This window comes from Dermacentor andersoni, chromosome 3 (genome assembly GCF_023375885.2).
Source record: "Dermacentor andersoni chromosome 3, qqDerAnde1_hic_scaffold, whole genome shotgun sequence".
In the NCBI taxonomy this organism is placed as follows: domain Eukaryota; kingdom Metazoa; phylum Arthropoda; class Arachnida; order Ixodida; family Ixodidae; genus Dermacentor; species Dermacentor andersoni.
This window is the reverse complement of record NC_092816.1, coordinates 101,003,425-101,135,158: the sequence shown is the minus strand read 5'-3', so window position 1 is coordinate 101,135,158 and position 131,734 is coordinate 101,003,425. Positions and strand designations below refer to the sequence as shown.

The following is a 131,734-nucleotide window of genomic DNA, read 5'->3' as shown; positions in this document are numbered from 1 at the left end:
AGGACTCCTGAAATTTCGACCACCTGGGGTTCTTTAACGTGCACCTAAATCTAATCACACTGTTTTCGCCCCCATCGAAATGTGGCCGCCGTGGCCGGGATTAGATCCCGTGACCTCGTGCTCAGCAGCCCAACACCATAGCCACTGAGCAACCACGGCGGGTAGCTTCGCGCTAGCTACTGCTCCCGCGAAGCTTCCGCTGGATTTCTTTTTTTATTGTTTTTTCTCACTATTTGTGCACCACTGCGTTATGTGTCGTGTGTTTCCTATAGAACCGGCGTGATGCATTAAGAGGAAGCTTTAACTTGGGCCTATCTCCGAGGCCGGCTGCTCAAATACATGTAAAACGCAACAATGTTTTTATGAGAAAGCCGCTTGACCGATTTGGATGAGAATAGTTGCACTTAAGAGAGAAAGTGAAATCGCAGTGATTGCAGCAAGCATAATTTTGATTTATGCCATGGAATTGTTTACAGAATTGCCGAGAATCTGTAAATCTGAAAAAAATATAGAAGTACGAAGTTTACAAATCCGTAACTCAACATCAGAAACAAACATCTCATTTCTATAAACAGCATCCGTTGGAGCATCTAAATTAGACAAATTTGATGTATGCATTTACGACTTATGTGAATTTGTCACGATGTTTGAAAAGGTTTTGCAAATGTCATATTCAGAAATTAGAGGGTATATTTCAGGGTGGCGTATGATACCATTTATGCCCGCTTTAGATGAAACATTAGGTGCAGCTTACAGAATTGCGAAACCGTTTTTATTTTCTGAGGTACAGAGTTGTATACTTCAAGTCGTGTTTCTTGAAATTTCGCAGTCTTCAAGAATTTATGAAGAAAAAAAGAAGGTGCCAGCCTAAATAAAAAAAAAATCGCTTTCTGAAATCCTCACATTTTAACTATTTTTTTTTTCTTTTCTAAAGTTCAACATAACTAATCAATTTCAGTGCAGTGGTTACTCAGAAAGATTGCGGATTTCTCATGTAGGAGCCCCCAAGCTGAAGCTTCCCCTTACGTTCGAGTTAGAATAAGATATTTGTTAGTAGGATATGTTTGTAGGACAGCTTGGGAAGGAAGAAGAGCAAAGGAAGGGCGAAGGCAGGAATGGTAATCAGAAGGGCGTCTGATAGGCTAAAAATCACTAAATGTTTACTTCGGGAATTCTTTAACGGTCAGATTAAATAATTTTGTAGGTGGCATTGCCGTGTGCACCAGAAACTCTCAAAGCGCTACTCTACAAGGCGTCTTACAGACGTCCTGTTCTTGTATAATTATTCTTAATATACGGCTGAAATATTATCGAGATGTAACTTCACAATCTAAAAAAAAAAACGCACATCCTTTGTGCGACCTTACAGAACCAGCAAAATTTCCAGCGAAGCTGATTCTGTCGAGCAGTTGCAGTAGGAATATTAATTGCCCGTAATATTAACACACAGCTTAAAACTTAGCGCGCACATGATTTTGCAAAGTATGCACGCTTGAACTCCATTTCCTCCACAATGAAAGCCAGTGTCACGTCCCGTTATTCAAAGACGCCTTAAAACATGCGTATAGCGCTTGCATAAAGCCGTCAATAACCGACACTACTTAAATTTGTACGCACATCTGACGTATCCTGCACCATTTCTAAAAATATGAAGTCGTTGCATGGTTCATCTGACCAAGGACAATGGAGACACCTCACGTGAAGTCAGTCGGTCGACTGACTTCACCGTCCATCCCTGACCAAATTACTGATTTAACGCACCAGCAGTGTTCCGACTCAGTGCCCTAAATACATATGTTGTTAGAAGGGACTACCCTCTCGTTGTAGTCAGTTGAAACTTTTTCATATTGCGCAGATATTTTGAAATGTATTTTTTTAAAATATTTTGCCTATTCAGCTACGTTTATGCATTGCCGGGAAGTTCCGAAGGGAAATGTCCAGACTTCCTTGACGGTCCGGGCCCGAATTTTTTTTTTTTTGTGTGTGTGTGTGTGTGTGTGTGTGTGTGTGTGTGTGTGTGTGTGTGTGTGTGTGTGTGTGTGTGTGTGTGTGTGTGTGTGTGTGTGTGTGTGTGTGTGTGTGTGTGTGTGTGTGTGTGTGTGTGTGTGTGTGTGTGTGTGTGTGTGTGTGTGTGTGTGTGTGTGTGTGTGTGTGTGTGTGTGTGTGTGTGTGTGTGTGTGTGTGTGTGTGTGTGTGTGTGTGTGTGTGTGTGTGTGTGTGTGTGTGTGTGTGTGTGTGTGTGTGTGTGTGTGTGTGTGTGTGTGTGTGTGTGTGTGTGTGTGTGTGTGTGTGTGTGTGTGTGTGTGTGTGTGTGTGTGTGTGTGTGTGTGTGTGTGTGTGTGTGTGTGTGTGTGTGTGTGTGTGTGTGTGTGTGTGTGTGTGTGTGTGTGTGTGTGTGTGTGTGTGTGTGTGTGTGTGTGTGTGTGTGTGTGTGTGTGTGTGTGTGTGTGTGTGTGTGTGTGTGTGTGTGTGTGTGTGTGTGTGTGTGTGTGTGTGTGTGTGTGTGTGTGTGTGTGTGTGTGTGTGTGTGTGTGTGTGTGTGTGTGTGTGTGTGTGTGTGTGTGTGTGTGTGTGTGTGTGTGTGTGTGTGTGTGTGTGTGTGTGTGTGTGTGTGTGTGTGTGTGTGTGTGTGTGTGTGTGTGTGTGTGTGTGTGTGTGTGTGTGTGTGTGTGTGTGTGTGTGTGTGTGTGTGTGTGTGTGTGTGTGTGTGTGTGTGTGTGTGTGTGTGTGTGTGTGTGTGTGTGTGTGTGTGTGTGTGTGTGTGTGTGTGTGTGTGTGTGTGTGTGTGTGTGTGTGTGTGTGTGTGTGTGTGTGTGTGTGTGTGTGTGTGTGTGTGTGTGTGTGTGTGTGTGTGTGTGTGTGTGTGTGTGTGTGTGTGTGTGTGTGTGTGTGTGTGTGTGTGTGTGTGTGTGTGTGTGTGTGTGTGTGTGTGTGTGTGTGTGTGTGTGTGTGTGTGTGTGTGTGTGTGTGTGTGTGTGTGTGTGTGTGTGTGTGTGTGTGTGTGTGTGTGTGTGTGTGTGTGTGTGTGTGTGTGTGTGTGTGTGTGTGTGTGTGTGTTATAATGTTTGAACATATGAGCAAACATAATTATCTCAAACGGAAACTCAAGGACGAATCCTCTAGAACAACAATAATATTCAAGTGGGGCTGAAAGAGGTACACATGCAATATTTTGGGGGCATGCTATAATAGCACAGCTTTAAAGTGCGGCGGATGCCCTACTTGTCTCCGAAACGCTGCACAATATTGACATGTGATTTGCATGTTCCGCGGATGAACTGATTTCACCGCAACACGGGCAAACTTTGTTTTTATTGCACTACGCGTGCGCACTTTGTGGATTCAGATCTTAACGTATTCGATAGACAGAAAGCAAGATTTTGGAGGTTTCATTGTGCTTTTCTTTTACTTGCTTTGCTTTTCTTTGTTTTAAATGCGTAAGCATTTCTATGCTTACCCTACGAGAGAAAACCGTCCATCCGTCCGTCCCTCCGCCCGTCCTTAGACAGTCCGCTTTTGAGATAGAGCCCGAAGCAGCGAGCGAATTCAACTTCGTTCCAACGCCCACGGAGCGGCGAGAACACAGCGCTCACGGAGGTTTCAGCACACGCCGCAATCTGCCACTTTCGCACATCGCTTTCAAGATACGAGCCCGCGCGTCTCCAACTCTAATGGCGTTTTTCACTGGTCGATTCGGAGCAGGATTTCTTGCTCCGCGGCAACGAATCCGAATTTCACTGGTCGATCTGGAGCGGGTTCGCGCGTTCCACTGGTCGTTTCGGATCAACTCGCCCCGCGCCGGATCGCTCTCACTTGCTCCGCCGCCGAGGCGCGGATTCGGGCGGAAATAGCTCGCGTCACTTCCGTCTTCAAGCGAAATCGGTACCCGTACAGTGTTCTGTAGGTACCCGGTTGGTACGCACAACCACGAGTCGTGCGCAATACATTGTGTTGCTTCGCAAAATGGCTGCGTTCGGTGCTGCCGCAGCGCTCGCGTTTAGCAATGAGAGCTCGGACGACAGCGATTACGAAGTGACGCAGGTGCTGTACCATTGGCTGTACGAAGCCTCCTATGCACGTTGTCCATGCACAATCCTTGCGGGCGCGACATGGAAATGACGGACTATGCGACTGCCACGGTCAAATTACACACGGGGGACGGCGAGTTTGGTTGCCGTGGAAACGTACAGAACGGAAGTCGGGCATGGTTTTCGGAACCGGTTCGTGCGACGCGTGCGACGTGTACGCAGACTTCCTGTGTGATCCACCGCGGAGCGTTCTTGCGCTCCACTCCCACGAAACACGCAAGCAGCTATTTGACGTCTAAAAGATGTCTTGAACGGCTAATTCAAAAGCCTAGTAGCTGTCTTGGTCAAGACATTTTGTAGCCATGGACGTCTAGAAGTACTCCAGTAAGCCCTGCTAACGTTACGCTAAAAGTTGGCTAATGGACAGCTTGACAAGAACAACTGAAGACTTTTATTAGACATTCCCTCAAATTTTTGCGGCAGCTGTTACAGTAACCCGACGTTTGCCCACAGTTACAATTTATTTTAAACGAGGCATGGACATCAGAAAAAAAATTTATATTGTCGGATAGAGTGATGCACAGGTAGTTTTTCCAGATGTGAACCATGGGAATAGTGTAGTACAGCCTCATTGGTCAATTAGTGCTTTTTAATTAGACCAATCAATTGCATGCCACCTGTCAGAATTATTTTGCAAATAAAAGATCTGTATTGTATGCTGATATCATTCCAATGTTCGCCCATTGACCTAAACAAGAACATCTCTGCATGAAACATGTCATTATTGACAAAACTGCGCCCTGCTGGGTTTCTACCAAATTGAAATAGTTTCTAGCAAAGAAAAATTTTGTGAGTGATGCTGCAGTTCAGGCAAAAATTACATCCTGTTTTCAGCTACAGGGGGCACAACAGCCTTACACCAGTATACGAAACAGAACGCTGTGCTACAATGAGTTAAGAAATAAAGGATAGTACACATGTGGAAAAACACTCTGCGAACCACTCTAACTAGCAATATAAATATATTTTTTTGTGATATCCATGCCTCATTTAAAAGTAAATTGTAACTTACTTTGTGGGTGCCTCTTGTAAGGTAACGCCACATGCTTGCACAGCATCACGCAGAAATAATGGCCAGTTCTTCGGCATATCGTCCATTAGTGAATTTCTTGTACGTTGCACGTTACCAGAACTGAAAGATAAATCATAATATGCTGTTATTTTTTTTTCATAAACTGTACGATGAGCTTTTTATGCATAAAAGATTATTGCATGCTAAAATGCAGCAAGACATCAACTTCACACCACGTCATATACTCATACTTTATTACCTAATAAATGAACAAAGATGCAGAAAGTGTAATTAACAAGAGTGACAAATAGCAGCAGTGGTGATCATGGATAAATCTTGAAGATGATTGCCGCCGCTGCCAGAGCAGGCCAGCCTTCGTAGGAGAGCACTTGCTGCCCACAAAAGCTTGCTGTCACAGGCCACGCGCGACGGTTCTTGTAGACATTGGCAAGCAATACCTGCACAGAAGAGGGGGAAAAAAATGCGAGGGAGGAAATGGGACTATTGAAATTGGAACTTCAATTAGCAATATGTGCTAAGTAAGAAGTTTGCCTCACATTAAAAATAAATTTAAGCACTCCTTTCTCTTAAATTACAGTTATCGTAAGGTATGTACGCGATGATGTTTAAAATTACTAGTATATTCCCTGGAATATAGTCATTAAATTGCATAGCAGAGTCAAAGTCAGCCTTTAAGTTAATATATGGTGTTTTGTGGTTAAAAAGCCACTTATCAACCTGTCAAACAAGTCTGAGAAGTTTCCTGCAAAATATAATCGGTTTAAAACAGTAATCCACTCTGCAGGTAAATGATGTACTAGCTTAATTAAAAAGTTAAACAGCGTTTCATGTTGTTGAACTAAAAGCAAGTTTGGCATTTTGCACTGCCTAGCTGTTGCCTTCCTTTCAAACTTAAAGATGATGCAGTACAGAGTAAGCAGGTAGCATGGAAAGGAGGACTGGTGATAAAGTAGTGTTCCAAATCAACACTCCTAGCTGGATCAATCACTTTTGTTGATATATTTTTATGTGACCCTAATTGGCTTAGGGCAATACCTCACATCAACGATGCATCACCTTGGATGATGCGTCATACAATACTGAAACTATCTCATGATGTGATCAAACCATAACATTGTCCACTGTCTTGGAAGTGTTATTATGCTGTTTGCGCGAGAAAGTGCAAAGTGATTCGTATAGGTAGCAAATTCATCAGTGCATCTATAGCCTGAGGTAATTCTGAGCATCTACGCTGAAACGCAATTGAGAAGCCACTGCACACAAAAAGGTGTATTCAAGTAATGGTCCATGCTGAATAATTGCCCACCTAGTAAAATATCAAATGCGGCAGGCTAATGGGCCAGGGCAAATAAATTGCTAAATTCTGACAACACCTCCAATTATATTATTGAAACAGGTGACAAAAAACAGTACAGGTAAAATTGCAGTTATGACAAAATTTTAAAAGCACCTCTGCAAACTGCTGGAACACTCAGCATCATGCCTGTTCTACACGCATATCTGTTGCAGCACAATCTATATCTCAGACGCAGGCGCCTCCACACATCACTTTGTGATCTCCTCACAATAAGGTTAAGAAACAGTCTGGCACAAGCTACCTGATGCGATTCATTTTGCAAGCGCCAGCCAAGTGCGGACGGTGATAGAGCAAAGTTGAAGTTTGTGCTTGAATGGAAGCCTCAGCCCATGTTTTATCAATTCTAGCGGCAAAGCGCACCTTTTACAGCACACATAAATCTTAAATTAGACTGCTTGCTGATGCTGTACAGTAAATTCCTGTAAAAAAACTAAATCACGCAGAAAACATTTCGAATGCCAAACTAACCAAATACTGGCTTGAATACATTTGTGCATTAGGGAAGCAAGGTGTAGTGTACACTGTTGTAGCAAGTTTTTAATCATGTATGGAATACTTGTATGACACAACAGAGTTAAATTGCGAGTTCTTACATAGCACTGACTACCTACAGTTAAATTTTGTAAGGCTTAGGGGGAAACTAATTAATAGTAGAACTGTGTATGTACACTGGCACTGAGAAATTGGTTATAATAAGTGGCAGCTTATAATGAACCAGTGCAAAAAATGCCCGTTTTGAGACACCAACTAGCTATTTTACCACGAAGCGCTCCCTGGCCTTAACCCATATAAAAAGCACTGGGAGGACCAAAGAGGGTACAGTACATTAGCTTACACTGATCACGATGAGGTCCCGTCATCCAGCTAGCGACAAGGTACAAGAAGGATGTCCAGCCGTCTATAGAGTGAAAGGAACAAAATAAGAGAGCATCAAGTCAGTTGAAAGGCAGATTTGCAATTACAAATAAGGTGACCCAGCCACAGTCATTCATTAATACATGCCAAGCTGTCGTGAGCTGTCGTGATTTCACTCCCAGATGAAGCACCTACTAGGTTAATGGTTTTGCTGCTTATTTAGAACAAAACACAAGTGAAATTTGTACATCAGCAGACGATTTAATTTGGGATTGTACAGATGAAGTAAACATTGCAGTTATATTTTTGTTTTGCTATAAAGTGGGAACGCTACAAACTGCATAGTCACTGACACACGCGCGCACAGGCAAGAACAAAAGGACACAAAATAGGGCGAGTTCAGTCTGGTTCAGCATTACAGCCAGCGCGTCGTCTTCGAATGCACTCCTTCGGTTGATTCGTGCTACGTTAACCACACAGGGCAAAGCTCTGACTGGTGTTGTGGAAGCCATGGAGCGCGGTAGTGCTGAACGGCTCAACACAAGCACAACCCTCGTATAAAAGTAAAGATGACGAAAAATCGCAGGGCAGAAGAGCCCATCTATCAAGAATTGTCGCGGGTAACACCTAAAGATATTCACATTGTTGACGAAAAACGAAGTGCAATGTATTTCACTTACCGGAAGAAGTGTTATCCGAACGTGCGACGTACAAAGAAGACACACCGAGACACGAAGGCGGCGAACGCGGATCCCGCCATTGTGGTAGTAAGCCGTCGGCGAAAACAGGCAATACAGTCGATGTCACGAAGCACTGATGCAAAACACATGGCAAACAGCATCAGCACAGCTAAATGACTCCAGTTAATATCCAGTAGAAATGTACAGAACGGCTTAGAATGACGAACAACTGGCATAACGAACCCACGTACGAGACATTGCGGGCGGCAGTGGGCATTTTTTCAAACTTCCTGCCACCCAGTGTTTCCAGCACGGAATGAGATGTCTGACAAATTTGGATTGTGCCACCGAAGTGATCGCAGCGCGGTGGCTCTGTGACACCGCTGTACAACGCCGGCGTTTCACTCCTGCTGCGGTCAGTATGCCTGCTGCGCGAGCATAGAATGGTTTCCAGGCGTCGTGTGCCCGCCCCGTATGGAAAACAATAACACGCCCTTGATTGTTGAAGTTCTGGTGTGAAATTATTTAACATTAAAGCCAATTATGTTGCTTCTAACGAGTTCAATTTGTTTGTGGCGTTTTTTATTCGCTAAAGCCGACGGCCGACGGTAACCGCACTTTTAACACGTCGTTTGGCATTTATGCACTTTTAGACAAAACGATCTAGAAAAGTTCTTGAGTTAGACATTCTGAATGTGTTTACCAAAATAGACTCTAGTACATCAGTAGTGGGTTTTGCCGCAGATAGAAGATATACTAGCATATTCCAAGTGCTGAGGTTATGTTTAGAAGAAATTCTATTTTCAGTCTTATCATAGACCAAGACGTCTATAGCCGTTTGTAGCCATTTCAAGAAGTTTTTAAGAGGTTCTGTGTTTCTTGGGCTGGCCGATTCGGATTTGTGAAACCCGAGCGCTCGCTCGAGGATTTCGGCGGCCGCTCCAGATCGACCAGTGAAAAACGCCATAAGTAAGCGGCGAGAACACAGCACGCGAAGCTATCAGTAGTCGGCAATCTTTGTCGACATCGCAGATCAGCTCTAAGGCGAGGCCTGCTATACGAAGCCGCCGCGCCTGAGTACGTTTGGTCACTGTTCATAGTGGTTCTATGCGGATGGATAAGTGCTAAAGAGTGATAACGGCTTATAATAATCGGGACGTCATCGGCGCACCTGGCGCCGCCACCTGCAGTACTTTGCTTGAGTCATCAATGCTGCTTGCGCTACCGTCCGCACCAGTTATTGTCACCGCAGCACTGTCGTTTGTATTGGCCTCATCAAGTTCCATAATATTAATAATGACACCGGGCTGCGTGTAGACGAGGAAGTGGCACAATGCTTACGCATAGTTATAGAACTCCCAGAGGAGTTTCTGCGTGAATTGTTTTTTAGAGCGAAGCTGTTTATGGCTAGGATTCTGTGAAATGTTCATGTGTGAGAACAAAAAATATCATCAGCAATGGCTCGTGTCACTGCTCGGGCATTCGTCGTCGTCTTCTTCCACAGCTGGCTCCGTTGCCGCTCATCATGCCAGCGCTTCCTGGCGTACTCTGCGAAGGCGCTGATGGCACTGGCCCACTGCCAGTGGGTGCGGTGATGTCGGTCTCAAATTCTTTGCCTCAGTATATCGTGAAATTAAAACACGAATGTATATAACGGATGTGTAACGAAGGTACAACACGGATGAACCCTTATGTATAAAAATTAATGTATGGGCCTACCTTTCGTTACGGTAACCACCGATTAAGACAATAAGTGTGTTCGTGCCTTTGTTCAAAATTCTGTGTCACATCTTTGTCGTGTGCTACAAGCTTTGCCGGTCATCCACCTTCACAGAGTCGAATGTCTCATGATTTTTGTTTTTCAGTACATCCCTTGTACGTTTTTATTATGTATATTCTATTCTTTGGGCACAGATACTGCAAACTAACACAGAATGGCCGATTTGTATCACATTTTACAATATTCTCATATATCTGACAAAACTTCTGCTAGCCATGGTTCCTCAATTACCAATGACACCGTTGTCGATGGTAAAGACACCGCAAGGTAAAAGCGTAAAAGCTCAAGAACAATATTTCCTGCGGAGTATGGGCCGAAAGAAATAGTAATGAGGCAACCTTGGCATAACAGCATAACGGCAATGGCGCCGTCCTTGTAGTCGCAGAAGATATGTAGCCGGCTTGTCTCCACGGTCGCGGACATCGCTGTGCGACCAGTATAGCAAAATTATGCCCTGTCAGCTTCTAGTCAACGTAGAAATTCATTTCTAGTCGATGATGGAAGAATCGAAAAGCCAAACCGGAATGCTCGAGCCGGGATGTGTCGAGTTGTCCCTCGCGTCGAGCGGCGATACGTACCTGGTTACTCGAGGTTCGGTTGGGGCTGTTCACACGCTGTCGCCCAGACTGGACGATGCGCTTCGATTGGGCGAAAACACTGCCGACTCCGTCGCATGTTCAGCGACTGGGACCAACCCCGATTCAGTCGTCAGGGCACAGATTTCGGCCGCAGTGGACGAGCGGCTGTTCTGGAGTATGATTGTTGAACTTTCTAGATCTCAAAATTATCGTACCCTTTGCCTTAACAAATTTCGGAGCAAATGCCAAAAGTGCCATTGCACGGAACGTTTGAGAAGTTACCCGCTGACTGTTAGTGTTGTTGTGCTACTTGTACCGTGGAACCCTGTGATGGACATGTCTTGGTGGGTACTTTTTATATAACTCAAGGAGCACTGTTTATTAGATTTCGTTTCTCTAGCGTACATTTAATTTAGGCTAGTGATGCATGTAAAGTGGTTGGCGCATGTAAAGGGGATAAACCTAAAAGCGGGCAATGCAGTCTGTGTTGGAGACCATTTTCTTAAACTTTCTTCGGTGACCTTGTTACAGTGCGATGTAGCCAGCGATTATTTTAGATTAATCAGAAACTCGCAATGTACATTGCCTCAAATATTGCCCTAGGTATGGTAAGATCAGTAGCATTCTATAGTCTTTCTTTTTTTTTTTCCCCTTTCTCCAACTAGAGCCGGCAAAACCAGCCGTCCGATTTCCTTCTCAACTTACTTGTTCGTTGCCAATTTTTTTCGAGGCTGATAAATATCTACTTAGTACTCATTGTTATTATGTTGATGAATGAATAAGGGTGGCACTGCATCAGCACAATTATTGCTTATTTGCCAGCATTTTGTTCGGAAAGCTTCACAATATCTATCGCTCAGAAGATTAAGGATGCATACAAAGTTGAAGCAATGGTGCATAGCATACCGTATATTTGCAGTTCATGTAATAGCCAGGAAGTCTATAAAAAGATAGTAGATGGAAGAACTGATTGGTGTGTATCAGAGTAGGCATCATACTTGTAAACATGATAGCTAAAGTAGACGATACAGTAAAATAACTTGTAGCTGAGCTAGTTGGTAATTAATCTTGGTAACAGCTTAATAGCACAAGAAAACACACTCACACACAGGCGTGTTCTGAACTCTCTCTCACACGTACACAAAACAGCCATTAAAGGCCTCACCTTTCACATGAGCACTTGGGAAATGAGGTTTCTTGGGTGTTTGTCAGCGTGTGTGTGTTTTCCTGTGCTCTTAAGCTGTTACCAAAATAAAATTCCTGCTGAATCAATTTCACAATGACTGATGAAGTTAATGCGATTAGCATTTAGCGACACATTGCATTGCTGAAGACACGTTTTTTTACTATCTGTTGTGGGGAAAGTAGGCTAAGAATGCTAATCGCATTATTACACCCACATACCACAGCACTGCCGCGGGCCACAGAGCCTACGCCTTTGGATCCCACAAAGAAACTTTCACTAAACGCAGCCTCCTAACTGCAGCCAGGTTTGTTCTCGCTGACACTGTAGAATCGGGGTTCAGCATATCTGGCTTTGATTGAACTACAGCGTGATTGTATAGGCGTATTTTTCAGGTTTCATTCTCAGCAGAAAAGTGTGCGTTCTCACTTTTATCTGTCAGACATGTAAATGGGCACCTGTGAAGTTTACTTGCAGCAAGTCGATAAAGATTAGAAATAAAAGAATCATAGGGATACTAAAGTGGGGTAAGAATTCTATCACATTAATGATGCAGTGTGTTTGTGTCTGTATTTTCAGCAATCCAGTAGCCATTTTCAAAGTATAGTTTATTGTAAAGGCATGGTAATGGTTTAACTGCAAGGGCAGCAAAGAAAATTTTTGCTGTTTACAAATAACAAGCAGCACAAAAAGCACTTCAAGTCCCCGCTTAAGTGCATAAGATGTGCACTTGTCTTCCCGACCAAGGAACATTAGTCTAATTTCCTAGAACAGCATATGCATACCTTCGTGAAAGGTTCCTGGTTTGGTTAAACTTACCAGAACATACGTGTATCTATATCAAGACAGACGGCGAAAGCCGGACTTGATAGCCAACCACGGTTGTCTTGGAGACACAAGAAGACCCGCATGCAGTCTTTAGCCACGCCTGGTCTAGGTCAAGCACTTGGTGTTTTTTCTTGTTTGTTTGTTTGTTTGTTTGTTTTGAGCCCTTTAGTATCATCATAAGATGGCCACTTATTTTCAATAAGCCACATCTGTTGACTCTCAGTTCAATGCATAATGGTTTTTGGCAGCCGACGGTTCAACACATGCTGCACATATATTTGGCTGTGTAACATGCTACACAGTGTGCTAAGAGTATTACATTCATTATGCAACAGTCTGTGAGATTGTCATTGACAGCTGTCAGCGGGATGTCCTCGGTTGCCTCATTTCCACAGTTACTGAAATATGGAGGAGTGCCTTATATCTCGTAATTGTTATGGCTCTCTGAAGGAAAAGCATTAGTGCTCCCATGGCTATTGGACAGTGACCATCTTCCTAAATAATTAGAATGAGACAAAGTCTCATGTTTCATTGATTATCTCTAACTGATCATTTGTGTGTTGTCTTTTCAGGGAAGCCAAGATCATCCATCTAGTGGTAGAACAGCTTGAACTAGAAAACACAATGGCTTGGTTGTCAACCCTTGGTGGAGCCTTCTCCGCACTTGGCGATTACTGCTCCCGATTTGTAAGTTTTGTTTTGCTTGTAACTGTACATTTTATTGCAGGCACAGTGACCTTTATAAGAGTAGCTCAGTACGTTCACCTGTCTTTTTTAAACAGGCACATGTCTCGTGCTCTGCATTTCAGTCATGCAAATGAATATGGACATTCTTTTAATCTTGATATGAGAGAGCTGGGAAAAGCTATTTGTTGTGGCTGGAAAAGATTCGACACGGATTTTACGTGCCGTTGTACCTTGATATAGCTGACATAGATGGAATGAAGCAAATCTAAATTGTTCATTGCTAACACTGAAATGTAACTGACATCTACTTATAGCAGGTATCGCATATAGTGAAGATACTTTCGGGCAGGATTTGACTTCGTTACTGTAAGGAAGTTAAACCATACTTACCATTTTAGTGTGCATGCAATGTTCTAGTATGGTGACAGAAAAAGGCAGCGCTCTCAACTGTAGCACAAAGCTCTTGTCCTGCCTGCAAAAGACAGTTCATTCTTATTGCATCCATTGTACACAGAAGTCTCAAAAGGCCCCGCACCAGGCCACATAACGAATTTCACTTGCACACAAGAATTTTTCATCATCATCATCATCAGCCTGGTTACGCCCACTGCAGGGCAAAGGCCTCTCCCATAGTTCTCCAACAACCCCGGTCATGTACTAATTGTGGCCATGTCGTCCTTGCAAACTTTTTTATCTCATCCGCCTACCTAACTTTCTGTTGCCCCCTGCTACGCTTCCCTTCCCTTGGAATCCAGTCCGTAACCCTTAATGTCCATCGGTTATCTTCCCACCTCATTACATGTCCTGCCCATGCCCATTTCTTTTTCTTGATTTCAGCTAAGATCTCATTAACTCGCGTTTGTTCCCTCACCCAATCTGCTCTTTTCTTATCCCTTAACGTTACGCCCATCATTCTTCTTTCCATAGCTCGCTGCGTCGTCCTCAATTTAAGTAGAACCCTATTCGTAATGCTCCAGGTTTCTGACCCGTAGGTGAGCACTGGTAAGACGCAGCTATTATACACTTTTCTCTTGAGGGATAATGGCAACCTGCTGTTCATGATCTGAGAATGCCTGCCAAATGCACCCCAGCCCATTCTTATTCTTCTGATTATTTCCGTCTCATGATCCGGATCCGCCGTCACTACCTGCCCTAAGTAGATGTATTCCCTTACCACTTCCAGTGCCTCGCTACCTATCGTAAAGTGCTGTTCTCTTCCGAGACTGCTAAACATTACTTTAGTTTTCTGCAGATTAATTTTTAGACCCACCCTTCTGCTTTGCCTCTCCAGGTCAGTGAGCATGCATTGCAGTTGGTCTCCTGAGTTACTAAGCAAGGCACTATCATCAGCGAATCGCAAGTTACTAAAGTATTCTTTATTAACTCTTATCCCCAATTCTTCCCAATCCAGGTCTCTGAATACCTCCTGTAAACACGCTGTGAATAGCATTGGAGAGATCGTATCTCCCTGCCTGACGCCTGTCGTTATTGGGATTTTGTTGCTTTCTTTATGGAGGACTACGGTGGATGTGGAGCCGCTATATATATCTTTCAGTATTTTTATATACGGCTCGTCTACACCCTGATTCCGTAACGTCTCCATGACTGCTGATGTTTCGACAGAATCAAGCGCTTTCTCGTAATCAATGAAAGCTATATATAAGGGTTGGTTATATTCCGCACATTTCTCTATCACCAGATTGATAGTGTGAATATGGTCTATTGTTGAGTAGCCTTTACGGAATCCTGCCTGGTCCTTTGGTTGACAGAAGTCTAAGGTGTTCCTGATTCTATTTGCGATTACCTTAGTAAATACTTTGTAGGCAACTGACAGTAAGCTGATCAGTCTATAATTTTTCAAGTCTTTGGCGTCCCCTTTCTTATGCATTAGGATTGTGTTAGCGTTCTTCCAAGATTTCGATATGCTCGAGGTCATGAGGCATTGTGTACACAGGGTGGCGAGTTTCTCTAGAACAATCTGCCCACCATCCTTCAACAAATCTGCTGTTACCTGATGCTCCCCAGCTGCCTTCCCCCTTTGCATAGCTCCCAAGGCTTTCTTTACTTCTTCCGGCATTACGTGTGGGATTTTGAATTCCTCTAGACTATTCTCTCTTCCATTATCGTCGTGGGTGCCACTGGTACTGTATAAATCTCTATAGAACTCCTCAGCCACTTGAACTATCTCAACCATATTAGTAATGATATTGCCGGCTTTGTCTCTTAACGCATACATCTAATTCTTGCCATTTCCTAGTTTCTTCTTCACTGCTTTTAGGCTTCCTCCGTTCCTGAGAGCATGTTCAATTCTATCCATATTATACTTCCTTATGTCAGCTGTCTTACGCTTGTTGATTAACTTCGAAAGTTCTGCCAGTTCTATTCTAGCTGTAGGGTTAGAGGCTTTCATACATTGACGTTTCTTGATCAGATCTTTCTTCTCCTTACTGGTATCCTGTCTAACGGAGTTACCACTGACTTCTATTGCACACTCCTTAATGATGCCCATAAGATTGTCATTCATTGCTTCAACACTAAGGTCCTCTTCCTGAGTTAAAGCTGAATACCTGTTCTGTAGCTTGATCTGGAATTCCTCTATTTTCCCTCTTACGGCTAACTCAATAATCGGGTTCTTATGTACCAGTTTCTTCCGTTCCCTCCTCAGGTCTAGGCTAATTCGAGTTCTTACCATCCTATGGTCACTGCAGCGCACCTTGCCGAGCATGTCCACATCTTGTGTGATGGCAGGGTTAGCGCAGAGTATGAGGTCTATTTCATTTCTAGTCTTGCCGTTCGGGCTCCTCCACGTCCACTTTCGCCTATCCCGCTTGCGGAAGAAGGTACTGATTATCCGCATATTATTCTGTTCCGCAAAGTGTACTAATAACTCTCCTCTGCTATTTCTAGTGCCTATGCCATATTCCCCCACTGCCTTGTCTCCAGCCTGCTTCTTGCCTACCTTGGCATTGAAGTCACCCATCAGTATAGTGTATTTTGTTTTCACTCTACCCATCGCCGATTCCACGTCTTCATAGAAGCTTTCGACTTCCTGGTCATCATGACTGGATGTAGGGGCGTAGACCTGTACAACCTTCATTTTGTACCTCTTATTAAGTTTCACAACAAGACCTGCCACCCTCTCGTTAATGCTGTCGAATTCCTGTATGTTACCAGCTATTTTCTTATTAATCAGGAATCCGACTCCTAGTTCTCGTCTCTCCGCTAAGCCCTGGTAGCACAGGACGTGCCCGCTTTTTAGCATTGTATATGCTTCTTTTGGCCTCCTAACTTGGTTTTCAACTTGGTTTATTAATAGCCGAGATAGAAATATTTCAGTGCCGCGAACCCATGATTTCAGGAGGCCACTGCCAAGAGAGGCACCCTCTCCACTCGCCCTGTCTAACGTCCACAACTGAAACTCCTTTCTGCATCCTCCTATACCGGAGCTCGAGGATTGCGTGACGCATACGTCGTGGGCCCCGCCTTCATTTTTTGTTTTCCTCCCTTTTTTTCTGCACGGCGCGCTTCTGCTGACAGTGTCAAGCGCAGGGTGTTGCGTTTGTCTCGTCTCACGCAGCACACGATTTTTGTGCGCTGTGCGCAAGAACACCTGACTGGCGGTATAAGTCAGTGTTACACGAACACTGAGGCAGACGCAAGCGGATCACAGAGCGTGATCGCGCTGGAACATGGCAGAAAATGACAGTTTCATTGTCGGCATGTGCAACTACATGATGTGGAAACAAGCAGATGAAAGCAAAGTGAAATAAGAACGCACATACATTCAGTTTGCGTGTTTTATTTTTTGTCTAAACTTTAATTCATCTATTGAAACAACAGGCTACACAAATAACAGATATTGTCTCAAATAATTCTTGAATTTACATGCCACTATGAGCGAGATCACAGCACCGCCATATACGTGGGAGCACTTGTGTGATCTGCATTGACTCTATGGTTGGCGCTTCTCCTAGCGGTGCCCGCTAGGAGAAGCGCAAATGGCATTCGGTTTGAAATTTAGGCCTTTCTGCAGCACTTAACAATGTAATACTGAGCAGACACAATTGTTGGCACGCATTGTATGCACGGCGCTTGTCAGCTCAAGATGGCCAGCCCTGGTGAGGGTCCCTTTAAAAACAGTAGTGGTGTGTGATGCATTCCACTTTCTACTCAGCTTAACAAATGAGAGGAAACTGCCTTTCCTTCAAATGGGATCACTTCTGTTCTGAACACAGCGTCGTAGTAAGCAGGGGTAAATTGAAGCGGTGCAACGGAGTGAATACAGAAATCGTACATAACAGGACTGCTGTCGTTCCATCATGCTGCTTCACTTTACCTTCGACGTGAACTAACTTGCCCAAATCATGTCGTACCAGAGTGTGTCCCAGCAGCTGTTGTTTTGACATTGCCTTGAGGGGCCATGACAAGTTTGTCCAACTATTCTGAGTTTAATGTTTTAACTGACAGTAAGGTGACCAGTACGGTTAAACAAACAAAAAAACCGGGCTGTACACATTCTAACGCGAGGTTTTAATTTAGATCACTGCCTCTAAGCCCCTCACACCAACCGTGACCAGAATTTTGTAGTGGCTTGTGTGACATCCATAAGTGTGGGGCTGCTGCGGGGTTGAGTGCATCAAAACATTCCAAAAACATGCACGTGCCACATCCAGAATTCCCGCCGCTGTGTGAGTGTTCGAGCAGAAACCATCCTATGCAATGCCTTCGCCTGGAAGTGAGTTGCAGCTCCTGGATTCTTCCGACAGCACATGGTACCCACGATCGTTTCACTCGCTTGTTCAAAACCAGCCGAGACGCACGTACGAAAGCAAAACCTCCTGTATACCACGTGCATAGGTGGTATACAAAACATGGTGACTTTGCAATACACAAAAGCATGGCCTTCAACGTAAGCTCTTGTTACTCTGAGAGAGCCATCATTGGGGCTCATCCCTTGGTCTTCCATCTCTGCCTGTGCAGTGCAGGGTCAACCGTCGTTCTCTTTTCCAGAAGCTGCAATTGCCCGGATATTCATACTGCACTTTTCCTTTCTCCAAATCATACTCCCAGCCATCTTTTCAATTGTTATAGTTTGCGGCGACTTCATGGATCAACAAAATCTTTTGATCAGTCCTTCTTAGCAAACACTATTGACAGAAGGAATTGACTGCCTGAGTCTGTTGTCAATGAGCAAAGCCCCACAAAGTCCAAGGACATGTTTACAGCCTATTTCATTCCATAATTGTTGTGTGCAAGCCTGCTCCTTGCTTTGCAGCTTGTTTTATGCACCAATATTTTTTTATCCATCGCTATATACAGTGGAATCTCGATAATCGAAAATCACTTAAACGAAACTGCCTCTTAAACGGAATGCCATCCTCATGGCTGGTTTGTTTTGTATTGATGCAATTGTATTCAGCTTTGTCTCTCAGTAAATGGAACTCCTGATGAACGGAACCAATTTTCCTGGTCCCTCTAGGTTCCATTTAAGTCGAGTCCACTGTATTATATTTGATACAATGTTATGGTACATTGTGGTATAGTATTGTAGTTTATTACGACATGCAGTCAACTTCCTTTAATTTTACCCTGACAGGACCGATAAACTGGTCGAATTATTCGGTGGGTCGAATGAAACAAAAGACAAAAAAGCAAAAAAAAAACACCGGAACACGCCGTTAATTCACTTGGTCGTAGTTCTCTTTAATATTACCTTCGCCACAACACAGCCCTGTTATGCGGTAAAGCATACCAAGCGGGAGAAAGGTGCCATTGTTACTGAACCTATCACGTGTTCCTTAATTTGCACATGCACCATCTCTAGTCACAGTACGAGCACTGTGACACCTAATAACTTTGCTAGCAGGCAATGCGAGTTTTAGATGGACCCCTGCTCTTTTGTTGGCCTTAAACGTGCCCTCGACTGAGTTTCTCATCTTACTGCCTTCCTTATCACTAGCTTTCTCAAGACACAGATGGCTTTTCTTCACTCCTCACTGCACAGCCTCACAGCACAGCGCTTGTGCGCACGTATAATTAAGGAGTGCATACCAGGCCCCATTGGCAGTCTCAAACGAGGGCTCGAATTGGCACAGAAACATCAGGAACAGCTCTGAATGGCTGACATCATGCGTCTAGGTGCTCTCACTGTGGCACATACACGTGTGTGCCATTAAGGAACACATTCTGTGTCCCGTGACAGGTTCCGATATGCTTTATCACATAACACGCTGTATTGCGGCACAGCTGACCAGTCAAGTTCGAATTATCCAGCAGAGGCTATCTTGAGATCGGAATAACGAAAGTTTGGGCCCATAGAAATGTATGGGCACCTACCGAGGCCTTAAATTGGGGTCGAATTCCCTGAAAAGTCTAATTAACCAGAGTCGAAATATTGGAAGTCCGCTGTATTATATCTTAGTAGTATTATGTGCAATAATATGGACATTACAATGGGTCTTGAAGGGTAAATAAGTCATTATTATGATGATTTGGACACTACCTATTGCCCACACGAAACGCACTTCATTTTGTCGCTCATTACTGCTGCCAGATCGCTGTATGATTTAACTGCGATATAATATAATTGCAGATACAAATTTCCTACTGCACCAAAAGAACTTTAAGGGTCCCTGAAATGGTTTGGCAAATTTTGTAAATGCATAGGGTACAGCTACTGTAAAACATCCACATCACAGTTTTAGTGAAGCGTCTCATATTGAGGGAGCTACGGACGATTACAAGTTACCCTCCTCCCTAAACATGCCTTTCCTCCTCAACTTGTTCTCCAAGCCATTGCGGCTAAGCTCCATTTTCACTGGCGCCATGATGGGAAATTGCAACGTCTGCTTCCAGTTGTCTTGAAGCCAGCACATGAAGCTTCTCCAACCTCTCTGCTAGCCGCTTGGCTGTCAATCTCCAGCAAGAGCTATTCAAGCAGCATGCATTGTGAGCGTTCGGCCACAGCGCCGATCGTGTCTGGCATTCTGGTAAATGCAGGCGAGCTGGGTGTTTCGACGGGTGGGCGTAGGTGTAAACTTGAGCGGCCTGCATGGTGCAGCCACTTAGTGGCACAGAGCTCAACTGACCAAGCAGAGAGCTAATATTGCTGTAACCAAGTGTAAAGCATTTTAAACATTTAAAAAACTGATGTGTTCGCCATTATGCTGTGGCCAAAACTTCACGACTGCAGCAAAGTAGAATACACTTGGTTACTTCTATATTAGCTCTGTGTTGGTCAGGTTGAGCTCTGCACCACTAGGTGGATGCACCCTGCAGGCCACTCGCGTTTGTGCCTTCGCCCATCTGGCAAAATGCCCAGTCGGCCTGCATTTACTGGAATACCAGACACGCTCTTGGGGTAGTAATTCTCCGGCGTAAAGTGACGGCCGCAAATGCATAGATCCTGGCACTGATCGAGTACCGACAGCCTGATGTGCTGCAGCCACTCTGCTTGCCTGTTGCCTTGCAGAGGGACACAATGTCGCAACTTGACATGTTGCCAATTACTAGATTTGGAGCCAGCAATGAAACAAGGGCAAGTCATGGTCCTCGCAGAAAGAAACCTCGAGACCAACACTGACCGTGCAACTTGTGTCAGCACGGAGCATGTTGTAACACAAGCAGAGGACACTTGCTGTGTGCCAGAAGTGCTTCAGTGTAGGGACAAATTGTCATTGTGTATTCTGTTTCTGTTACTTCTTTATAGAAACAAGTTGACCATAAAGTTGGAAAAATTATTGATGACGCAACGTGGTCAACCATTCAGATAGCTTGCGCAATAGATGTCACGCATTTCCCACTATGTAGATGATAGAAAACTCAGTGAGTGGCGTAGGCTGCAATCGATAGCGATGCACATCTTTAAAACCTTATAATAGATCACACGCTTTACATAAAGCGCTTAAATGTGTCACTTAATGATCATAAGAACTTACCCTAATGACTCAGTACCCTTGTACAACATCGTCAAAATCAGTTCAGGGTGCTTTCGAATTCTGCCAACTTTCTGTGGGAAGCTTACAGTCTGAAATGCAATACACATTTCAGACTAAATTTCTTGAAACGTGAGGACTCATTGTTGTTTTCTTTGTCTTCATGTTTTGCTGGTACTGTTAATCTGCTACCTGAGTCACATGTTAAAACAAGTACAATGCCTTTCAAGGAATATATTGCCAAAGGTATTGTTAAAAAGGGCCTCATATGACGAATATAATGAGAATGCAATGTTTACTTTCTCCCTCAACTCATCTGTTCCCCTCGGCTGGGGCAGAACCTATAGCAACGCCTCGCTCCTTTCTTTCTTTGTCTTCCCACTGTACACACAAGGTAGCATTTTGAGGTGGTCCACTGATAAAGCTGCTCATGAGCGACAAAAGAGCCGGGGCAGGACAGGCACGAGGCATTAAACCGCTGTGACTTCCCCATTTCATAGAAAATCTGGAAGGGCTTGCATTCTTGCTTGAACTCGTGTGTGCAGTTTATTTGTGGGCAAAAATGACTGCTAAGTGGTTGGTGTCCATGGGCAGCTGCCACCTGACATCAGCTGGCAGTTCAACAAATGACGTTGTAGGGCCCTTTCTTTGAAAAGAATGGGAGGCTATCTTGACGTCCCTCCATCTGAGCTCTGTATGCTGAGTACCACTACAAAACTTGACCAAGACATTCACAGCTCCGTGCTCTAACCACAGATTGTGTTTACTCACCCTAATCATGAGCGAGCTGAGAGCCCCTTTAAAGGGCGGCTCACCATGTTTGGGGATTGCAAGCATACACGCAAGGTTTGTAGAGCACACACTGATGATTGTGTCTGCAAAGTATGGAACCATTACATGGTACTACAACAGCTGAAATTCCAAACAAAAGTTTATGCACCCTTCCTCTCAAAGGAGCCCTGATTCTTGCTGAAGAATCAGAGTTGCGGCACACAAACGCGTCAGCGTCAGATGCACTGTCTGCAACTTCACCAATTATGGCACGTGACTTTGGTAAATCGTCCAACTCAGAATGTGCAACACTGCCACTGAAAGTGTGCAGAGCAGCAAAAAAAGGAAAAGAAGAAGAAAGAAAAGGAGGTTGGGCTCGTGACATAAAGCATTTACTGCCCATGTTTGCCGTGATCATGGCCGTTTTGCTAAACTAGGAAACATACAGAAGGGAGAGTGATAGCCTGAAAAGTGCTTGCCTGAACATGTGTGTGGCCATTGCTCCAGTGTAGCATTGCTTTGCTTCAGTGTATGGAATTTCGCTGACCTTGGGTCGAGACAGGTATAAAAGGGCTCTCCTTACTACTGTCTCATTCGTATTCAGTTTGAACCAGAACCAACCAGCCCAGCTTGTTACTCCTCCTATTTGCACAGGTGTAGTATTTGGTAGTCTGCATTGCTTGATGAATAGTTTCGGTACAGCACCTGCCTCTTTGCTCCAAAATTAACTGGGACTGTACGGTTCCTTTAGCCATAGTATACCAAGACAGCTCATTTCTTATTAGCGGAAAGAAGTGGCAGTGCGATCAGTGTTCCATCAGTGCCATCAGTGTTCAGTCCAGTGTTCCTGGAGGATTTGCATGCATGCCGTGGAAGCAATGGGATTTGAAGCTTCTTACTCTGTGCTGGCAACGGATGATGGCAACTGTCGTCACTCAGGAAATGTACTTTCGTGCTGGCCTAAAACAAGCAAAGCGCTGCGCTTGATTTTGGTATCAAACGTGCTACCATATGCCGCAATCTGTGTAGTAGACTTGAGCGTGAACAAACTAACAGATTAGCCAGTAAGAGCATAACATTCTATGTGCTTGAGCGATGAAACTTGGTGTGTTCAGAAAATGTAACACCACATTGGATGCCTGGAGCCAGCACAGCTGAATTGAAAGCAGTCAGGAAAAAAATTAAAAATGCATGAAGATGAAAAATTCAAATGTATTTTCAACACTCCTTTATTATACAGTGACGAGGAGCTGAAGTACAATTGCACGAGAGTTTGGCCTAGGCATTTTTCATAAAAAGATGCAGTGAGCAATGTGTCAGCTTTTCTCTGTAACCTTCTGTCAGAATGAATATGAATTTCTGAGCTGCCATCTTTAAATGTGCCCTAATGGCACTGCATATTAAGTGGCTTGTGGATGTCCCCACTAAATATGTGCACGTTGCCTAAATAAAAACATTGGTTGAAGAGTGTAGTGCTCTGTCCTGTCACCTCCTTCTTTTATTCTGAATTTTTTTTCCTACTTCATGTATGTTCACCAACTAGACCAGCAAAGCATTCTGCTAGACTATGGCATAAGGGTCAGCAATACATACCTGCCAACTCTCCAGAATTTTCTGTAAGGTACATGAATTCAGGCTTGTTTTACAAAAGTTATGTGAAATTTTACAAAATAAGTTTTCTCTCAGAAGCAGCCTCACTCGCCAGTCCCTGAGCCTTTTGTTTAAAGTTGGAAGTTTCACCTTTGGTGAAAGCATGCAAGAAAGGTACTTCTTTCGAGCAAGTATATAGAGACAAGTTCCTCAAGCTGGCAGAATTAAGAACAACAAGTCACTGAAAAAAAATCACTATGGTCAGAAAATAATGTGTTGTGTGTCAGTATTTGCCGTTCCAAGTTTTCTCTTGCTTGTGTGCTGCATCCAAAGGTAGATCGTCATTAATAGAGTGCGTATGTATCCCTCAAAAGTGATGCGCTCGTGGCAAGCTTTTAAAAAATGCATGATATTGCCTCCTTTGTGTCCTGTTCGTGGATTTTACAAATTCTAAAGTTCACTGGTTGGCAATGGCATTTATATATTTTGAAGTTTGAACGAATGACTTTTGTACATTGGTACTGTGTTCCACTGACTGCGACTCTGGTGCAGGCTGAGGCGGCGGGGCTGGTGTCGGTGAAGCAGCTGAAGCTGGCTCTGCGCTTTGGTGACCCGGTGACCATGTGCCGGTGTCACATCTACTTGGCGATGAGCTTGCTGCAGAGGGGCTACTTCCGCTCCTGCCGCAGGATACTCAGGTGAGGCTTGGGAGAACCCGTCATAGAAGGGTTCACGGGATGAAGCAGCCAGCTGTGCAAGCACACCTAGGGCGGTATTCTTGGGCCATCATCTTCGGGGACGCGATTCCTTCTACGAAATTTCGTGTGACTCGGCACGAGCTCTCAATCTTCACACAGTGCCAGGAACACTGTCGACTGCATGATTCGACATGTCTGGTACGACTGTGTAGTCCTCTTCTGTGGCATTGCTTATCATTGCTTTTTTTCTCAAGCTGTTTGTTGCGCATTGCCAGCGAAGCTTCTGTGGAAATGCCTATTATGCTCCAGGTTCAGTTGATTGGCCTTCATTAATAGCTGTTCCTAGAATTTCATCCTTACGTTGTGCTGCCTTTCTTGTCATATCATATTGCTTCCTTCCGTAGCAGCATTGCAGTAGTTGCGGCCTCTGTATTTGTCATTGTGGTAGAGACCTGCAGGCTTGATCTGTGCAGATTGGCATTCATGATGCCCTACATCTGTGGCGCCTGCCGACATAGCCGGAATAGACGTGGCTTTTGTTTGAGCCCACTGCCTCTTTGTCCATACTCCACTTCTTCCAAGACCCCATAGCTTGGTGACCCTGAACTTCCTTTTTTTTTCTTTGCATGATGTGACCCACCTTCTTTTTAGTTGCACCACATCGCTGAAACTATGAATCATTATGCTATACAAAGGATGTGCTTGCCCTCACTGTGGATGTCGGCTGCTACTCTTGCTCAACTTGATAACCGGCCATTGTCACAATTATTCTGGGCTCTCATCAGGACTGTAAACCTTGTTTTGGAGCTGTCTGCCCTTACTACACTCCTTAAAAAGCATGAGTCTGGAATCCAAGCTTTGTGTAGTCATACTCAATGTCTGCTTTGTCTGTTGCCTTGGTACATTTGTCACTGCCGTATTTACTTGCATAATGATTGCACTCGCATAATGATCGCACCCGTGAATATTGTCCTCAAAATTCAATTTCTTTTTCTTTACCACGTAATGATCGCACCCCGAATTTGCCGCAGAAAAAAGTCGTCTGCCAAGTCTAGGTAATGGTGATCGCACTTACCATCTGTGGAATGCTGTCGAATGCTACGCAGACAACTCAAGACATAACAAGCGATCTGCACCCACCAAACAGATTCTTAAGCAGATGCCCCATTTCATTCTTTTCATCACTTTCCGCACTTCCACGAAAAAAAAAAGCTACAACGAAACTTGCCTTGGCTTTATTATTCGTAGGCTTTGTAACGGTTGTGGTCATAACAACAACAACAAAAAAGGCACCTTTCGATTCGTCTCGTCTGCACTCGTGGGCACGAAAAAAATTGGAGCAGCAACGATAGTAGCCACGTTTACACTATTGTACCCTATTCATATGGCGACGCTTGTAACATAGCTAAGGTATTCGCCCACTCTTAGCTGAAACGTGCAGTATTAGGATAGTAGTGAGGACAAATGCCTCAATTTTCGCAGCATGCCTGCCACGTGTTTCTATGTCACTGGCAGCTAAGCATGCCTATCTCTGTTTCTGTCCCCTTAAAGGGGACATGGCTACGTTATTGCCGCAAACTTGCCGATATTAACAATATTATTCATTACTGATATGGAAGAAACTGTTTCAATGCATGTAATGTACTCGCGAGACGAAACAAATTTAGTTTGCCTTGCTCCGCTGGTCGCCATTTTTGTTTTGGTGGCCCGCACTGTTATAGCGGCAGCCGCCTGCTTGTTGACCTGTTGTCATCCCGCAGCAAACGCGGGATGAACAGTTTTATTCTTCTTTTCCCGGAAAATTTAAACGCATAATGATCGCACCCCTGAATTTGCATACATTTTTTTGACAAGAAAGTACAATCATTATGCGAGGAAATACGGTAAATATGCTGCTCATTTAATGGTGATCGCCGTTCTGCCAGTCACAGCCGAATTTTTATGTTGGTGCCCTCCTTCGGATGTTGCATTGGTTAGTCTCTCTGTCATCTCAAATTGACACCGAGCATAAACGAATTCTTGTCTCAATGCAGTGTTTGAACTCCATTGTTTTTGGTTTTGAGACAGGTGTTCTAACCATTGCAGTTTCATAAAAATCACAAAATAGCAGGAGCTTGTAATGCAGCTAATTGCACATGCAACAAGGTACTTAAATGTGTCACTTGGCACTTTCTAGATAGAGTACTAGTGGTCGGTGCGGCATGACAGTGGAAAGGCAGATGTGATAAAACGCATCACTTCGTGCATGCTTTGTGGGGGTCAAGAGCATGAAAAAATTGCAAGCACTTGAGTGCTGCGCGCGACAGCAAAAACGTACCTTGCTTTGTACATGCAGCCAAGTTCCTCCTGTGATTAATACTAAATCTGAAACACTCATCCAAGGTAATATCAGTGAATGAGCAGTTTCCATGGATCGTGATTTGGCATCAACAGAATGTAAATGACGAACTCATATTGAAGTGCCACTATACAAGCAGAGGAAACATGGGCTTCTCTCAGCTGACACCGTTAGATTCTCTTCACTTCCAAAAGCAGAATGTGTCAGAGGCACAGGTTTGTATTTTGCTTGCTTGCTTGCTGTTTCCTTACCTACAGCACAAAGCAGCTTGGCCATTGATCTTTTCAATGGGAACTCTCTGGGCATCGCCATAATGCCCACTGGACTGTTGTCAACCCGCTCAAAAAGCACTGCAGAAGTGGCAGCACAAGTGGTTGGACCAGCACAGTGTGCTTCATTGCTGTGTAGAGCGTGCGAGTGGCCCACTTCAGGCAACAGCTGCTGGGTTCAAAAGAGCGCACTCAGGAACGTGTCCAGCCTAATAAATATGCAGAGCTGTGTGGATTACGTTTTCCAAGTGGTGACGTTGGTAAGCCCCTCCGTATAAAGTTGCCGACCGATAATCCGGACATGTTTGGTAATTCGAACAGCTTAATGGCACTGCCAATGGCCTCATAGACTTAATGTGTAAAGACGACGGATATTTCGGACAGCTGCCAGCCCAACATTCAGTTATCCGGACTCCGTCCGGGGACTCTGATGCTACTGTCTCCTCTGGCAACCTCGACAAGACGTCAAGTATAGCCTCAGAGATTACACGTTAGACGGTAATCCCTGAGCCCTTGCCTTGGTCCCGACACTATGCCTCAGAGATTTAACTGCAAATGCCAATCAAGGAGGCTTTGCCTGAATCATAGCTTGCACCAACACTGCGATCGTCATATCCTATTCTGGCAACCCTGCGCTTGGCCTGCACTCCTCATTCTGTTTGTCGAGCTTGCCTTTCGGTCAGCGTTCCGCTATTCTGTGCTTCTTCGTTTGGTGTGCGTTCGAAACAGCGCTCTGCTAGCTCCAAGAAATAAAGTGATCTTTTTTGGATACATTAGTTTTTTTCAGACATTCGATAGTTCAGACTTACTTACGTTCCTCGCAGAGTCCGAATTATCGGTCGTCAACTGTAACCAAACATGCGCTTGGCCAAGTGACACGCCAACTGGCATGACAAATTCTGCAAGCGATCAGCCCATGCGCGATTCCATTGTTCCGCAGCACAATGACGCAGCGTCTCCATGTTACACATACACCCTGCAGAACATCAGCGCTTACCATCATTATTGTTCATTAAAAGCAACGTACAGAGATCTACATGTCCATCAGGCCATGCATGCTCCCGGGCACCCTGTTCTTCCACACAGTGACCACTGCCAGGTGCAGCCCCGAAGCCCGTCGCTCACACGCGACGGTCAAGCGAGCAAGGGCTCTCTCCCATTGATCGAAAGAAATGTTTCTAAGGTTGATCTCCTCTGCCTTTTCTAAAGTAAAACCTTTCCCTGTTTCCCCTTCTTTTATAAATGCAGGCAACAGTACCATTTTGCCACATCCAAGGAGGGTCTGCGGGATCCAAAACTCATGAAGATGTGCCAGTCTGTGTGGATCCGCATGCGCTACCTGCAATCACTGAAAGACAAGCAACCACAGCTCGAAACTGCCGCACCATAAGTGGGCACGGGCACGTGTCATGCAATAAATTATTTTATATTTTTGTTCATGCTGTTGCGCTGCCCGTGCAGCGTGGTCTGTCTTTATTTCTTTCTGAATGAGCCATTTATTGGGGTCTCTAAATTTGACAAGGCACCCAATCAGTGCTGCCATGTCATCACATCTAGTTGTGTGGTTTGTACGTGTGCAGTGTCTCCTGGAAGATTTGCTTCACCAAGTAGTTGTTAGTTACTATGTTTTAATTAGTATCGAGATGTAGTACATAAGAATCATGTAGTATTGTGTTTTCTCTCTAGCTTCATGCTGCTGTCATGTGGGTGACAATCTTATCCCCTGTATAAAGCTCTGCACCTTGTGGAACTCTGCAGAGGTGATATGCCATATTTCATGGTACCATGCTTTCAGGCGGTCAATTTATTCGCCTTCGCTCTTTGATCTGCTAGCCTCCTCCTTAGCTGAGATAGTAGAGTGACTGCCCCAGGAAGGTATTGGTCATGAATCCGACCTCCAGAGCACGACAAACCTTTCTTCAACTGCGAAGCTTTCTTTCTGAGAAACTCATACTGGGTTTCATTTGTAGCTTCATGGTACTGACTCATGGATAATTTTTTAATGTCATGTACTATTACGTTTAGTGTGAGTTGCAACAAGGGAGCCCGTTACTAAAGGTGCAAAATGACCGTGTGGGCTGTACCGACACAGGCAAAAAATTTGGTAGCACCCAGCTCACGATGACTGTGGACAGTATAATGCGACAGCCAGCAGTGAATTAATAGAGCGACACAACATATTGCCATCATCGAGCCAAGTTATGTATAAGGCATGTACTGCAGCGGGACTCCTCTTTCGTGCTTCCATAAGAACACTCGGCGACATCTAGCACGGCCACCACAAAGTCTGTGCGTGATGGTCGAAATTCATGGAGTGCCAGTGCGTGGCGAACGCTGAGTAACGTGTCGTGCGGCAAATGGGCTCCTCTGTCACGGTTCTTTCTCAACATGCTGTACCATCTAGTGGCACTGTCAAGAAGTCCGCTCTTGGCCTCTGAGATGAGAAATGTGTGGCGCACTAGTGCCTGTGAACGCTGAAAATTGTTCCCTCGCTCGCCGTACAATCAGCGGCACATACTCTGCGACCCAAGTAGGCGAGGGATTCATTGAAGAGCAGCTCATGCGCAGTGTATTAGTGGTGCAGCCTGCTCAAGTGTCGAGTTGCTGTCCTTGAGGAACCCTTGTGACGTGGGTGTAGTTCGTGTTTCTAATTTGAAGGAAAAGGAAGTGCGAGATTGAGTGTATTTGTGATGAGTGAGTAACTTCTGCTTCTTCGAAATAAACGCTAGGAGGACATTCATTCTCTCTGGTCCGAGGGCCTTGTCCATCCCCTACAATGAAGCCTGCTCGTTTAATAGGAAGGTCTTAGTCTTTGCACTGGCGCCGAAACCTGGGATCAAACCAGGGACCTTTAGACATCTTCCGACCCGAGATGCCTCGCATCTTTTTAAATGTCAGAATTTGTGCGGTTCGCAAGACTACTAAGCTTGGGCAGCTTCAAACAAAAAGACAAAATGTGGTAGTTTGCTGTGTCCGCTCAAGTATGTTCTTGCATTTTGTTATGTAAAGTGCTAAATGTACATTGTGTCACCCAACACAAAAACAGGCCATCTACGTTCACATCTCACAATGGCAATGTACATTTACAGACAATCGTAGCTGTCATTTAAACCTGCAGAAGAACAGGGCAAAAAAAAAATATAGTAAGGCTACACACACTTGCAAACACACTGTCTTCTGCTGGACTTGCACTGCTGCACCCAGGGTGTATCAGACCCATAACACCACAGTAGGTGGGGTTGTTATCTTGGTGTCAGTTTGTAGGGCTTGTTGCCTCCTCACTTGCAAGTGAAGATCTGGCAGATACACTTGTTTCCTGCAGTACCATGTGTTCATCAGCCGGTGCTTTTCTGCTCTCAAATATATTTGTTGCACACGTTTGGTTCTGATAGTAATGTGTGGTAATAAGTTCGGTAACGAGATGATCAGTACTCCGTGGGGTCTGCAGGGATATGCCTTTTGGTGCAGTATCATTTGCAAGGTCACTTTGAATGCGAAGTCTCTTGCTCTCCACTCAAAAGAAATGCTGACCACATTCCTTATTCCGTGGCTTGCCTTGCCTGGCTACTTGGCAGGCTGCAATGTCTGATGATTTTTGTGCCTTGGTCATGCTTATTGATGTATTATTTGGTCCCACTCATTCTACACGTTGTAGTGTCTTCTCTTCTGCTCGATACTCATGCATCTGTCTTCTGCTCCTTTTGGCAATGGCCAACTTCGTTCCATTTGTCGTGCACCTTAATGGAGCCATAAATTGCTTTAAAAGATGTTGCACCATAAGGAAAGTCGAGAAATGATTATGAACGCCTGACACCCAAGCTGTCAAGTAGCATGTTCTTTTCCATGGAGCAGCTTTTGCGAAGCATGCAAACGTCCACGCACACCCTTTGACATAAGGGCCTGTTACTGCTTATGGGACCTTGGAAAGCCCATTCAAAAATGCTTTGATCGCGAGGAGACTTGTATTCCTCATCATAAGGTACTTCCTTTTGGATAACCTTCCACATCTGATCTGTACCAATCATCGGGCTAATACCTTCGTCCTGTGGAACTTGGGGCAAGCAAATGCATCAGCAACTGTTTCATTGTGGTTCTTAAAGGCATTAATAAAGTCATTGTCTGACGGAGCCTTGATAATGTAATTGCAGATTAGGGAGACGGACTTCCACCGCTTCAATCTCATGAAGAGCATCGTCAAACTGACCTTGATCAGTGACCCTGACTAGTCTATGCCGTGCACATTGAATGCCCCTTCCATGGCCAAAGATGTTAATTGCCATCTCGACCTCTCCAACTGGTTCAAGGTTTAGGTTCTTTGATGCATTCTTCTTAATAAAGGTACCCTGGCTGCCATTATCCAAAGTGCCTCTGGCATAGACGGAAGGGTGCGCTCTCTCTACACGCACCCTAAACGTTTACAAAAGTACAGTGTTGTTTTCATCTTTCCCTTTAATTTGGCCTAATGCAATGAAGTGCTGCTCACCACACTCTCTCCTTTGCTTGAAACAGTTTGCTTGCACATGGAGAAGGCATGTCTTGCTTGACAATGCGAGTAGCTCGCCTTCCGACAACAGTCCTTAGCTCAATGAACCTTTGTGGTACATCTGAAGCAGCTTCCAGTCACCCTTAAAAGATGCTTCTGTTCGATGTTACTGGATGCATAACAGTCAATTGCTTCGTGGCTCTCCTCACAGAAAAGGCACACCAGTTTCTTGGCCAATGTAATGCTAAGAGCTGCTGCTGACGCTGTAGAAAGAGAAACAAGGCTATCAGAATGTGTTCAATTCTGCTCAGCATCAGAGAAATTTAAGGAATCTTTTTCGTCATTGCAAAGTGGGACATTCCCAATAGTACATAGCTAGCTACCCAAGCTGGCAACAAAGATGCTCATTGAAGAGCAGCACACATCTGCTGGCACATGCCCAGTGAGGCACATTGGCATCAAACAGGTTCATTGAAGACAAGCACAGACCGAGCGGCACATACGCAGTGCTCTAAGTCGGCGTCAAAGAGTTTCTTCGAACAGTTGTACCTACCGAGTTCCGCATGTACAGTGACCCATGTCGGCAGTGAAGGAGGTTTGTTGAAGAGCGGCACATATGGTACACATTGCCACATACTTAGTGACCCAAGTTGGTCCAACGGTTGGTTTCAAACCCTGTTCCCTTGGCACAACAGCCCGATGTGCTACCCATTCGACCATGGACCGCCCAGTGACTAAGGTAGGTGGTAAAATACATACATACATACACACACACACATACATACACACATACATACATCGGACCCGAAAAGTATGTAAAGTGCCCTAAGGATGCGAGTTCCACATTAAAATTGGACTGAGTGCTGTTCCGATTAGTGGTAGCACTCCATTACATGAAAAAATTGCACCTGTCGTTTAAAAGCGATGCCTTTTTCACCTCTTGCCCCACTTGGCGAGTGCTGGCTGCTGCTGTCTTGCCAAGTATACAACTTGGGTCACCGGCTCTGTGCAACTGGACATGTGGCATGTCTATGTGAACATTCTTTGCCAATCCTGCAGAATGCCACTGGGGAGGTGCATGAAAACAAGCAGAACAGTTGTTAGCAGAAAACTGAAGTATAGTCTACGGCTACAGAGAAGTAAAGAAGTTGGCAGCAGAAGCAGCCAAGTGTGGAGAAGAAAATTGTAAGGGAACAAAACTGGACTAATGCATACGGCATTGAGCTACACACAAGTAAAGGTTAAGTGAGGACATTTCAGTAAACATCAAATAAAGCTTTGCTTTTTACTCATTCCGACATGTGCATAGGATCCATCAATTTCTTTCTCGTGAAAGAAAAATGGTCGGGGCATACTCTATTGAAACCTATTTTGAACACGTTACATCAGCTGTTTCAATGAAAAATTTCAGTGATGTTCATAAAACTGGGCAGAATATGCAAATACATCATATTTTGGCACCATTTTACTTGCACTAGAAGTTAGAGTTTTGTGATATTGAATGACTCTTTAATAATGAAGATTTAGAGACAAAGGAAATCACTTTGGGATTACGTGTTAATATCTTTGAATTGTATCTTTCCATCCAGTTGTGTAGTCAACAAATAAAAAAGTCACAGTTTAATTCGCCAAAAAGGCGAAGTATCGATTGCGATAGCACAGTAGTAGACAGTTATACGAAGTTGATAGTAGCATTATAGGCCGTATAAACTTGTAAACATTCGCTTACTAACTTAAAAAGCATGCATGGTGTCACACGCACACAGGTAAACGTAAATACATCTGTGTCAAAGACCGTCAAAATGCTGGAGTGAGGAAAACTGGCAGCAATAGCGAGTGAATTGGCCTTTGTGCTGCCTCGGCTTCAACGTGAACTATAAGCGGCGGAAACACACTGTGCACATGAAGCTATGAGCCCCTGGTGCACTTAGACCTTTCTCTATGCCTAGACTCTGTACTTAAGGCAGATCGCAGTTATGGTAGAACCTGCATGGCTACGCCGGAGTAGAACGACTCCCGCCATCTGTCCCCCCGGTGCCTTGTACGCGACGGAAGATGGCGCGCTTTATCCCCACTTTCTACCACTTTCCACCCTTGCACCCGCAAGATCGAGTCACCATCGGTGGCTCAACCCTCGTGCATTTGCACTCGAACATTCAGCATGCAGATTGTTCCAGAAAAACTGGCCACCCTGTATACGCAATGCCTCATGACCTCGAGTGTACCGGAATCTTGGAAGAACGCTAACATAATCCTAATCCATAAAAAAGGGGACGCCAAAGACTTGAAAAATTATAGACCGATCAGCTTACTGTCCGTTGCCTACAAAGTATTTACTAAGGTAATCTCAAATACAATCAGGAACACCTTAGACTTCTGTCAACCAAAGGACCAGGCAGGATTCCATAAAGGCTACTCAACAATAGACAATATTCACACTATCAATTAGGTGATAGAGAAATGTGCGGAATATAACCAACCCTTATATATAGCTTTCATTGATTACGAGAAAGCGTTTGATTCAGTCGAAACCACAGCAGTCATGCAGGCATTACAGAATCGGGGTGTAAACGAGCCGTATGTAAAAATACTGAAAGATATCTATAGTGGCTCCACAGCCACCGTAGTCCTCCATAAAGAAAGCAACAAAATCCCAATAAAGAAAGGCGTCAGGCAGGGAGATACGATCTCTCCAAAGCTATTCACAGCGTGCTTACAGGAGGTATTCAGACACCTGGATTGGGAAGAATTGGGGATAAGAATTAATGGAGAATACCTGAGTAACTTGAGATTCGCTGATGATATTGCCTTGCTTAGTAACTCAGGGGACCAACTGCAAGACATGCTCACTGACCTGGAGAGGCAAAGCAGAAGGGTGGTTCTAAAAATTAATCTGCAGAAAACTAAAGTAATGTTTAACAATCTGGGAAGAGAACAGCAGTTTACGATAAATAGCAAGGCACTGGAAGCGGTAAGGGAACACATCTACTTAGGGCAGGTAGTGACCGCAGATCCAGATCATGAGACTGAAATAATCAGAAGAATAAGAATAGGCTGGGGTGCGTTTGGCAGGCATTCTCAGATCATGAACAGCAGGTTGCCATTATCCCTCAAGAGAAAAGTGTATAACAGGTGCGTCTTACCAGTACTCACGTACGGGTCAGAAACCTGGAGGCTTACGAAAAGGGTTCTACTTAAATTAAGGACAACGCAACGAGCTATGGAAAGAAGAATAATGGGTGTAACGTTAAGGGATAAGAAAAGAGCAGATTGGGTGAGGGAACAAACACGAGTTAATGGCATCTCAGTTGAAATCAAGAAAAAGAAATGGGCATGGGCAGGACATGTAATGAGGAGGGAAGATAACTGATGGTCATTAAGGGTTACGGACTGGATTCCAAGGGAAGGGAAGTGTAGCAGGGGGCGGCAGAAAGTCAGGTGGGCGGATGAGATTAAGAAGTTTGCAGGGACGACATGGGCACAATTTGTACATGACCGGGGTAGTTGGAGAAGTATGGGAGAGGCCTTTGTCCTGCAGTGGGCGTAACCAGGCTGATGATGATTCAGCATACGACCTGCAGCGACGATGTGACGATGTTATATCGCCCTTGGACTAAATTTATATTGTGCGTACTGTATGCGATGCCGACAGCAGAAATGCACCTGGAGTGTCCATATAATTGCCATCGCAATAAAATTAATATCTTCTGTTGGGAGCCTGTCTTTTTATGGTAGTAAGGCTTTCTTGGATATCAGAAAAGAGCGAATTGAAAATCTCTGAAGGCCTATAATGAGCACCAAAAAGAGGCTTTGAAAATGGTGTTTACAGTGTACAATAGTATTCGCAAAATAGTGTAGACTGCAAAAGATTAAATAACATTCTTTTGGCTTTTTTTCATTTCTTTTTAACACTGCGCTCCTGGTACTAATTCCGGTCACGATCGAATGGCGTGTGTGCATCAGCGTGACATATATTGTTTCTGACAGGAGAGCATGTGAATGCATCATGTTAAAATGCGATTTATGTTTGGGAGCAAGACAAGTCTTGTATGTGGTAAAATTATTTTACTGCAGTGCGATTTGCTTTAACTCGTCTTGACAGTGACAGGACCAAAAATACTAGGTAATGAACTAGTAATGTTGGAGAGAAAGACAGTTTAAACACTAAATCATTCAGAAACACTGCAGAAGGTTGTCTCCATCTACCATGTAGTACTGTAGCGTACATGTGTAGCATATGATATGGCTCGTCATTCAGTCATAGAGAATGAAATGGTGTAGTCAAGGGCACTTTTGATTGGGATCCCCAATTGCAATTGGCTCCCTTGCGCAAGTGGTGCAAGTTCGTGGCTAGTAGGAAGACGATAGGGTTCGGTGATTAGCGTGAGCAATATCAATAGGAAGCATTGGGGACAGGATATTTCATGGTGCCATATTTGCAACATTTTGAATAGAACAAGTTAATTTGCATTATATTTTTCTTTAATGAGAAAGGTGGCATGTTTTGGAGAGAAGAATACGTAGCAATGAAAAACCTAACAGCAGCGCCAGAAAACACACACAAAGGAAGGAACACCAACAGACATGGACAATTGTCAATGTTCCTTCTTTTGTGTGCGTTTTTTGGCGCTGCTGTTATGCTTGCAATAAGTGACCAATTCACCCAAGAACTCGTTTTACTGAATGAAAGATCTAAACATTGCGTGATATTATTTAGAAAACAAAAAGTCAGTTGATTTAAAACAAACCGAATTTGAGATTTTAGTTTGCTATCATCATCATGACAAATAGGCGGGCGAATAGAAAGCTGACAATCCAAGACTGTTCCCGCGGCAAACTTTGTTTTGCCGCGTTTTATGTTGCCGTTTTAACGATTTTATGCTGTGTAATCAAGCGCAGATGCCGTATATAATCACCTTTCTTCACATAGGAGGTTTCGAAGAGATTGCATAAATAGCAGGGACGTCCGCTATGGTGCAGTTGTTTGTAAAATTGTGAGTACTTCGTACTTATTGTTACGCTCAATCGGGGAAAAAAAGTTGTTTCTCACGATTGTATCTCGATGTTCTGGCCGCTATAAAGAGCGCCAAAAATTGTGCGCACTGTTTGCATTTATCTTATAATGTACGACACACGTTCGGTTGCACGCAGCCTTGTCTGCAACCGGTCCCGGCGATCGCGTGCAAAATAATACGTGCGGACACATTCAGACAGACACTTTAGCACATATCACACTGTTCTACCCTTTTACAAAATACAGTATGGAGTATACTGCGAACACGACCCGTTTGTACGACGCGATTATCTTGAGAACCCCCGTTTTGACTCTTGCTCGAACTTTATGCCGGTGTCGCACGCACGTCCGCTTTCGATCTCGATCAGGCCCGATCCGGATGGAAATTCTCAACCTCCTCGGCGCAGCTTGCTCAAAGGAGTGTATGAGTAGAAGCCGAATTACTACGCTAATCAATGGGTAATAGGCTTGTTGAGCTAGTCACAAATAAAAACGCCCTCCAACATACCAAAAACGCTACTATAAATTATGCATTGCGTTTGCCGTGCTTAATTCAGAATATTTAGGTATGAAACTCAGTGTAGCAGAAATATACATTGAGCATTAAAAATCACTGCCCTGCTTTTTTTTTTCCCTACCCTTCTTTGTGTGTGTCAGCTGGGCTTAAAGAACTCCTTCACAATAACATTGACCAATTATTTTAATAAAACTTCTTCTTGGGGCAAGTTGGTGAGATTTGGAAAACACCATTTATGGCGCTAAAAGACACACGCAAGGGAGAAACACACAGAGCGCCAAAGGCATGGGCCCTTGTGGGTTCTATTTACCACCCTAAAATCATGTTTTCCAAATAGATTAGTCAGATCACCTCGCCATCTTGCTGCATTGCAAGATTAGTTCATCAAAGTGAACACTTTCCTGCACTAATTTTCCTGGCCTTCTGGAAGGACTTCGAAATAATTTTGCCAGAGGGAACTTCACTGGAACAACAAAGGTACATCCTTGGTCTTTGCAGTTAACATGATCCACAACTGAAGGCTTTTGTGAAGTTTTGTTCCAAGTGGTGATGTAAGCACCAAATGACTCAGTTGCTCTGGGAATGGGCCACACTAACAAACGCACAGTTACCTGTGTATTTCCATTGTCTGTGCCCCCGTCTTTTGTTCTTATCATTGCTGCGTAGAGCTTTACCCGGAATGTAGGGATGAGCGCAAAATGCAATTGCACAATGTCAAAGTCAAAGAGTTTATTCAGACAACGTATGGTACAGTTGCCTAGGAATTGTATATTTCCATCCAGTTGTATAGGCAACAAATAAAGTCACAGTTTAATTCGCCAAAAAGGCGAAGTATCGATTGCGATAGCACAGTAGTAGACAGTTATACGAAGTTGATAGTAGCATTATAGGCCGTATAAACTTGTAAACATTCGCTTACTAACTTAAAAAGCATGCATGGTGTCACACGCACACAGGTAAACGTAAATACATCTGTGTCAAAGACCGTCAAAATGCTGGAGTGAGGAAAACTGGCAGCAATAGCGAGTGAATTGGCCTTTGTGCTGCCTCGGCTTCAACGTGAACTATAAGCGGCGGAAACACACTGTGCACATGAAGCTATGAGCCCCTGGTGCACTTAGACCTTTCTCTATGCCTAGACTCTGTACTTAAGGCAGATCGCAGTTATGGTAGAACCTGCATGGCTACGCCGGAGTAGAACGACTCCCGCTATCTGTCCCCCCGGTGCCTTGTACGCGACGGAAGATGGCGCGCTTTATCCCCACTTTCTACCACTTTCCACCCTTGCACCCGCAAGATCGAGTCACCATCGGTGGCTCAACCCTCGTGCATTTGCACTCGAACATTCAGCATGCAGATTGTTCCAGAAAAACTGGCCACCCTGTATACGCAATGCCTCATGACCTCGAGTGTACCGGAATCTTGGAAGAACGCTAACATAATCCTAATCCATAAAAAAGGGGACGCCAAAGACTTGAAAAATTATAGACCGATCAGCTTACTGTCCGTTGCCTACAAAGTATTTACTAAGGTAATCTCAAATACAATCAGGAACACCTTAGACTTCTGTCAACCAAAGGACCAGGCAGGATTCCATAAAGGCTACTCAACAATAGACAATATTCACACTATCAATTAGGTGATAGAGAAATGTGCGGAATATAACCAACCCTTATATATAGCTTTCATTGATTATGAGAAAGCGTTTGATTCAGTCGAAACCACAGCAGTCATGCAGGCATTACAGAATCGGGGTGTAAACGAGCCGTATGTAAAAATACTGAAAGATATCTATAGTGGCTCCACAGCCACCGTAGTCCTCCATAAAGAAAGCAACAAAATCCCAATAAAGAAAGGCGTCAGGCAGGGAGATACGATCTCTCCAAAGCTATTCACAGCGTGCTTACAGGAGGTATTCAGACACCTGGATTGGGAAGAATTGGGGATAAGAATTAATGGAGAATACCTGAGTAACTTGAGATTCGCTGATGATATTGCCTTGCTTAGTAACTCAGGGGACCAACTGCAAGACATGCTCACTGACCTGGAGAGGCAAAGCAGAAGGGTGGTTCTAAAAATTAATCTGCAGAAAACTAAAGTAATGTTTAACAATCTGGGAAGAGAACAGCAGTTTACGATAAATAGCAAGGCACTGGAAGCGGTAAGGGAACACATCTACTTAGGGCAGGTAGTGACCGCAGATCCAGATCATGAGACTGAAATAATCAGAAGAATAAGAATAGGCTGGGGTGCGTTTGGCAGGCATTCTCAGATCATGAACAGCAGGTTGCCATTATCCCTCAAGAGAAAAGTGTATAACAGGTGCGTCTTACCAGTACTCACGTACGGGTCAGAAACCTGGAGGCTTACGAAAAGGGTTCTACTTAAATTAAGGACAACGCAACGAGCTATGGAAAGAAGAATAATGGGTGTAACGTTAAGGGATAAGAAAAGAGCAGATTGGGTGAGGGAACAAACACGAGTTAATGGCATCTCAGTTGAAATCAAGAAAAAGAAATGGGCATGGGCAGGACATGTAATGAGGAGGGAAGATAACTGATGGTCATTAAGGGTTACGGACTGGATTCCAAGGGAAGGGAAGTGTAGCAGGGGGCGGCAGAAAGTCAGGTGGGCGGATGAGATTAAGAAGTTTGCAGGGACGACATGGGCACAATTTGTACATGACCGGGGTAGTTGGAGAAGTATGGGAGAGGCCTTTGTCCTGCAGTGGGCGTAACCAGGCTGATGATGATTCAGCATACGACCTGCAGCGACGATGTGACGATGTTATATCGCCCTTGGACTAAATTTATATTGTGCGTACTGTATGCGATGCCGACAGCAGAAATGCACCTGGAGTGTCCATATAATTGCCATCGCAATAAAATTAATATCTTCTGTTGGGAGCCTGTCTTTTTATGGTAGTAAGGCTTTCTTGGATATCAGAAAAGAGCGAATTGAAAATCTCTGAAGGCCTATAATGAGCACCAAAAAGAGGCTTTGAAAATGGTGTTTACAGTGTACAATAGTATTCGCAAAATAGTGTAGACTGCAAAAGATTAAATAACATTCTTTTGGCTTTTTTTCATTTCTTTTTAACACTGCGCTCCTGGTACTAATTCCGGTCACGATCGAATGGCGTGTGTGCATCAGCGTGACATATATTGTTTCTGACAGGAGAGCATGTGAATGCATCATGTTAAAATGCGATTTATGTTTGGGAGCAAGACAAGTCTTGTATGTGGTAAAATTATTTTACTGCAGTGCGATTTGCTTTAACTCGTCTTGACAGTGACAGGACCAAAAATACTAGGTAATGAACTAGTAATGTTGGAGAGAAAGACAGTTTAAACACTAAATCATTCAGAAACACTGCAGAAGGTTGTCTCCATCTACCATGTAGTACTGTAGCGTACATGTGTAGCATATGATATGGCTCGTCATTCAGTCATAGAGAATGAAATAGTGTAGTCAAGGGCACTTTTGATTGGGATCCCCAATTGCAATTGGCTCCCTTGCGCAAGTGGTGCAAGTTCGTGGCTAGTAGGAAGACGATAGGGTTCGGTGATTAGCGTGAGCAATATCAATAGGAAGCATTGGGGACAGGATATTTCATGGTGCCATATTTGCAACATTTTGAATAGAACAAGTTAATTTGCATTATATTTTTCTTTAATGAGAAAGGTGGCATGTTTTGGAGAGAAGAATACGTAGCAATGAAAAACCTAACAGCAGCGCCAGAAAACACACACAAAGGAAGGAACACCAACAGACATGGACAATTGTCAATGTTCCTTCTTTTGTGTGCGTTTTTTGGCGCTGCTGTTATGCTTGCAATAAGTGACCAATTCACCCAAGAACTCGTTTTACTGAATGAAAGATCTAAACATTGCGTGATATTATTTAGAAAACAAAAAGTCAGTTGATTTAAAACAAACTGAATTTGAGATTTTAGTTTGCTATCATCATCATGACAAATAGGCGGGCGAATAGAAAGCTGACAATCCAAGACTGTTCCCGCGGCAAACTTTGTTTTGCCGCGTTTTATGTTGCCGTTTTAACGATTTTATGCTGTGTAATCAAGCGCAGATGCCGTATATAATCACCTTTCTTCACATAGGAGGTTTCGAAGAGATTGCATAAATAGCAGGGACGTCCGCTATGGTGCAGTTGTTTGTAAAATTGTGAGTACTTCGTACTTATTGTTACGCTCAATCGGGGAAAAAAGTTGTTTCTCACGATTGTATCTCGATGTTCTGGCCGCTATAAAGAGCGCCAAAAATTGTGCGCACTGTTTGCATTTATCTTATAATGTACGACACACGTTCGGTTGCACGCAGCCTTGTCTGCAACCGGTCCCGGCGATCGCGTGCAAAATAATACGTGCGGACACATTCAGACAGACACTTTAGCACATATCACACTGTTCTACCCTTTTACAAAATACAGTATGGAGTATACTGCGAACACGACCCGTTTGTACGACGCGATTATCTTGAGAACCCCCGTTTTGACTCTTGCTCGAACTTTATGCCGGTGTCGCACGCACGTCCGCTTTCGATCTCGATCAGGCCCGATCCGGATGGAAATTCTCAACCTCCTCGGCGCAGCTTGCTCAAAGGAGTGTATGAGTAGAAGCCGAATTACTACGCTAATCAATGGGTAATAGGCTTGTTGAGCTAGTCACAAATAAAAACGCCCTCCAACATACCAAAAACGCTACTATAAATTATGCATTGCGTTTGCCGTGCTTAATTCAGAATATTTAGGTATGAAACTCAGTGTAGCAGAAATATACATTGAGCATTAAAAATCACTGCCCTGCTTTTTTTTTTCCCTACCCTTCTTTGTGTGTGTCAGCTGGGCTTAAAGAACTCCTTCACAATAACATTGACCAATTATTTTAATAAAACTTCTTCTTGGGGCAAGTTGGTGAGATTTGGAAAACACCATTTATGGCGCTAAAAGACACACGCAAGGGAGAAACACACAGAGCGCCAAAGGCATGGGCCCTTGTGGGTTCTATTTACCACCCTAAAATCATGTTTTCCAAATAGATTAGTCAGATCACCTCGCCATCTTGCTGCATTGCAAGATTAGTTCATCAAAGTGAACACTTTCCTGCACTAATTTTCCTGGCCTTCTGGAAGGACTTCGAAATAATTTTGCCAGAGGGAACTTCACTGGAACAACAAAGGTACATCCTTGGTCTTTGCAGTTAACATGATCCACAACTGAAGGCTTTTGTGAAGTTTTGTTCCAAGTGGTGATGTAAGCACCAAATGACTCAGTTGCTCTGGGAATGGGCCACACTAACAAACGCACAGTTACCTGTGTATTTCCATTGTCTGTGCCCCCGTCTTTTGTTCTTATCATTGCTGCGTAGAGCTTTACCCGGAATGTAGGGATGAGCGCAAAATGCAATTGCACAATGTCAAAGTCAAAGAGTTTATTCAGACAACGTATGGTACAGTTGCCTAGGAATTGTATATTTCCATCCAGTTGTATAGGCAACAAATAAAGTCACAGTTTAATTCGCCAAAAAAGCGAAGTATCGATTGCGATAGCACAGTAGTAGACAGTTATACGAAGTTGATAGTAGCATTATAGGCCGTATAAACTCGTAAACATTCGCTGATAATGATAATGTGGTACCCTTCTTTGTTGTCCATGTAGGCCAGGAGCACCTGGCGCTGCTAACAAGACGAGCATTCCAGAATGGCGCATTGTTGAGCTCCAGGGAGACTTGATGACAAATGACGAAGGGAGTGCTGGCCAATACATTGGTGACCTTCATTACACCAAAACGGTACGGTGTGTTCAGTAATGTATGTTGCGTGGCTAGTCAATCCATATTGGTGAAATAATCATTAATGCAAGCCTAGACCAAGCCATGAAAGGAGAGAAACCCACATAAAGGTAAACTATATTCGACCAAACACGCACACGCTCATAGTGACAAAATGGCCAGGTATGTAACGTCACTACTTTGTCAGAACAGCCTATTCACAGTATGCAAAAAGGTGAGGCATGAGTTGAGTTGATAGTCGGCGTTCATGTTGTCCACTTCTCTTGTGTCCTGTCTGTACGCCTCACCTTTTTGCATAATGAATCCTTACCAGCTAGCTCAGCTTTCTGTCGTTCTATTCACAGTATTTTTGTGGAAAAAGAACAAGTTTTCATTGATGTGCAGTATAAGAGAAATATTGTTGGTGCAACTGTGTAATTTTAGTTTAGTTACATGCAAGCATGTCACCACTCCTACTAAAAATTTGAATCATAGAAAGAATGGTCTTACATGTGCAGGATAAGCAATTAGTTAGTAAATGGGAGTTGGCTTATTCCCGACCGTCAACTCATGATTGCATGCTCGCACATTAATGAGAACATCTGGCCGATATAGACTCTTCTGCATGTGAGTGGGATTTAAACTAGGTTGACAAAACAGGATAGCATAGGGCCTCAGGATGTTTTTCCCCACACAAGGCTTTTTGAATGGATCTGAAATGCATGAGCACAGCTAGCCCAATTATGGGATGTGTTTGCTTATATTAAGGACAATGATTTAATCTTTTGCAATTTCACAGAATAGTATTTAGTTGGCTTGAAAGTATGTGCTGTGCTATAGTGCAGAAAAGAGCTGCGATGTGACTGCTGTTGAGGCCAATAATTCTGTTCAGAAGAGACGGCCCCCTGCATCAGTAGCCAAGTGACTGTGGTATTCCGCTGCTGAGTGTGAAGGCGCGTAATAGATTCCTAATTGCTGCAGCTGTACTTTGACTTTGGTGGAATGCAAAAACACTCACATACATTGAGGTGGTCTGGCGCCAAGTGTAGGTTTGTGGCAGAGGACTCCACCAGTTATCATTGTTAACATGAGAAAGCCAAAATATTGCTGCAGAGCCGGTATCACAATGACTGACAACAGTAATGCATTAGCATTCAGTCAATAAGGTGGCACAATGTGTTGCAACCATCTAAACGAGCTATGTATGAGGGGTGTAGTGCGGCAGTGACTTAGAAACACTCAGCACCAACTAGCGCCGCTGCCTCGAAGCCTGCACCTGGCCTTCGAAATGTACGGGGCACCGGTGCTCGCAAAAGAGTGAAAAATGAAGATGTGTATTCTAGAGTGGCACACGCCTCCTGGCACATAGTGACCCAAGTAGGCATCAAAGAGGTTCACTGAAGAGCAGCACAGACTGAGTGTCACATACGCAGTGCTTCGAACAGCGGTGCCTACCCAGTCTTGCATCTTACAGTGACCCATGTGGGCATGAAAGAGGTTTCTTGAGGATCAGCAAGTTAGTCCGTTGGTTGTTTTCGAACTATTGGTTGTTTTATCAGCTGCCCGGTATGCTAACTAATCGACCATGGACCCAGTGACCCAAATAGGGAGAACGGGTCGATACGAGGGGGTGCTGAAAAGTTCCTGGCTTTGCAAGAAAGATTAGCGTCAAAGTTTTGAAAGTACACATATATTCAACATATTCCCCCCCTCAGACTGATGCACTTGTTACATCGTTGCTTCAGCTTTTCTAGTCAATTTAATAAGGAAAAACCCTGTGATAGGTCGTCAAACAAGCCCTCAGCGGCATGTTTGACATCAACAATGTCTTCAAAAAAGGCGACCCTTCAGGAGTTTCTTCAACTTCGGAAACGGATAGTAGCCAGGAGGCACCAGGTCAGGTGAATAGGGGGATGGTGGGCCAATTGGAAATGCAGCGTTTTCATTTTGACAGCCACAACATTGGACGCGTGCGAAGGTGCATTGTCCTGCAACAAAAGGATTCCTTTGGTCAACTTTCTCCAGTGTTTCGTCTTTACTGCCTCCTTCAACTGCTCCAGGAGGCCGGTGTAGTACTTTCTGGTTATACTAAAGGGCTGAAGCAGGTAGTCTGCCTAAAGAACACTGTCTTTGTCCCAGAAAATGGACGCCATGACATTTTTGTCTGATTTCTGGGTGCGGAACTTTTTCGGTTGCGGGGACCCACTGTGACGCTATTCCTTTGGCTGTTCTTTGGTTTCTGGGTCATAAATAGGGAGCTAGGTTTCATCCTCGGTCACTAACCTATCCAAAAAATCCTTTGTGTCGTCAAAATGCGCCAAAACAGTGCTGGATGCCTCAACTCGTGCCTCTTTCTGTTCACTGTTCAAACATTTTGGCACCCACTTCGCTGAAGGCTTGTACATGTGTAGGATATTGGTAGTAATGAAACCAACACACTCCTGGCACATGTTGAGTAACTGGGCTATCTTGTTGGCGGATATTTGCCTATCCTCAAGAATCAGCTTATGGACATTACCGCTTGTTTCCGGATCTGTTGAGGTTGTGGGGTGCCTACTGTGGGGTTCACCTTCAATGGTAAAATGCCCGGTCTTGAAATGAAGAACCCAGGTTTTTACTGTGCTGTAAGAGGACACCTTTCCCCTGATGTTTCCGACATCTCAGTGAGAATGTCATTTGCAGACCTTCCCAGAAAAAACAAAAAGTTCATGATGCCCTGCAACTCCACGGAGGTGAAACTAGCTCCTGCCTCTGCCATCTCAGGTTCTACCTGAAATTAAGATAGTTGTGAAAGTAAGACACATCTCATATTTTCATCATTGCTTAACAAGATATCAAGCTTTTATGTGATACCAAGTTTATGCTGACATATGGGGCAGGGACTTGGAGACTGACAAAAAAGCTTGGGAACAAGTTAAGGACCGTGCAAAGAGTGATGGAATGAAGATTGCTAGGCATAACATTGGGAGACAAAAGGAGAGTGGTTTGGATCAGAGAGTAAACGGGTATAGACAATATTCTAATTGACATCAAGAGAAAAAAATGGAGCTGGGCAGGTCATGTTATGCGCCGGTTAGGTAACCGTTGGACCATTAGGGTTACAGCATGGGTACCAAAAGAAGGGAAACACAGTCGAGGACGGCAGAAAAATAGGTGGAGCAATGAAATTAGGAAATTCATGGGCGCTAGTTGGAATCGGTTGGCGCAGGACAGGGGTAATTGGAGATTGCAGGGAGAGGCCTTCGTCCTGCAGTGGACATAAAACAGGCTTATGATGATGATGATTATTATTATTATGTTTTAATTCTACATGCAAGTTGGCAAAGCAAGGAACTTTTCAGCACCCCCTCGTACATAAATAGATAGCACCCGGAAAAGCTGCTGGCTCGGATACTAAAAACTGGCAGCAGAACCCATCTTACGATGACTGTTGATGGTAATGTGTTAGCATTGAATCAATATATTTAGATGACATATTGCCACCATGTTAATGAGTTATTTATGAGGCATGTGCTGCAGTGGGGCTCCTCTTTCGTGCTTCTCGGAGAACTCTCAGCACCAACTAGTGCTGGCGCCACGAAGCCTCCGTTTGGATTACGAAATGATTGGTGTGCCAGTGCGTGCAAACACTGAGAAACGCGTCGCACAGAAATCGGCTTCCTCTCTCATGCTTCTTTATGGACAAGCTGCGCCATCTAGTGGCAATAGTGAGAAGTTCACATTTGGTCTCCAAGAAGAGAAGCATGGTGTGCTAGTGCCTGCAAACACTGAGAATTGTTCCATCACCTACTGCTCACTCATTGGCACGAGCTCAGTGACTCAAGTTTACCAGAGGTTCATTTGAAAGCTGCACGTAACCAGTATATTCATGGTGCTGCTCACTGATGCGTTGACGTGGAAGGCATTCTTCGAAAAGCGGCACATACCCAGTGAATTTGTGGCGCAGCCTGCTGATGCGTCGGGTCTGTCGTGGAGGAACCCTTGTGACAAGGGTTCGATTCCGCTCAGCATCGGAGAAATTCAACCCTTTCAGGCGCTGTGTACACAATCATGTATATCATGCTGGCGCATCAACAGCAAAAGCATTGATTCAAGCAGTGGTATTTAAAATGTGTCACACACGTCTTTAAACACTTCTGAATGGAATTGTGCTGTAAGATTGAATAACATGTGCAAAATTTTTTCGTAGGACAAGTGGCAAGGTAGACAGTTCCGTGTTTTTGCATGGTGGAGGTTTGTTGTTGTCATTAGCGGGTTCAATTCTTTCATTGTTTTCCAGCATGTGTTGCTCCAGGCATAATTTTCAACTGGCTGGATATGTCCTTTTCAAGACTGCTAGACATTAAGTAGCCGATGTTCTCATAAGTTACGGTGCTGTAGAGAGTTTTTGCATCAAGTCCTCATTCCATGAAGTTGACAGAACTCGCTAAAGCATTTAAACTTCATAATCTATTCTGCAGCTCTATGCTTTTTATGATTCTGAAGATGTGAGAAATGTGGTGAAAGAAACTTTTCCATCGACAGATTTAATTCGTAGCTGAAAGGTTTAAGGGATTTTTTTTTTGTCATTGTAGAGCGTCACTTTCCCAGTGGCACAAGTTGGTGAACAAAGATGTTCGTTAAGGAGTGGCACACACCTGCTGGCACATACTCAGTGATCCAAGTTGGCATCAGCACAGATCAGCACAGACCGAGTGGCATTCAGCAAGCGCTCCAAGTTGGTGTTTAACATCATGTCGAACAGCGGTACCTACCTCGTCTTGCATGTTGTGGTGACCAATGTCGGTGTGGAAGAGGTTTGTTGAAGATCACCACTTACGGACATTGACACATACTCAGTTACCCAAGATAGTTCGATGCTTGGTTTAGAACCCTGTTACCTCAGCACAGCAGCCTGATGCTCTACCCAATCGACATGGACCGAAAAATGCGTGAAATATCCTATGAATGATAATTCAATAAAAAAGAAAAGAAGCTCTCGCAGAGCTGCTGGCTCGGAGTTTGCGGTGTCGCCAGTCACCGACACCTGGGTGTAATGTCGTTACCCCTGAAATGCTCCTGCGATATGCTGCCCTGAATCGAACCTCAGGCTAAGGCGTGCGTGGTTGTTGGCTCGGAGTGCGCGGTATCGCCAGTCACCGGCACCTGGGGGTAATTTCATTACCCCTGAAATGCTCCTGCTCTATGTTGCCCCGAATCTCTCGTTGAGGTGTGTGTGGTTGTGGGTTGAGACTCCTACATAGTTTTTCTTGCTGGCGCCTGGTGAACCACTGCGATGCCAACCTTGTCCAAACTCCTGTGTCTAGTCTCCAGTTGTGGGTTCTAGAGGTGTAGGATCTACGAGTCAATTTAGTGGTTTGTTTACAACCGCAGCTGTATGCAGTTCCTTATAGCAGTCATTGATACATAATGCTACTCAGGTTCACTGCCAAAGCACTTGTCACGCAACCCCAGAAATTGGCTATATCACGAATGGTGCCTCTTCAAGTTTTGCAGCTCCTTCCTGCATGCTAGTTGTCTTCCCGAGAACCATGATCTACCACTGGTGCTGTGCGAGGGGCATAGAAAGAGAAAACTATGGCATAGAAAGAGACGAGCCGCATCCTCTACCACTGCAGAAAACCAGGCAGCGACCTCAGGTACCGGATGTGCATACTCAGCGCTAGGACTGTGCTCAGATGCAGTGTACATGCCTTTGAACATCGTGTTGAGCCCAGGTAGGCCACTGCTTGAATGAGCGTCTCTTTATACCAGGAAAAGTGACCACTATGCTGAGTAGAGGTGGATTCGGTGGTGGCCCGAGCACATATGAGAGAGAGTGTGGTGCCTTTCAATACATGTATTTCTTAAGAAAGTCTTGAAAATGGAGTAATAATTCAAACGTCAGACAAATAATAATGTTTTTCATATCATAGACTAAAAAATGGCGGCAGAACCCATTTCATGATGACTGTCGGCAGTAATGTGTTGGCATTGAATCAGTATAGTGACACAACGTACTGCCACCGTCTTAACAAGTTATGTATGAGGCATGCACTGCAGAGGGACTCCTCTTTCGTGCTTCTCCGAGAACACTCGGCACCAAACAGTGCCTGCGCCATGAAGCCTTGAAGCACACATGCCCATGTAGCACCAAAGTAATAATTCTGTGTCATCACTTTTGTTTTCATGCTGTTGGATGGCAATATTGCTGTTGCACTAAATAATCATGAAAAGCATTACTGCACTTATATTCCGTTCCAGTAATTAAATACATTTCTATATGAAATTGTAATTCTGTAATTTGACATGTTATTAACATGATAAGTTATGAGCTCATCATATTTGCTATGGCTGAATTTCTCTAGTTTGATATCTTTTACTTGTACACAGTAGACTCTCGTTAAGGTCAATGCAGACAGACTGAAAATTTGTTCACTTTATCAGACACCCATCTTAATAGAATTGACCCACAGCACACAGCATTTTCTTCCGGGGGAACCCAAATATCCACAGCGTAAAAATATGAAAAGACAACAACTTTAAAACCAAAAAGCAGACACAAAAAATGACATCTACAGAATTTGCATGAAACAGGGTGCCTTATCCACTCTTACTTGAGCTGTTGAGTAGATGCTGCTTGCCATCACTGTGTAAATCTGTGTGCTTTAAAAGAAAGAGACAACATTTCACCTAGCTTGCCTAAAAATTGTTCAGAGCTCTCGTGCTGAAAAAAAAAAGAGAAAGCATCAAAGTTCTTGGGGCATTATCAGCTGCATCAAGTATTAAGCTGGTTCTTACGGTTTCTGGACAATGTTCTGCAAAGGCAGCTACAGGATATAGCGCATTATTGTTTCTGTGGTGTCAGCCCCATAGATTTCCACGTCATCGGCAATGCTTACACAGCTGTTTATTTTCGCAGAAACACCATTTGCTTCTTGTGTATCTAGCTAAGTCGCCTCCTCCAAGTATACCGACGTGGGGCTCTTGCTAAGCCCATACCGTACCTATTGACCCAAGCTATTAGACTACTTTGCCCACTGGGTCGAGGTAGAAGGTGTGACGATGATGGCATGACGGGAGTAGGATCACGAAGCTGGAATGGCAACAGTGAAATGGCCACAACAGCATCACTATGGTGGTGTGACAATGAATGTATGACGACTGTGCGATCATGATGGCATGATGAGTGTCGGAGGACAAAGCTGGAATGACAATAATGCAACAATCATGGGGCATCAGGACCATGAACCCATATCCAGTGGCCCAAACTGTTAGACAGCTTGGGTCACTGGGTCGGCATGATGACGATGGCATGACGAGAGTAAGATCATGAAGCTGGAATGACGACAATGGAACGACTACAATAGCATCATGACCGGGAGCATTACCTAGTGGTGCTAGAAGATAGAGAACTTGGGCCACTGGGTCAGCGTAATAGGATAGATAGATAGTTAGATAGTTAAACAGACAGAGAGATAGATCTATAGATAGATAGGCTGAAAACGACTAAAGTATACAAAGAATGCTATTCGCATAAAAAAAAACTGTTTACATTGTGGAGTGGCATCAGTGAACCGAGAGAATTGGGCACAGCTGTTGGTGCTGTACAGCCAGAGGATCATGGGCCCCTTGAGTCTGAGTGCATGGACCAAAAGTTTAGGTCGATCTCAGAGGAGTTATTTGATGGATTTGAAAGTAATGTTGCAGAATAAAGGCCGTAAATGCATGTTAGATACAGCTTTTGAGTCAAGAAAAGCCCGTGCTTTTTTTTTTTTTTTTTTTTTGTTGCAACTGTTCCATCATTAACTTGAATTTTGTCTGTGACCGTGCAGGGACCTTCACCCAAACATTCTATTATCTTTGGCCCTAGAGGGGGCACTTGCTCGGAATTTTATGGTAGGTGGCTGTGTGTTTAGATAGATGTGTAATAATCTTGCGCTATGGTGCTATATTAGTTAGAGTAAACAATTGTAGATGCGTGTGAGTGACCTCTTTGTGAGAAGAAAAAAAGCTGTAGCCAACTTCAGTCATTGACTCCTCTACTCCAAGTTGTCATCACCTGTGTATGTGGCACTCCTTTGTGGTGAAGTCGAGAGACATGGTGTTCTCTGCCTTCCTTTTCCTAAGCTGTCTTTTGTTTCTTGCCCACTGGCTTCATTTACGCTTTTTTGCCTCAATACTGGTTTATTGATAAGCTGCAGAGTGTGGCATCAGCCGGCTGTTTTAATGAGTACTCAAGACTTTAGGCACATTATTGTACAGGTGCAGTATTCTTTGCTGCAGCATCAGCAGAGTGGCTTGTGACTACGTTAAAAAATTCTGGGATTTCAGCAACAGACACCGGTGACATAGTCTTGGCTTATAGTGCGAAGGGACACAGAAGAAGACTAGAAGCAGACAGGACGAGCACTAGTGCCTGTAGTCTTCGCCTGTGTCCAGGGTGTCGAGAGAAAATGTTCATTCTGGTTTTAGTTTCGTTCCACTGAAAAGCGTTACGTTCCAGTTCTGCTCCGGAACAAAAAAAAATGATCCATAAAGGTTCATAACAGTTTTGGTTTGCATGCAAAAATTTTCGAAGCAGAGTAACGATAAAAACATGGTATTTATTTTTCTCACCAAGTGAACTATATATACTGATACTATGCTCAGTGCCTTCAGTCAAGGCACTGAGCATTATCTCAGAAGCAGCACATCGTTGAGTGTACTCACCGAAATGTGAGATCACTGTTCCGATAAAATTAACTTAAACATAAACAATCAATAAAGCTTCGGCAACAAAGTGTTGCACCTATAGAAAACGAAAAGATAAGCTCTTTACTGCACAAGCCCTGGGTTTTGCTACGATTCCAATCTGCTACTGCACCGAGCAGCAGGCTTAGATTAGTGGAGCGTTCGATTGGCTGTTGCTCCCACTATCCTTGCCTGAGACGTGTGCTCAGCGGACTCCCAAGATACGTGCTAATTCTGATGTTGCCTGACGTCAGTTGTCTCGCAGTGTCAGCTTTTCCCTTGAACTGAAAACCTGTCAAAAGTATTTTGGTTTCACTCTGAAACAAAATAATAAATAACATTTCGGTTACGTTTTCATTCTGGTCAAAAATATCGTTTCCATTTTTCATCTTTCATTCCATTTTTACACACTGCCCCTTTGTGCTGTAAACCAACAATATGTTACCGTACCAAATCGCCCGACTGTCCATCCTTTCGCAGACACCGGTGGCACTGGAGGGCAACCAAATTAGGGGGCTGGGCGCACAACAGCTATTACTGTAAAATGATTGTGTTTAAAGGCACGAGAGAAAGAGTAAGCAATCTACATCATTATGCAAGATGGTAGATTCCCTGCTGCATGCAGCTCATATGTTCACGGCAGCATTCTTACGAATCACAAAAATTTTCTTGGCATGTCCAAAAAGGGTCTCAGTGCCTTTTTATTTAAACGCATCTTATTTGAGCTCTCCTGCAACTGTTACCGTAGCAAGACGCCTGTGACAGTGGCAAAACCTTTTGAATATCATGCAAATGTTCTCTATGTTTCAGGGCATTCCGATACTGCTTGTTGGCCACCACATCTTGTACGGCAAAGAGCAGGATGTGGAGAAACCCTTTCTTGTGATTGAAAAGTCTGCCGAAGAAGCAGAACCACAGAACACCACGAAGGAGTACCTTATCCGCGGTGTTGTCACAAAGAAGGTCATCTTTCGGTCTCGCCCCAAGCCAATTGTCAGCAACGTACCAACAAAAGTGTGAAGACAAACTGGCAAGCTGTCCATGAGGCGACATAATTGTGATGCAACACTACGGAGTGCCCCCTGCGACATTTTAGGTCTGCATGCTGAATAACTGAAAAGGCAGGCTTATGCTCTGAATCAGTCTAACGAGGTCGCGGGATCGAATCCCGGCCACGGCGGCCGCATTTCGATGGGGGCGAAATGCGAAAACACCCGTGTACTTAGATTTATGTGCACGTTAAAGAACCCCAGGTGTTCGAAATTTCCGGAGTCCTCCACTACGGCGTGCCTCATAATCAGAAAGTGGTTTTGGCACGTAAAACCCCATAATTTTTTTTTTTTTTTGAATCAGTCTAAAGAGATTGTGAAAAGGTAAATTTTACTGATGTGGTGGCACTTGTTTTATGCTCTAATAGCGAATTTCTTGAAGAAATTGGCCGAGGTGTTTTTGCCTCTCATTAAAAGCCCACAGGTTATAGTGCCTTTTAAATTTTTCTCTCCAAAAACAGGGCATTTTCCTTTTCTTTTTGCATGGGGCGAGGTTCCTGTCATGTGAACCACACTACTGTGTATCTGCAAGTGCTTGTTTTGCAAATTTTACAGACTATAAAGCTTATTGAATGTTATACATATGTGGGGGTGCGTGCTTTGCTTGTTAATTTCTCAAAAATGGCAAGACCCACTGTCGTAGATCAGTGGCTATGGCAGTACGCTGCTGGGCTCAATGTTGCAGGTTCATTCCCGGCCACAGTGGCTAGTTCCGATTCAGGCGAGGTGCAGAGATACTCGTGCACCCTGGAGTGCAGATTAAAGAACCCCAGGGGGTCAAAAATCAATCCAGAGCCCTCCACTACAATGTCCCTCATAACCCAATGTACAGTTTCGGAACGTGAAAACTTCCAGTTTAATATTTGATGTTTTTAGCAATGACAGGTGTCAAATTTGAGCTGCGTACATTTCACCCTGTTCAAGACACAAGTTCCCAGGAGGATGGAGGCTTGGAAGTGATCAATAGTAATTCTAAGAAAACATGTTGCTGGGCCAACATTTCGACAAAAAGACTTCGTCTTTCTCAGGTTCTCAGGGCAGCAACTGCATTAGTCCTGACGATGGCAAGTCCCCTTGTCAGAACATTGGCTCCAGTTACATTGCTTGTCCAACCACTCTTAATCATTCCACCCTGTTTGGCACGCAGCAGTTTTATGGTTCAGTAACTTTACGTGCAGGAGGTTTTATTCCTCTCGCTTCACTCAGCAGCCATCTTTGGCATTCTGATGCTGAGTATACGGTCACGATATCAAATCCTGCTTGGAGCGAGCACATTATTGCAGTTGAGGTAGAATGAACCTGTATACTGTCAGTGTCAAAAGTTAATGGCTCGTCACGGCAGCTATGGCATTCTGCAACTGCGCACGAGGTCTCGGATTTAATCCCCGGCTATGCTAGCTGCATGTTGATTAGGGCAAAGTGCAGACACACTTAGGCACTGATATTTAAGTGCACATTATACTGAGAGATACAGTTAATCAGTTTATATAATGTATTCTCTCAAAACTTTGAGTTCATGTAACTTTATGATAAGGTGTTCATTGCCATAAGAGAAAACAAGGGCCAAACGTCCGTTTTCCAGGTTTTGCGGAAATTGTGGGTTTGAGAAAAGCACTTTCTTGCATTTGGGTCGTTGTGACGCAGTAAATGTTCTTAAAGCTTGCCATGTTCAGACCTCGGCTCTTTTAGAATGCAATGAAGTGCATCTTTACCAATAAAAAGTTTGCTAGACCCGAACAGGTGCTGTCAAAATTGATGATGTCGCAGTGAGCTAGTGCAGGAACTTAAAGGAGGCGTCACCACTCGTGTTTTGCTCTTTAGCATCTTTTCTAGCTTACCAGGCCTCCTCTCACGGTAAGAGTGGCCTTCTTGGCATTGTAGAGGTGCTGTTCACTAATACAGCTCAAGTGCTTTTCCTCCTTAGCGTCCATTTAAAGAACCCCAGGTAGTCGAAACTAATGTGGAGCATTCCACTACAATATGTTCCAGCGTTGTTGCTTTATGGGTCGCAGGGAGCGAATAAAAGCTGCATATTTCTGCAGCCTGGCATTTTGATTATCAGCCTACAAGTGTATGCATGTGTGACCAACATAGTGTTCTACGGTTTGACCGACTGCAGACTCAAAGTATTTAGAAATTCAGCATTTTCGTTGAAGCTGAACCCCTTAAACTTCTGGTGCCGACTGTCCTTGCAAATTTTTGTGTGTGTGGATAAAGCTTAAAAAATCTTTTTTAAGAAATCTGCCGGATCGGGACACTACAACACAAATACAACAAGAAACACACTGTGCGTGGGGCGATCGCCTAACCATGTTCAGAGACCTCACCCAACACTACAGACTCGAAAGACGCACATTCCCGCCACCGCACGATAAATTGAACAGGAACGAGGCCGTAACTTTACGCTTGTTCCAGACACACCTACCCTAGCCCTGCCATCTTACACCACTGCTATCCGCATTTATATCCAACAGACGCATATAAAACTTGCGGACAGAGAGCAATGCTGCGACACATGCTCGCTCTGGGAATGTGCCGGCAACAACGGTAATGAAACCAGCTCCATTCGCGACGCGTCCATAATCACGGCCGTTGCCAGAGTACGGGAAGGCTCGAGCTCGCTTCTTCCCAACGCCATCCCGGATGCGGGAGCTGCCGGGGACCTTCTCCGTAGGTGTCGCCGCCACTGGGAGGCGGCTATCAAAAGTTCAGAGCTGGTAGACAAGCTCTGGGCCGTCCGGCAAGCCAAAGATGCCGCCCGAGTCCAAGGACTTCGAGCCACCACCTGAGGCCACCGCAGCAAGAACTGCTGTGCTATTCTTTAATAATGTTTCTTCTTCTTGTCACTGAAAAGTCGCACATACGCAGTGGCATTGTACCCTTTTACTCAAGTTGATGTCAAATAGGTTCATCAAAGAGTGGCACAGAGCAACTGGCACATACCCATTGCTCCAAGCTGGCGACAAGGGGGTTCATTAAACAGTGGCCCAGTGACCCAAGTTGGTCAAACGGTTGGTTTCGAACCGTTCCCTCAGTGCAGCAGCCCAATGCGCTACCCATTAGATCATGGACCATCTACCCAGTCCAGCAACTCAAGTTGGCGGAAAAACGGTTAGAGAAAGATAGATGGACACAGACAGCCCACAGAAAGTTTGTGAGGTACCCTAGGAATGCTAGTGACATTAAAGAAACCCAGGTCGTCAGAATCATTTTGAAGCTGTTTATTACAGCACTCCTTGTAGCCCACAGTGGAACTTGCGATACTATTAATCCCCATAAATTATTGAAGTTGCAGCTTTGATTTTACTAAATCCAGATGTGCAACACGGAAATGAATTGTGTTGGCTTTGGGTGCCCACCTCTACTTTGATGCGTTCGTTTGGCACTCGCTCCAGCTTGCCCGGTCGTCTGCTATGCTGCTATTAATAGTCCGGCCCAATGTAGCAACATAATTGGCCACCAAATGAGCTGGACCGAGTGCCAAAACATCACGATGGACTGCTCGCACATGGACACCTTCTGCATCCTGATGTCATGACACATTCATTTCTTGGGAAATGAAACAGGCTGGTTTGTGAAAAGCTACTATAGTAAGTTATTTAGGGCACCCTGAGGTTTGCCAGTATCTTTTCTGGTATATCAATGCCCAGGGCCTTCACTTAATGCAAAACGAAAAAATTAAAAAAAAGAAACATGAGCAGTTGGAAATGTAATGTCAGTTTAAGGGAGTGGAAGTTCTGCTGTGGACACTCAGGATGCTCAGTGTCAGCAGGGGAGCCATCAGCACTTGAGTTGGTGTTCCCAGGCAGTCTCTCTTCCATGTACTCAATGAGCATGATGCAAAGTGCTTAGCTTCAATGTTTTGACGAAGACTGATATTGACTGTTTTCGCGGAGCAGTTTGTTCTATACAAATGCGATGGAGCTTTCGGCGGTGCGCTGCACGCCGCCTCAGCAACAGCGCACAAATATGAAGCCAATACCGCTTCAACCTTGCTTCTGTGTGATCAGCTGTCGGAAATGAAACCAAGCTTTCGCCAATGCACTGTGCTCCAATCATGCCGGATTTAATCATGTGGATTGATGACGTGTGCAGTAGTTGGCTGCAAAAATACTGACTGGCATATTAAGGAATGGAATGAATCTGTGTTGCGAATTTTGCGGACCATTGTTACAACTGTCCGTACGTGTTACCGGCACTTCGAGGATACAGAAATTTGCTCATCCGCCAGCGTTGTATCGCTACCTTCAAAGAAAGTGCTTCAGCCCCGGAGCGTCGGCAAGAGTGAGCACCACTCATTAAACAATGATAAAGGGAGTAGCACCATTTCCTGTCATAGTATGTTTCGCGCACAGTATCTACATACACACATCTATCCCAACTGGCACGAAATGTTACGCCTACTGTATCGTCAATGTGTCAATAAGTGAATGGGCACACACTTGAATATATGCGCGCCATATATGCACAATAAATGACGGACTACACCGATAGTGCACAAATGGTCGAAGCTGAATGTTTTGCGACGGTCCACAAGAGTAAGCGAGTTACTAGCAATAATACATCTTTGCTACAAGGTATTGCAATATACAACATGGCTATGTTTCAAGCCTTACGCACAAGAACAAATCTATCGGAACTGAGCACACCTGCGAGCGATTAGGCAGAAATAATCAGATGGCGACCGCACCAAAGAAATTTACTGATATTCAAATGGTGCAGCGCGTCTGGGACAGAGACAAGAAACACAAACATCACAAGCGCCGATTGACAACTGGTATTATTTGCGCCGAAACTGGCCTATTTATGGGCTTGCCGTGTAAAACCGCAGGCAACACAGATATGGTCACACATGATCAACCAAAAACAAGATACCGCAAACGATTAAGAATATTGCTAAATCTACAGAAACAGCAAGAACAGGATATGTTCATCGTACATAGTTTACTATCGCCACACGTCACGATGCTTAGGGCTAAGGTGAAGTCACTATGTAGAAAAATAATGAAAACAAGGGACATGTGCCCAAAACAATGTATCCACACACTTGGCTTGAGCAGGCTTCTGTGACAAAAAAGAAAAAAAAGACTTTAAAAGGGGGTGAACCATTTAAGACCTAAACAAAACCTCCAGCAAACTCAATCTCCACGCCTTTAAAAAAAATGGATGCCTTGCTCATGCAGTTGTCCACCGATCTTTATTATTGTCTAATTGTTTTTTCTGCATAGTGACTTCGGACCTCGCTGCCATGGCAGCGAGGCCCGAAAGGCAATTCTACCTGCCAAAGCAAGTGATATGTAGTAAAGAAGGCATACTTACGTGAACGCTATTATGAAAGAAAACTTGGCCCCGAATGTTGTTTTGTTGGATTTGCCAGTGTGTAGCCGACAATGATCGCTTATAAAAGTGGGGCGCAAATGGCCTACATTGCACCCCCACTTCTGACAGCGGGTGGGCAAGCATGCCTCCCCTGCGCCCCGGTAGATATGCATATGTACACAAAAAGTACATGTGAGTGATAAGGTTGGAGGTCAGACAAGGTCCTTGCTCACTGCACAAGTCTGCCCATCTGTTCTTGTTTTTCCTTTCCGCTTATTCACTGCAAGTGAGTAAACTTTATTGAAAGTTGTAGTATGGGTGAACGAATACTTTTCTTAACGATCTTGTGGGACATCTGCGGGACCACATCACGTCTGGGTCACCAATTTGTGGGAGGCGGCGGGAAGAGGTAGCCACCATAGCCATGGTTTATTTAGGCCGGCCAGCTATGTCGTTGCAGAATCTCCAGAGCGACCGGAGCTTGCAGCATGTTCTATTCTCGTGCTACCTGCTTGTGAGCCGTCTTCTGCTTTGGAGGCGATAGTTGTGAGAAGTACTAGTGAGAAGTACGACTGAAATACGTGTAAAAGGCATGCATTGTCTTGTGTGTTGCAACTCGGCAAGCAGAGTTGAGGTGTATTGGCCGGTTTTTGACGTGTGCCGAGAATTCATGCTGTTGAAGGGAACAACGCTAAAGACGGTGTCGTCGAACGGTATGCAACGGTGGCAGTGGTGTTGGTAGTGGCAGTCGTTGGTAGTGTTGGGTCCCGCAATCTGGGAGACTTGTACTAGGCAGCATGGCAGCGTACGTTGTGAGCGAGACGCAGCCACAGTGACGCCATAGAATAAAGAACATGATGCCGTAGTGCGAAATCACGACCTGCCAGAGGTTCTCGTAGATGCCCGGGCCTGCAAAAGTCAGAGCTCAGAAAGAAGACCGTCTGGCAGCTCGCAACTTGTGTGAAGATAGTGCAAGTTTTGGTCACTCGCGTTGTTGGCAGAAGTGATTATCAAGCTGAAGAAACTAGATGGCAGAGCTTCCCCTGCAAAACTTTGGAAGGCTCGCCTGGTGCTGCTTGCGGTGAAATCCTGAATGCCGATAGCATCAGGGTTGTCGTGGTCGCTGAATAAATCGCCAAGATTGTGCTTGTGGCGTCGCCATGCCTGCGAGAGTGAAATTTACATCTAGTGGAGCCGGTGGGACAGCCTCTGAATTGGTGATGAGTGAGGTGCCCCCAAATTGAAAATGGATAGCTTGCAGGAATGTCCAAGGGAGCAGAGCTGAGGGCTGTAGAATAGCCGAAAGCACTTGCGTTTGGCCCAGTGAGTTCCTCGAAGAGAGTCGTCATGCAGCTGCCTTTGAGCTGGGGAGGAGGCTCATGGACCGAGCATAGGTAGCGCGTGCTGACGATCAGTACGGGGGGCGCAGGCGACGTGGGATGACAAGATGCGGAACAATGCTACGGTTCAAGTGGTGAGAACTGTTGTGACTGAGCTCTCGAGGTGACGTGGTGGGCAAGGACGACTGCCCACAAGTCCTTGTAGAAGTTGGGGCCGGGGAGTGGCAGTCGGAGCCTGAAACCTTATTGATACGGAAGTGGCTGTCCAGTTGGATGAACCACATGTCCGGCATGTCCACATAGAATTCCTGGACATCTTAAAGCCGCAAGACATCTGCCGAACCGTATGATGCAATGTCACTCAAGCCTTGGTAGGCTGGCATGGCTGGACTTGGTCATCCAGGTCACCAATTTGTGGGAGGCGGCGCGAAGAGGTAGCCGCCGTAGCCACAGTTTATTTAGGCTGGCCAGTCGTGCTGCTGCGGGATCTCGGGAGTGGCCGATACTGCGGCTTCTCGGGTAGCGCATGCCAGCATGTTCTATTCTCGCGCTATCTGCTCGTGAGCCGCCTTCTTCATCCCCGGCTATGGAGGCGACAGTTGCGCCGCCACAATCTTATCTCAAGAAAGCTTCATCTATGCAGCCACGACCATGTTTTAGGCCAAGCCACACTCGGGACAAAGCCTCACATGCCCACATTATGGCATTCTCAAGATGGCACAGCATCCATTAAGAAATTTGCAGACGATGGCACAACGTTCTCCTATGCTATTGTGTCACTAATATCAGTGGAAGGTTAGCAAACATGACAAGTTGCGTAAAAGTAAAACTGAATGTTATTAACAGTAGCAAACGCCTGTGCATGACCCAGCCTGCCATGCTGTCACCTTCAATCACTGGCTAGAGCTGGCTGCTACAAGCAGAAAGCGCACAGGCTCTAACAAGGAAAGAGGTTTTTGTCCTTATGTGGTGATTTATATCAACCGCACTGTCAAGGTCCTGTATTGGTTGCCGTGCAAGCGAAGGTAGCGTAAAGCTTAGCATTGTCTCGTTTGCATTTTGTTTATTATCTACAACTGTTCGCTGCTCAAATAGATGCTCATTTGTTGTGCAAATGAAAGTTCCATGCGAGTAATGCAGACATGGTTTATAGGCACTTATAAACACCAAACCAGATTTAAAAGAAAGCTTTATTCATACAAAGGTACACATCGTATATGGCAGGTCGACTGGTGGCCAACTGTATAAACCGTTCTTAATTTGCTAGCACTTGCCTAAAACATTTTGTACAGGCTCCTTTGAACATACAGGTAAATAAATCAAGAACAAAGGGCTGGACATTAAAAAAAAGAGTATTGTAACACAGTAGTGGAAAAATACCACCACAACTGCTTTGGTGTGAAATGCATAGGGTCCCATAAAATATGCATGAACAACGCAAGGTGCGTTACAGTGGCACATGGGAATGTGTTTAGTTTGTCAAATGGCGCTTCCTTAGTGACAGGTCATTAATATTAACTCTCAGTGGTCTGTTGCAGCATGTGGAAGTGCTTTAAGCAACCAAGCGGCCAGATACAATACACATTGACAAGGAAAACTAAACATTCGTGTTACACTCTTGTCACATAGGCAGTTTCAATTTCCATAGGAGTTTACTTGCATTAAACCTTTCAACTATGATTGAAACTTGAAACGCGGCTGAGTATGGGAGGAAAGAAGCCAAGCAAGCTTGAACATGACTGTGCAACAACACTATATGTGCAGTGACTCGAGCATGATTGAAAGTATCTCTGCGACACAGGTCTACTTGAGCAGGGCCTCAGCTGCTCGATCAAAACGAAGTGGGTTCCAGCCAGTCCTATTGGATCAGGCTCTAACTGCATTTGTTGTCGTTGTTGCCTCTGACAGTACAACCAGCTACAGTGGGCAAAGCCGAATCCAGCCTTCAGCAGTGCCCGTTTCACAACTATGTCCAGATGGCACCTGCTTTAGATGGACATGTATGTGGCACATGCTATAGCATTGCGAATCGTTTTAGATAATTGTGGTGCAGTTTTTACTTCATTGCACATGAAATACCATGGCTACTTAAAGGAAGCCACCATTTTGTACGGAGTCCCATCAGCAGTTCATGCAGGCATTCCTGCCTCACTGTCACCCATATATAGCTGCAAATTCTTGTACTGCTTTACTAGGCAAGTCTCTTCGATGCCACTGTGCGCTGTGCAACAATGATGTGGTGAAGTCGACCTAAATCGAACGAAGGGGACGACTCTGCGCATTGTAAACCAATTAGCCACTGCCAACTGCTTCTGAAGAAGTAGCTTGCCACAACTACTTATTGGCAATTGTAGCAGAAGTATATACTATGTGCGGCAGTGGAATGGAGGCATTTAAGACTGACTGATGCATGAAGCAACACCCACGCATAACAATCAGTTACAGTAGCTTCCATGTAAAGAATAGGAACACGACCAATATTGGGTACCATGCTCATTATTCTCGAGGGACTGACAATGAACATGACAAAAAGTCACAAAGAGCAATGCACAGGCACGTTTTGATGGCAAAGGGTGAATTTTGGCAATTTCTACAGCAGAGGCTGCATGAAACACCTTTTTCGTATGGTGTCACCCAGCATTTGTATTTCTGCTTTATGCTGTGTGACAAACATGCCGTCCTTCCTGATAAAACACATTTTGTGTGGCTACCAGGCTACAATAAAACCATGGCCATCGGTGCGCTAACACAAGGCAACAATATGCTACTACCAAGAGTATGTCAGAGAGGCTTTCCACATGGATGCTGCTTTCAGGAAGGTCCATTATAGTATTAGTCATTAGTGCATATAAAATCCTAGTGCCTCCATGTCATATCTTGTCCTGGCTAAAAGTGCCTTGCCAACAAAGTGAAGCGTCGGATGTCTTCACATTTTTTTCAGCAATGATGACAGGCATTTCTACCGAGTGACCGTGGCAGAGATGACAGTGTACCGGTCATGACACACTTATGCCAAACAGATGAATCACACTTCTGGTGGCCTCGTTGAAGAGAGGGATGTGATAAAAAAGAAACGCTGAAGAATTCAGAGCAAACGCAATTCGAACTTGTACAAGCCTGACATTGTAACTGGAAAGCCCCAGCTCTCTTTGCAGTATGAGAGGAAAAACAGAAAAAAGAAGCCTAGAATGCATTCATGTTAAGCATCCCAAAGGCTGCACATATTGCTTTTGGAGAGGACAAACACCAGCACATTGCTAGAAGGTTGCTGGGAATCTGCGACTATTCCTTTTAAAGAAGATAAATGCCAGCACACAGTTAAACAATACAAGGAGGTTTTCATGCGAGTACTCGGTTATCTGAACAATAAGATGCCCAACTTCTTGAAACAGTAGCTTCATTCAGAAAGAGGAACAAGCGAAATCTAAAGAAAGAAGAAAGAAACACAGTAACTGGCACATATAAAAGCAAATGACTTGAGCAGGGGACTTCCTTGTCATACAATGTAACTGTGACACCAAAGCATCAACAGTGCAGACAGACTCACTAGACTTCTCAGAAGAAGAATGCTGACTCAATGTGCTCCAAACATAGGTCTGATGTGAGATTCTTAGGAATCTCGCACTTGTTGCTAGTATATTGTAGAAAACTATAAAGCTGCTGTATGTTCTTTCATTCAACTCCGGTAGATGAAGAATGGAAGGCTTTCTTTTTTTTCCTTCCATTTTGTGTCATGTACAGTGCTGATCAAAAAAACACATGACAATGATGGTAGTTCCACTTTGCAAATAAACATTAAAGCAAGTGCATTAATGGGAGCCAACTTTCCACAGTAAACCAAAAGGGGTGCTAGCACGTCAAGTGTCTCCCACGTGATGAACACCCAAAATTATTTGTAAACAACAATTACACAGCGCTAATTATTTAAAAGCAATAATAAAATGTCTATTGCTTGACCGTGACATTAAAGATAGCAGGTGTGCTCAAACAATATTGGGAGTTTGTCAATAACACATATAGGCGTCGAGGACTTTACACTGCTTAGCTATTGCACCGTAACAGTTTAGAAGACGTATGTACAAAGTCAGGTACATCACATTAAAAATTAAAACAATACGCACAACTCTACAGGAGAGGAAGGCAGATATTGCACGACAGTTTTGCAATGCTCAGAAGCAAGCAAACAAAAGAAAAACAAATGACACTTTTGGCATCATACTCTTTTGCACACGAGACGAGATGGCCAAAGAGAGTCTCGGATCCTCATCAGTTTTTTGTCAGCGAGGCCCACAGTGACGGAACGCTGCCACTGAGCAACACGTAGGACAGTGCATATCCTCCAAAAAGCGCAGCAGTCAGGAAGCACAGCATGATGGCAATTTCCTGCACGCGAATAGCAGTAAAAGAAGGAATTGGACAATGCCATAACTTACGGAGCATTGCTGGTGCTACAGTAAGGCCTACTCAACGAACTAAAAGATCTACTTTGACTGGAACGAGAGAAGGCATTCTAGTGCAGACTTGTAGGCCTTGCAATTGCCTCGATGGCGCGCAAGACGAGACCCAAGGGGAACCGTCGATGTTAGTCGGCACCCGGTGAAGTATTAGATAATTTTGGCTTTATTCATACTGTCCATCGTGCTCCTGCCAGTGCATATGCACACAGCTGATCGGCAGGAATGCCAGTGCACTTGTGTGAGCACGCATGCAGCACTCGTGCCATCGGTGGAAGGCAGAACACCGTCCTGGCTCCGCCACCGATTCGACGGAGCGGAGCGTTGACCGAGCTTCCACTTTCGTTTGTTGATTTTGCAGCTAAAGGGCACTCCACGTCTCCAAAGTGCCTTTAACCCTCTATGTGCAAGCCATGCACGCTCCGGTGGTAGCAGAACAGCACAGCACTGGCGCCGGGAATGCGCCTCCAGTGGCTGTATGATTGATGAATGTATATTGAGATTCAGTGAGAAATACTAACAACCGTTTCAATGTTGAAGATGTTGACTGTTTGTTGAAATACTGATTGAGTAGGAACACTGAAAGTGGGCACCCTGCTCTGTATGTTTTATTAGCTAGAATGATGTGGCACAAACAGAAATATTCGTAATGTTTATTTACAAAATATTTGTACCATGGTCAGCAAAATTTTGGTTGTCGTTACACTTTTTTTTATGCAGTAGGCAACAGCACTTTAGGTAGGTTCGACTAATGGAGTGGGTGTGAAAAATCAGCCTTTGAGATGGCAATAGTATATTTATTCTTCTGAAATAATTTTTGCACCTAATCTGAACGCTAAATCAAAATTTGGAAAAATTTGCTGCAATTCTGAGAACAGGAAAATTTCCTAATCGCATGCTCTACCTCTGCTGCCCTCGCCTATGTTTACGTATTGACGGCATAATACTGTCAAGGACCAAGAGTTACCTGTTGTGTGCATACGATGGCGTGCCCGACTAGTTCTTTGCTTGTAATCAAAACTGGAACATCAGTTAACTGGTGCTTGCTCTCTAATCCACACTGCTGTCTTATATTATTATGCCTGGCGTCTTCCATTTCATTAGTCATTGTGTGGGCAGTGTTCTAAACTATTGATGTCATTTAGGTACTGCAATCTGCTTACAAATCAGCACCAAGAACTCTGGTTTTGATACCACTGACACATAGCACACGTGAGCAGCTCTAGCTGCAAACTGGCTTCTGCAGAGCTGTTTTATTTAGAAAGAGCACAGTGCTGTACTGGTATGATGTTCTACATTAACGTTAGGCTTACCAGTTCAAATGTCTCACCTTGTATGTCTTGGACTTCGTCTTCTTGCTTTGCACGCGCTTCTTTGACTCCTTGATGTCAGACTTTGACTTTTTGTTCTCGTGTTTCCCTGTTATCAAGAAAACAGCAGCACTAGCTTAGTTGCTTCATCAGACAGGGCTTGAATGATGCAGCTATCACGGTTTTGCGGCAGTTGTGTTCCGGACACAGCGAGTACATTAAAGTTGTTTTATTACATGCACTGCCCATTCAATTCATCGTCTGAAAATAGTAAGACATAAACAAAGCAGTGACGATATCACAGGTAGCTCATACTGTAAGTAATAGCACATAGTTGTCTTGTTCACTCGTAAGTTTACTACTGAAACACATAAACGAAGCCCTCTTGCCATTTAACTTGCAGTAGGTATAGACACTGCAGAAAAAGAAAGAAGGGGCAATGACCAAAATAAAAACAAGAGCCATCTTGATGTTTTAGGGCGCATACGTGCCTCTTGTGCACAATAAAAATTGGCAGTTTCGCATAAGAATGAAGCTATGACTGCAATAGCAAGGTTTGGCGTTGCACTTCCACGTCTGGATGGTGTTCTAGCTTCATGTGGGCTTTAATAACATGGACATGACAAATGCGAGTGCGCCAACATTTCTGGCACTGTTAACAATTTTAACCCGCCATATAGGGCCTGCAATAGCATCACACAGGCGCCACTATGCTGGCTGGAAAGAGCTGCGACAGTAAAATTGCATCGCTTTTAGGTTTGAGCACTGATATTGTTTTGCACTTTTAATATTTAATAGTCTGAGATTTAAGATAAAAGGCATGTGCTGTTAATGTCATGTTCGTGACATTTGTTTATTGGTGGCCATTCTCAGAATTCTCAGGAACAGTTTGGTCGAGAATGTACGACCTGGTATGAGCAACCTTATTGATTGAATAGTGTAGCAATATAAGCCACATATAGGGCATGGATAAGCATATAGCGTACATATACATAAATATAACAGAGCCCCACGGCAATGCTGATGCTAAAAATTCACTTCGAGTGCCCATATAATTGCTCTCGCAATAAAAAAAAAAAAAAAACGGCATGTACAGAAGATACAGTATAGTATGTGCACTCACGAGAAAAAGTTCGGAGACCACAAACCAGCAACACAATTCAAATTTTTTTCTACCAGAGCCCTGCAACCGTGGAATAGCTTCAACAAACTGCACTGATGAAACACGTACATGTAGGCTGTGCCACTTGATTTCAGCCAGCGTGCGCAGGCTGTGAAACAAAAAAATGTTTTTTATTTCAGCACCATCGATCTTGAATCTTTTGCTCATGAGTGCACGTACAATATACAGGTGAAGTGGTGCAGTAAGCACGGCTAAATATCTGGTAGGCCACCTCACGGCAGTTTATTGCTCGCACTGTTAACTCAACAGGCAGTGTGTTCCACCACTATCTGTATCAATAACAGATGCAGACTCCCAATCAGTGGAGTGACTGGTATGCTCATGATTATGCAGTGTTTCCTTAGGCCTGCATTTTACCAGTGTTGTTTCATACCTGCCCATACCTACCAACCTGTGAACCTTAAAGTTTATTAAATTCTGTGGATACAATGCTGAGAGAGGGGGGAAGGGGAGTGGCTGTTGCAGGCTTCTTTTCTTCTATAAAGCTTGCTCTGAACACACGCGTTTCTGAGGGATGCATACACACTTTATTAACTTTTTAGATGCAGAATACAAGCAGCATCAAAGTTGGGACAGCAGAGACTGACAAGGAAAACATCGTTCTTTACGTCACAGTGAGTTTTTCAGCAAATCTGCTATTGCTAATTTCACCAGCATCTGGGTCATGTCTGTATAAACTTGCTCAAAGAAAGTACCTTCTAGGGTCCTTTCATTATAAGACCACCAAGAGAAAGTAGAAAACTGAGGAGTAAAACACTTTTGCGAATGTAATTAATTATCTATAAAACTTGATGTAACATTCATAAAATCATAAACAGAGCCCAAATATGTAAAATTTATGCAAAACTTGAGAAGGTTGGCATGTATGCAGATTCACCAATGTAGGCAGGGTCATGGTTGCTGACGAAACTTCATAAATGACCCTGGAAAGTTTGTTTCATTCAGCAGGGTTGCTCAGCTCTTTCCTTAGCGGGCCTGTAGAAATCCATCAACTTGATTGACAGTTATTCTGCACGTTGTCAAACATTTCCGTTGCAGTTATTCTACTAGCAACACCATGTACCGATTGAAATGGTGACTGGACTTGACTATTCGTCAAATTTTACAATTTGTGCCAGATTGGGGAGTCTGGAAAAATAAAATTTCGACTGGAGCTACCATCAAAAACAAAACTAGCCTACAGTGTTTCGAGCACTTCCTCAATAAAGTGACGCAAAATTTGAGCTTTAGTCGACTGGGCAACCTAATTTTTAAATGACAGCAGCAGTGAAGACACAGAAGCTTCTGTCGAGTTGTCTAATTTTCCAATTCAATGTCTAGGCTGTTTTAATGTCTCAAATGACGGTAGGTGCCCAAGAGTGCATGTTATTTTGATAATGGCTTTCAGCAACATCAAGTACAACTTTATTCTTCCCATCATGGGTTGCTTTTATCTATCAGCGTTTTGACAGTGTATGTACAAATTATTACTAATCTCTTACAATTTGAACACCGCTTGTGCAAGTGCCCTCATTCATTATGGTGCAATACTGTGCAACGCTCTTCATTACTGTACAGTACTGTACAGGCACTGAACAAAGCATGTGGAGGCTTCAGCACTGCTTGAACTTGCACTAGACCAGGCTGCTTGCATAAAAAAGCTGATCAGACTCAATAATCAAGTATCAGGAGGCTTTGGCATGTTTCCTGACGTGACAGCCACGGCTCCGCGAGTCCAAAGAATGCAGTAAAAACAAACCAGCTGCCTGCTGCAATAAAAGGTGGCGCTCTCCCGCATAGGACGGGCATCACTATGGCTAGCATTGACTATAACAAAATTGCACAATGATTTTTTTTTGCATGGTCTCATTTATAAAAGTTTGAAACTAGGAGCTAAGTGCACATTTTGTCTATTTCAGATTTTTTTTACTCTCACCGCTTAAACGAAAAATAGCGAATTATCACTTTCATTCATGTTCCTTGAGGTGCTCCGTTGAAATGTCAAATAAAAATTTTCAAAAACCGCCTGAGCAATTATTACTGCTTTATATCCATTCAAAACACCAGTGATCAGGCTCTCATATTACGCAGCTGGGCACAAGTTGCAACTACTGCGTCCTGAAATATAAAACGGCAGGACATAAAAGCACCGGAAATTAGCACATTTCTAGGGTTAACGAAGAAGTTAAGCACACACATGGTGGTTATGGAAACTTCATGGAAGAGATGTCCGCCACCCTAACTGTTGAAAGACTGCTGTGCTGTGTATGCTGAGGTTTATCTACACTCAGGTTGATTGGCCAGTAGTGAGCCAGTCGAAAGTCTGTTTTCGACACCTGGCCAAGTGAATTTCAAGGCCATCTGGTTAGCCTTACACACACTTCAGCATTAAATTACACAATAACCATTAACCTGGACGTACTGCATTCTGGATACAACTCTTATTCCTGCAAACCCTTATTCTTAGACTCTGGAGAATTCCACAGAGTGATGTGTACGCAGGGCGCATAGCAGGGTGTGTGAACAGCGGTTCTTGAAACTCAAATACATATAGAATAAAATATTTCTTGTATGATTTCCAAGCATTTGGCAACCTCTCTAAAAAAGTTTCTGAATACTACTATGACACTGTTTTTGCACACAGCCCACACTGGCTGTGTTTGTAAAACGTCTATAACATTTTACTATGACAAAAAATGTCTGGATTTACCAGAACAATAGGACAACTGAGTACTGCTGGTTTCTGTTCTGGCACGAGGCTAGGATGAAATAAAATTGAGGGGCTCAGCTTCCCAACGCAGCATGTGGGCTAAGAAAGATGGCATATCGGGGGGCTTTGGACTAGTTTCGACCACCTGTTTCTTAACGTGCACTTAAATACTAGATCTGAGCACAGGCGTTTTTTTCATCCCGCTTCTACTAGAATGCGTCTGCCGTGGCCGGGAATCGAACACAGCCAGCTCAGCAACACAGTGCCGTAATTGCTGAGCTGTTCTGTGTAGCTGATAAGTGTATTTGCTAGCCAAACATTCTGTCTGGCCTGCAGAAGTAAAAAAAAAAAAAAAAGAACCAGGAAAAGGAAGAAACTTGCACATATGTAAAAATTTTTACCATAATATGTAGAAAATTAAACTATGATACCACAGACATTTTGGACATAATGACAAATCAAATTTCACGTGAGTCTAAAACCATCTCTCAGCAGGCATACAAAACTACTGGAAAAAAAAAATAAGAGAAAAACTTTTCCATGAAGCCACTGGAAGGAGCCATTGTGCGCGCAGGTAGAACAGAAAAACCTGCGAGGCATAAGTATTACAATGCTGCCCAGAGCACCTGCGTTCCATGATAATATTTAGGTCTCATTACATTGCCTGACCAGCTGCATTTTTCTCAGGATGTTCTGGTGACAGGCACTCCCAACTACTTGTCACAACAGCAGAATAAAGAAGGACAAGTTTCTGTCAGCCAGTCTAGTAGCAAGCAATCTTACTGCTTCAGAGCGCTATGTTATCCCACTTTTCCTCTTGTGCCAATGATTCGAGCTGCTCTCGCTGGTTTGCAGGTGGAACAGTGCTCCACAACACCAAATTTTTTTAGCTGAAAAGCTGGGAAGCTCACTTTATTTTGTTGCCTGGAATGGGCAATGCAGAGGTTAACAATAGTAATAAAATCTGCATCCCAGCCACGAAATGAATGAACAGCTGGAAAAGTGAAGGTGCATGATAACCTCGGGTGATGCTGTTTGTTTAGGGAGCCTAGTGGAAGGCAGCAACATGAGGCTGAACAGTTGTCTGCACTTCAGTAAACTGAAAGTGGTTGCATTCTGTCCTTGAACAAGTTTTTGCTAACATTAAATAGTTACAACCACCATAACTGCACTGAATGTGTACTGCGTTACATGCATGTGCACTGTGGTACACCGCTGTTACAATTCAGCCGTGGCATAGCACCTGATTATTTAAAATTTGCTTTTCAATCATTCCCATACTAATGCAGATTCAACAGATGTTTTAAATACTGAATAATGATTATTTGGTTTAAAAACGTTGCTGAATAGCAGGACATTCCACTGGTTATGCAGACAGTGTCTGTTGTGCCACCTAGCTGAGCAATTCTGTATGCATTGAATATTAAATCATATATGCAAATGTCCATGAAGTACACTGCTGGGTTTCTTATACCTAGACTGTGAAAAGGTCAAACAATTTTCTATCCTAATATTTTGGGAAGAAGGGGGGTGTTAGTGGGGCTAGAAAAGTGTTACACGTTTTATTGCAACATTACAATAGAAACATGGTCAACACAAACAGGCTGTTCAACAAAGTAAAGACTGAATTTTAGCATACAATCTTACAATGCATCATTGCACACTTTTTCACAAGAAAAAAAAAATGAAAAAGATATTTGCGACTTGTTCACTGGATTCGCATCAAACAGAAATTAAAGATGCCACCATTTAAGTGACCATGTAAGAAACCTAAATATTCTGAGCTAGGTGAATCTCAGAATACTTGCCTATAAATTTCCGGTACGTCTCAACCGGTGGCTGATTGAAGGAGTCCTTCCTAGCTCTTCCCATACCTGCAGATCGAGTCTCTCAAAGCAGTAACAAAGACTGAAAAAAAAAAGAAATAAAATAATATGTGCATGCTTACGACAATCCATCGATGCGTGTCAGTTAGATAATGTGGTACAAAACATGTTAATGCGCGGCAATGTGCATTTTACATGCAGCCCTTCATGTGCATGAACAATAACTCACTACGTGTCTCGCCTGGGAATCGCTGATCGCAAAACTAAACCAATTACTAAACCAAACGGCTAAGTTTCGAAAAATAAGATGCTTAACCGCACAACACGTGAGAGCGATCTGTCAGATCGACAATATATTCGAGAGAGCGACACGTTGCCATATGATCAAAAGAAGAAGCAATCTTCGTTGATACGATGGCTAAGTTAGAAAACATCACACTTTTACACAGCGCGCTTATAAGAAGTGGACCGAACAGTAGTTCTTGCTGTTTCGCCAAAAGTAAACACATGTCTGAAGAAAGACAAACAACCGTTTCTGCTTGCCGCTGGTACCCGGAAGGTGTGTCTGTACAGAGCACGTCGAAGGATTTCAAAAGTAGAGAGATAGTTGCTACTTGCTTGAGGACTCGTCGTTATCTTCTGCTGGTCGTTGCCGCGTCCGGTTATTCCACGTAGGACCTGCCCAACCGCCGCACACGTAATCGGAAGAGACGGCTGCGGGGTTCCGCGAGGATGTCTAAATGCCCAGCAACTCGCAACAAACCTAACAAGCCATTGTAAAATTGAGCGATGACATAAATAAAATCAGCAAAATCCCGCGCACCTGTTTGGAAACAATATAACTTTTAACACGCGCTAGACAGATGAAGGTCGCACAGTGCTGAATCGTATGTATATTCTACTTCAGTTCAAGAGGGCGCTGGCTACAATTCCGCTGTTGGGAGCCTACCTACGCGGGAAGTCCCGTATGTTGGCTCTCTACATGTCTCTACTCCGCCGCCGTTTTCGGTTTACACTGTAGTTTTCAGCAGCAGCAGCTGTGGTTCTCGACTGAAACTAATGGCTCTTGTATTTTATTGGCTTATTTTTTAGAAGCAAGTTATTGTGCATGGTGTAAGCATTGCAGGGCGGCAGTTTTAAACCGTGCTAGTTGTAGGGAGGCTTGCGGATGTCGCTAGCCGGATAGCGAGATTGGCGTGGGGTGCCGTGGGGATTTTGGGTATTTTGGCGGGCTTTTTTGCTCGGCGGTAGGTTGTAGGCTTGCTAATTTCAAATTCAGAAAGCAGTTTATTCAAACGACTAATAAGAAATACATGTGAACCATCTGGGCCTTCTCGGCTAGACTTGGGCCCATGCAGGAAGTGCGAAAAAATAATTATAGCGAGACAACTCAGTATTTTACACAGGATTCATGTAACAGCAGTTATACTACAGTTATACACAAAGGCAGGCGAAATGCTCAAGAAATTATACAATAGTTCGGAGGACAACATAAAAATTAAAATAAAAGATAAAAGGAAGAATGCATCAAAAAAAAAAAAACACAGACTTATATTGGAGTCGAATATTGCTGGCTTCGGAAAATTTTTTTTATATCGGCGATTGAGAATTGACCCACTTTTAAGTTAGCAGGCAGTTGGTTCCAAATTTTAGCAGTGGCATAGGCGATAGTTCCTTTACCGTACACACTATTAACAGCTGGAAAGTTAAAACGACAACTGAAAAAATTTCTAGTTGGACGAGATGGATATACAAAAACAGATGATGATAGTGGGATGTTATGGTTTAGTATATGTATAACCGCACAAGCCAGTTTGAAATCCCGCATAGCAAAGAAAGGTGTAATGTCTAAGTGACGAAAGAGCGGAGCGGATCTATCTGTGTGTTTACTGTGTGTTATTATTCGAAGTGCTCTTTTTTGTAAAATTACTATTTGATTTAAGTACATGTTATACGTAAGTCCCCAGGACTCCACGCAGTAAGTCATATTGTTTTGAAAAAGGCAATAATACAAAATTTTTAATGTACGAAGCGAGAAGAACTTTCTAGCTTTTATTAGGATAAAGCAAGCCCGTCTCAATTTGCTGCTTACTCGAATTATGTGAGGATTAAAATTGAAAGCTGAATCTAGAGTTATACCAAGATATACCTGTTGATCGACTCGTTCGAGGGGGTTTCGCCTATTCGTAACTCATTTAAGCTATATGAATTTTTATATGGACTAGAGAACACAATGTATTTAGTCTTTGAGGTGTGTATTGTTAATTTATTTTGTAAAACCCACTGGCACATCTGAGAAAGATCACTATTAGCGTGCCTTTCGAGAATATTAGGGTCATGACTAGAGAAGAGAAGGGCTGTGTCATCAGCATACATAATAGTTTGGGCATTATTCAAAGCATCTGGCAGATCATTTATGTACAAGCAAAAGAGTAATGGTCCCAATACCGAGCTCTGAGGCACGCCACAAAGGATGGAATAAACGCTTGCTACGGATTTGTCGATTTTAACACATTGCTTGCGACCAGGAAGATAACTTTCGAAAAACTGCTTCGCTTGACCTCTGAATCCATACCGATGTAGTTTTGATAGTAGTATATCATGGTTCACAGTGTCAAACGCTTTTTTAATATCAACAAAAATGCCAACTACGTACTCTTTGTTATTTAATGCTTTGTTAATAAATTCACTTAAACATTGTACAGCCGTGGAAATAGATCTGTTTTTCCTAAAACCGTGCTGGTTATCTACTAGTACGTTATATTTATCTAGAAAATGGGTAAAACGTTTTATCAATAACTTCTCAAATACTGTGTTAAGGGCACTAAGTATTGATATTGGTCGGTAGTTCTGGATGTCATCCTTACTACCGGACTTTTATATTGGTGTGACTTGCGCTATTCTAAATGCGTCTGGGTATGTGGTCATGTAGAAGGATGCATTAAATAATTTTTCTAAATGCCCACTCAGTTCCTCGATGTGCTGTTTAATGACGAGTAAGGAGATCTTATCTTTACCTGGCGTTCTTCCTCCAGTCATTGTTTTAACGGTAGAAATGATTTCATCCTGAGTAATGTCATCAAAAACAAAAGAATTAAGTACAGGAGCTGGGAGCTCGGGTGCTTCGTGCATACTTAGTTGTTTCGCAAGTGTTGGACCTATATTACAAAAGTATTGATTGAAGTCTTCCGCAAGGCTTTCTGTGGTTCTAGTAGGTGGGATAATTTCTGGCAATATATGATCCTTCTCTCGAAGTGTAATGACCGAGTTTACTATTTCCCACATTTTACGCGGGGCATGTTGGTTGCTTTCTATAAGAGTTGCATGATACTTCTTTTTGGATTTTCTAAGTAAAGCCGCAGCTTTATTTCTATGTATTTTATATTGTATACGATAGTATTCATTAGCTTTGAACTGCTTGTGCTTTCTATACCATTTATCTTTAGTTTGTATAGCAGCTAAGACCTGAGTCGTTACCCAAGGACATATTGGGTCAGAATAATAAGATTTTGCATTAACAATTGTTTCTGTAAAGCAAGATGAGATAACATCTATAAGGTGGTCGAATTCTTTGTTAATATTCTTACTGTTCTCAACATTGATCACTAGAGTGCGTATACGGGAACTTAACACGCTATGATCAATAGTTGTTTTCACGCGTTTCTTAATTTCTTTCTTGAGAGGAGAACACGATGCTAGAAAAAACACTGGAAAATGGTCAGAAATATCAGCATCAATAACTCCAGAGAAAGACAGTGAGGTTTCGAAATTGCATAGGATATGGTCTATGAGCGTCGCTGTGGAGGGGGTGACTCGAGTTGGTTGTGTTATTTGATTAAGGAACCCGTAAGACTCAATCAGGTTCACGTATGGTGCTGCATTGTCATTAAGAGTGTCGATATTAATATCTCCACATATTATTGCAGGATTATTCATAGAAGCGAGATGTTCTAGAGCAGGTTCAAAGGCTTCCAGAAAAAGACTAATGTGCGAACTTGGGGAATGGTACAAAACACCTACAGTTAACTTGGAACTCAGCTCAAGGAATAAGAAATCATATGCATCGGGAACCTGATTGGGACAATGCTTGAAAGGAATATTCTTGTGTACATACAAAGCAACTCCACCGCCACGCGTCTTTGTTGGTCGCGAGAGATAAACTGAATTAAAATTTGGAATATTAAAGAATTCATCAGGTTTCAACCACGTTTCTGACAACGTGATTATATCATACTCAAGGGAATGGGACTTTAATAAAACCAGCAAAGAGTCAGTATTTTTAGTTAAGCTTCTAATATTGCAGTGTAATATCTTCAGATTATGCGCAGCTGAAAGAGCCGCGTTCAGATGCGACACATTACACATTTCTGGAAATGGCTTACCTACTGCAGAGGCTACAAAATCATGCAATTAAATTAAAGTCTTCCTCACAAGTGATGTGAATGACTGACGAGGTTTCAGTTTTCCGGACAAGAATTTTTCCATTGGAAACCCAGGAAAATTTCCACTGTTTTCTTTCCTTTTGTGAGTGGTCTTGCCGGGCAAGATCTTCAATTCCGGACATAAATGTTCATTTATGTAAATAGGATTGTCATCTTCGAATTGCAAGTTTAATGTGGAAAGTTTGTTCCTTTTTGCGAGTTGGAGGAAGTTGTCTGACTTTGCGAGATGTAAATCGGACAACAATGTTGGATTTTGTTTTATCTTTAGTTGATACGCGATGAACTACATCAATGTCCGATGCGGAGATTTCCGTACCAAGTTTAGCTCCAAGTACCTGCACGGTATTTTCAAGGTTCTCACCAACAGTGAAAGGAAGACCCTTAATTTCCAAATTCGTTGCTCTGCTGTATTGCGAATATCGACGAACGATCAATCGATTAAAGGTATCCCGCAAAACAATTAATCTTCATGGATGTCCGCTTTTCATTTATTTGGCCTAATCGATTAGACATGCTCGATTAATCGTTTTCTAGAGTTTCACAAGGGTGGCGCGAAAATTTTGAAATCGTGCTAGAATGGCAGAGCGTGAGCAGTGACTGTGCGGCTGTGGTAGAGCTACTGTCGACTGTTTTTGCCAGTTCCGAGTGATGCGGAGCCGAACGCGTCCCCTCTCTTGCCCTACACCGCACACGCCGCCCGAAGCCGGAGGCTTGAAATGTCCTCGCAATCCGCCTTTTTTCATTTTCTTGTGCTGCCCTCTGCCGCACGCTGCTAGAAGCGTTTTGGAAGAGTGCCGGTGCATTCGCCGATTGATTTGTGTCCCCGCGCCCACGTTGGTTGCGCGCCAGTTGTGCATTTCGTGGATCGCGAATCATTATTAATAGCTTCGCCGGCACGGAATGTCGTTCCTGGAAGCCATGAAACACTCGATGACTACTGGGTGAGCAGGCCTGAGTGCGCTGTTGTGCAAACAGTGCGGTCGATAAAGGCAGGCTGAGTTCCCTTGGCCGACACGGCTGCCTTGGAGTTTGTTGTCACTGATTTCTGCACCTGGGAGTTCGCTTTTTGTATTCGTTTTAAACATTATTTAGACATTTCGCATATTTAAGAAGTCTTCGAGGGCAGCCTTCCGCGCCGGATTTATCAAAGCGGTGCCCTTGTTTACATCGACATCTACAGACACAGGTCGTTGTTAGCCTCAGATATTGTGGAAAAGGTGCATCGCTTATATGAAATAATCTCAAAACGTATCAAAACATACACATCTGCGCATATGCGCCGTGTTGTTCCACCGTGAGACGAGGCAACATCAGCGGCCGAACCACTTAAACAACGGCAAATGTGATGCAAATAACATATTACGGGCTGTTAATTTATTTCTGTTTTCGCTTTTCTTTAACTCCATTATTCTTACAGTTCGCAAGTTCTATAAAGCATTATTAGAGAAAACTGTGCTCGCATAAATTAAGTGCTCCGTTGTTTCGCGAAAACGCAGGTACCATCACTGATACCGTTGGTATAACTGAGCGAGACGGTTGTTTATGTTGCTGCATACCGAATGCACCGTTTCTTGTTTCCTGTTTGACGCAGAGGTAAACAGTACATCTCTGGAACTGAGAAATGTGTCAACGTAACGACACCTAGTACAGACCCACCGAATGCGACCGGCAGCCTACCGGTACGGCGACGTACAGATGTTGGCACACCGCTGTGTCTCCGCTTGCCGCTTATTGTGTACGTGCCGTGCGAAGTGAAGTGTAGCTTATTTCAAATCGCTAAGGGCAGAACTGAACTATAAAAGCAGTTTCCTTCGCCCTAACTGCTTACATTTCAGTTCAAGTCCGCCGGCAGCGGGTGCACGAACACGACGGCGCCAGGCTTAACCTTCGCTGAACGGGATCAACACTGGCTCAAACTTCATGTGCACGGCTTGAGAGAGTTAAAGCTTGTGCATTTCAATTTGGTAGGCATGTTCTGACTCACTTTGAGCACGATTAATTATATATACAAGCGAAGGCGCTGTCGCTATAGCGTAGTCCTTTCGATGGCCGATCGCGCAGGGTTCGGTCGAACGATGGTCGGCACGCCGATTTTCTCGGTGCTGTCGACAAGAAGGCCCGTCGCAGTGCGACAACTCGCGCTGGTCGGTTGCGTCGTTGTCGGCCTTGTATGATAAAATTCTTTCAGTGATGCACTGTACTGAATAGTCGGTCAATCGTTGATGTGAGCGTCTTGTCGGTCTTGTACCGACCCAGTGTTACTGCACCTTAATAGGGGAAGTCAGGCAAGGGCTGCCACCACCAGCAAGTGAGGATTGATGCTGAAAAAAGACTTCATCAGCAACGTGATGTTTTTAAGTATCGTCCAAGTGTAACGCAAAGGTTTTTCGTTAAATTTGCTAGCCATCAATGAAAGGCGGCAACTACCTCGCTCACGATGCAGTCCGAATCACTCGGATGAAGCCCTGACCACTTTCTGTTTTAAAGTGGAGTTGCAGTCTTACGCTACGTACGTTTGCGGCACCGCAACAACGTCGAGCTGCCAGTGGAGTTTTAAAGCGGTACATGGCACAAGTGTTTCCAGCGGCGCACGTCCGAGCGCTTATTATTTTTTTTTCGGGGGACTTTCCGGCGCGCGGCGACGGGCGCGACCCTTTCAAAACATCTCGTGACTAATCCGCTAGGGCAGGGCGCATCGCGCCATAAAAAAAATAATAAAGTCGGATTCAAGGCATACTATAGCAACCCAGTCGTTGATCGTGGTGTCGCAGCGTTCGCGTCGGTTTGGAGTGTGTATTTAAAATAGCGATGGAGCTCATGTCGATTGCAGCAAATCTGTAGCTTTCGAGCGTCTATTCTCGCATGCTGGTTGTGTGGCCAAAGAAAGAAGGGGCGCTATAACGTAAAACTATTCCAAACTTTTCTATTCCAATTCTGCAATCAGCCTTCCGCGATTGGTCAAAAACTTTTTTTGGACCACCCCCACTCTACCTGTTCGTCACGCGAAGTCACGAAACCGCGATAGATCCCCATCTGATATAACGTGTACACACTGATTATGCTTGATTTGACCGAACAAAAGAAAAATGGTTATTTCCGATTCGACGCCTATTCGCATTTAGCCCTCGGCTATTGGTCAAAAGTTTTTGAGCTGCACCCACTTCACCTGCCTGTCAACCGCGAATACTCCCCGCGTCAAAGTGACATGTAAGCGTTAAAGATGCATTAACATGCCGAACAAAACTGAATTTTCTTCTGAATAGCCGCAGGCTGCTCCGTTCCGAAAGGAATAAAAGATGGCTGCTGCCGATCGCTCAGGCACTGGCTGCTGGCACCAGCCGGAAAGCATGGGTTTATTCGCATATTATGAAACTTTTTGCGTGGCCGCGTAACGTTTTCGAGCACTTTCGGCACGTTTACGACCTCGTTCTTCCAACTCTTCTTTGCTGAGGATCCGTTTTACCGTCATTCTTAAGCTTCCGTTTTATGCCGCGGCGATTGTCGACGAGCCACCGTAAGCTAAGTCACGGAAAGTGGACCAATCATAGACGCCGGCACCACCCTCTTCATCCGGTTATCAATTTTCAGTGCACTGGCTCGGGCCCATTGAATCCCTCTCCACTTGAGCGTGCTCCTCCTCTATTGCCAGCCAATTAGATAAGACAAGCCACACAGTGTAGCAAATTTAATGTTATTCATTTATCAAGCAAACAACAGTGACGACTATGAACGAGGAGAGCGTTTGATTGGTCTGTTCAGACAACCTTGCGGGTCACCGCCAGATGCTTACGTCGGCGGTTACGCAAATTTGACGTCAGGAGATTGGAATAAAACACATTGGAATAGTTTTACGTTATAGGGCCCAAGGTGTCGGTTTCACCCAAACCCAGCCAATTGACATTCCTTCGCTATGTGGAAAAGAGCATGTGGCTTAATATTCTAAACCAGAAATTTGCTTTTCCTCTATGTATATTGCAATTTCTTGCATATTTTAGTAGGATTTCACGTTCTACTCTTGCAATTTTTCTTATTTCTTATTTAACTATACTCTGCTAGTGCCCATGTATCTTGTTTAATTCTGCTCCAAGTGCCATTTTATAACACATATTGTTTATCTTTTCAAAGGGCACTAGTGCCAACTCTATTTAGTCTGACAAATTAAGGATGATTTTTTATCAAACTTTATACGCTTGTATTTATAACTTGGTTCAATCTCTCAGGGCATTTGCACTGTCATGCGATAAGAGCCGCATGGCCAGATACCTACACCAGGCATAACGCCCTGTCGCGGGCCAGTTTCGCTGCAACCGACCTTGTTCATCCATCGCATTGCATATTATTATCATAGTATTTTTTCATATTTCGCGGGCTTTCTTTGGAACACGGAAAAAAGGACCACGTGAGATATATCGTGTTGCAAACAATTTATTGAGAGGTTTCTCAAGGTGCTCTACAGCTTTGCGTATCACTCTTGGGGTTTGGAGCCAATACTTAGAAAGTTGATTAATTAAACAACATAACTAATCCGTTAGTTAAGGGGAAAATAAAAGATAGCCTGAGCAACTCTATTTCAGCGCCAACATTATGCATTCGGTTAAACTCGCGTTCAGAGTGCCTTTCATTTTTAGAACTTTGGCTCAAGTTATGTGGGAAAACCTGTACAAGGGAAATAGGGCACAACCGACACGAACAACTAACGTCCCATAACAGTGACGTCAGTGGTTTATAGGGTGGTGATGTAGATTATGAAGGATAGACTGCAGGCATGGGTGGAGAGCGAGGAGGTGCTGGTGGAACTACGAAATGGGTTCCGGAAACAAAGGAGGTTAGAGGACTATCAGTTCTCATTGACGCAGTGTACTGAAATAGCAGAGAACGAGCACAGGCTCCTATGGCTGGCATTTCGGGATATCAAGGGAGCCTATGACAGTGTAATCGATGAGGACTTGCGGGGCATTCTGGGCACACTAGATGTAGAAGATGAAGCAACCAATCTTATAAAAGATTTCTGTGAAGGTAACAAGGCGCCTATGACATGGGAGAAAGAGGTATCTGAGCATATAGAGGGGATGCAGCGGGCAAAGGTGCCCTCTGTCACCTTTGTTGTTCATGTTGTACCCTCAAGCATTAGAGACCAAATGAGAGAGGAGCGGACTTGTCTTCAACCTTCTTTTCAAGCAAGGAGAATGGATTGAACAGTCATTACCAGGACTGGTGTACACGGGTGATATAGTACGCATCGCAGACAACAAGGAATATTTGAAGTATAAAGAGGGAGATATATTATTGTGAAATTTAGTAACGAAACATCGGTCGTCATGATGTTTAGTGATAATCAGGGCGGCAAGCATAGGATACAGGAGGTTACACCGGAGGTACAAATATATTGGCATATTGATAAACAATGCAGCTGAGTACCCAACGAAACATGACAAATATGTAACGACTGAAGATAGCAGGAATGCAGCTGTGAGGAAAAATAGGGCACTGTGGAATCACAATAGGTACGAAGTGGTGAGAGGGATTTGGAAAAGGGTGATGGTTCCTGTTCACTTTCGGCAATGCGGTCCTGTGCATGATATCAGATGTTCGAGCAAGGTTGGAAATTAAGCAAAGTGGGGAGGCAGGCTTGCTGTAGGAGCACAAGGAAATAAGTCACATCAGGGGCACAGGGTGACATGGGGCGGACATCATTCGAGGGCAGGGAAGCTAGCAGCGAGATAGAATTTGAGGATCATTTGCGAGAAATGGCGGGAAGGCAATGGCCTATGAAAGTTTTCAGTTACTTGTACATGAGGAATGTTGACGCAAAGCGGAGGAAGCGAACCAGGTAATTGTCAAGCAAATATTTGCACAGCAGTGTGGGGGGGGGGGGCAAACCAAGAATCATCGGCTAAGAAAAAGTGTAATGAAATGAAGGAGGGTCTGTGGAAAATAAGGATGCAGAGGAAATCAGCGCTGGAAGCATGCAGAACCTTCAAGCAGGAAATTGCCAAAGAAAATATCGGCGATAATTCTTGGGGAAGCTCTTTGTTGTTTGAAGTTAGGACGGGAGTATTGAGTACTAAGACGTACCAAGTCAAGTATCGAGGGATAAAAACGTTATGCTGTCTGGAAACGGCTGAACACCTGATTCTTTTCTGTAAACTGCTTCGCCCTACATTTGAAAGCAACGGGGCTGATTTTTTCAAGGCACTAGGGTTTAAGGACAGTGGATGCAAAGTAGGCTTTAAGCGGGTAGAAATAGCCAAATGGAGGTTATCTGATTGGCGGATAAAATCAAGGTAAGTGTGTAATTTCACCCTCCGCTAAGTACAAAATATATTACTAGTCACGGCTAGGTGGCGTGTACCGCCACCCCATTTAAAGGATTCAATCAATCAATCAATCAATCAATCAACCAATCAATCAATGAATCAATCAATCAATCAATCAATCAATTTATTGTTCGTAACAATATACAATCATCATCATCAGCCTGGTTACGCCCACTGCAGGGCAAAGGCCTCTCCCATACTTCTCCAACTACCCCGGTCACGTACTAATAGTGACCATGTTGTCTCTACAAACTTCTTAATCCCATCCGCCCACCTAACTTTCTGCCGCCCCCTGCTACGCTTCCCTTCTCTTGGAATCCAGTACGTAACCCTTAATGACCATCGGTTATCTTCCCTCCTCATTATATGTCCTGCCCATGCCCATTTCTTTTTCTTGATTTCAACTAAGATGTCATTAACTCTTGTTTGTTCCTTCACCCAATCTGCTATTTTCTTATCCCTTAACGTTACACCCATCATTCTTCTTTCCATAGCTCGTTGCGTCGTCCTCAATTTAAGTAGAACCCTTTTCTTAAGCCTCCAGGTTTCTGCCCCGTACGTGAGTACTGGTAAGACACAGCTATACAATACAATACACTATAACACAATATAGACACAATATACAATACGGTGCATCATATTCATACAGTTGGGACCCCAGTACTCCAAGTGAGTTGTGGAAGGGGTCCCTATGATAGATATTGTTATTTATATCTATGTAAAAAGATCATATAGATGGGTGTATACATTAAAAAAGGCAAAACGTTATGCAATATACAAAAGGAAACTAACTTCTTGTGAATTTAAGAATTCTACAGGAAATACTGGCGCAGTGAGTTTGAAAAATACTGATTGGAAGATGATGAAATTGTGTCTTTAGGAAGGGCATTCCAAAGACGGGCTGCCGTATGTGCAAAGGAAAATATTCCAGAATTTCTGCGTGTACGTGAAACTACTAACAATGTTAATAATGAGAATCGTGTTGGATATTGTGTTACGCGTTAATGAAAATGAACTGATGGAATTTGTATATTTTTTAGAAATTTGTACGTAAGAACTGCAATGCGGAAACGAATGTGATTATGGAACGTTAAAATATTTATTAGACCATAAGAAAATTACGTACACTCAGTACCTTGGGCAAAGGTGATTATTCGTAGAACTTTATTTTGAGCTATCTGAATTGGCTGTAGTGTAGTCGGATACATAAGTCCATAAACTGAAATACAATATGACACATATGACTCGAAAAAACTAAGGTAAATGATTAAAAGGGCTTGTAGCGGAAATAGATACCGTAACTTATGAAATACTGGTATATTTTTGTAATTCTTCCTAGTTATCTCATGTACATGATTGTGCCGCGTCAGATGTTCGTCTATCACAAATCCTAAGAATTTTGTATAACCAACTTTTTTGGAGAGCAACTCCATTAAAGAGCAACTCACCATGCTCATTAAGCGGCGTGTTTTTAGCAGAAAAGATATGAAATTCTGGTTTTAGTAAACTTTAGGATCAATTCATTTGAGCGTGGACGTGCCGCGCGTGCGCCGATCCATGCCTCTGCGAGACCGTCTCGCGGGGCCGCCTTCGAACGCCCCACCGTTCGCGTGACCGTACACGCGAACGACCAGGCGTTGGGATCCAGCATGGGGCGAACATATTCGCTCGTTATCCGGTCGCGGTGAGTCGGACATCTAGATTTGTCGCCCGCCCATCGGCATGTTTTGTGGATAGCAACTAGGCTAGCAGGCATTGATCTATGAAAGGTGCAATAAATGCCCTTGTGATTGTTTGCACTACTGTGTTGTCGTTCTTTTGTCCCAAGAGCACGGGAGCAGGACCCCACAGTTCTGACAGTGTTTCCATCAGTAACAGCTATCGATTTAGTTTCGTGCGTTACGTTATCCATTGCAGAGTTTAGAACTTTACATGTTTTAGCAGCATTATTAGTGGCACGCGTTATCTGTGAATGATAATAATGAGCCTTCGCAATATGTAATACCTTTTCAAGACGTTTCTTATACGTCTTGTATCTCGTTTCGAAATCTATTCTATAAGGATATAGCTTAAGTTTCTTATGTAGATTGCTCTTATGATTTATCGATTTTTAAAGGCCTTGTCCAATCCACGGCTTTTTCTACAAACCTTTTGTACTGTCATGTATCGTAGAATAAGAACTCTGATGTGACCGTCAACTATATTAGGAAAGGCTTCAAGCTTTTCATCAGCGGTAGTGACATTACAAACACTGTCCCATATGTGTAACCATAATTTCGATGCAGTCATATACTTTACGGATATATTTTCCATTCTTAGCGGGGAATGATGAAGCAGGCACAGTAAAAAAGTGCATATGATCCGTTATATCAGCAGATATTGTAACATTCGTAAAGGCAGAACATTAATAATTAGTTATTGCGTGATGTAGTATTGTGTGTTTGTGACTATTGTATCGAGTTGGCACATTTATTAGTCGGGTTAAATCATAATAGGCCGAAAGATCAGTGTACTTGCAAATTATGTTGTCTTTGTCAGAGTTATCAATGAATTAAGGGAAAATGAGACATCCACTCATTCGTAGCAATTGCTACAAAGGATACTCATACGGGTTCCTCGAAAGAAAAGCCTCGCAGTTGAAGAAAGATTCGTCCTTGTCTGGGACTCGAACCCGGAACCACCGCCTTTCCGGGGCAGTCGCTCTACCATCTGAGCTAACCAGGCGGCTAGCAGATGGTAGGGTGAAGTCGAATTTGTCAACAACTCGAAGCAAAGGCAAGAGCTCTGACGTAATAGTTCTGCGGAAACCCGTAAGGTGGAGATAAATAATTAAGGGATTTTCATTCTCAGGATTCTCATTTTTCCACAATTAATTATTTCTCTCCACCGTGCGGGTTTTCGCAGAAGTATTACGTCAGAACTCTTGCCTTTACTTCGAGTTGTTGACAAATTCGACTTCGCCCTGCCATCTGCTAGCCGCCTGGTTAGCTCAGATGGTAAAGCGGCTGCCCCGGAAAGGCGGTGGTTCCGGGTTCGAGTCCCGGACCAGGACGAATTTTTCTTCAACTGCGAAGCTTTTCTTTCGAGGAACCCGTATGGGTTTCCTTTGTAGCAAGTGCTACGAATGGGTGGATGTCTCATTTTTCCTTAATTAATTACTTCTCTCCACCTTGCGGGTTTCCGCAGAACTATTACGTCAGCGGTATCAATGTTGAGGTCACCTGCGATAAAAATGTATTCGTCGCGGTGTCTGTGGTGACTGATAAGTAATTCTATTCCCAGTTCATTAGTCGGCCATTCCGCGGACCATGCATGGGTATACGTATCACGACACTGAAGGGCGGAAAGTTCGAGGTGGAGCCTATGCATTCCTCGACGACTGAAATGCTCCCGAATCAATCAATCAAATTTTATTCTCAAGGAGCGAAAAGGGGTAAGGGAGAAAACGGCATAAACGTGAGCTTGACCATAAGCCAGGGTCCTAAAACAGAATTGGGCAATGAGCAGCGCTAGCACACGTACAAGGTCGCTTGGCATAAATGTGCAGATACACAAAGAAAACAAAATGGTAGAATAAAAATAGTCACGTTTTAAATTCAGCGACAAAACGTACACGTGTGAGAAAGGTATTCCTAAAAAAAAAAAAAATACAGACCATCATCTGCAGTTAATTACGAAAGAATGCAGCGTCAACAAACCTAGATGTAGACCAAAAACAAAAGAATAAAAAGAAGCTTGTAGCAGAAATTGCAAACGGAGAAAAAATAGGCATATCATGATTAGCCAATTTGGAAATGAAGGAGCAAGAAGAATCATCCAGGGCTTTTCGCGATAAGAAAATGAATAAAAAATGAACTTGCAGATGTAGTTTCAGCGTTCAGTCCAATAGAAACGAAGGTGTTTATAGAGCAGCAATGCGGCATGATACCGAACCTCGTATAATCACCGACTTCTCGTACTATATGTGGGTGCACGACGGTTCAGGTCAAACGAGTTCGTTGTAGCTTATATATTCCTTTAATAACGTGGACGACATGAGTAAGCGACGAAAACCATGTCTGCGTAATAGACCTGTGATCTTATTTAACGTACTGCAGGAGCTCGATATGTTCGTTCCGAAGTAACGTTTCTGAAAATATCGCTACTAGTGTTTTGACCTTACCTAAAAGGATAATTTGCTCGTTATTTTGTTATTTAGGTACAACATATAGATGTTTTCATTTAAGATTTTGGGCCTTAGGCGTAGCGCGAGAGATGATGACTTGCGTTTTCTTGGCATTATTCTTACGCACCAGTTCGAGATACAGCTCTGGTGCACTATATTAGCGAAATTAACGAGAGCGTTCAGATTTGGGCCACGCCCCTGAAAAAAAAAATCGCGGAGTATATGGCGTACATAATTCATTTGACATATTCAGAGGTAGAAGAAATATCGTTCATATAAACAATAAAGAGCAGCTGCTCAAGAATGCTCTCTTGATACGCTCCATAAGGGGTAAATTAAATTTTTAAGTTTGAACTCTTTTGGCTAACATACTGAGATCGCGATGCTGAAGGTAGGAGAAACAACTTGTTTGCATGATCACTTATTCTATGTTGCTCAAACTTAGCTAAATGTGTAATATGGTGAACGCTGCCGAAGGCTCTTGTTAGATATCGATATATACTCCTAAATCGCGTCAAGCACCGCACTTCTAAATTCTATTTGCGGTAACAAGGACAATTGCGTTTATTTGCCCTTCGGGAAGCCGTATTGTGCTGTCAAACTAAGGCGATTGCTTGTCTAAAATAAAGTGTGCAATTGCATGTGCATCATTTTTTCTCAGCCCTCCGAAAAAAATCTCAGAGATGCTGAAATCGATCGGAAATTATTTACGTTGTTTTTGTCGCCCCCTTCCCTTGTGGATTGCTATCACCTTTGCGATCTGCACCTCCTTCCGGAAGCGACACTGTTCTAGAGCTAAGTAATAAAATGTAGTTAAAGCTGACGCAGGTACGTCTACAAGAAATTTAATCGTCGTAATTTACACGTGTTATACGTCACGTGACTTGTTCTCTTTCTTTCTTTTTCTTTTCTTTTTTTGCTGTAAGACACATTTTTAACTTGATCCTTTGACGGGGGAAACATTTAGATCGTCAAATAACAGCTCGTAAAAAACAAAGGGCGATCGAACGTAGAAGTAGAAGAAGTAGAAGACACAACACTGTGTGTGTCTATTCAACGTTAACATCGAACGTAGAAGTAGAAGAAGTAGAAGACACAACACTGTGTGTGTCTATTCAACGTTCGCCCCTTGTTTTTTTTGCGCGCTGTTACTTTACGGTCCTGAATAACAAGCTACTGGGAATTTCAGCTCTAGTGAAGATCATTTCGAACATTGGAAAGGTCTGTTCCGCGGGCAGCAGTGCTGTTCACGTGCGTGTTAGCGACATTTGTTACACGGCTCCATTGTGCCAGACTGTTCAGTCGCTTCCAGAACAGCCTGGGATCACTGATCAAGTCGTTAAAACAGGCTTGAGCTGACGTAGCTTAAAGATAAAGTTAGTGAAGCAGCTTCCTGCGCATTTTATTACGGTCTTACTAGTTCTGTTGCTAGCCAGAAGCTTGTAAAGCCAGTAATTACGTGTTGCCGTTAATAGTCAGAAAGGCTTTCCTAGTGGTTTTTGCTAGGTAACTACTAAACTAACTCCTGTGCTGCTGGTATTTTGGTGACGTCTGTCCATAATTAACGACAGTAAGTGGTCAGAGTCAATGCGAAAATACTCGCTGCCCCAGATTCATGGAAGTAGCAGGTATGAGAATTTGCGAATGTGTCGTCAAAAACGTACTTATTGAATAAATTGTTACTAACTAAGCTTTAATTGACAGGTGTACAAGTAAGTTCTTATTGCATAATTGAAGTCATATGTTACACAGAACATACGATTTTGATATAAATGCAGCGCCTACCGCCACTTTCGAGAAGTGCGTTCTCGAAATCGGCGGCGAAATGTCTTCCCGTTACAGTTAACACTTATCTGCAATGTATTCTTTCTTGTTGCTGTCTTGTTGAGGCTCATCCGCATTTTTCAATCATGCAAAAAAAAAAAAAGAAAACAGAAAACAAAGCTACTTTATATGAACGGTTGCTTTCAGTATACCAAAATTCATCAAAGCAGCGGATTAAGACATGGTCAGTTGGCGCAAGATAATCGGCAAGATTTGATGCATTTCTTTTTTTTAAATTTTCCGCGAAATGCGTGTACCCATATCATTCGACGCTTCGATCTCTTCCTGAGTTTCTCTCTTGCATTTTCATGGTTTTTGATCACATTACGCCTTTAGTAGGTCTAAAAATGTAGCGCTTCTTCATACTGACGCAATATTGCATCGTCCAACGTCAAGTTAACGTGTCCAAACATAGTTATAGTAGCTTTAGTTGCCCGTATAAGCAACTGAAAAAAAAATTGTTATACTGCAGATGCTTTAGGAATAACTGTTCACAATTGCTAAACAAGCACAATAGAAATAAAGAGGTGGCAGTTTGACAACAACAACAACAAAGACAAAATTACACGCGATGATGCATATCAAGATATATGTTATAAATAATTTCTTAAGTACTGATGTAAATTTTGCTAACGAGATGATTAATAGCGATAGGGGGCAGATTCTGACTGCAAAATTTAAATTAGCTTATTTTTAGAAGCACACCTTTGCTAAAAATGCTTTGACTATGAATAGTTTCAAGATATATGTGACCAACATTTATACCAAAATGCATTGCTGTTAGTTACAAATTTCTCCTTTCTTTAATAACAAGGTAAAAAGGTAGGAACTGCATATCAGTTACTCCAACGCACCGTTATTTTTTATAGCATATTTGATAACACACAGGTGAACAGAGGTTCAGTTAGTTTTCTACCTCATCTGGCCGGAGCCTGTTAGGCCATGATTGCGACAGTCTTAAGCAAGATTTCGATACACTCTAGTTTACGTCATTATGTTGGTTTAACAGTCATGCGCTACGCCATAGCAAACATATATTCAGACGTAAGCTATAGGCATACGGATCCGAAAGTTTGATTATTTATACAAATACTTAAGTGCTCACCAGTACATGTGCTCCCTCAAAGTAAATGCTGTTGAAGTTGTGCAAAGATGCCAACACAAGCCAAGGAATTTGAATGGAAAAGGAAGTGGGCTGTATTACCCCCACGCCAAAGGTTGGTAGCCTGGGGTGTAGTTCCAACCTGATATTGCCCCAAATGCAAAGAAACAGAGACAACTGACCATGCCTTGTTCCAATTCCACGCAGCAAAGGCCACGTGGAAGCTTGTGTACAAAACCTTACACACGGAAACACCAAAGGAAAGACGACCACAAACAAGTACACACAGTCTTACATTATAACGCGAACGCATTATAACACATTATAACTATAACATTATAGTTATGATGTGCATATGTAATAGAAAATACCTCGCTGAGGAGTCCAAGAAACCGGTACTAACCACTTTTTCGATTCTAAAATAAGAAAGTGAGGTAACGGATTTGAACGTTTGCAAATGAGCAATATCATATTACCAAAAAAGCGAGTTTCTTGCAGAGGTGGCATACTCGCTCCCTAACGGAGAGGGAATACGAAATTGTGACAAACATTTCCTATTATTAACAACGGCCTTAAAATTACCCCCCCCCCCAACCAACACAGTGATTAACTTCATGGTAAAAAAAATTCTTGCTTGGTACGTCTGTTAATATGGCGAACTGATTGAACTAGCAGCGTACCTGTGAATTGTAGAAGGCGTTATGTGTCATACAAATTCCCTTTGTGTAGTATCCACCGTGCATAGTCTAACATTGCTAACATTGTATAATGACCTAAATCTACGCAACTTCATAACTCCTGCGTACTAGTGAATTGTGCTTATGTTTTATGTGTTTAATAAAATTCCCCTTGTGCAGTTTCTTATATTTGTTTTTATTCGTCTGCTTATTTTATGATCTCTACAATTGACCCTCACGCCTGCTTAGGCAACTGAGCCATCTTTTCTATTAAAGCTCGCTCATTCAGCATCGATTTAGTGTGACAATGCAAGGGGCACTTACAAAGCGACTATGCGCCACTGTATTGTTAGTAATTATAATTCATTTGGGTAAGTAACTGTACTACCAATGTAGTGAATATCGCGACAAACGGTCACTAACATATAGCTAGTACTTACAACGGCCTTCTTACTAAGAGTGTTGACTTAGTTCTGTTTACTAGCTTCGATAGGTAGTGAATATTATTATCCCTTTTCTTTCGCTTACTAGAAGGTAATGCCTTTTGTGAACAAGTAACCCGTTAGTATTTAATTAGTGAATATACTGACCTCTTTAATCTATATAAGAGAAAGCTGGGACAACCAGCCGTCTGCGATGATTGTCTTGGACATACGTTAGACATTTCGAGAAAAAAAAAAACATTCTGTAACAGCACCATATACTCTGATAGATTAAATTTTTGGTCGTGTGACATGCCTCGGTTCTTAATAAGCTGCCATTCGAACAAATTGTCTTCCAAATTCACCAGATGTCCACTACAACGAGTGATCAATTTCGAATAAAAAAAGAAAGTGGTAGTAGTGGGGAGGTTGAGACATGTCCTTGCTGTTCTGCGAGCGTATTTTTAGTTCATGTACATTGGGGGGATGTGTAATGATCGAGGAGAACGGTTGTACAATGCTTATTTCCTGCCGTGATTTATTATGCGCATTTCTTGCTGTCATTTTAACAATGTGAACATACGCAACTGTACACGCCCCTGTATTGCTTTTGAAGCGTTGACCAGTAAGTAAGCAGGGGTGGATACAGAGTATTATCTAGAGGGGGCTCTCAGCAAAACGTATGTATAACAGCAAGGGGGAGGAGGCGGGGGAGGGGATTGCCCACTTCACACTCAAGCTTGCCAGCGCTCGAATGTTCCTGTGCAACATCGGTACATAGCAGGACCAAGTCATGTGTCAAAAGTGCCAGCACCGCATATTCTTAGGGAGGGAGGCCTGCCCACATCCCCTCCCACTGGATCCACTAGTCACCTTAACAATACCTGCAAACTACAATGAAAGTGCATGGATATTAAGCTGCCACGAACGGTTTATTCAATAATAATAATAATAATAATAATAATAATAATAATAATAATAATAATAATAATAATAATAATAATAATAATAATAATAATAATAATAAATCTTTCATCAGTGCATGTCCAAATGACGGATACAGCGGGAATAAAAGCGGTGAACCGCTTGACAAAGTTCCTACCACCTGTACATTAAGTATACGGGCAGCGAAATGCGACGGACATGGCATGCATAGAATGATGAATGCATTGACGTTTTCTGAAGTGTCGCTTCACGCCTTTCATGAAAAAAAAAAAAGATCAGCCACTAAGCCTCTATATAGCAAAATAATCAAATATAAGCTTCTTTAGCCGATTCAGCAGGTGATGCTCGTACTGTTCGATGCACAAGTCACGTTGATGACGAAGATTTATTGGCATCTCCTTTGAAACGGGGCGGTGGCAAATAATCACCTAGCCTGCTTGAGTTAATCGGGTATCCTATACATGCCTCGGATTTTAGCATTTTGTATACGTATCTTTAATCTTTTTCTCTTCCTCAAGACTTCTCTATTTACATTGTACGGCTGCCTATGCCCGTAACAGATCCGGTCGTATGAATCTCTTCTCTGCTTTTTTTTACACCGATGCTCTGAAAGTCTCGACTGCTGACCGGTGGATCTTTCCATCCACTTGAAATCCAAGCGCATCTGGAAGGTGCATTTTACCTACGGGTCTCGCTAGGTGAACACCTTCGCATTCCATTAGGATGTACCGAGTGGTCTCCGGATTTTCGCTGCAGCAGGTACATCCCTCATCTAGTTGCAAATATTTGATCCGGTATATTTTTGTCCTTATGCAAGCAGCTCGAACCTCAAACAGCAAGGCACTGTGCTCGCGTACAGATTTGCTATTCTCATTTCTTTCTTACCATTCTTGCAAATATCCATGGTCTTTTTAGTTTCTATTCTTTGCCTCCAATGAAGCGTCTTCCTTTCTCTCGCTTTCTTTTTGATAACTCCTGGTTGTCTATTCCTAGGTTCAACTACGTTGTGCTTGCTTGACTAATTTTCTTGAGAGTTTCCTCAATTCTCGCGGACGCTCGCTGTGGCGGTGACGCCACCTGTCGGCCCAGCGGGGAACCTTCGCCTGGCGTGACAGACGCGCGCTGACAACAACCACGCTCAACGGACATTGCAAGCCCCTAAACAGCTCCGCTGTTAGGAATCACGCAGTACGGCATTGAACCGCCGCCAGTATGACGCGGAGCGATAAGTGCGAACGATTAAACTACTCGGCGACGGCTTCTAATGCTTTCGCAGTCATACGCTAAGGTTTTTAAAGATACCACGTGAATTCGCACGACTGTGTTTAAAAAATTGCTTTGGGAACAATGTTACGTCATGTGTGGAGATAGGCATCAATCGAAAGCTAATTCTCCGGACTACATAGGCTGTAGCAGCTATCACGGTAGCAACTGTAGTTTTATCACAGCGACCGTTTTTGTCTCGAAAATCGAGTACAAGTTTTCGTCGTTTCCATAGGCTACAATTGCTGAATCTTTAGCCGCTCTGGAAACAAAATTCCACCTTTCAACAGCATAATCACTGCACATGCCTCGTGTGGATTGCCTTCTAGAACATGTCTTTCACCTGCCTTTTGGAATAATCGACCTGCACTTTTAGTTATTCGTGAAAAATCCGCTCTTTTCATAGAAAATGCGCTAACTTCGAGGTGCGTCCGCTTGGGGTGCTAGTTGGTACGTGTCCAGAAAAGACGAATACTTAGTTTTCAAAACGAAGCAGCGCAAGGAATCTCTGCTAATGTGCATGAACTTCGCGTGCAAATTGTAGCGTTTATAACGCAACAAAGCACGACGTTTATGTTAATCCACCTAATGCTCATCATTTCCATGCTGGATGAGTGGCTGTACATGTAGCTGCAGTGATCACTATAGTGCAAGATAGCAGGACTCTCAACGTAAGAAAGGTAGAATGTAAGAGAGAGGCACGATGGCAGGCAAGCAGCTTCGTTCCAAAAATGATGCATATACCAAGAAGCTTCCATCGCAACAGTAAAATGAGTAGCGATAAGGGACTGTAGTTCGTTGCGGACAAAGTAGTATTTTATTGCTTAGACCTTGAAGTTTTGCGACAAGAAAATAAAAAAAATGATGGTTGGTGGGTGAATTCTGGACGAACGAATGACGAAGGGTGCAGTGGGAATGCCGTGCGGAGATGCAGCTGTTGCGTTCGAATGGCGCTACCGGGGGCAGGACGCTTGGTCAGGAAAGCGTGATGGGCCAGGGTTTCTCAAATGGTTTCTGCAAAAGAAAATCATATGCTGCGTGTAAAACGACTTTGGCGAATGAACAAAGTAAAGGGCACTGTAATAGCCATTGGTGGGACTTTGCAGCATGCTTTTCATCGCCCCTGAGATTGTTAGTTTCAACTCAGCCATTTTGACCAAGCTGGGTGCGCCAGGCTGAAGTGTTTCGGGCTTCTTCGTGAATAAGATAACTATTGCGCGAGATAAATAAGAAGGTGCTGAAAGATTGAAATCATGTTAGAATCAGTGTCCAAAAGCAAGATGGAGCATCAGCCTGGTGCTAGAGTGGCAGAAGTCGTCTGGTCAAAGACAAGCATGTGTATTGAGGAAAGAAAAGTTGCTCGATCTCTTACAGAGTTAAAGTGCGTAACTCTGTACAGCGATTTGTATAAGGCAGGGTCGTACGTAACACTGATAAACTGCCATTCGGCGTCGCGTTGGACAACTGCAACTCTGGTAGCTATCGACAGGCAACACTTACACTTCTTGAGGACCGGGACGTACTGGTAGCCTCCGACTCCGTAACCGTAGCTCAAGCCGTATGGGGACACTCCATAGCCGTAGTAGGTCGGGTAGCTCGGGTAAGTCGGGTAGCTCGAGTAAGTCGGGTAGGTGACCACCTTGGTGGCGGCGGGCACGGCCACGGTGGTGTGCACGGGCGTGGTGGTGTAGGTCTTGGACACGGACACCGGCACGGAAGGCTGGGTCTCGTAGGTGTCGGTCACCTTGGCCTCCACCGCCGGAGTGTGCACCACGTACTTGACGGGGGCGGGCACGGTGTGGTACACCGGGGCGCGGTACACGCCGTACGGGGCGCGGTACGCGCCGTATGGCACGTAGCCCCCGTAGGGGTAGCCGACGGCACCGTACGTCGGCACAACGTAGCCACCATAGGCGGCGCAGGCAACAGCCAAGAGGATGCAAGCACGGAACTGCAAGATTGGTGCGAGCACCGCTCAGTGACTCTCGTCAAGACGAAGGCGCACAAAGAAGGCTTTGCGCGTTCGTTTTGGTATATGCGGACGGCGCGGCAGATAGACAAGTCAGGAACTGTACTCTGTATTACAGCTTTAGTCTAGCTGGCTGTTCTTTCTTGGCCGATATAGGATAACGCCGTGCGTTGCAGAAGTTCCTACGGACTCTCTCGCTTCGTGCGGATGTGAAGTGCGCTAGCACATGTGCAAATCTTCCTTCTCTGCTATAACTAGTGCATGCTTTAAAGAAATGCGTGTTAACACAGTCAACGCGTCGCTACTGTTTGTCTCTGTGCCAATGCCATTCTGTGAAAAGTGCGTGCCTTATAAACGACGATTCAGTTATGTTGGCAAAATGGGGCCAATGTGTTTTTTTTCAAGGTCTACGAAAGGGCTTTATGAAAAAAAAAAGCTCCATATATGACTGCGAGAAATGGGAATAGAATGTACTACATATACCCCAGATGCGGGTCTTCTGGAGCTTCGTACGAGTGCGGAAGTAATGGCAAAGCACGGGAGGGCACGAATAAAACAGCACAGCATGCTTTGTCCGCTGAGAACCTTGGCGACTTTTCTGGAACGCGTGTCACCGAAGCAATAAGTTTCTTCTCGGTGGTGCTGGGATAATTTGAACCGCATACACACATGCACACTCAATGCCTGAGAACTTTGCCCATAGAGATGCACCCCCAATAATTAGGCTTCCTGGCACCGGCAGCTCGTATTCGGTGCATGATCGGACCTGTGCAAACGAGAAGCGCTGATCTGGCCGTGGCCGCCATGCGAGGAGCGCTGCTACCATTGAAGCACATAGGAGCAAGCACGTCGTGCCTTGAAAGTTGCGCAGTTAGACGCGAGGTCTGAGCGGGGAATTGTTTGAGCCCCACAAACGGGAAGAAGCGAAACAGCGCACTGAACACGCTCTATACTCACTCCGGTCATGATGAGTTGGTTGTACAGCTTCGGATCTGGAATCGGAACTGAGGATGATCAGTGTCGGCCACTGGGACCTCCTTATATAGGCGAACCCCTCGCATAAAGCTGGAAAGGCGGGGCATCCTTGCAATCGTTGTGTCAGTATACACACGCCCTTTCCGCGACCCGGCTGTCCACAGGACATGCCGCAGTCGAGCCGGCTTCCTTCCGAGCTATTAGTATACAAAATAAAAAAGAGTCAATTCTTTTGACTTTAGGTGCTTCAATCGGCAGTATTGATAAAATGCTGTGCCTAGACGAGCACTGCCATTATGCGTGTCTAGGGAATGAGTGAGAAATTAAACGAACGCGAGCCCGCCTCGATCACTTGAGGCGCCGGAGGTCACGTACCCTGGAGAATGCGCATCCATACGCGCGACGCCGACGGTTGAGGAGGGGTGGGGGGGATGGGGGGGGCAGAAAGGATTAGTATACATGAGGCGTACGCGCGCCGGCTGGATGAAGGAGCGGTTGTAAATGGATGAGAAAGAAACCAGGTGAAAGGGTTGCTGCACTGGGACAAGCTATAAAGGAGATCTTATATTTTAGGAAACTGCGCAGCCTCTTCCTCTGTTTTATGAGGTTTTATTTGCTTGCCGTCCTACACAGTGAGTGTTTCTATATTTAGCGTTCTCAGCTTGTCGGCGGGTGGTAGATACGTATTTCTTTTTCTCTTTAAACCCAGTCCTCCAGGTCGCCCATTAAGTGCCGCTTTTATTCGAGTCGGTGGTCATGAAGACAGCAATTCGTGTGCACGCTGTACCGGCTACACCACATAATGACCGGTCGTCTGGAAAGGGTGAAAAGGCACTTTCTGTATCATGTCGGTTCCTCCTATACTCTACATGCTCGTCGCTGGCCAGCACCACAAATACCACTTTCCCCCCGCAGGCCCTCTGGTTTCCTGATAGTATCTGGGCTGGTATTGCAAACCCTTTCCCACACTTCGGCCCTCATGCAGTACTTCCACGTTATACACATTGAACCCTGCAGCGCGGCCGATATTTCTGCCCAAGAAGGGTACCGCGTGCGACAGGTATCTTGAATTAAGCTTTCGTCCAGACGTATATATCTTCCCTGTTTTGCTTCGCTTTTTCGTACTGCGGTAAAGAAGCGCATATGTAAGCAGCGCAGGGTCGTCACAGTGCATTGGCGACTTCCCACGGAGTTGCATAGGCTGCTACGAAGGCGGCGGAAGGGTGTAGGGCTGGATTCAAGTGCTATTTATTCGTCGTTGCCTGTCTGGTTGGGCTCCGTAGCACGTGGCGGTTCAACCAGCTGACGTCGGGTCATCGCAGAAGTCAAGGACAAGAGATGGCGGTCATGCCTTGCTCCCTTAGATTCGTGTGTAGTGGCCAGGAAAGGCCGTTCGCTAAACGGCTGTGCCTGGTGCGGACCAACATTAGTGTTTGGTTTAGTAATCCAGATCATAGGCGCCGACTACGGGGAGGGGAGGGGGGGGGGGGGGCCCGGGGCCCGAGCCCCCTCCGGAGTTTTAAGGAGGGGAGGGCTGAGCTCCCCCTCCCCCCGGCAATGCCGAAGCCTACCTGCCCCCCCCCCCCCCCCCCCGCTTAACGTGTCATTGCCAGATTTTGTCACCCACACCACTTGAGATTTCTTTTGACTTGTCTCGACCTTTTCACTTAAAATTTCATTGAGGCTAATAGATTACTGCATCATTGTTGGCGCAGACGTGCACGGATTTTAATTCATACTTTGCTTTATTTCTGCAAATCCTGACAATAGGAGGACAAGCGCCTTAGAAGTACCAGCGGCGGCTGTCTCATTCGTATTATTTCACTTCAACATTGTTTTAAATTTCCCCTGTTAACACCATGCACATAGACTATTTAAATATGTACACAGGACAAAGTTTATTTTATTTTTAAAGAAAAGGTGGTAGCCTATTAACAATTATTTCTAAAAGTATGTACAGCTTGTTCCTAGAGAATGAATATGTTGCACTTTGTTCACCTCGCTTCAAAATGCTTTGCCTGTTTTTTTAACCCTGATAAATCTTTGTAGACTTTAGTGACCCCTTCGGCAGAGTCTTTTATCAACGGCGTGTAAAATGCACATGAATGATATGTCTCAGTATCGCACCTCTTTCCAGTAAGCTAAGCTACAGCTCATTAAAAAGAAAACACTTCTAATATTTTACAACATTTATTAGGGGTGGAAACATCGTCGCTTGCATGCAGAGGTCATAAATATATACAGGGTGTACCAATTAACTATCATGCACCAATATTTAAAAACAAGCAATGCGTTACTCAAAGAAACCCTAGTGCATAATGTTTCCAATACAGTGGAGTAGCTGTCAGTAATTTTCTTGTTACTGAGATTTAATGACCTAATTGTATTTAATTATCTAATTCGAGACGTACTATCATAATTATCAAAGTGTCAATGAGGCATCTGTAGGCACAGCCAAGGGACATCTAATTTCGGTATTTTTAACGACGTACTAATTGCGTTTTAATTTTTTTATTGGTAAATAAACACTGAGAAAAATGGCGAATGCCACGTGACTGCGCTCCCACCCAAGTCATAAGGCAGCGCCCTCGGACAGGCTCCTTCTGAGTTATAGCCAGAAGGAAATGAAGTAAAAGAAAAGAATCACCGCCCAAGCACTCCGTACAGTAGTTAAGCAGCGAAGCTGAAACGTGTGGCCCCCTTGTTTATCACTGGGTTTATCTCGGCGGTTCATTAAACGACGGCTTGGTAGGCCGCCGGATAGTTCCTGCTTGCGCTCGGCTGCACAAGCCTGTTATTGTGCTCGGGCTGCAGCATCGGGACGGCGTAGACGACCTCGTCACCGGTTCTGCTCGCGGTGTTGCTGATTGAAAGCTGCCTACTCCTCAGGAGTGCGTATGACGCGTGGCCTACCCATTTTGGAGCCGGAGAGAAACTACTACGCGACCACTCGACGGCGATGGAAAGCAACGACGTCACTACTGACGCAGTCAATCACGCGCCTCTCTTTCGCTTTTTTTTCGTGCATTCTCATGAGGTTGCGCCGGAGGAGCTTTCGGCGTACAGGCGACAGACGGATGGACAGACGAATCGACTAGCCACATACAGCTCCGTCGTAAAGCATTTGCCGTCGCGACACAAAATAGAGCATCTATGGCCCAACAGCCGAGTCGGCATAACCTTAAGCGCCCTTTTATTTACACGCATTTTAGTGCGGAAGACAAACACAATTCACGCCAAGTTACTTTATTGCATTGCTTGCCTGGCATGCCGAAACCCGCTCGACGAATAACAGGGGTACATGGGAAATCCAACAAGCATACACACATATGTCCGAATAATGAACAGTAGAATCAGATTTCAAACAGCACTTCGTCCAACAGCGTAAGGCATATAAAAGTAACATCGATCATTTATTACTTTTTTCAATGCATGTACAGAAAAAAAAAACTGATAACACAGCGGCTAGAAGCCAAATTAAAGCGAAAATGGGCTACACAAGGGCACAATGCCGATGCGAGCAAAGCAGAAATAAACATTTTACGACAAAGCGGCTGGAAAAGAATAGTTTGCTACATTGATCAAAGTGGGAAAGCAATCAATGCGATAATTCCTGCACCAGTCGTAATTTGAGAATGGACACATACATGAACAGAAATATTGGAGAAACCAAGTGACATAAGTAAATTACCCCAAGTAAAACACTGAATATTACGTGGCATGGTAAAATAATTTACAGACCAAAGACATGTTGTGAGCAACCTGCACTTAGCTATGACAGCTAAAACCCAAGTTAACAAAAATCATGATTTGAATGAGAGCATGCCAGTGCTTCTTTGTTTTGGGTACCTTTTGTAGGCTGTGATGAAGAGCAAAAAGAAAATTTAACAGGAAAATATTTTACAACTATTTTGAACACACACCTACGTAATGTTACGCAGAGAAGGCATCAATTTCCCTTGATCTTAAATGTGAAGCATTGCAGTTGCATAGAGTCCTTAACAAACGCACATTCCTCAACGAGTCAACACACAGCTTCTCGTACTTATGCCCTGCAGGTGTTTTCGCATAAAAAATGTGGTCACAAGTGCAGACTAGCTGACTGCAGAGCTATTCAAAGTTTGCGGGAGCACAGGTTTTGCTCGATGCCCCATTTAGCCGTTGTGCATGCTGTTGTCGAACGTAAATCTTCAGTCTTGTTCTTACATACTTTTCGAGAAGCATCTTCTCTACCTTAGGCTTGTGGAAGTCGCAACATCCTAAGTACGTTTTTACAGACTTTTGCAGGGCATTAAAAAATGCTAGAAAATGGTTTCTTGAACTTCACGACTTCATCCATTTTTTCAAAAGTTTTCAAGTTCTTTTCACAATCTATCAAAATACTCATTACAACCTGGCTTGGCTGAATGAGGTTTGCAGAACTCTTGACATATTTCTTCAGGTGAATGAGACTGCTGTATTCGGCAAAATTACGGTCAATCAATACTTGTTCACAACTCTTGCAGCTGTCTATACACTTCATAATAGACTTGAGAAGAAAACCACCCACATAAGCCATGATGTCGCACTCCGCAGTTGTCAGAACAATCACAAACATGGTTCTCCAACTCTTCAGACTGCTGGCTGGGGTCTTCTGCCAGCTTCTTCAGGCTTGGATCAAGGAGGTCAGGCAAATGACTACTGTCATCAATGTTGTAGCTAGAAGACTTAGGCGTATGCAGAAGCTGGCCAACACAAATGGCCTTCAGTGCGCATATCACATCGTACGCACTTGGTACAGGTTGCTTGAGCCTCACTACTGAGAAAACAGTTTCAAGGCAATCCTGGATTAACCTAGCAGTGAGGAGGTACAAGTATCCGTGCTTCGCCAGGAGCTCCTCCGAAAGGCGCAGTAGAACAGTTGTCAACTCCAAGAGACAGGCTTGAGATGGCTTCCAATGTGCAGTCACTCCCATGTTCATTCGGCTGAACGTGGCACACGCAAGCTCCAAGGTTCTAACTTCTTCCTTGCGCATTGCGAGATCGAAATGGTTTAAAGTGACGATGGGGTGTCGTCATGACATAGAAGTGTACCATTTAGTCACAAGGTCAAAAAACCATGCAGTTGCTTCCGCTTCCGGCTTCAAGACGTTTTGCTCGATTGGATACCGAATGGCAAAGGGTGCTTCGCGGAACATTTGCACTGTGATGTCTACTTTCATTTTTGTGAAATGTCCGTTGCTGACGTGGAAGTGCCACAGTTTATTAGCAATATTGAGGTCCTTGTTGCTATCATATTCGAGAACAGCCTTAACATGTTCAATGCTAACAGTTATTCCTGGGATGCCATGCTCCTTTGCTGTCTCTACCGCCAGGGTAAAACTGCCTGCACGAGGAAGCTGCTCACGAATATTTTTTAAAACGTGAGCAGGATCGGCCATGAAATATAGCTACCTGCCATCCAAGTGGAGGTGTGCAACAGAGGAGACAGTTTCATAGTATCTGAGGCTTGAAAGTCTAAGGAGGCGCCATACTGCCCTGTTCGCTCCTCCCGTGTTACTTGTCACAACAGGCACTCTCAATGTAAACGCGAAACAGAGCTAAATTAAATGAAACACTAGCTCGTTCAAAATCCTTCCGTCAGTTGAACGACCAGCGAAGTGGTAAGCGATGACTTGCTTCCATCTTGTGTTTAAACCCCCAACTATAAACACAAGGGCATGGTTGGAGACATTCGCAGTTCATTACAGGGGAGTCGTACCTCCAAAAAGACAATCGAGGGAGGGATCATGTTCGCAGCCCTGGCTGATCTCCATTTCGTCCATGAAAAGCACACAGTCTTTCTCAATGTCTTCTATTGTTTGCGCCTTGCGTTTTAAAACTTCTAGCACCACAGTGAGGATGCCGGGCATGAAACGAATGTTCTGCGTCCTTCGAATCAAGGTCCTGTTTTAAGGCAGCGGATATGGCAAAGACCTGAGAAATTCGTAGCCTGTCGTACCGCATGCATGCTTGATTTGGAGAGCTACTTGTATATTTTCTGCGACCACTTGCGAATCCTGGTTTTTGTTGCCAGAGCCTTTATTTGATCTGCTGCAAGAAATGTTGATAATTTTAACGCATTTAGTTCTTGCTGAGCTAACTTCATTTTCTTGTTGAGACTCCGTACTTTTGACCTGACTTGTTCATGCAGTTGTAAACAATTTTTACACTTCCATTTTAGGTCGCTATTTTTTTGCGCAGCTCAGCATTTTCTCGGCACAACATCAACAATGTGGGAGTTGCGCCACCTCCAAACATGAAGGCAGCTGGCATGGTTGTTAGACCGTGTGGAGAATCAGTGCTGTCTGCGTCATTTGCTACAGTGCTGGAATGGAGATCTGGCAGAATGGCTGCTGACACACCATTACGGCTGGACTCAGGAGTACCGTCTGTGTCACTTGCTACATTGCTGGGAGGCAGATTTGGTGGAGAGGCGGCTGCTGACGCACGATGACACTTCAACTCGCTAGTGTTGCTTGCCTTCGCTGCCTTGTCGAGAGGACATTGTGGTCAGGAATATTTACGTCGCCAGGATGTAGAGGCAGCTGTGAAACGTCTGCAGATGTGCAAACACGTTTGGTGCGAGACGAATTTGCAGGTGTCAAGGCACAAGTGCGCTTCCTTTGGGACTTCCGGGGCTTCGGAGTGGCTGAAAAAAAAACAAGGACGCGAAAATCACTACAATGAAGTGTTTGCCTATGCTTTATTATTTAGGAAACTGCCTAGATACCCATTTTCGCTTTGCAGAGTAAAAATTACAAGGAAAATGTCAGCAGTTTTCTTAAATGAAACGCACCCCCCAAAGCATTTTGTGGACCGTTTCAGGCGCTTTATATAAAAAGGAAAATAAGAACAACATACCGCCGTGCAATTGGGCTAATGAGTTCAGATGTTTTTTTTTTTTTTTGAAACAGAAATTAGATTCACGAATGTCGGAGCGAAATGGAACATTTTTGTCTTCTAAAATAGGTTTTATATATGTACTTACCACGATAGGGAAACGATATAGCCTGTTCCGTTCAAATCTTGCATCTTCAATATTGTCTAGAATAAAAGAGACAATATTAACAAAATTATTTGAAAACACAATAAGTTGTTTCAGTTGCTGGAAACTTAATGTAATGAGGACCTCAAAGAAAAAGTTATTACCTCCTATTTTTTGCAATTAAATATTTAGGCCATGTGGTCTACATTTCTCAGTGATGCACCAAACGATCGACAGAAAGCGTATCTTGAACCATTTTAATATTATGCGCGCGTCGAAATTATGAATTACCATATACATATGAAGTTTTAAACAGTATGTGAAAGAAATCGCGCCCAACATCACCACGAAAGACATGCGAGTGCATACTTATGTGCTCGTTGAACGAAAAATATTTCTCCTAAATTACTTGGTCGTTCCTGCTTACATCACTATAAGTGATCTTATCATTAAATCACCACAACCGGCCTTTAGGGCCAGGCTTGTTTGAACTACTTTTGACAAGTTCGGTTCGCTGAAAAAAAGATCCATGCAGATCTCTGCACGACCGATCGCTAGCGAGGCAGGGCGCTCGATCTGTCGCTTCTATTACCTAGTGGTATCAAAATTGATCGAGACCTATTACTAACTGATCACTACGGGAATTTTGATGTGGAACACGGCGGCAGAAACCTGGAATGGACAAATGAGCCATCATACGCAGTTTTGCAGTGCACGACATCGGCTTTTATCTTTTGCAATCAAACCGATCAATTACTTTTAATAACACGGTATAAGAAAGAATCATAATCATAAATTCCACCCCGTGTGGAATTTCAGCGCAAACAACCTAGCGAATTTTTTTTTCTCGTAGATGCAATAAATATATATACAGCACACTACGTACAAGCCGATTGCCGAACGTAGCTTAACGACGCGCAAAACTCTGAACTGCAGCGCATCCAAAGATTGAAATGCGGCTGCCAAGTTAGAACATGTTCTACAATCAAGCTCAGTTATGAACATTTACGTTTCATGCCTTCTTAATACCGCGTAATGGAACGCATAGCCTCCACTTGCGCGCACGCTATCTACAGCTCGGCTAGGGGCGGCCGTCGCGGGCAGCTATCAGTCCACGCCGCTCACAAAAAACATACAAGTACAGAGCACTTCAAGAAATGTAGAATATAGCACTAAGTACGCCGCACACACATGGTGAAGCGAAGTATTATACTCAAAGCGCAAGCACGAGAAGCAGCAGTGGGCTCCCAGCGGTCCCTTGTCACTGCACAAGCCAGCGCTTAGTTCGGTTAGGGCTAGCCGGGAAGCGATACATTCGTGTGCCCTTCCTGCAGAGGTTCGTGCATTGCGGAACGCAACACCCGGGCATTTTCGGTGCTCACACAACTGTGAACGTGCTCACAGTGCTAGCATGGTGCCATTAAAGACCCCGTCGAGAGCGAAAATCACAGTCACTCAACCACGGCAAGACGACAGTTTTATGCGCACGGCGACGGCATGCCGACTGGGGATCAAGATGGCGCAGCAACGTGTGCTCGCAACACTGATCAACGACGGGCGGCGACACAAGCAAGGTCTAAGGTTGACACCACTCTAATAGACGGAGGTGCGCGACATGTAGGCTCCCTATCGGATGAATGCATGCATGTTATGAGCGTCCCATTTGGAACGGGGTGGTGGGTTGCGCCACCAAGCTCTTGCTATTATGCTGCTTAATGTCCTACTTAGGTTAAAGAAAAAGAAAAAGAAAGCGGATGGATGGATAGATGCTATGAGCGTCCCCTTTGGAACGGTGCGGTGGGTTGGGCCACCAAGCTCTTGCTATTATACTGCCTAATGTCCTACCTAGGTTAAACAAGAAAAAAAAAGCACTATGAATTCTCAAAACCAAATTTTCTGATCCCATATTGCGAACATTGCTTTTGTACGTCTCCGTTTTTTGTCGTTTCCCTACTTTTCTTCCACCAATCCTCTAATCGCCTCTTACTGATCCCTATTGCGGACATGTTTGCTTTTCCACTACTCTCGCTGAACCCGAGGCTTCAAGGAGGCCAGTGGTGCGTAAATTGACCGCTGGGCAGATGTCTTCACATTCTAATAAAACATGCTCCATCGTTTCCTTAGCTTTACCGCAGCAAGCACATGCTTCATCTACCTTCTTATATCTCGCTTTATAGGTGCGTGTTCTGAGGCATCCCGATCTCGCTTCAAAAAGTAATGAGCTTCCCTTTGAGTTATTATAAATTGTTTCTTTCCCGATTTCATTTTTCCCTGTTAAGTAGTTACTCATGGCAGGTTTCTTTTCCATTGCCGCCACCCATGAGATTATTTCAGCCACTCTGACTTTCCGCTTGACGCTATTTGTTGCTGGGTTTCCCACCTTACAGGCGGCATACTTGCTGGTAAGCTTCCTCGTTCTTTTCCTCCACTGTGGAGGAAAGCCGCTCCTACTCTCGGTGCGCCCTCTTGTGGTGAGCTTCGGAACATTCCAAGGCTCGACTTAGGACAGCTCCGCCGTTAAAAATATAAAGTGTTAAAAAATGAATGTATCGCTCCCAAAGTTGCTCGTTACTGCGATGTTTTCGAGACTATAGTGCCAAAGCAAAACTCGTGCAAAGGCAGACGCCGATCCCCGTTTTCTTAGAGGAAAAAAAAAGAAAAAAAAATATTTAGCAGACCAGACTCAACTCCAGTTGTTGTCTTAGTAATGCGAACCAAACTTGATTTGGTAGGTAATTGTTATGAAATCAGATAAACGTTCCGCAGGGAACGGTTGGTGCTCTCGCGACGTGTGTCTTTAGGTTTGTCTGTGTTTTCAGGGTGTCCCAGCTAACTTTAGCAAGAGATTAAAAATATGCTAATGCCACGTAGCTGGACAGAACCAAGGTTATGTTTTTGCCATCGATTAAAGATACTCAGATTATCAGTTAATTCTGGCTAATTAGATAATTAGTCTTATTCAAGTAATCAACTTCTCAAATATCTTAATTAAATGAAAAGTGTCAATGAGAAAATTGTGGAGCGATATGGAAATCTCCCGATACAGCTTTCTGTTGCACAATACGTGCTACATAAAAGTTTTTTCGAGCACGAAAGAATCCCGCAAATGCGCGCAATATTGCCGCGCGACTGGCCGCTCGAGGCACTTAGCGTGTATTTGCGGGCGTCTTTTGTGCTCAGGAAAACACTTTTATGTAGCACCTATTGAGCAACAGAAAGCTGTATCGGGGGTTTTTCATGAGGCTGCTCAATTTTCAATATACATTTTTCATCGAACTATGATATTTGACAAGATGATTAAATTATTAAGACTAATTATGTTAGTAGGCCTAATGGAAAAAATTTATCTGAGCATTTCCAAGCGACGCCAAACAGCATTACCTTGGTTGTGTCCAGCTGCGTGGCATTGGCATATTTTCAAACTCTTGCTAAAGTTAGCTGGGACACCCTGCGTAAGCAAGTATATGGGCCCATATACCCAGTGGCGCTGCATTGTGCGTCTCTAGAAATCCGCTGGCACCTAAGTTGAAGCAAGCAGTGTGCGCCTCTGGGCGGGACCATAATCCTAGTTCACTGTAACCACACTTCGTTTCAGGTAGCAGGTGCAACGCTGTGGATGCTGCGCAAGGAGTTCGGTCACCAAAATCTATTTTTTTGGTTTTTAGCGTACAATGTTGGTGTGTTTACCACCCTGCAGAAGTCGGATTTCGCTGGTTCTACAGCGGTGGTTGTTTGAGGGATGTTTTGAAGAGTGTTTGACTATGTTACGCATCTGGTGCAACGCAACTCGTCAAGTGACTAATCTTAAATAAGAATTTACAGTGGCGCAAACAATAATGAAACTCGACCACTGCAATTTCAAGGGACATTGTCGTGGCCTCTCAAAATAGCGACTAAATTACATGGAGAAACAAACACCAAGTCATTGTGTACCCTAAATGACAGAACCAGTAGCAGTGCTTTATCAATTCTAGCGCATATTGTAACTACAAATAAATGTTTGAGCAATAGTGAAATTTTATTTTGCCAAGGTCTCGTGGAAACTATTTTTAGACGGCAACAAAGAAAGGAGGAGGTAAAGAGAAAAATGATGCCGCGGAAGAAGAACTAGGTAGCGCAAAGCTAAGGATGACGAAGAGGACGCAATAGTAAGTGTGGGCAGAAGCTGTAGTTTTGGGTTCACATACCGAAGTAATTGCTTGGCAGTGTCATATCTTAGCGCACATAATATCGAAGCTAATATCGAAGCTAGTAAGATACATGAATTATCTTACCGAAGCTAATTTTTCACCTGCCAGATTTGTTCCTCCTTCATCTTCAATAGCTCCACCTTTTGCGTTGAACATGTTTTTATTTCTAGTTTTTCCTTGACCATAGGATTTTTATCTGTGACTAAATCCATATTTTATTTTTATTTTAAATTTATAAGACTGGTGAATCCGCTTGTCCTTTTCCGTTTCTGTTGACCACCTTATCCAAGGCTGTGGCAACCAAATACAACAATGACGATGACGACGACGATGCAGTAAAGTGGGAAAGTAGGCTTCGCTAAGGCAAGCTATCCGGAAACCTCAAGTACATTCTGAGAATAACGAAGAAAAAGGCAACGATAGGTTGCCTTAGCCCCTTTATTCTCGTAATACAGCTGTAAAGCTATATTTCACAAGTTTCTTTTCGTAGCACTGCCTTAGCACTTTGAAACAACAATGGCCATTCGTATATGGAGCGGCAGCTGGCTGCGGAATACGGCAAATAACCACAATACTTTGCTTGATTCGTGACTTTTTATTCGTTTTCTGAACTACCTACGCGTCAGCAAAGTAAGAACGAGGACGAGAACATCTTGTGTTGTCGTCAGCTGTGACATATTTGTCCTCGTACCGATGGGTCTTGTCAGGGTGTCATTAGGTCGTTTGCCAAGCTTGTTTTTCTGAAAAGTAGAGAGCATTGTGAGTTAGCGGCGTTGAGAAAATTATTTATGAGGTCGTAGCAGCGCTGAAAAACTACTTGCTACCTAACGGTAGATACATTACTTGTAAAATGTTGTCATGCCATCTGTTTCACTGTGACCTGCGATACACTTAAATCGCCTTCTTTTCCAGTTCTTCAGTGTAATGCAGTTGGCTAAATGAATATACTCAGAGCTTTCCGCCTTTGCTAAATAAACGAATGTTAATATTCGTCTGTTACATTAAGAAAAAATGTTAGCTAACATAAGGTGCACCTTCTGTCATCGTACAATTGGTAATAAAGTTCTTATTCCGCATTAACATTTTTTAATGCAAAGTCATCTCATATTTTGTTGCACCATAAGAAACGATATTATGGCAAGTATAACTTTGATAACATTTCCAATACAATTAATCGATCAAATCAAACCAGTTACTCAGTCATAAGTTTGTGGCCTTATTAATTTTTTTCGCTTAACTCGCCCCTACAGTCGCAGTACTCGTTCAGACTATAAACGTTACGTTTCCGCGAAGAACGGCGCTCATTTTCTTGTACTCATTTTCAGCATTCAGCAAAATTTAAAAGCCATGGAAAATTTCTGGCACTGATAGGTACTGTTCGTTCTTTTCGCTGGCGCCAAGTGAAATCCGATTGCATCCTTCGCAGCCGATGGAACTCCGGATTGAAACAGTTGGCACGTAGCGCGAACGTGGCTTTCGCTACACCATCGGGGCCATACTGTTCATTTCTCCCCGATTTTTTCCTAAGCAGTACACCTATGACAATCGAAAATTTTCAAGGGTGTTGATCTCTTTTAGCGGATAACCTATACGCTGCAGCATCGGATCGGTGCCTGGACAACTAGCGTACCCACGCTCAGCGGATAACAACGCAATTAGTCGGTCGTATTCACATATATCTCACCACTTCTTGAGCACGGTGGGGAATCCGAAGGCGTCCAGTCCGTAGCCGTAGTTGAGGCCGTATGGGGTAAGGCCGTACACGTAGCGCAGTTTCACCGGGTGGGCGTCGACTCTGTGACTGTAGCTGACGCCGGTTGTGCGATAGCCGTACGGGGTAGCCACGTTGTGGACGGTTGGAGTGACCGGCACCGTGCGATGGACCGTTTGTAGAGCGGCCACGGGTGCGGCGTGCAGGGTCGAGACAGCGGGGACGGTAGGGTAGCCGGCCACCGGTAGGCCGTACGTGGGGACGTACACCGCAAGGGCGTTGCTCACCAGAGCGGCGAAGAGGCACAGGACCTGCAGGAAAAGAGAGCGTCGGCTTTCCGATTATTTTTTTTTTACCTGGGCGAACTGCATAGCAACTGTAGCGTTCCACGTGGCGATTAAAGTACTCCTTACTTTCTTATGCTTTGCCTTACAGACGGCGATATTGTCTCGCTTATGCTTTTAATGGAGTCGCAGGCAGAGTACTCGTGATGCTGGTTTTTCAACTGATGGATTACTTTAGCAGGTTTTTGTTAAGAGCGGAATTTTTACAACCACGCTCTTAATTTGTAAAACGTTGGTTGACGTGTTTGGCTGCGGGACTGAGTAGTGACGGGTCGGTGCGGTGCTTGCTGACCTGAGTGCAAGCAGGTTTATCGTACTCCTATATATAAAGATGGCCAACAAGCTATCTGCTGTCAAAGTGATATAAAAACGGAGCAGCGCATGGGTGGGAGCAATAGCTTCATATCTCCACCGCAGACAGTTTGATAGAAGAAAAGCAAATAGTTCTGTAAGTTTATGCTTGCATTGTTCAAGGAAGGAGGTCTAGGGGCTTAATTACAAATTGAAAGGATAGGGCTGCTTGCTTCGAAAGGAATAGCTTCATTTTTGAAGAAAATTTAGTGACAAATTAATTCCTGCAATCTCGCCAAATGGAGAATACGCAGAAATGAGTAGGGAGAATATCTCTGGCTTTAGTTCGATTGATAGCTTGCAACACGTAAGGCTCCTGAATGCCAGTCAACTAGAAAATACTAAACGCATCTACAGAGTAAAGTTAATGGTTTTCATAATTAGTCACGAGCGCAAGAAACATTGCAGGGGTTAGAAGTGAATGTTCTAGAATGACAATTTTTAGGCTGAAAACGTATCTACAACGTATGGACACGAGCCAAATAGCGCGAAAGGTGAACGTAGAAAGCGCGAGACGAAAGCCAAATGGATAGCAACACTACTCACGGCAATCATAGTGGACTGTGTTGATCTTTCAGTTGGCTCGGAAGAACTGATGCCTGCACAGCGGTTATCGGTGCAGTTTTATACCCGACCCGATCAAACGCCACGGGGCTGGTGCGTCTATTCACTGTTGTTTCGACTGCTTGTTATCAACTGAGGTTCGCACACACACACACGCAAAAAAAAAAAAGCAGGAGTTGCCACGCGTTGGTCCACCTCTTTTGCATCTCGAAGCACGAACACACACGTGGTCTTGCTAACTGTCGCAACGACTCTAATAAACGACGACAACGCCTGTTAGAGGCGTTACGAGAGTAAAGGTCGTGGTTATTTCCAACGCCGCGATTCTTACAGTTGTAGCCCAAACATAGTATCGGGCTCCCTGTTTTGCATATTCGCGGATGGGACTGCAAAAAAAGAAGGAAAGGAAGTGAAAGTATGTTTTCGCGTATTTGACTAAGAAATAGGCAAAGACACGCTGATGCCCTCTCTTGTCGGGGAAGCTTTTTTTGCCCTATCACCTGTATGTCAAGCCCGCGCGTCGCGTCGCCTTGAACTTTGCGTTTACGACCTATTATCTCTCCATCGCCTGGTCAGTGGTCTTCGCCCGCGTATCTCTCCTCCATCTCCATGCTGCCCCAACGCGCCGTTGCCGAGGTCAACGTCGCCATACCTTCAAACGACGTGTGCAGGTGTGCTTTCCATGTTGTGGTACACGTTTGTTTCGCCCGACTTTGCTTACGTATTTTCGGCTAGGTTGCTGAAGTGTTAAAATATGTCTTGCAAAAAAAGAAAAATTTTAAAAACGCGTGACTGCTTTTTTTTCTTCTTTCTGCTAATTGACAGGAATGTGCGGCGAAATTCGCTGCGGTAGAAAGAAACACGTTAGCCGAGGTCTGTGCATCCGTGCTGTGCGTCGAAGTTACCATTCGGCTCTCGACTGCCGTCAATTCAACAGTGGGGCAACACTCAGGATGTGATGGAGTTGTCGGAAGTTGTAAAGAAATGCTCCTTCTAAAAAAAAATGCGTCTCATATTTATCGACTAGGAATATTTCACTCGGGCAGTCACTGCCCGTTTTAAGGAGTCGGCACTGTACAAACGCTTCTTGGAAAGCCCCATGCACTTCAGTCATAAGATAAAGAACTTCAGAGCTGTAGCGAACAACATAAAAGTACATCCGAGAAGTTTCCGAGGCATGCAGGAGATGTCAGGTGTATGGAACCATGCTCCGTCTGTACTGCTTTACAAGGATGAATCTGATTTTATTCTGAAACCTTTGGCGCTATAGCAGATACTGTTAATCTGCGTTCTTTGATCTGACGTCAGAGTTACGGTGGTTATGTTGCCTTGTTGGCACCTCCCGGAACCGTGCGACCGTGTCTTTGCATAAAGAAACAGTGCGTTGTCTTTATTAAACTTTATTTGTCAGTGCGCACAGGTTTGGCCGTTCCTTTTCGTTTATCCTGTGTCTTGTAGTGGTTTACAAATACACGCACTTCACTGCTAGATCTGCTTTATTTGCTCGCGCGAAAGAGCATATCGGTAAGGCGACGGGTGATTCGAACTCAAGCTGGCCTATACGATGAAGAGGGAAACGCCAGCTGTAGCTTACATGGCGCTCCGCCCCGCCTGATGCAACAGCAAGATCGCTTTTGATCACTTTTGTAAATACGCGCTTTCAAACAAGGAACTTCAGCCGCTATTCTCTACTTCTCTCGAACGTTCTTCTATGTCGCTGTTTATGAACTGCAAAATCTTGTATCGTGTGGCTGACAAAAAGCACGCTGTTTTAGAATAATAGAACGAAACGAAGCATCTAAACACCGGAAACAAAAGAAGAAACGATATGAGTTCGCACTAGCTTAATATGTAAACGGTATGTTATAATGAATTCACATACCAAGCAGAAAAATATTATTACAGGCACATACATATGATGCGCAACATGTAGAATCAGCGCATTAGCTGAGACTGCTGCACGTGCAGTCGCCGTCAAAGGTTTAGCCACCGCGGGATCCGAGAAAACTTGAATGTACGAGCAGTTTGTGATCCTAACAACCCGTTGTTCGCGACTGCTATATTGCGTGCTGGAAATGCAAATTCTAGACTGCGTGCACTTGCTGCGGAAATATTCAGGTTCTTTTCGTGTGTTCATGGTCTTCGAGCTTTCGACACCGATTGTGCATTCACTCGCGCTCAAGTAGTTCGCACCAGAGCGAACATGAAATCTCTCTGAAGCGCAGAAGTGGTTGTCGGTCTCGTGTGGCAATGAAACAGTAAACAACGCACCAATCGTATAGCACAATCGCAGGGCCAGAACCATATATGTGCTCGGCGCCCCATCCCACCCATCGTCTTGAAGAAAGCTTTAGCTCGGCGCCAACTCCCGTGTCCCCCTGTTCAGATAAAATGTAAAAAAAAAAAAAAAAAAAAAGCTGCAATGCGACAACCTCGTGGCCAATCTTAAAAAATGTTTTGGAAAATGAGAAAATACATTACATTCTAGTGTTTATAACATGCCGAATGTCGATTGAGGACCGAGAATTGTTTTACAAAGATTTCAAAACGTTGGTAAGCTTGAAAAAAAAGTACAAGGTTTAAAAATCTGTAACCCTGCACCATGAAGAGATATTGTATAGTAAACTTCATCCATTAGGGCATCTAAAGCAGATAAATTTCATTTACGAATTTACAGCTTACGCGAAATTGTTACAATGTTCACAAGGGTTTTGCAAAAGTGATGCTGAGAAATTAGTATTGTACTCTAGAAGAGTGTATACTACGTCAATTTTGACAACTTTATATACAGTATGAGGTGTGGTTTACAGTATGGTCACATCGTCCGTTTACTGCTGGGTTACAAAGTTGTAAAGCTGATGGTTAGGTTTTGTAAAATTTCGCAATTTCAGCAACAGTTGTAAAAATATTTACGCAGTAAAAAAAATGCTTCCTACAGCCACCAGATACTAACATTTTGTTTCAAACGCATCAATCCTTATCAAAATTGGTGCAGTGACTGCCGAGAGAGAAGATTTCCCCATTCCCACGTATTGAGAGCTCCCGAGCTCAAGCTTCCTCCCTGAGCATGGCACCGCTTATAAAGCGGATAACTGTCGCTCGACGCTAACAAATATCTTTGGATAGTCGCCGCCCAATATTTTGAAGGGCAGCTTTTTTTCCCTCTTAGTCCGCACTTTATTTATTATTATTTCCAATACCGTTAGCCCTTGCGAGCTGTTACAGGGGTGGGGGGGGGGGAAATTTTCCACAAGCATGTAAGGCCAGTTCCGCAATAAACAAACAATGCATTCAGCAAACACATACTGACAGTTCGCACTTAAATGATTCAGTTGTGTGCGTTTCAATAAATACATCTGCGTCAAGTTTGTTCCAATCAACTATCGTTTTCACAAGAAAGGAAAATTTGAAGGCATCAACGCGCGGCACATAGGCCATTACAGCATGTGGGTGACCTGTACGTGGGGACTCTCGTCCAGGGGTACGCAAGTATAGTCTGGAATCCAAATTCAATTTATTGTTATACAGTTGGTACAAGAATTTCAACCTGGCTAATTTTCTGTGCGTTGCGAGTTCGGGCAAACCGGCACTAGATAATAACGCAGTTATAGACTGCGTTCTTTGATAAGCATTAAAGATAAACTGTGCGGCGATTCTTTGCATTCGTTCCAATTTTTTTTATCAGGCCCAATTCGTGCGGATCCCAGACTATACATGCGTGTTCCAGTGTGGGCCGCACAACTGTTTTGTACGCCTTGAGCTTTACCTCGGGTGTAGCATCTTTCAACTTTCGCCTTAACAGTGAGTTTGCGTTAAGCAGAACAACAAATGTTTTCAATGTGTTCGTTCCAATTCAAATTGTGCGTGATTGTGACCCAAAGATACTTAAGCTTACTAGCATGTTGAAGTGGGCGATTATTTATTCTGTAAGTAAAAAGCAATGGGGTTTTCTTGTTAGTTAAAGTCATGTAAGCTGATTTATCGAAATTATTTTCATGTCCCACGTAACACACCAGTCATAAATTCTTTGCAAGCATTCGTTCAACAACACTTGATCCGGGACATTCTTAACGTGACAGTAAATAAGGCAGTCATCCGCAAATAAACGCAGTTGAATGTTAGGATGCAAGTCATTAGCAATGTCATTTACATATAATAGAAACAAAATTGCTCCTAAAACCGAACCTTGTGGCACACCAGATAAGACAGGTAAGGAGGATGAGCTTTCGCCTCCTATTTGAACATACTGCTTTCTATTTGTAAGGTACGCATGGATCCATTTCACAATTTGTGTATTAACTCCAAGTTTATACAATTTATCAATAAGTTTTGTGTTACACACCCGGTCAAAAGCCTTCGAAAAATCAATTGCTATAACATCAATTTGTTCCTTGTCGTTAATTGCGACGCCGAAAGCATGAGATGCCTCAAAAAGCTGCGTCACTGTTGACAGACGTTGGCGAAAGCCATGCTGCTTGCTGTAGAATAAGTTGTTATTTTCTATATATTCAACCAGATGTTTCGATATTATGTGTTCTAACGTTTTCCACGTGGAGCATGTAATGGAAATTGGCCATTAGTTTTCCGCCAATAACATATTGCCCGCTTTAAAGATAGGTGCGATGCGTGCAAGAAGCCAATCTTCCGGCACACCACCGATAGGAAATGACATTGCAAAAATTCTAGACAAAAAATGTGATATCCATTCACAATAACGCCTTGTGGCTGCTGGCGGCGGTTTTGCACGATAAGACTTGTTCACAGGTACACAGGTGACTAATATACATGAGACAGCGTCGCCTGCGTTCTGCTACGCTTTCATATTTCACACACGCTATTGACCCTTTTCGCGAAGCAGTTTGCTCTAGAGAAACGGGATGGCGCTTATGGCAGCGCCTCGCACGCTGCCTCAGCGAAAGCGCACGAATACGAAACCATTACCTCTTCTGCCATGCTTCTGTGCGATCAGCTGTCGGAAATGCAACTCCGTTTTCGCTAACGTGCTGTGCCCCATTCGTGCTGCAAAATACGGAGCGGGGGAGTGAAGACGTGTGCACTAGTTCGCCGCAAAAATTGTGACTAGCGTGTTAAGGAATGGAATGAATCTGTGTGTGCAAGTTCACTGACGACTGCTACATAAGGACTGCCTCTGTTGCCGGCTCTTCGAGCTGCGCGGCTTCCCTTGTGGATAAAAAATTTCATTCATCCTCCAGCGTAGTAGCGCTATAACCTCCTAGGAAAGAACTGAAAACCCGGATCGTCTGCACGAGTCAGTACCGCTCGTTATACGGTGACAAAGGAAGTAGTGCCGCTTCTTAATAAGTTAAGGTTTTCGCACGTTATCTACACACATCAACCCCAACTCACACGCAAACTTACGCCCTCTCTACCAGCAACGTGTCAAAAATAATGAACGGACACACGCTTGAATCAATGCGTCGAAGCATGGGTGACGGCGGCTATACCGACATCACTCTAATGTTCGAAGCTGAACTGGCTGAACGCTTCGTAACGGTCCACACAGTAAGCGAGCGACTAGCGTTAATACGTATTTGTTACAAGCTATTGCAACGTATATAACATCTAGGTCACAAGCCTTGTGCCCAGCAAAAACAAATCTATCGCAATTGAGCACACCCACGAGCGGCCAGGCAGAAAATAAACAACCAAACAGAGACCGCCCGGGGAACTTTACTACGTTAGAAACTTGACAAGTCACTGCTTAAATGTATTTGCTGAATAAAGAACGAAGAGCTAAACACACTGACACTGATTCAGTTCATAAGCAGTAAGTTAAGATAGCGTGGCATACATTTTTAGCCCCGCTTTTGTTACAGGCATCGTATGCTCTGCTCTCGCCGTTTGGACAACGTGAGCTCAGAAAGCGCATACATGTCATTTGAAGCGGCAGCAAAAGCTTCGCGTGTCGTCCACCCAGTCACCGTCTAAGATATCCGCCGAAACATAGGTTTGCAGAGCTGCACCAGCAAGCGTAGGCAACGGAGGCAGCTGAGGCAAGCAATGGACGCGGCACCACGTGATAAAGCATGGCAGTAACCACGGGATCACCTTGAAAATAATGTACAGTGTTGAAGAGAAGTGTGCTGACTTCGGCGAAGCTATTTAGTACGATCGGAAGCGTTCGGAAACGTAACATGTGTGATTTCACTGGGTCCTGGGAGAGCTATATTATTTACCGAGTTTATATTTAGAAGAATTCAGGGGCCTGCAAAGGGTTATGTGAAGGCAAAACGATGCAGTTTTCGGATTAAGTTAGGGTTAGATGAAAACTCGTTCTACGCTTGTCTAGGGGCGTTATATGAAACGCATACAAGCTTTCCCCACTACCCTTGAAGAACCGATTGCGTGAGCATTTTAAAGCGAAGCTGTATGTACCTCTACCGTCCAAGGAAATTTTCGTGTCGTTGCTGGCGTGGCACGCAAAAAACTCCCCATACGTGGGCCGATCCCGGAGATAGGGCAATGCCGGGCCGCCGCGCGGCGGAGATGAAGCATGCGTTAAGCACTCCCCATACCTGGGCCGATCCCGAAGATAGTGCAGTACCGGGCCGACCCGCGGTGGAAATGAAGCAGGCGTTACACACTCCCCATGCGTGGGCCGATACCGAAGATAGTGCAATGGTGGGCCGACGCGCGGTTACAGTGTCTAGAATAGGGAAGTGTGCGTACCGCGCCGCCGGCTCTGAAGCCCTTCCGCGATGCGTCGGAAAGATAGGTCGAGGTGGCGCTGGCGGCCGCTTACGCGTCCGAATAAATTACATCCGAAAAGCAGCAGCCGAATCTTTCCAAGGCAATGACGAGGTTGTATTTGAAGAAAAAAAGAGCATGAAAGAGACCCAAGTGGAAAAGGAGCTGGTGCTGACAAATTTCAACTGGAAGAAAGCGGAAGAGAAGAGTGGACAGCCACAGGGCTAGACGAGGTTCCCATTAGGCTGATTAATGAACTAGGACCAAAAAGTAAGGAAGCTATGGTGAAAGGAGTGGAAAAAACTTTAAAAGATTGACGAATACCAGACAGTTGGCGACAAAGTAGAATGAATTTAATTTATAAAGGTGAGGGAGAGAAACATAGAATTCACTCGTATAGACCATTGACCATTACGTCGGTAATATACAGGCTAGCAATGCAGGCAATCAAAATAAAGCTTCAAGCATGGGTAGAGAATAATGGCATTTTGGGAGAGCTTCAGAATGGCTTCAGAATAGGTAGGCGTCTAGATGATAACTTGTTTGTTCTTACTCAGTGCATTGAAATATCAAAAGTAGAAAGCAGACCATTGTATGTGGCCTTTTTAGACATTACAGGAGCCTATGACAACGTAGACCGCAACATATTGTGGGATATTCTGGAAGGGGAAGGCTTAGGTGTCGATTGTCTACAGCTTTTGAGAGAGATTTACCGAGAAAATACCGTTTGCGTTGAATGAGACGGGATGAGGAGCGAGGAGAAAGTTCATATCAACAAGTGACTGAGACAGGGGTGCCCTTTATCCCCGCTGCTGTTTATGATGTACATGGTGAGGATGGAGAGGGCGCTAGAAGGAAGTAATATCGGGTTTAATCTCTCATACAGACTGGCGGGTACAGTAGTAGAGCAGCAGCTCCCAGGTTTATTTTATGCGGACGACATTATGTTGCTAGCTAACAAGCCTCATCGCCTGGGCCTGACGGGGTGACATACGCAGCTCTTGGAAACCTCGGTCACACAGCCCGGCATGCACTTCTAAACATGTACAATAATTCATGGCGTGAAGGAGAAGTTCCAGCTGCATGGAAGTCTAGCCGCCTTGTGCCTTTGCTCAAGCCAGGTAAATCACCCCTAGACGTGGCGTCTTATCGTCCCATTGCTCTGGCCAGTTGTCTAGGAAAGGTGATGGAGAGGATGGTGCTGACGCGTCTAGAGTGGTAACATTACAAGTTATATCCTGACGCTATGGCAGGCTTTCGACGCGGACGCTCTTCTATAGACAACGTCATAGATCTTGTCTCGTCTGTTCAGCACGAAAAAAGCCTCAGGAGACTGTCAGCGGCGATGTTCCTGGATGTTAAAGGCGCATATGACAACGTAACCCATCAAGCCATCCTGGACGCCTTGGGTGATGTCGGCCTCGGAGGCCTTGTATTTCGGTGGATATCCAGCTTCTTGAAGGACAGGTCATTCTTTGTGCAAACAGAGGACGGTGCGTCATCACAACGCAACACCTACCGAGGCGTACCACAAGGCGGAGTCTTGAGCCCCACTCTATTTAACCTGGTGCTCATCGACCTGGTTCACACCCTTCCGGAATCCGTCCATGTGTCGATCTATGCAGACGATATATGCATTTGGTCATCAGGAGCGACGCGTCCTCAGGTGCGCGCCAGACTTCAAAAAGCGGCCACACTAACATCAGGTTATCTTCGAGCACGAGGTCTGGAGCTGTCCTGCGAGAAGTGCTCTATAGTCGCTTTCACGCGTAAAGCAATGAAACCATACGTTATCAGAATTAATGGACAGCCAATTGCCTACGAGAAGACGCACCGCTTTCTAGGAGTGATAATCGATCGAGACCTTTCCTGGAGTACTCATGTCTCCTACCTAAAAAGGAAATTAATCATGATAACCCACTTGCTCAGATTTCTTGCGGGAAAGTCATGGGGTGCGTCTGTGAGTGCGATGCTCCAACTCTATAACGCACTGTTCCTTGGTCTCCTGCGCTATAGCTTACCTGTACTGGGTGGGACCGGCAAGACCAACATCCGTGCCCTCCAATCTGTACAAGCTCAAGCTCTGCGAATTTGCCTTGGTCTTCCCAGATGTGCGTCCACGGCAGCAACAATAGCCATCGCGCATGACCACCCCATCAACACGTATCTTCAAGTCGACACCTTAAGGATGCATATCAGGCACTTCGCCCGACTTCCATCGCATCATCTCGCCTCCCTTCCTGCCGCTCGACCTCGTTCAGCGTTTAGCAAGATTATTGCCGCCAACCATGGAACTTTACCGTTGAACTTCACGCCTGCAGCACGACCATCTCAACCGCTGTGGTGCCTCCATCCACTCCAGGCTCTTCTTGTTATTCCCGGTATTAAAAGGAAAACGGAGATGTCAACTTTTGCCCTCAAACAAACCGTGCTTTCAATGCTACATGAACAGCACAGAGGACGCATCCACGTTTACACAGACGGTTCTGTATCCTCTAATAGTTCAGCTGGAGCAGTGGTGATTCCCGCAGAGTGCGTTACCCTCAAGTTCAAGACATCTCACATCACATCATCGACGGCTGCAGAACTCGCAGCTATCCGTGCTGCTCTGGAGTTTATTGTTCACAAATCATCACATTCATGGTCCATCTTATGTGACTCAAAGGCAGCTCTTCAGTGTCTGATGTCCCCTTTCAACCATGGACCAAATGAGCAACTAGTCGCAGACATCCGACTACTCCACCATCACGCAATCAACAAGGGACACAACATCATCTACCAGTGGATACCGGGTCACTGTGGAATTTCAGGAAATGACAGTGCGGATGACGCTGCCCGGTCGGCTCATGATGGTGCCCAGATTACACCCATACCGCTGTCAAGAACAGATGCAGCCACAAGTCTTCGCTCCCTCGCCCGCGAGCTTACACAGAATCTGTGGAACACCAGTGCATTCACGAATGCACGTCTCCACAAATTGGATCCACGTCTGCAACTCCGCCTACCACCAGGGTTGCCACGAGCGGAAGCAACACTTCTGTGCCGCCTGTGGCTCGGCGTGGCATTCACAAACTCCTATTCATTCCGCATTGGAATGGCCGACAGCCCTACTTGTGACACCTGCGGCTGCGAGGAGACGATTGAACACCTCCTTTGTGACTGTCCCCGTTACGCAGTGCGAAGAAAAGTGCTTGTGACCGCTCTCGCAAAACTGGACAATCGCCCCTTTACAGAGGAAAAAGCTCTAGGACACTGGTCCAGACGGGCTTCGGCACTCAAGGCCTTAAGGGCTTTGTTGAAGTTTTTAAGGACATGCCAATTGTGTGACCGCCTCTGAACGTTGTAGCGCGTAGTTTCGCGTTACTGTGTCAATTTTCTTTTTTTTTCCATTTTTTTTTCCTTTTCTTCTTCTTTCTCCTTTTATTCCCTTTACCCCTTTCCCCAGCACAGGGTAGCCAGCCGGGACTTACACTGGCTAACCTCCCTGTCTTTCCTCTCCTTTGTCTCTCTCTCTCTCTAGCTAACAAGCAAAGTGATTTGCAACGTCTGGCTAATATCTGTGAACAGGAAGGCAACAATTTAGGTTTGAAATTTAGTGTTAGAAAATCAGGTGTTATGGTATTCAATGAAAACAGTTAACAGGCAGTGGAGATACAGGGCCAGGAAATACCTCGGGTAACAGAATATAAACACCTTGGTATATGTATAAACGAAGGCAATAGATATATGGAAACACAGCAAAAAACAATAACAGTGAAGGGGAAGAGAAATTCAGCCATACTGAAGCACAGAGCGCTATGGGGATACAATAGGTACGAGGTACTCCGAGGTATGTGGAAAGGTGTAATGGTTCCAGGACTTACTTTTGGAAATGCGGTTGTTTGTTTTAGATCAGGGGTACAATCAGGACTCGACGGGAACCAAAGGTCAGTGGGTCGAGTCTAAATAAACTCATTCTTCATTCGTAACAAGTGGAGCAGCTGCTGGGTACTGGTCGCCCTGGACAACCCAGTCCTACAAGATCTTCGATGAAGCAGGTGCCCGGCTGGACTACCATCAGAGCAAACAAGCATGGCCGATGCCTAAGCAGGCCTCTCAATGAACGCCATCAAAGAAGGCATCGTTTAGGCCAGCCAGAGACCAAGGCGTCCTAGCTACTGTATGCCGGGATCACGTATATTCTCAGGTAAAACAGATGAAGACTTGGATGACTGGCTGAGACACTACGAAAGAGTAAGCCGCCATAACGGGTGGAGTACGACAGCGCAGCATGTGAACGTTGCATTTTTTCTCGCCGGTACCGCTCTGCTTTGGTTCGACGACCATGAGCGCGTACTGACCATTTGGGAAACTTTTGTCCAGGAATTGAAAGCATGCTTTGGCGACTCCAATTGCAAAAAAGTAGAAAGCAGAACACACGCTTTTGCGCAGAGCCGAATTACCTGGTGAAACATGTACAACCTATATTCAAGAAATATTGAAGCTATGCGGAATTGTGAACGCGAATGTGTCGGATGAAGACAAAGCAGGACATCTATTAAAGTGCTTTTTAAAACAGACGTTTGGGCGAGTTGGTAAGACATATTTGAAACAGAACAGCGCGGTTTCCACGGGGACAAGCAGGGAGAAACGACACGGACGAGCGGTGTACATGAATGGACGGACAGACAATTAATAGGGCCCGATGTACCAGAAATGAAACTCGTTAAAACAGATGTTTGGGCGAGTTGGTAAGACATATTCGAAACAGAACAGCGCGGTTTTCACGGGGACAAGCAGGGAGAAACGACACGGAAGAGCGCTGTACATGGATGGACGGACAGACAATTAATAAGGCCCGATGTACTAGAAATGAAACTCGTTAAAACATACGTTTGGGCGAGTTGGTAAGACATATTTGAAACAGAACAGCGCGGTTTTCACGGGGCCAAGCAGGGAGAAACGACACGGAAGAGCGCTGTACATGGATGGACGGACAGACAATTAATAAGGCCCGATGTACTAGAAATGAAACTCGTTAAAACATACGTTTGGGTGAGTTGGTAAGACATATTTGAAACAGAAGAGCGCGGTTTTCACGGGGACTAGCAGGGAGAAACGACACGGAAGAGCGCTGTACATGGATGGACGAACAGACAATTAATAAGGCCCGATGTACTAGAAATGAAACTCGTTAAAACAGACGTTTGGGCGAGTTGGTAAGACATATTTGAAACAGAAGAGCGCGGTTTTCACGGGGACTAGCAGGGATAAACGACACGGACGAGCGCTGTACATGGATGGATGGACAGACAATTAATAGGGCCCCATGTACTAGAAATTTCTAGTGCATCGTAAATTTCTAGAACAGTAAAAGAGGAATCCCGCTGTAGTACACGCCTGATGCGTCACTATTTTCAATTGTGTCGCTATATTGAGTAAGAGCTAGCGCATCAGCGTCGTCAGGCATTGTGGGATGGGTTCTGCAGCAATTTTTGTCGAAGTCGATTCGCGACGATTCCCGTCGCGGCTTAGCGGCTAGGTGCTACGAGTGCTACGAGTGCTACACGGCACTAGGGATACCACTGAAAATGTTAACAGGTAATATATGTATGACCTACTGCACATAAACATGAGTAATTAAGGGATTCTTTTCATCGTTGTATAGCGCCACTTTCTCAGTGGCACACACCCAGAAGAGCTTCATCGAACAGCGGTAGCCTGCGCAGTCTCGAATCTTACAGTGACCCATGTCGCCGTGAAAGAGGTTTCTTGAAGATTGGCCCGATACACAACAGCACGATACGCTACCCAATACAAGAATACAAATATAGATAGGTAGATAGATAGATAGATAGATAGATAGATAGATAGATAGATAGATAGATAGATAGATAGATAGATAGATAGATAGATAGATAGATAGATAGATAGATAGATAGATAGATAGATAGATCACACTAACGCAATCAAAAAAAATATCTCTGCTGGCTCGGAGTTCGCGGTGTCGCCAGTCACCGACATCCAAAGTAACTTTATTACCTTTGAGATGCTCCTGCGCTCAGCTGTCCTGAATCGATCGCTCGCTAAGGCGTGCGTGGCTATTGGCTCGAAGTGTGCGGTGTGGCCAGTCACCGACAACCAAGGTAATTTACGCTAACCCTTGGGATGTTCCTGCGTTATGCTGCCCTGATTCGAACCTCTCGCTAAGGCGTGCGTGGCTGTTGGCTCGAAGTGTGCGGTGTGGCCAGTCACCGACAACCAAGGTAATTTCGCTAACCCTTGGGATGTTCCTGCATTATGCTGCCCTGAATCGAACCTCTTCGCTAAGGCATGCGTGGCTGTTGGCTCGGAGTGCGCGGTGGCGCCAGTCACCGACACCCGGGGGTAATGTCGTTGCCCCTAGGGTGCTCTTGCGCTATGTAGCCCCGAATCTGTATTCGAGACGTGCGTGGCTCTTGGTTGAGATTCTTACGTATCTTTTCGTGCAGCAGCATGGCACATTCGCTGTGATGCCAACCTGGTCCAAACCCCGGCCACTAGTTTTCAGTAGCGGGTTTTAAAGGCGTCAGACGTACTCGTCATTTTAATAGCTTGCCTGAAACCACAGCTGTATGTAGTTAGTTATATCAGCTATTTATACATATTGCTACTAGTGTATATACAGCGCCAATCACTTCGGCTTACCCAAGCCCAAACATCGACTATATCGTGAATGGTGCCTCTTCAAGTTTTGCAGCTCCTTCCTACATGCTAGCCGTCTTCCGCAAAACCATGATCTACCACTTGAGCTGTGCGGGGGGACATGAGTTGCGTCTTGCACATTATTGTCAACTGTGGCATAGAAAGAGACCAGCCGCTGCCTCTACCACAGCGGAAAACCAGGCAGTGACCTCAGATACCGGATGACTGTGCTGAGGTGCAACATATCTGACTTTGAACATCGTGTCGAGCCCGGGTAGGCACTGCTTGAACGAGCGTCTCTTTATGCTAGGAAAGGCGCCCACTACGCTGAGTAAAGGTGGACTCGGTGGCGACCTGAGGACATATCAGAGAAAGTGTGGTGCCTTTGAATATATGTATTCGTTAGGAAAGCTTTAAAATTGACTAATAATTTACACTTACGAAGGACTAATACAACGTTTTCCCTATCATGGAACAAAAAATGGTCACAGAACTCATCTCACGATGAATGTAGGCGGTAATGTTTTAGCATTGAGTCAATATAGTGAGACAACGTATTGCCGTCTTAACGAGTTATGTACGAGGCCCGAGCTGCAGATGGACTCCTCTTTCGTGATTCTGTGAGAACGCTCGGCACCAACTGGTTTCGCCACCGCGAAGCCTGCGCGTGGATTCCGAAATGACGGGCGCGTCAGTGCGTGCGAACACAGAAACGCGTCATGCAGAAATCGGGTTCCTCTCTCGCGCTTCTGTCTGGAGACGGTGCGCCATCTGGTGACAACAGCGAGAAGTGCACGTGTGGCCTCTGAGACGAGAAGCGTGGTGCGCCGGTTTGTGCAAGCGCTGAAAATTTTCTCCTCGCTTGCCGCGCACCAATTGGCACGAACTCAGTGGTACAGGTTGAAGAGAGCTTCATTTAAGAGCGGCATATAAGGAGTGTGTTCATGACGCAGCTCACCAAAGCATATTACGTGACAGTCATTCTACGAAAATCGGCACACACCCAGTGCATTTGTGGCACGGCCTGCAAATACGTTCGGTTTGCCCTTGATAATTCAACCCTTGTGACATGGGTTCGATTCTGCTCAGCATCGGAGAAATGTAATACCGACACTGTCTATTATAATTCACTGCAAACAAAATCATTTCTTCGTATACCATTCTGCCTTTAATACTAGTATTTATGCCTCGAAAACAACACTTCATTTACACATATCCATGTTTCATGAGACAATCAGACCAATAATGCTTCGTTTTACGTGGAAGTTGACAGAAGTTGAGCTCGTTTCGAAGTTTCAGAGCAAACCAACGCCGAAAGAATGACAGTTGCATCGGCCTGTAGCACATGCCTAGCTAAATTACAGCCTCTGCACTTGGTTTGAGTATGTGTGGAAATCATTTAAATGTTACTTGAATTCCCAAAATTATCATAAATAGCTGAAAGGAGACTTACATTATTTGTTAACAGAATACTTCTGTTATCCTAGTACCGCCGATAACGCTAAGCTTGATTCTATTTTATTTGCGCATGCAGTATTGTCGTAATACAAGTGTTCCCAACAGTCAAAAGGCATGCAACACTCAAGTAACCGGTTTCGAAAGCGGTCTTAGCGGAAGAGAACGTCTACGTGAACAAGGTCATTGCATAGACAAGTCTTAGCGAACAGCCATGAAGCAGAGACCGTAAACAGCCTCCCTGCATTCTTACATGTAGGTTGGCTAGAAGCGACCGGCGAGGAACTGCATGCTGTAGGAGTTGAGGACGGACTTCGGGATGAAACAAACTTGGGAGGTTTATTTTACATCATTAACAGTGAGACGTTAATGAACAGTCGTACAGTCATTACGGGCCGGCAGCAACTCGGACGCTGCGGCCCGCGGCAAGAAGTTCGAGAGAGGTGAATCAGGGAATGCTCTAGGAATCTCTGGAATCCTCTCTGTCTGCGTCTTTTAAGCCCTTCGATCTCTGGAAGGCGCGTCATGTTCGGCCAATGGGAGAGCCCGCTCAGATGACGCCACCTTCGGCCAATGGTAGGCACCCGTGCGGTGGTGTCACACCCGGCGGCGCCCCGCGGTCTTGCCTTGCTGTGGTGCAATGCTCTCTTCAAAGGCGGCCGGTGAGACGCTGCCAGGCCTTCCCGGTACATCACAGCCGTCCGGTTGTCACGGCGCATTACAGCCGTCTTGGTTCGGGACCCACTTTACTTCCAGCAGTGCCGGGCTATCCCCTCGCTTTCTCAGGAATATGGCATCCGAGTTTCTTCGCTCCTCACTTAGCAGTGGCGCGATTCGATGTGGTCTGGGGAACTCGAAGTAGCCTCAGGAAACGGCCCCATATCTAACAGTGCCCAAGAAGTAATGCACCCCTGTTCGTAATCACCGAACGCAGAATACGAGGACTTGTGTTGCTGCGACATCACTACGAAAGTCAGCGGGCACACTTGTCCATTTTGGCAGCGAGATACGTGAGGGGGAACTCTGAAAATGAGTGTTACGACAACCAGTTGCGTCGGCCTCTGCCAAAAGCCTGGCTCTATTACAGCTGCTGTACCTTGAATAGGCCTGTGGAAGTCATTTAAAGGTTCCTTGAACGCTCAAAAATATCAGCTATCAAAACTATCGAAGCTACCGTTCTAGATGGTGATACTTTGTCGTTTTGTGCCGACCCAATGTTTAGGTAACATATAGGCCCAGCAAGGTTCGAGAGGTTTGCTTTATGAAAGGAACTGTACTATTGATGACATAACTTTGTTTCCATGAAGACATTTATGCATTATTTGTTTTACTATCGCTAGTAAAACTATCAGAGCTATAACTATCAAAACTACAATACTGTAGCGTGTGATTTGACGGCAGGGGCATCGCGCATCTTTCACCGTCTCGTTCCTCTGCCGCGCCCTGCATGCTCGCTTAATGCGCGCAGCTGGCAAGAGAAATTAGTTGATTTATTCATTTATTATGGATTGGAAATGTGGACACGTACAATATGTCGACGGCTTCAGCACAAAATTAAGCTGTTAAATGTACCAAGACCTCGTGTCGCAGAAAATCCGGCGACGGCGTCCCGTGTCGACCGTTGCGCCATCGAAAAATAATTCCTAATCACGTATACCCAACCACGCAGGCCCTTCGCGTAGCGCAATGACTTTACTGAACTAATTGAACATCCCAAAGCAAAATGTGCCAGGAAAATCGTAAAGTATGGCTTACACACAACCTACAGACATGATAGCGTCGGTCTGTAATTTGAATATACGAGAAAATATAACTTCGTTACGGGTGGAAACTGAAACACAAACCCCTTTTCCAGCGTTTCCACCACTCATAGAGCGGCGTGCCCGGTACCATGCAACACCATACAGATGGCGCTCGCCTCCGCGCATCCGTGACCCACGCAAGAGATCGCGTATCTGCGAGGAAGCTCGCCCTTCGCGCATAGCGTTCGCTGTCAGGATTTTCCGGTAAACATAGCGGTTACATAAGCTGGAGTTGCTGGGATGCGTGTGAAGCAGTCAGGGATCTTTGAATGCTATCGGGCGTTCCACTCTCAAAAGGCGAACCTTAAGCGTCCGCCAAATTTTGGTCTGTAATTGCCCAACTCTTTGTACTGTGAACCTACATGAAGTAATGCCACACGACCAATTTTTAGCTTATCACGGTAAGTGCCAGATTACACAATTTCATTGACAGTAATATGGTTAATGGGTTGGTTGTTTTGCGAATCCCAAACGCAGCATCCGTACTCAACTTTGGAGAACAAAGGATTTCGCACAAAAAAAGAGTTTACAATTCGCGGCGCTGGGCAGTCTCCCATTAATCCTGCAACGCCCATCTGGTTCAATGCGTTTTCTATACTGTCGCTCAAGCATTCTGCAGGGATGTATATTCCCGCGGGGTATTGAGTATACACTGATTGCAATGTTTTTGAAATACAATGACAAAATAGTTATCTCCCACGTAATCCTTAAATTTTGTGGTTTCTCGAGACAGCATCGCTGTTATTTTTTAAAATTCCTCTGTAAATATTTCACAACAAAACCGAAGCTTCTGCATAAATACTTTGCAGTGTTTTGCTAAGCAAATGTCGTTAGTTCGATTCATCTCCTTTATGACCTTGATCAATGTTTTCGAGCTTACTTCTGGCTGTCAAAGAGAATAAGCAGAGCTTGTACAGCCCGAATAAGATTTTTTTTTTCTTTTTGAGTTCTAATCTTGTATCCATAGGTAATATACTGCACTTCACCTATGTCGCTCGTTACTATATTCTGGTGATTCTTCCACGCGTACACACTGATCTGTCCAAGTTTCGCTGAAACATTATGGAACAAACATTATGGCCTCTTCAGACTTAAAAAAATAAAGACAGACGGGCAGACAGGTGGATGGACAGACAGAGAAGGAGAGAGAGAGAGAGAGACCGACGGACAGAAACAGAGAGAGACGGAGAGACAGAGAGAGAGAGAGAGGGGAGAGGCCGGCTGCGTGTCACGAGCGCTTAACGGAGGAAGAATGCAGGGAAATCCGTGGCTTGATCCCATCTTTGCCGTCTACACTGTGAATGCGGAAAGCATTAGGCATTATAGGTCAGTAATGACGCGACACGCATCATTGATGTCCTTCGGTCAGCAACAACCTGTAATTTTGTCTATGACGATTTCCCACCGCGAGGGCTCGACGGCCACCGCTTCCCAGTCGAGCAAACGCTGTCTCTGAAGGTCAGTGAAGAAGTCGAAGTCCAAAGTCTATCGCATACCTCTCCGTTAACTCAATTTCGATGTGTGGTACATGCTATCTCTTGTGAGTCGTTTGTAACAGAGGTGACTGTCAGTGCGACTACTAATTTGATCTTGCGTAATTTTGACACAATACATTGCAACCGTGGTGTACTTAAGTTACGCCAGAACATCCTGAAAGAGGTCGTAGGCCACAACATCTCCGTTCGCTTACCTCAATTCTGACACATAAGCGCAACAAGATGTGTAAATTGTTTTTATTTTACAACATCTTTAAATTGCTTTTATTTCAAAGAAAGCTCGAATCAGCGAATACGTAGAATAGGGTCATACGGCAAGCACTCGGTGATCTTGTCCTGCGAGCTTTTATTTACGAAGAATGGAGGATGTGGAAAACTTGTAACCAATGGCATCGACAAGGAGCTTCAGTCAAAGCCGAGAGTTATGAATTGACGCTTTGTGCCGTTTTACCGACGGGCTTACCACCTTCAAATTTGATGAGCTCTCATTGGTTCGAGGTGTTACGAGACTTTCTCGGCCACCTCCCTGCGTGCGTAAAAGACGCCCAACGCGAGCTTTTATAATTTTCGTTGTACTTATGGTGTGCTCTAGTGCTTTGGCCTATGCGGGATGTAACTCTTCCCCCCGAAGTGTGCACTAAGTGCGCAATGTCCCCATCTAAATGTCTCTACGAGAACACTTGAACTTCACAGCTACAGTGTCATTATCATGGGCAAAAGGCATTTCATACTTCGAACACGAGGAAGTAATTATGTCCGCGATTTCCGTGCTGACAATGCCAAGCAGGAGGCATAGAAGCGCTTAATCATGCGTCGAATTTGTGTAGCAGAAATATTATGTTCGCTACCAGTAAATGGATGCTTAATAAAACGTCAAACAAGCCAATAAATTAGAGACTCCGCATTTTTATTTGTAACTCAACCATGTTGTCACCAACAGGGTCAAAAACGATGAGCACTGCACTTCTTTGTCACACTGTCCCATACCGGTCGTCATTTGGCAAAGGGTTGTTGGGTTTCCGTAGGTTCTTCAGCATATCTTGTTACTGCGGAAAAAAAAGAAAGTATGTTGGCTAACACATTCACAGAACACATCTCTTTTTCAATGGCAGCCGTGGCTGTTGGCTTGTTGAAAGGCTGCGACTGGCACGTCAAATAATACGCGTACATTCCTTCATTGTGGCAGTAACTTCAACCCACTAACTGGGGTGGCTATGATCATCAACATACTCAACTTCCCCGATTTTTTCCCTCCCAAATGAAAGGTGGTGGATAGTGAGCTATATAAATGCTGTCTAGAAAACCATTTGTTGCCAAGAGGACAAGTCGCTTTGTTTTAATGTTGGCTTCCCCTCTCACTCAGCGTGCGCTTGTGTTTGCATTTCAATGCCATGAAATACGCACATACTTACTGTAGTTTCGTTTATTATTTTTAATCAATTTTTTGAGTGATTTTGTAGTCAAACAACGTCCAGTAACGCTTGCGCACATCCTAAAAAAGAAAGTTACTTTCACATTTAAAACACCTGAAAGCTGCACACAAGAATACAATGGTATTTGGTTGCTCCTTACCAGCTCACTGCGGTGTTTCGAACGAGAGAAACATTCGGGTGCTTCCGTTAGGCTGGCATTAATCGAGATACTGCATACAATTCAGGGTCAGGATAACTTAACAAGTCTATGTCGATGCTATTTCTTTTCGCGCTTAGTGAATAGTCCGAGCGGCTAACCACATCAGGAGAGTTTCATATCTTTTTCTGTGGAATTATCTTGTCGGATATTTCTGTGCGCCCAAGGCTGTCAGAATGTTTACATAGTTTTCAACTGCATCTTTTGTCATCGCACGTCTAGTTAGAGCTCCGCTGTCGGCCTCTATAAATTTTTGCACGGCCCTAAGGGTAAGGGTGTTACGAGTTCGGCAAGAAAACACCCTTAAGGGTGTTAACATTTTTACAGGGTACCTTAATTATTAGAGAACTTCTGATTCACTTTGCACCCAAGTGGTTCTTTTAAAGTTATAGGCTACTAGTTCTCTAATTTTTCTGATGACAAGCTTTCAGGGACCATTCAATTGTTCGCCAGGAAAACTGCGCGTCGCAGAGCTGCGCTTCGATGAGTGCGCAGTAGCGATATTCGATGATTCGATGACACTGATTCGGCTATTGAGCAATCAATAATCATGATAACTCACCATTACTTCCACAGGTTCGGATAGCCGAAGGTCTGTAGCCCGTAGCCGTAGTTGAGACCGTACGGAGAGAGACCCCACGCGTTGTGCACGTGCGGCGGTTGAGCTTGCCACCTGTGCCTGTAGCTGATCCCGGTGAAGTAGAGGCCGAACGGGGTGGGCACGTTGTGGATGGTGGGAGTCCAGGGCACACCGCCGGGATTAGCAGCAAAGGGAGCTCCGTGCACGGAGTAGCCGGGTGACAAGAGACCGTGCGTGTGGAAGTGCGAGGCAAGGCCGTTGCCCACCAGAGCGGCGAAGAGGCACAAAACCTGCGATGAATAGTGGCACAGGGGCTTCTCAAGTATGTGGTACGCTAAGGTAGGAAGCAGTTCGATCTTTGAAGAAACGAATTCACAGGGTCAGACTAGGCGCGAAGGGGCGAAGTCAAAGTAAGAACCCAGCAGTGAAAACAGCGTAATCGTTATTTACACTTCTGGATATTTGTTCGCTCAGGGAACGTAGCCTACTAGTTCGTTGAGGTCGATGGAGTGATTGTTTGATTGATTGATATTGTTTAACGTCTCAATGCAACACTGGCTGTTAGGGATGCCGTAGTTGAGGGCTTCAAATTAATTTTGCTTACCCATGGAGTTCTCTGACACGCTCCTAACTCTAAGTAGGTAATCTCACGAAGAGTTACAATCACAAAGAATATTGGATGTCTTAAAGCTTCACATGACAAGTCAACTCGTGGAACCCCGCCGTCAAGCCAACTTGTAGATATGCACTTGAGGATTGAATAATTTAAAGAAAAATATTAGTTCCCTAGTATGTAAGAGTGAACATATGGCGTAAGCGTGACAACGAAAAAAATGATTAGCGCTTGCTTAACGGAAGTTTTAGTAGGAATATTGAGAAACTCAAAACACAAGAGCACAAGGTTCCCTGCAAAGTAGTGGGTAGGCTCCACTCACGGCGATCATGGTTGAGGGTCTCTCAGCTGACAAATGCCCGGAGGAACTGATGCGTAGAGAGTGAGGCTCAGTGCAGTTTTATATTGGCAGCGTACGATCGCCACGATCATAATGTGTTTCATTTTTGTTTTTGTTATCCGCTTACATCAGCGGGAAATTAAGATCTCGCAGGCGTCTGTCAGTATGCTTCCCATCTTTAGCGAAACTCTGTGCGGAGCTTTCGAATGTCGCAACGCCCTTGAGAGATCTTGGCAATTCCCCACGACAGAGAGCTCGCAATTCAGCATGCGCGGCGGCATTTGCGTACGTCTTCACTGTCACGATTGTAATTCAAACGCATTATCCCATCCACTTTGTACACACGGAGTGACAAACTGAAAAATATAGTAATGAGGGCATGCTAAAGAGAACGGTGAGTCCTGTCCTGTAGCGTGTTTTCCTTTTTAGACTTCCGCTTGCGAGATAAAACCATGTATTGTTTTCCTTTGAACTTCCCACTTACCCGCTATTATATCTCCATCGTCTGGTCAATGGCCGACGGGCGATACTAGTCCGAATTTTTGTCAACTCCATTTTCTTGTCATCGTGACACGGCTTGTCCAGTTCGGTGTCTTGACGTCACACCGCCCACCGACGCACGCCGTGGTGACGGCGTTGCGCGTACTTTTGTTTCCTTCACCTTGCTTGCGTAGTCTTCGGTGAACTTGCATCACTGTTAAACGAGTACCTGCAAAGACAGCTTTTTTGTTGTTTCTATGTATTTCCCCCCTTTTTTTTGTAGGACAGAACCATTGGAAAAATTTTCCCGCAGTGACGGCAATATAAACGGCACGAAGTTGGGAAAAGTCTATACTTGGTAAAACATCGCCGTTTATCATGCCTGATGACTTTTTCTTTTTTTCACATCGGGAAACAGTTTCAGCAAGCTCGGCGCAGCGTTTTCTCTTTTCTCTGATGGAACGTATAGCAACTGTTACGGAAGCAGCAATAATGGCCGCTTGGATACTCAGGTTGTTGCTATGCGCATCGTAGCAAGAACTCAATTGATTTCATGCCCTTTTGGTAATATAGGTAAAAAAGAAAGGAGGAGACGTATGCAAGGAAAGTGTAGCCCGAGAAATCACTCTGATCTATGACCACGGTTGGGCATTGCGTAAAGCAATGACCTTGTGCTCTGGGATCTCTTCTTCAACGGTTTGGGGGCCTCATTTCTCTCGCCGGTCATTGACCCACGAGCTAGCCAGGTGTGTGGTCGTTATTGTCATCATCGACAAAACGACTTTACTTTTCCTGAATTCGGCGACAAGCTCACGGTCACCTCATACTCCGTCCTCACTGAATTAGGACAGCGATTTGAGCGTGTTGGCCCTAGTTGATGACGTAAAAGGAGCGCAGATCAGCAGTGTGCGGGTAAGAGTGCGGATAAAGGAAAGTATCCGTGCACATTAACTGGATTCACAGCGATCATTTTCTTGCCGGTGCGCGCTGCTTTTGCGTAATAGTGTTCACCGGCCCATCGTTCTGGCAAGACTTTTTGGCTGTGCAGTCGTCATCGTGATAGACGACGATTACGTAGTCGTCGGACGCGTCGATTCTTTAATGCTCCGCGCGCCTTCGCTCATCAAGCGTGGTCATTTGGATTCCTTTTCCTCCGGGTTATCCGGAGTATGCTCATCGTGAAACGGAAAAATATTAGGCGTAACTATGAAACTTGAGAAAGAAAAGGATATAGTGACCAAATATCAGTTTTTGAACAGGACGTTACATTCAGTGAACAGGACGTTATATTCAGTGTGAAGAGCACATGGTACGCAATTACGAGCATAAGAACGCATTCATTCAGCCG

General features: G+C 44.3%; 5 protein-coding genes across 7 annotated transcripts; 1 reads left to right on the top strand and 4 right to left on the bottom strand.

The window, feature by feature from the left end:
- Positions 1-10,129: 10,129 nt before the first annotated feature.
- LOC126541584 (uncharacterized protein F58A4.6-like) lies at positions 10,130-52,812 on the top strand. Of its 2 annotated transcripts, XM_050188422.3 has the most exons (6): positions 10,130-10,715; positions 12,955-13,069; positions 23,917-24,062; positions 42,360-42,492; positions 51,994-52,335; positions 52,546-52,812. In XM_050188422.3, the coding sequence occupies exons 1-5, from the start codon at positions 10,288-10,290 to the stop codon at positions 52,201-52,203; spliced, it is 1,032 nt and encodes a 343-aa protein (XP_050044379.1). In that variant the 5' UTR covers positions 10,130-10,287; the 3' UTR covers positions 52,204-52,335; positions 52,546-52,812. The 2 variants fall into 2 exon arrangements, with proteins under 2 accessions (XP_050044379.1, XP_050044371.1); XM_050188414.3 differs by lacking the exons at positions 42,360-42,492; positions 51,994-52,335; positions 52,546-52,812 and adding an exon at positions 27,918-28,108 and having other exon boundaries at positions 10,131-10,715.
- A 7,250-nt stretch (positions 52,813-60,062) lies between these two features.
- LOC140216751 (triple QxxK/R motif-containing protein-like) lies at positions 60,063-71,219 on the bottom strand. 2 transcript variants are annotated; one of them, XM_072287263.1, is made up of 4 exons: positions 70,972-71,219; positions 70,336-70,435; positions 64,676-64,764; positions 60,063-63,274 (listed from the first exon to the last, which is right to left on the bottom strand). In XM_072287263.1, exons 2-4 carry the CDS (start codon positions 70,397-70,399, stop codon positions 63,158-63,160), a joined length of 270 nt encoding a protein of 89 aa, XP_072143364.1. In that variant the 5' UTR covers positions 70,400-70,435; positions 70,972-71,219; the 3' UTR covers positions 60,063-63,157. The 2 variants fall into 2 exon arrangements, with proteins under 2 accessions (XP_072143364.1, XP_072143365.1); XM_072287264.1 differs by having other exon boundaries at positions 70,884-70,973.
- A 21,085-nt stretch (positions 71,220-92,304) lies between these two features.
- LOC129387174 (uncharacterized) lies at positions 92,305-94,508 on the bottom strand. Its single transcript, XM_055075914.1, has 3 exons — positions 94,437-94,508; positions 93,011-93,461; positions 92,305-92,524 (listed from the first exon to the last, which is right to left on the bottom strand). Coding segments are annotated over exons 1-3 (462 nt in total). The 5' UTR covers positions 94,446-94,508; the 3' UTR covers positions 92,305-92,522.
- A 12,822-nt stretch (positions 94,509-107,330) lies between these two features.
- Positions 107,331-108,976, bottom strand: LOC129386963 (uncharacterized). The gene is made up of 2 exons (XM_055075519.2): positions 108,603-108,976; positions 107,331-107,672 (listed from the first exon to the last, which is right to left on the bottom strand). Exons 1-2 carry the CDS (start codon positions 108,609-108,611, stop codon positions 107,331-107,333), a joined length of 351 nt encoding a protein of 116 aa, XP_054931494.2. The 5' UTR covers positions 108,612-108,976.
- An 18,654-nt stretch (positions 108,977-127,630) lies between these two features.
- On the bottom strand, positions 127,631-129,935 carry LOC126540728 (uncharacterized). The gene is made up of 3 exons (XM_050187577.2): positions 129,889-129,935; positions 128,936-129,243; positions 127,631-127,790 (listed from the first exon to the last, which is right to left on the bottom strand). The coding sequence occupies exons 1-2, from the start codon at positions 129,895-129,897 to the stop codon at positions 128,938-128,940; spliced, it is 315 nt and encodes a 104-aa protein (XP_050043534.1). The 5' UTR covers positions 129,898-129,935; the 3' UTR covers positions 127,631-127,790; positions 128,936-128,937.
- Positions 129,936-131,734: the final 1,799 nt, after the last annotated feature.

Bases quoted from the DNA above. Each gene is read 5' to 3' on its own strand.
- LOC140216751 (XM_072287263.1), bottom strand. From the start codon at position 70,399: ATGGGAAGAGCTAGGAAGGACTCCTTCAATCAGCCACCGGTTGAGACG. The intron at 64,765-70,335 runs GCAAGTATTCTG...TCTTGATAACAG, and splicing joins GACGTACCGGAAATTTATAG to GGAAACACGAGAACAAAAAG. The intron at 63,275-64,675 runs GTGAGACATTTG...ATTCGCGTGCAG, and splicing joins CGAAGTCCAAGACATACAAG to GAAATTGCCATCATGCTGTG.
- LOC126541584 (XM_050188422.3), top strand. From the start codon at position 10,288: ATGATGGAAGAATCGAAAAGCCAAACCGGAATGCTCGAGCCGGGATGT. The intron at 13,070-23,916 runs GTAAGTTTTGTT...ACTCTGGTGCAG, and splicing joins GCGATTACTGCTCCCGATTT to GCTGAGGCGGCGGGGCTGGT. The intron at 24,063-42,359 runs GTGAGGCTTGGG...TTGTCCATGTAG, and splicing joins TCCTGCCGCAGGATACTCAG to GCCAGGAGCACCTGGCGCTG.